General features: G+C 32.0%; 6 protein-coding genes across 11 annotated transcripts; 4 read left to right on the forward strand and 2 right to left on the reverse strand.

Moving 5' to 3' along the window:
• Positions 1-1,385: 1,385 nt before the first annotated feature.
• Positions 1,386-84,983, forward strand: LOC116773013 (protein doublesex). Of its 6 annotated transcripts, none has more exons than XM_032665368.2 (5): positions 1,386-2,007; positions 28,674-28,817; positions 30,868-30,949; positions 31,925-32,079; positions 82,264-84,983. In XM_032665368.2, exons 1-4 carry the CDS (start codon positions 1,491-1,493, stop codon positions 31,992-31,994), a joined length of 813 nt encoding a protein of 270 aa, XP_032521259.1. In that variant the 5' UTR covers positions 1,386-1,490; the 3' UTR covers positions 31,995-32,079; positions 82,264-84,983. The 6 variants fall into 6 exon arrangements, with proteins under 6 accessions (XP_032521259.1, XP_061384392.1, XP_032521261.1 ...); XM_061528408.1 differs by lacking the exon at positions 82,264-84,983 and adding an exon at positions 60,889-61,028; XM_032665370.2 differs by lacking the exons at positions 30,868-30,949; positions 31,925-32,079 and adding an exon at positions 60,889-61,095.
• A 7,425-nt stretch (positions 84,984-92,408) lies between these two features.
• On the forward strand, positions 92,409-98,530 carry LOC116773218 (sodium channel protein Nach-like). The gene is made up of 10 exons (XM_061528463.1): positions 92,409-92,905; positions 93,767-93,973; positions 94,180-94,348; positions 95,234-95,379; positions 96,451-96,577; positions 97,235-97,384; positions 97,556-97,751; positions 97,829-98,012; positions 98,130-98,236; positions 98,320-98,530. The coding sequence occupies exons 1-10, from the start codon at positions 92,724-92,726 to the stop codon at positions 98,442-98,444; spliced, it is 1,593 nt and encodes a 530-aa protein (XP_061384447.1). The 5' UTR covers positions 92,409-92,723; the 3' UTR covers positions 98,445-98,530.
• Positions 98,531-98,843: 313 nt separating this feature from the next.
• LOC116772947 (NAD-dependent protein deacetylase sirtuin-2-like) lies at positions 98,844-103,558 on the forward strand. Its single transcript, XM_032665273.2, has 7 exons — positions 98,844-99,015; positions 99,089-99,328; positions 99,466-99,672; positions 99,742-99,891; positions 99,972-100,164; positions 100,834-101,017; positions 101,597-103,558. The coding sequence occupies exons 1-7, from the start codon at positions 98,901-98,903 to the stop codon at positions 101,717-101,719; spliced, it is 1,212 nt and encodes a 403-aa protein (XP_032521164.2). The 5' UTR covers positions 98,844-98,900; the 3' UTR covers positions 101,720-103,558.
• An 830-nt stretch (positions 103,559-104,388) lies between these two features.
• LOC116772948 (DNA repair protein RAD51 homolog 1) lies at positions 104,389-107,046 on the reverse strand. The gene is made up of 6 exons (XM_032665274.2): positions 106,814-107,046; positions 106,544-106,743; positions 106,217-106,364; positions 105,356-105,564; positions 104,881-105,010; positions 104,389-104,813 (listed from the first exon to the last, which is right to left on the reverse strand). The coding sequence occupies exons 1-6, from the start codon at positions 106,895-106,897 to the stop codon at positions 104,568-104,570; spliced, it is 1,017 nt and encodes a 338-aa protein (XP_032521165.1). The 5' UTR covers positions 106,898-107,046; the 3' UTR covers positions 104,389-104,567.
• A 2,165-nt stretch (positions 107,047-109,211) lies between these two features.
• On the forward strand, positions 109,212-111,126 carry LOC116773280 (adenosine deaminase 2-like). The gene has a single exon (XM_032665704.2). It carries the CDS (start codon positions 109,481-109,483, stop codon positions 110,984-110,986), a length of 1,506 nt encoding a protein of 501 aa, XP_032521595.2. The 5' UTR covers positions 109,212-109,480; the 3' UTR covers positions 110,987-111,126.
• Positions 111,127-119,304: 8,178 nt separating this feature from the next.
• On the reverse strand, positions 119,305-133,185 carry LOC116772925 (homeobox protein prospero). Its single transcript, XM_061528432.1, is given in 5 exon segments — positions 119,305-119,890; positions 120,055-120,199; positions 129,870-130,024; positions 130,699-131,498; positions 131,501-133,185. Coding segments are annotated over 5 exon segments (2,937 nt in total). The 5' UTR covers positions 133,158-133,185; the 3' UTR covers positions 119,305-119,710.
• Positions 133,186-144,179: the final 10,994 nt, after the last annotated feature.

The raw sequence follows: 144,179 nt of genomic DNA on the forward strand, positions 1-144,179 counted from the left end.
CACTGTTAAAAATATATCCGTCTCTCTCACACGCTAACAACTTGCTCACTACGAGGGAGATAGTTATTGTTTTGGTTTGGCTACTTCTTACAAATACAGATGGTCTTTCATTCAAGCGTAGCGACAGTCGCGTCGTAAACGATGCGTGTTATTGTTTGTCGCAACTTATTAGTTGGAATAAAAAAATTAATTAATAAAATAATTCATCATTTACGAACTTTAATTTATTAAAGAGCTTTATGCGTATGGTTTAATAATTTGTTTTATATAAGAAATATATATTTTCTAATAATTTGAAAAAGCGGGAAATTCAGGCTCTAGGCTCTCTAGACAAGAAGTAGCCTTTAAAATCTTAGAGTGTAAATTACTATTAAACTAGACTTATAAGTATTATTGTATATTTTGTAACTCTTCAACTTACTGTCTAATGAAAATTTATGGTAATTGGTATAAACTATAAAAATATTGTCTCCGATCACTTATATTCACAAAATAATTTCTTATTTAAAAAAAAAACTATACATCCCTAATATGTCACTAAATTATTTATTGCTAAAGATTTGCAGTATAATTTGGAGTTTCGTTATGCTGAATATTTTATGTATATATGTATTTTATTAATTTACAATAAATTAAAATTATTTCATTATACAGTGATTTATTAATTATTTATCAAAAGTAATAATATAATAAAAGTTTATATTTTCAACATTCCTAATATGTGTTATGTAACGTAAACAACAACATGCACACACACCACACACACACATACTCACACACACGCATTTTACACACATACACACGCACCACTCTCACGAATTCGCCGTGTGATTACGATGCAAGAACATCGCAAGCGATTTTATGGCAGTGCAACAACGCTCAGAGCATTTATTACTGTTCCATCTTATATTTAATATTGATGCCATTAAAGATTAATCTATGATAGCTCCAAGTTGATTGTCGCTTGCAACAGATCAATTGATTTCTATGTAATTGTATTGTTTAATTCACTAGTATCGTTTTCTATAGCATACAATTATATTGAAATGTTATAACGGTATACTGAAAAGGAATCACAAATGGCAATAGTCAGTAAGTGTGGCACAGATAAATTACATAATAAAATAAAATTTGTTAAGTGTTTATAATTTTAACACCCTGTAGCAGGAGTATATCTCGAGGTTCGTAACTAGTTTTGCATCTAAGAACTGATATATCATTAGTCTCATTAGATCGTTAGTTCACGATTCTGTTGTACCGCAGGATATTCCATTTAGTTATAAAAAGATATAGGAAATGCATTCAGCATTGTGCACAGCAATAAATGCAGTGGCGGGGTGGCGCGCGGGGCGGGACAGTGCAGCGGTGGCGAGGCGATCTGACAATCAGTCGCTTCGTGAGTAGTGAGCGCTCACCGCGCGTCGTGTCCCGTGAGCGTCGCGACGAACGCGCGCGAAAAAACCAAAACGGCCGGCAACGAGACTACAGACATGGTCTCCGTGGGCGCGTGGAGGCGTCGCACTCCCGACGACTGTGAAGACAGGTCGGAACCCGGCGCCTCCAGCTCTGGAGTCCCGCGGGCGCCGCCGAACTGCGCCCGCTGCCGCAACCACAGGCTGAAGATCGAGCTGAAAGGCCACAAGCGCTATTGCAAGTACCGCTACTGTACTTGTGAGAAGTGCCGTCTCACCGCCGACAGGCAGAGGGTTATGGCTCTGCAGACGGCGTTGCGGAGAGCCCAAGCGCAGGACGAAGCGCGGGCTCGGGCTCTGGAGACGGGAATTCAGCCGCCAGGGATAGAATTGGACAGGCCGGAGCCTCCGACAGTGAAGGCTCCTAGGAGTCCCGTGGTGCCGCCACCGGCTGCTATTGACCGTCGATCGCTGGGCTCAGCCAGCTGTGATTCAATTCCCGAATCACCACCGGGAATGTCGCCGTATTCAGCTCCTCCGGCGTCCGCGCCTCCACAGCCGACCATGCCGCCGCTACTGCCGCCACAGCAACCAGGTTAGTGCGTTTCATTGATAACATAAACTGTGATACTTAATACACCTTCTAATAAGAATGTTGCAAGTGTACAAATTCCGTTAACGAACCTTTTTTTTAATAGTTCTTACAAATACCTGTTAATTAAATGACGTGACATCTGTTGGAATAAGCCTTAGACGTTAAATATAAAAACCGTAAATGAATGTAAATATATAATAAAATATGTTCTATGGTCTGCGCGTAAATGGTGAATTTGTAAAAGATATTTTTTATTATTATTTCATATGCCTTGAAATATCGCTCGATATAAACTTTTATATAAGGTAAGGTAAGGTAAAGGAAACACGTAATTAATTAAAAGAACAAAATGTTGTTGGTGCTTGTTTTGTTAGCTTTCATGTGAACGAGAGGATAGTTCCAAACAAAAAATATGTGTACAAAATTTTAAATCTTCGCTTAACCGTGACAAAATAATACAACTGAATTGCCGCAAAATAACTTTATGTTATTATACTTTGAAGGCATTTAATTTTGAGAATTTTCATTTAATTAATGATTTTTGAGATTAAGTAAAGACGGAATATTATCGTAATGAAATTTATTATAGCTATTTTATACTACCTTTTCCCGCGACTTCGTCCTTTAGGAAAAGTTATCTCTTGACTATTAATAATATTATTAAAACAAAGTTCCTAGAACAAAGTAACTTAAGATACTCCCTATTTCATAAAGGGAAAATCCCATTAAAATCGGACCAGCCCTTAGAGATGAGCAGCGCGTAGCAGCTATTAATTAAAGCAGTGCACAGGCAGACATAGCATAATTAAAAATATATATTTAAATGTATCGTGTAGGCATCAAGTCATTAAGTAGGTGTATATTTTCCTTAATTAAAATAAAAAAAAATCAATAATTAAAATTATCGATTTAATTTTATCATCAATTGTTAAATAGTTTTGATAATAGAATGTTGTCATCGTCAGACTATGGAAATTATTCATTATTTGCATAATTTATTATTATAACCTTTTTTTTTATTTTACTTTTTATAAGAACTAAAACAATCCTTACTGAATGTAGAAGGAAAACAGAAATATTGTTATGCTAATTTCAAGAATAGGGTTAGGTGAAAAATAAAAAATATTTAATTATTTTTCACTGCTGTCAACATTTAAATGATTCAAACTCCAATTAATTTGTAACGATAAGGCTCAAAAGGACTCGTATCCAGAGCCGTAAAAACATTTACAAAAAAAAAAATCAAATTCCAATTGTAGAGGGCATTAGTGTGCACTTGAACTTGTTTATGACAGAGTTTGTAGGTTAAGGATATGATATGTATTCTGTGGGGGAAGAGGGGTATAATATTGTGTTTAGGGTAACCTATTTAAGGTTACCCTTTCAAAGTATCGTTTGATACAGATTGCATTCTCATGAAGCACGAGACGATTTTTAAATTGAAACTTAACTTGTCACGCTTCCAATGTTGTGATCCGTTCTATAATATTTATGATTTAACATTACATTAATTATTGATGTTACCTCTCGTCAGCACCCGATGAAACGATTTTTTTATGGTATATATTTGAATGTTAAAATTTAAAGGTAATAAAATTTTAATATACTGAAGGGAGATGCTTATTTAACCACTCGAATACTTCTTTATTACTAATCGACCTGAAAGAATAACATTTGGGAACAAGTGAACGAAGAAATGTATAAAAATATATACATATTCAAATAACTACAGTGAATAGATTCAATAGAGTTTCTTGTAACGGAATAACCGTATTGAGTTTTAGAGGTCCTGATTTTCAAATCAATCTTTCAATTCTTTTCATTCTTTTCGTTTTTTCCATTCTATTTTTTTTTATCCGAATGCTCCTGAAACGTGTAACTAATAACTTGCCAGCATCTTAGCCGTTTTATTGATTGTTTATAATATAAATCAAAAAGTATAAGAGTAATGAAAGGTTGTATGTATATAGTAATAATTCACGGGCTATAAAGAGTAGTACATAGTGGTCAGACTACACTTTCACTAATCTTATCATTGATTAAATATTATCTACGTACCTAATTACCGCTTTTTTTAGAAGAAATTTATTCAGAACATACTGCCAACGATGCATTTTGAAAGCAAACGCACAAATCATATACATTTTCCAATATAATTATTATAATATTCTCTTTTTAATCTCTCAATTTGTTATATTTTCAATGTTTGTAATATATTAAAAAATGGTAATTTAATTTACATTATTTTAATTTTTGTTTGTAAATGATAACATGACCTACCTCAAAATTCGGCAAAGAACGTCTTTAATGGCTTATCATTTTGTTATCGGACGAAATAATTTCTTATCACAAATAATTTAACAACAAGACGTATTCAATTTGGCAGTTTATTCATGCGAATTAATAAAGTTGACATAAAAATTTTACACACGACATTAGCAATAATAAAATGTATTATATTTTTAATATACATAGGAATTTCAAACGAATGAAAGGAAGGCTATATGTCGGATAAGTTCGAAATAAAACTTAGCACTAAAATGGCTCTTTAATGGCGGAGTGGTTTTCGAAATTCAAAAATATATGCGAAATGGTTGGAGAGAGACACAATATACAACTAAACGTAGGTAGGACAAGGTTAGAATATTTCCATGGATTCAATAGAGAAAGCGTTTTTAACGAATTAATATTTTTATTATTAATAACTCCGTAAATATATAGCGTGGTCTTTCGTGTAAAGCGAAACTGCAGGACGATAAAATTAAAGTTTTATGCCTTTTAAAACGTCTTTGATAAAAAGAAATAATTCTTTGTTAATAATACTATAGCTTCTCTGTTTACAAATCGTTTTCTGTTATTTTTCTTTGCATGCGATGTTTCTTGAGGGGCCATTATTTTGTTAAAATTTCAATAGCGTGGATAAATCTTAAATCACACTCATTAGTAATATTTATTCTTAACATATCAAGAGTTAACGAATGCTTATTTTACTGAGCGGTTCAGTGACCTTTATTTCTAATGTTCAATAAATTTACGAACATATTTTCATTAACGTAATATATGATCTGGTTATTTATTAAGTGGGTAATACAAACATACAATAATCGCGTCTTATTATAGATAACGTGAACTACAAGGTCGGTCGTGTTAGCATCTATAAATTGAAATCAAATAAATTATCAAAAATTATATATTACTAACACACATATATATATTATACTCATTAAGTTATTTATACTAGTATTTTTTCCTATGTATATTTTTATATGTTTGTATGCGAAACATAATCACTTCGTCTATATTTCTATAGTCTCAATTTATTTGATGTTTTAAAATTCATATTAAAAATAAATAACAAAGTTTCTTACATAAGATTTCTCTTCCGTTCATTTTATTTCAGTCATTTGCCAGTTAAAGTTCTGTCAAAATAGGTCCATCACTTTCAGGGATTAGTTACAATGGAAACAGACAGACAACAATTGTAGAAAGTATTGTGATGATATAAAAGCGGTTATTATATTATTACAAACAATTAATTTAATTTATTTTTATAGATACCCGCGTTGTTTCTACTGAGGGTTATAAAATGAGAAAGAAAAATATTTCTCTCTTTCAAAATTGGATTTTGATACGACAACTAAAACTATTTATTTATAATGTATATATACTATGTAAAATCAACACAAGATTAGTTCTAACTTGTAGGATTGTCTGTAAGGTAATATTTACGTTACATCCCAAGAAGACAATCCCTCTGTATTTATTTATATTCTTGTGAACCGTGAATGGGATAGCTTTAATGTTGATGCGTTCATCCCGCTCCCACCTGACTATCCCGGGATGGATTGGGATCCCCATTGGCCGGGGATTGGGGAGGATTGTAAAAATTTAAGCCTATAGGGTGGTCGCTGTTTATATGATGTAAATCGACATTAAATTTAATCATGTCTTATATACCATTGTCATATTAATATATACGAATTGTTTTTGTTTTGTTTTCGATAGGTAGGTATATGAAAATATATATTTAAAAAATTTTTTGACATATTATTTATATATATGTATAAGTATTGAAATCTGACATAATTCATATTAAATTTAATTATTAATCTTTACACTTATTTTTAATAGTATAAGTGTATAGGTATAAGTGTACTTGAATATTGTTAACAACCACGTGTAGCTGGGTCTGAGACCCTGCTATCTAGACTGTGGGTAGTCTTTAAAGTACTAAGACATTTTATCAGACTGATAACATATCATAAAGATAACAATCGTCATATTTTATTTTTGGTTTCTATTTCTATGCAAAATATATTTTTTAAAACAAAACGCGTTCTTCTAGTGAAAAACAAGAAATATAAGCGACTTTAAAATTAGATCTTAATTCGCTTCAGCGCTTCATATGTGAACGACTTTATTTTCAGCGCACTCAACTCGCTTGTGTTATTGTCAACTAATTCCGACGCTGTACGGGGCCTGTTTCATTTTACCGCTACATAAAGCACAGCGTTTCCTGTACTTAGCAGAACATAAAAAGGCACAGAGCCACAATCATTCTGACGATTTGATGCTATCGTCATAAACAACGACTATTATTAATATCTTGGTTTTATATGTGAATTTGTATTGTATGGGACATATTATGTTATGTAGGAAATTATCCCGGCTTTCTTTTTGTTGTTATATAGCTTTCTTTTCGTGAGTATCATCTTTGTTTTCTTAGATATTCATACTTCTTTAAGTTACAATGAATTTCAGTGATTCCATTTTCAAATTATTATTTTTTTGCAATTCCTTTTTCAAAATTATTTGTTTTGTTTGTCAGGACCTACGTCGGTATAAACAGTCTTCATTGCAAAACAGAAACTGTATTGTTCAATTATTTTGCACAAGTCTTTTCTAGAACTATTGCTTTATACAAATTTGGTAGTTCTTATACTAAGAATAAACGAAAAATCTAAATCTCTCTTAAATTTGACGATGGAAACTTGGTGTTTTATTTAAGTTATTTGTTTCGTACATTTCTCTTTGTTTAGTTTTAAAGCCTTAGTTAAAGATTTGATCCTTGAAAACTTTAAGTACGGACGTAAACCGGATTGGATGATTCAAGTTTTTGATAGGAAACTGATGGACGGATATAACAACCACGTTCTCTATGTTTTCGGATTCTGGATGCTGAGAGGATTTCTGGTTCGGCGTGTAGGGGTGGCCTCAATTTGTTTTAATTCATAAAAAAATTTACATCCTAATCATTGGGCAAATAACTAACATGAGGTTACTTAATCGATCAATATGTAACCAATACCAGACTGTAGGACGCCATTACTGTTGTTTTATTTTATTTTATGCATTCTGATCTCTGTTGCAATGCCAACCCTGACAGACGTTTGACGTTTTACGATTCTCCTCTCGTCATTAAACCTCCGCCGTTTTGGCGGTATTGTATAAGGATGTCGCTGATATATAGCGGAAGTAAATATGCTTATTAAAAAGGCTCAATCAAGTCCTATACACATATAACGTTTAAGGCTAATATTGAATACAATATATATAGGAAATCAATATATTTGAATGTTAGTTTTATGGGTACATAATAATTTAACATCATTGTTTACAAAGCTTGTTATAATAAATAATGGCTAATATTTTGTGGATTTCTTAAATATACAAGTCAATATGAAATTTCTTATTAATTACCGTATAGCATTAGGTATGAGTATTTGTATTTCATTATTTATCCTGAAAATGGCTGAACGGTTACTGATATAACTCTTCTAACGTAGTAAATGAAATATATTTATTATGACCGAATATTATTAAATGAAAATCTGTCTTCTCTATAAAAAACAATTTATATTATAAAAATTGATTTTTTTGTAGCAAAAAGAATGCGATGTCCAACCCTGCGCTAAAGCAATTCGGGCAGTGGCTTTAGCGGGCAAGGTCGGTGCAGAGTTTCAGAGATGACACACATTAGACGTAGATAAAACAAACATACATTCAGATAAACAAACTCGTTATAAAGTTTCTCACAGTACCATATTAACAGCTGTATTATGTTAAACATTTGAATTTAATATACAAATAAAGTGTCTTCCAGGTATGTATTATTTAGATAATTTTGGTTTCCATAGAATGACAGACGTATATCACGAAATGATTATAGATGAGATTACTTCATGGAAATATATAATTTAGCACAGTTTTAGAGCATTTAAGTGTGTTCGGACCGCAATCGTAGAAAGGGCACTAAAAAGGGCATAAAATGTGAACATTTTTACGACTTATTTTAAAAATTGCACAGCTATATGAATGTATTTGTATAAATACCACTTCCGTCTGTATAATACACGCTATACCCCGCGACTTCGCTCGTTAAAAGCTTAAACATTATAGAAACGAGTCAAAATATTATATACTACAAAGGAAATCAATAAAAGTATGTGTAATTAATATTTTATTTCTGTCCGTATGTTATAAATTTCGTTTAACCTTATATTTACGTACAGATATACCAGCAAATTTATATATGAATGTATAAAATATCATAAAACTCGTTAAGTTTTAGTCGGGGATCGTAAAATCTCAAACAACAAACTGCAAGAGCGCACCTTGTGTTTTTATACCGCCCGGAGAGGTTTAATTTTTACTCGTAGCCGTAAAGAAGGGTTATGTTTTTATAGTTTGAATCTAAAACGTATTGTAACCGACGCATTCTACCACAATTTGACTTTTGTTGAACATCGCCCAGTACTTATATTATTTAAATGTAACGTGTGTTTGTATTTCAAAACTACTAAAACGCACTTATTTTTAAACTTTGCATTTACACGTATAAGACCCTATTTAAAGATATATATATGTATATACACCTTAATCTAATAAACTCAATAGATTTCGTTAGGATACTTATATAAAAAACTATATAGCATTAATAAATAATTATAAAGGTGCATAAATAACATTAATAAAAAAAATATCACCTTACCATAACTAATTAGTGAGAAAGAAAGCATCTAAAATCAAATATATATATGTTTAAATAAAAATCCTTGTTTGCCGTCATTCCAATTTATATATCACATCACCTAGTGACATAGCTCTCGAATACAATGATACACTAAACTATAATTTTATAATCAACAGAAAGTATATAAAAATATATAGATCATACTTTGGACAACGAAAAAAGTCCATCTAGCATCCAGGAGTTGCGAATCGAATCGTAATATATTGGCTGTAAAACGTCCAATAGCACGTGGCTGCCACGCGATTTACATATGTATTGCATCATTGTCATAGAGTCCATATTTCTATGACGTATACTTAAAAATTGTACGTGTATGTATATCCACTTGCTTTTATAGACTATAAACTGTTTTTACGACTGCCAGGATAATACTCATCTGCTAAAAGGGTTCGGCCACTATCCTAAGTATGGTCCGGGATTAATTAAAAACAGAAAAATTATTCTAGCATAGACTATTTGTATTAAATTATATATTATCTGTGAACTATTCAGTATTCTGTAAATATGGCCGACATACATATGTATGAAACAGCCAGACAAACTCATATCCACCGGCTTCATTGTTGGTTGTTTCATTTTGATATACAACTACAATAATACAATATCAGATCTCATACCTTATTTAAATTTCTAGACTATTATGAATTTTTTCTTGATATATATATAGTGTTAATTACAATGAATAAGATATCATAGAGGTTTCTGTTAGTATTAATAAGGTTAAAAAAAATATATGAACAATTTTGTTACAAACATAAAACATATAATTATTATTTAATAATATCGTCGATCTAAACTACGTTGATGTTTTATCTTTCCCATTTAAATATAAATTTATTTAAGTTTGTATGATATATATATATAAAATTGATGATCTACATTTGCTTATGTCATTCAAACTTTACTTCCAAAATAAAACGCCTCAACATCTACACTTCTTGAACTACAGATCTTTCTTAATGCTGCATAAACCCTCTGAAATACATGCCTTATGAATTTTATACAAAACGTTTAAAGGAACGAACACAAAAAAAAAGCAGTTTAAAGGAAGTTAAAGGAACAGTTTTAAGGGACGTTTAAAGGAAGGAACACAAAAAAATCAGTTATGAAATATGAGGTTAGGGGAAAATTTATCCAAAACTGTATAAACTTATGGATATACAGATATAGTGCACAACTTCAAACTTAAAGGCAGTTATTTTTATTTGAAAGCCGTCAACTCGGTCCGTGCATTAATATAAACTACGGCAGCTATAAATGTCGACAAGAAATTACGTACACGCTGAAGTCTAAGTCGAAGTCACCCTCGGCCCGCAGTCACACAGCAACCCGACCTCCAGACGATAATAAACACAATACCGAGAAAAAAACAGAAAAACCTAAAAATATATAGCTATGTATTAAATTCACATAACATATAAAACAAACATTTATTAGTTAGTTTATAAGTTTTATAACCTCCGAGCTCCGACGAACCTGGATAGATGTCGGAACTCGAACGCCTAGACGTCGTAAACATGTATGAAATATGATAATTGCGAAATTCTTTAATATATTGCGATTCAAACATTGATGATATGTCTGACGTTTTGTGGGGCCATAACTATGAGTTCGCGGAATTGTCCCTCTCGCTCGCACAGCCAGAGCTGCGCGGGCGCAGCCTCGGATTAATTGTTTACGATTCACCAAACAATTAAAGCATACATATTATTTTAACTAAAATTCATTACCAGCCATCGATCAGAGTTAGTTCTGAACGTATTATATAATTGATTTATTAATTATTGTTTTTCAATCAAACGTTCCCGTTTAATTAATCAAGTCATCCGCTCATTTGCAACATTAAGTCGTTCCGATAACAATTACTAATTAAAATTTTTACAACCGGTTCACAATTAGTAGGGGACACGGTGATTATGCTACTGTGGCAAACTGGCTGTGGCCTAAAATTGATTTGATTAAAACATTACATACCAGATCGTTAGAACGCGAAAATATCTCTAACATAATTTGTTAGAATTTTTTAACAATACAAAATATTACTAAGTATCTTTTCGATTGTATCTTTTTATATTTAAATGTATTTTGCAATAAAATAACTTATGTAAATGAAAATTTTGGGAACATTTTCGTTGTATCCGCACTTGATGCTCCAATTTATCAGGCGGTTGGAGATAACCTCTACTACATTGTAATGTGGGACGTAATTTGAATTTTATATCTCGCTATCATTACACATGTAGAGTTCATTGTCGGTAATCTTAGAAAGAATTATCTGTACACAGTTCTGGGCTTATTCTGTGATAAACTTTACATCTAGTTCTTTTGTTAGAAAGGTGGCAAATGAGCAGACGGTCTAGTCGATGGGCAGTAGTCACCGACGCCCATGGACATCCGCAACATAAGGGATGTTGCAGATGTGTTACCACTCTTGGTACTACCCCGGTCGAGGCAGCCCATGTTCGACCCGCAGTAACCGACCACAGCTAGGCTCTACCACCTACCATTCCATTCAAACAAACGTTTCTCTAGTACGTTGGCATTGTTGGAGCAAACTTGAAATCTTTTTAGATAAGTTTTATATATTATAGTAATTATTTAAACGTACCTAACTACGACCTTGATCCACCATAAGTATTGTGAACTTTTAAAATATTTAAAACTCTCTCATTTTGTAACATCGTTAGATCGTCGTACCAACGCATTCTCCGCGTAAATTAAATCATTTTAGACGAATTGTTCTTGCTAATGTTAGTTGTATAAAAAAGATATTGAAATTTGTTTTGATGCATCAGAATATAATATAAACTATTTTAATGTATATACTATATATTATGGAAAGTTAGCTATGGTAATGTATTTATAAATATTGTATTATAAGACCTTTTGGTTAGTGCCGCGAATCATTTCGTTATATATAAAATCGGACGTCACGTTCCCTAGTTATAGAGTCGCGTCCCGTCTCGGACGTTATTCACAAACAGACTGCTTTACAATGCAAAAGTGGGAATCGAATTTTGATGGAATTCGACAAACTCAATTTACCTTAAAATAGGTTACTGGTGACTGGGTCAGTTAGTAATTGTGGAGGGACCTGGCGTTCCCTGGATTGTGATGCAGTGTATTTTCGACTTTAACATTGAAGCAATTCAGTCCGATTTAGCGGAACAGCTCCGCTTGATGGAAAGCTTATTTATGTCGTATTGGATTAAAGGTTTTCATATTGGTTATTGATGCGAACTGTACCAGAAATTTTTATTTGTTTTTTGTACATTCAGATAGCAATCTTTATTGCCTTAAGATCGACCTTATTAAATATGTCCGCGTTCCGAGTAATAAATTATTATAAATAGTGGAAAATTATTAATAAAATATATAATTTATTACACTCCTATATTTTAAAATTTTTTTTTTGATCAATTTATATCCTTCTAAGAAAGTAAAAAAAAAAATATTTAGCTCCTTTAACTTTTTCAGTATACAAGCAGAGCTACGGGATATGTCAACTTATTTGTGTGATCTGTTTTTTATACGTAAGGTTTCCCGAGTAGGTTGGTGCCTATATAAAAAAATAATCGTATGCATTACATTTGGCGCATACAAAAGAATATGGCTAAAAAGTCACATTTACGTTAGTATATCTTAACGGTTTTTAATAATATAAAAAAATAATCCTACATATCGAGTTATTAGCGTAGACCCAGTCGAATGAATTAATGTAGTACAATACTCGTAAGTAGTCCGCATATTAAGAAGTATCGACATTTGTAGGGTCGAGTCTGAAGCGACTACCGAGTTTATTGTTGCCAATTGAATGATTTTTATTTGCATATTTTTACGTCTCTGTCGGTGAAATTAAAGTATTATAAACTGTTCCGAGCGCAGAGCGCGGTGATAAAATATTGTTTGTGATCGTAAAATGATGTGGAATAAAACTGTTGAAGTGAAATAAAAAAATGCTGGCCCATTATCGTTTGAGATAGAGCCTTCTTATTTATGCATGTTTATCTAATATTTTAACATCTTGTGTGGTCAGACTTGTAGACGGTTTACATTCGTTGGACTTTTCGTAATTAATTTGTAGATTTTACCAATATTTTTCGTTATTGTAAAAAATATTTAAAAATCATTTAAATTTTAGCAATAAAAGTATTTTTTTTTTAATTTTACGTTACAATGTAGTAACAATTTAATCGCGATCAATAGTTTCCGGGTCTTTTATATTTCCTTTGTTAGTCACCACAAGGGTTGCACGGGGGCGAACAAATGACTCGTTTAATATTACTAGGTAATAAAGTCTTTATTTTGTGTCTTAAGTATCGCTGCATGTTTCACTTTCCAAGGACTATATTAAAATATGAGATGTGAGACTTTATTTTATCTAAATATTCATTAGTTTTTCTTTTATTTTTTTTCTTACAACTACATCCTTTATTTATTATGATTGTTTATTACGACTGATGTATTTTCGAGACACAGAGAAGGTTTTTTTTTTTTATTACTTACTGAATCATATTTCAACTGTACAACGTATATAATATTTGCTTAATAGAATTTACATACAAAATAAAGTTTATTATCGTTCACAAAATTTACAAATTCGTCACTGTCGGTCCCTAAAATTCATATACGGAACCATCCATACTAAATCCGTGTGCGTTCAACACTAGCACATCTGTCAGCGAAGGTTTGTCGATTTGAGAATCGATTTAAATCTATATAAATATTCAAATCATGCCTGCTCGGACAAATGGAGCGCTTGTATCCTTGCATCCGAATTACTATTGAGTTGTATCATTAGAGCATTGTTTCATCATGACCGAGGTACGTGCTCCAACCGTCCGGTATCAAATTGATGATAGGTTCACAGAAAACATTCAGCTTCCGACTACATGTGGTTTTGTTTTGACGAATAGGTTGTTTTTTTGCGATAACTCTGGCGGATGTGTTGCGAAGTTGCCAATTTGTATTCGGTCGGTGCTAAGTGGAAGTCGTTTTGGGACCGGGTTTAGTGGCAAAATTAAATTATCAGAGATACGGAGTTAATGAAGTCGGTTTGTGAGCGATGGTAGCTGTTCTGAGTGATTGACAGCTCTATTAAGAGCTGGTTCTATTAAGATACTATGTATCCATACACTTCCTTCACTACCATCAAGACTTTGTGACTTTGTTTTCTACATATTTTCTAAAAATAACAATCTGTGGTTGAAAACTCGACAAACTTACTTTCGATTTCTATCCGCCAAAGCATTTTATCTCCGATAACGATTATCCCAATGTTTTTTGCTGTTTTTTCGTTTTCTAAACGAACACGCTGATAACTTAATTCTACTATCACTCCTTGTTGGTTATTATATCGTAGGTACGTGATCCCACGCTAGTTCTCATATTAATATTGAGTTGCTAATTTTGAACCGTATAAAATACAACTATAATATAAGTGTGAGGACAGGTGTCAGGGCGAATATTCCTTGAATCACTTATCACGGTGACGTGTATGCGCGCTGAATTTAATATTGGAGTTATGCGGAATGAGGTTTTCTTTGCGGTGGGTCTTTACATACTAAATGCTGCGATTAATGTATTTTTTGGAATTGTTCCTATACCTATCGTTCGTGTTTTAAATTCATCGTTGTCAAAAAAGTCAAGGTCATTATATTTTTCATTTATTCGGCATAACTTCGCTTTTTTATGCTGTCTGCGTTCTTGTAAACAGATGAAGTAGATTTTATTAAGAGAAGTATAAAACATGTTCAGCAATAACGAAATTCTGAGTTTATTTTTATTTCAGACCCAAAAAGTTAATGCAAATACAAATATGGTTTTAAATATCTAGGTAGGTACTCGAATATATAAATTATATGAAATTTAATTATATATAATTTCAACTTGTTTTTCCATATAGAATGCATATTTTAGGGATTTTTATTATATTCTAACGAACCCAAAAAGAGGCGTCAAATAACACTTTTCGGTATTATTCGTGTCAAAGATTTCTTACTATTTGGATTCAGTGATCATTAGCACCTAGTTGTTCATTATTAGAAATTTTCACATCAAGTACAGTATTAATGTAATTAATTTAAAAAAACGTAACCTTTCGTATGTTGTAACAATGTCAAGTTGTGGTTATCATTATATATTTGAAAACTGTTTTATATATCAACAAAATATGCAAGAAGAAAAACACTAAATAGCGTTTAGAAAAATTTTTGCGTGTTATAACAGTAGGTAATAGTAATATTGAGAATATCGCAACATTTCTCATATATGAGTCTTATTTAAATCTAACGAAATACATCAAACTTAACTGTCATCTAACCAGTAGTTATTTGTGATCAAAAAAATTGCAGTTAGTCAATATACGATGTACGTTTGTTTGTATGATTCTCTTATTAATTTGTTATTACAATGACTATGTTCGAAAATGTATACACATATATATATATATATATATATATATATAAATATATATATATAAATATATATATATATAAATACACTTTCGTACCTTTGAAAAGATTTTCTTCTTTGCTTGATCACCCGCAATCCGTATCAATGATATTATATACAAAACGCCAGAAGCTTGCTTCAGATTCGACTCGCAAGAGCTTTATTACTTCATTAATTCAACCTATTAATCCGAAGCCTAAGTATACTGAGAACAGCATCGAGCACCTTGATTAATTTTCCAGGTGTCACGGCCAGCAGCTATTACAAAACACCTGGACCATTAATACACTTAAAAGAGATACGTAATTATTGTCGTCGCAAACCTTATAATGTTGATATCGGTTATTATGGTAAACTTTATAACGTTACTTGTTAAGAAAGACTTTTTATACCAAACCAGCTTACTTTAATTTTCTTCAACATTAAAACTATAAAAATATTAAGTAAATATGATATACATTGAAAGTTTAACGCGTGTTATATAGGGTCCCCTGAAACCTACACCTGGGTCGGAAACCCAGGCACTGTTGAAGCTCCTCTCCCTGCTACGCGATGGACCCGGCACCTGGTGAATCCTTGGAATGCTGGGAAGTTTGGTTTCGTCTTATACGGAGATCTATCTTTGAGGAGTTCAGGAACGAAATTAAAAATGTTGGGAGTTTTGTTTTTTTGTATAAATTAAAAGAAAACTCGTCAAAAATAGAATAAAAATGAGAAATTTAACACCATATTGGGTTTTGGGTGGGAAAAAATATTGAAATATTGAGGAACATTTAGCTATCTTTAAAGACATTTATCTTTTTTGAAAGCCGTGACTTCATTCGCACTGGAATCGTGGCATATTCTGCCAATGTCACCGTTTTTATTTGTTTGATAAATTACAATCTTGAGTAGGTAGGTACTGGGTGGAGAAAATATTACTAACTGAGTTGCAACTTAAATTAATGAAAGTTAAAATCATATGCTGTGATTATAATTATTTTTTTTTTAAATAGAATCAACGTAATCAGACTTATAAACATTCGTACAACATACGTTGATAAGTAGCTTATTTAAGAAACGGTTAGTCATGTGTCATGTCTTTTTACGTTCAAATCAATGTTCTTGAATAAGAAGTGAACATAATCTAGAATTAGGTAATCGGTTACATCACTAATTGTCTAGTTGTAGTTGTAGTTCAAAACATTCTTACAATAACTTACGACATCCGAACGGAATGTACGTATTTGTAAATATATCCACACTAAGGATACTATTGTTGATTGTTTTAATGTTTATATTTCAACGGTTTTATATTTATATAAATTTGATAAAGATTTCACAGAATCCGATAACTTACAAGATTCTGCTGGTTTCGTTACGTTTATACACAGAATATCCTAAGTCCTTACGACTGTCGCTCTTGGGAGAATTCATTCCAGTCATGATATTTGATTGATTGATTCATACCTATGTTATTTGGACGTACTTACGTGACCTTGAATTTAAAATAGTTACGCTTAAAATAGTCTTAATTAATTTAAAATCTTTAGAAGTTTCTTATTATTTCGTCTCATTTTATAGTACCGCATGGTTATAGGCATGGCTTTGTGTATGAATTCCTGTATGTTTGTTAAATTTTAATTTAAAACAATTTTGACAATACTTAAGGTCAGATAATATAATTCATAATTTATCCCCAAATGTGAGAACAAAATATATTAATATAGGTTATACATAAGCGGTATCACGGTAGTTGTGTGATGTCTCATGATACGTTTTAGAAACAATTGTCTATGGCTTACGTTATGTATGCTTGTTGCCATGCGATTTAAAAAAAAATGTGAGATGTCTTTTTTTTTATCTTAAATATAGAATGGCAAAAGACGAGCATAAATTTAAAACGTCTAGTGTAAATGTCTGATGCGAAAAATTTAAGTAATTCATTCCCTTTAAATGTTATTTAAGGTATACTTAATTGTTGAATTAACAGAATAAGAAAAAAATCTCATAGAATTAAATTAAAAAAAGTATTAAAATCTTACAACGAGAGCTTTGAAATATTAAAACAAAAGACTAATGTGATTAGACAGTAATAAAAACGAAACAATTTTCTCTGTTGACCTTCCATAGTTGTATTCATTATATATATTTTTTAATATTATTTTAATAAACACCGTTATCCAGTGGTAATTACAGAGCATTATACATATTTCAGACGCAATAGAGAATTGATACAATAGAATTCTATATAAACTATTAACTATTAATGAGACATTGTTGGTGTTATGGAGATATTTATAATATATATATATATATATATGTATATATATATATATATATATGTATATATATATATATATATGTATATTATGTTAGGTACAATTTCTATTGTATGTTACCTATAGAGCGACGTTTTTAACTTAACCAATTTAGAACACAGCTTCAAGACGATCAATATTCAAAGGACTTGCTATTCAGCGATTACTTGTAATCGAATTTATAACTGATAATAACTGATAATAACCGATTACACCGGACCGATGCTTTCAAGTTGGACAGGTGTTGCTAGGGTATTCGGAAAATAACTTATTTTGCATATAAAGTTTATTTATAGCTAAGTTAACGATTTATTTGTAAGAAATCTTAATATTTTTGGAATATTAGTTACTAAAGTGATATATAAAAAAAATATATCTAGTATAATTAATTGTTAGGTATAAGAGATTGTTGTGGATATCTGATAAACATCAAAGAGGAGGAATGTCATTATTAAACTTATATACTAGTAGTCTGAGCGTATTATGTAAAAGTGAATACTATATAATACATGTATGTATGTGGTGGGTACGCTGCATATCAAATTTCACCGTGGCAATAAAAAGTCCTTACTTAAACATAACTTAAGCCTCATTATGCTTTTACGATACCGCCGCGTCCCGCTGCTCTCATAACTATTTAATTATTTATTAAACTTAGACTAAGTCTAAGTCTACACAACTGTGAGTGTGTTGTTACTTACCACACTATTATCAATTATAACCCCGTATAATATTATCAATCTTTCCTTGCATGTTTAATAAAAAATATGTATGTTATTTTCAGATTTGAAATGTAAAAAATATAAAAATAAACATGTCTTAAGCCTAACATTACCATTTGAAACCTTTTTTGTAAAAAAATATTTTTTTATTAAGTAGCTAGGTTCACTTATTTCTCTATTTGTTTTTCAATAGGTATTCTTGCATATGAAACAAATATATATTTTAATTTTTAACCTACGTTTCACTTGTCGAGTGTAAATAATTTAATATATTATGGATTTAAAAATAAAAATAAAAACATTAAAAGAACATTTATAAGTTGGCGCGAAAGCCTGTTTTGAGGCACGATAAATAGCAAGAGACAAATATTTATATAAATAAAAATATGTAGTTATGTACATTTAACATCAAGGTAACGCCCGTCCTCCCACTGCCTCACCACTCACCGCTTGCCAACAAAAACTATTGCAAAGAGCAAAACATAAGCCATCACTCACGTATTAACAAAATCGTGATCACAGCCAATTAGTTCAGTGAGATCCAACACAAAATCATAATTTGCATGCATTACCCGTCGCTGTATTACCCAGCTATGCCGCAATTAAATCCAAATGACCCTGTATGTGCTCATTACACCGATCTGATCATAAATCCAACTTACCCCGGACTATCAAGGCGTGTCGATGCACGACCGTCCTAGGCCATAATCATTTAATAGCCCCTATCTCCGTGTGATAAGGTCCAAAAGGTTCCGACGGAAGGGTGGAGCATTGCCTTTTATTAATGATGCCTCGCAAACGTTCAGCACTATATATATACGTGTATAGGTACATTTTTGTACAGGGTCTCATTAATGTCTGTGTGCGACTCGAAAATTTATTGTATATTATTTATTTGTTTTAAACAGTGAGTTTTTATTTCCAGTTGCAGTTCCTATCTATATAGAAGCGTATTATTAAAGAAAAGTTACGATATTAGTGAAAGTAGGGTGGAAATTATCGCGTTGACTAAATTGCATTTAAATTAAGTAATTAAAGTACCTACTAGATAGGTATATATTTAGTAAATTATAACTACACAGGAATTTTTTAGCTGAATGCACGGAGGAATTACCTATAACTAAATTAGGAACATCGTGAAAATGAAAATGCATTACATTAACAGAACAACGGCCATTTTAAAATAAGTCACGCCTTTTTTTATGATCCGTACATAGTTGTTATCGCTGACTGACTGACTGACTGACATCGCTGTGTAATCACGCCACGCGATTCGGGGTTCTCATGTTGATTTAAAATTTTAAAATATATTCGAATTCTATTTTATGAGTGACTCAGTCCTAACGAACATGGTAGCTGAGCTCGGATAGATTTTTTAAAAATATTATTATTATAATATATTAAAAAAATCTTTGTTTGTACGAAGCTATATATAGGTATAAAGGTTAGGCGTTATATAATTTAATAATCGAGATTATATTGTCTCATTGTTAGTTAATGGACGTTTGTCTTGTTTCTTGTAATATTTAAATAAATCCAAAAAAAAAAACGGTAAGAATTTGTAACATTTTTAAACGATAGAAATTTTGTTCGAACGGTTCTGAAACTGAGAAAATACTTATTTTAAATGGGTATGCATTAAAGTGTGCTTGATGTATTCGCAGAATACTTAATACGAAGCCTTCTCGAATCGATAGAATTTATATTAATAGGGTTTATACATCTATTGAATAATTTAACAATAGATCGGCTGAAAGTTGATTAATTTTAAATTCTTGCAAAAAAAAGAAATACGAACAAACTGTGATAATGCAAACGTAACGTATTAAATCAAAATATACTCTATGTCGTTGTAATAGAGTTTATAATATATATATTATAATCTAAAACAATAGCATCATAGTGCTTTATCGTTTCCGGGAGCTCTCACGTACAGAGAACCTTCATTTCATATCACCGGATGTGAGGAAACGATTGTCTTCAATGAACCCCTTATACGCTGATAAGAAGTCGCTCAGCTAATTAAAACTTAATATAAATAATATTTATTTAGGGATTTAATTTCATTATTTTATCCTACTTCGTTATCAATTCAGTCTAAATCGATTTCGATGCGGTTTTATTTCTATATTAAGTTATAGAAGAAGAAAATTTATTATTCAAGGTCTTTCCTCTCGTTCTTGAAGGCTGTTGAATTTTTTGTTCACGCAATCAATATGATATTAACCATAACATATTAGGTGCTCTATCTATATATGTATAACTTTACTTATTGGATTATGAGTTCAAATTGATTTCATACGTGTATTCCAAGCTTTATCTCATTTTTAACATTTAGAAGTCAAATAAAAAAATATGCTTAATATTAATTCGTTTACATACTTAGTTATGTCTCGTTAAATAAAATAATAAATAAATTATATTCTATATAAGATCGCGGGCATGTATCTACCTATCTATCTATCTAGCTAGATTCAGGTACCTATTTTCTAGTTGCAACTCATAGCCGAGCTATAAACAGTCGTCCTTGCTTCGTTATGGCTTATTTATGGTCTTTTCATGACTCCCATAATTCCCTCGTTAATTTTAACAAACATTGTAGCAAGGTTTAACATTTATTTACTTACGTCCATTCGTTTTAAATAATATTTTAAATTAAAAGTCACGTTGTTGTTGCGAGTATTCATCTATGTTGTGAACTAGTTATTGTTTGTGACTTCGTCTGTTTGGGAATCAGAATTTTATTTAGAGGCGATTTCAAATGGTGATGCTAACTTAACATGACCACATGACCCACTGTTGTAGGTGAAAGTATAACCCGGGTATATCGTATATAATTAAACCTAATTTTACGACGTAGTACGCGTATTTATTATATTATTTTATATTTTTCTCCACGCTTCACGCAAGTTTGATCACGTTCAAGCCGATGTCCGTGACCACACTGTCAGATGTCAAGATGCAGTTAGCATAAACTGCCTACATTCAGTATAGTAAACCTGAAAATCTATATACCTATCGATGTAATAACATACCAAGACTAACTGACAGATTTCATCTCGTCTGCCCGTGGTCACGGTCACTGTAAAGAAACCGATACGTAGGGATTATGTAGATATCAATTTGGTAAGGTAGAAAGAGAAGATTGGACGGTGGAGGTGAGCGTTTAACGTTGAGGCTCCTCTCCCTGCAACGCGATGGAACCGGCACCTGGAGAATCCATTGAATGCTGAGAGGTTTCGTCTCTTAAACCAAAAAACTTTACATTTAAATGTGTAGGTTTAACCTACAGTAGATACTCGAGAGAATCTTTATAGGTATTGATGCAAGTAACAAACATCTCCTACCCGCAAACAAGAGTCGTTTTAAGAATATTTTCCATCTGCCTGAATATTACGGCTAGAACATTTTCATTTCTCAACTGAAATTCACAAAGCCATATATTTTTGTATAAAAACACATGTTGTTATAACTACAGAAGTTTAATTTAAACCTAACTTACTTATATTGTCATGTGTATTTTGAACCAGAATTTAATTTCAATGTAAATAATAAAAAAAAAAATGTATGGAAACAAAAATTTTAATACGTATGTATGTAAGATTAAATCATACACTGTGTTATATAATTTTAATAATTGTATGTACCTACGTATTTTAAACTATTTGACCTCAACGATATGTTATTTCATATTTATTTTCCTATCAGTCATCAGGAACTGCTTACTAAACAATTTCTGATGAAATTATACAGAAAAAAAACAATACCATAGATTATAATATAACAATAACTTAAACAAAGCCTGTCTCTACAAGTTATATAACATTATCTGGTTACGTGATTTCCGAACGGATTTCCCGAAGCTGATGGGCGGAAAAGCGTGAACGTGCGCCTGCTGGTTAGGTAGGCGGTAGAATGAGAAAAAAAAACCGGTTCTATATTCGAATTGAGCGAGCAGCCAATCGCGTGCGCTGTAGGCGTAGCCGAGCTCGCCGATTGGCCGGCGATCAGCTGACTTGGAAACTTACTGTGGCAATTTAAACTTCCTTTATTATTTGGTTCGCTTCTTAGACGCGTCTATAATTTATGGTGTGGCTTAAGGTGTCCGGTCTAGGGGATTGTTGATACTAATGTTGCTGTTGTGCTCCTGCTCTGGCTGTATCTGAAATGATTTGGTGTTTATGGCAGATAGACGCGATTGGAGAGAAATTAACGTTTGTTAACCTTCTAAGATTATATAAAAATTTATTGCTTTAATGTCCTTAATAAATATTCAAAGTAAGTCGATGTCAGACATATTGAATTTAAAGTGACTTATTTATCCCTTGATCTCTCGATTTCTCTATGTCTTAAGATAGATAGATAGAAAAATTATTAATAATTCTAAAACCTTAATTTCATTTTATATATATAATTATAAAATTTTTATACACTAAGGAGATATTTAACAAATATATATATATATAGATATACATATGTATTCGTGTGATCCTTAGATATTTATCAGAATCCGACATCAATGCCTGCCAATCACAAGTTTGACTGAAAAACTGCATACTGTCCGTATTTAGGTGGATCGTACAAACTTGTGGTAGGGGCGGAGGAACGATAATGTAAACTGTTCCTCCATAAACATGGTCATAATGGCAAATAACTGCGGATAATGTACAAGAATGCTAGCTATCAATTATATAGGTATATTTGTATGTACCTAGGTATACATGAAACGATACATTAGGTCCGTATTTTTAATTATTTATTTAAAATAAATATTACTATCTACTACTACTAATAAATATAAAATAAAATATATTGTGTAAATAGATTTCGCTTTATCTTCTAATGGTTGGGAATAAAATTTGCTGTATAAAGAAGCTGTTTTATGTCCTCATCCGATTGGTTATCGTCTCCTCTTAACCCGGGCATGTGAGCCGTGCTCACCCTCAGGGACATGCTGGGAGGAATTATGGGATTGGAGAGAAACATTAAGGCCTTCAACACTATTACTTACGGTTTCTTACGGAAAGCTATCAATGTACGAAATGACGTCCGTCGACCGCTGAGTTAACAGAATCTTTAAGTTCTCAATTAATTATCACTTTCTTCTTGATATTGATAACAATTGAAACATTTTCTTAGCAATCGATAGTTTTATTTGTATTTCAAATGACGTACGAATGTATACTGATGATAACAAACCATTCACAAACACACTTTAATCTATTTCGTATTATTTTCTTTGTTTCTACATTAATTGGTTAAGATACAATTTTTTTGTATAATCACAATGTGTTATAGCGTCTATTTTACGTTTTATATAAGGTTTGTATATCTAACATGCTCCGCGTTCGATGATATAACGAACATAACTAACCCTGTTTATGATCTGTGACAGCGCACGGGACTTAACTGTGATAAATAACTGAAGTTTAATTTCCTACATTCCAATTTTAAATTCAGTATTAATTTTTTTTTTATGACATTTCGATGTTTATATGAATCTTAAGTTACATTAATTAAGTTTACATTTTAAGTCATATTATATGTAAATTAAGGTATAGTTTAGAATAAAATACAAATATCAGGATGGACCAACTGAATGCACATATTGAAAAATTTAAAAGATACCTAAACTTTATATACCTATAATAAATCAAAAAATAAATCAATAAAATTTTAATTCTTTATAAGTTAGATAGCAAATCAGAATGTAGAAAAAAAATATTATTTACGTGAAATCGGGTCATGGTAATAATTATAAATGTTACCTACCTATTTCATTGAAAATTAAATTAAATTATTTATTTGATTTAATAATGTATTTATAATGAAACTTACCAAATATTACATATTAAATAACAATCGTTTAATATAAACAGACATTTTAATGATCACTATGAGTAAAATCACATATGTACCTAAACATACGAAAAATAATTTTGAACTTATATTGGCTGAGTTGGTTAAGTGCAAGCGCCCGCCCGCCCGTGAGCACCGTTCCTATAAAGCAATCCTTAGTCAGGAAAATGTTAAATAAATTTATGCTAAAATCATATTCAGTTAAATGTGTACATACGAAAATCCCATATAATTATGGATCTGTTTTTTTACACATCAATTGATACAAATAATACTGATTTGTAACATAATTTAATATATTACAAAACAACGAAAAACCTTTTCAGTAAAACGTTACCAACACTAAGTTTTGATGACAGACAGACAGACGTCATTTATCTCTTGCTCTTAACATTCTCGAGTCACATAAAACGCCTTCCACTGAATATTATATTTGAATCACAATAGACGGGAATAATAAGTCGTATGTGAGACATCTGGTGGAATTATTCAATTAGTTGTTAATAAAAATCCGTTTGAGTTCTTACACGGGCCACCGAAACCCTCCGGACGCTTGGGACGTCGTTACTACTTGGATGCTTCTGTTTTTTTGTTTCCGAACCTTAGCGTTCAATACTCGGAAGGAATGCTTGTTTTGGTAATCGGCTGTTATTGGTATTTCAATGGAAGGTTCTAGATTTATGGGGGAATTCTATAGTCTTTAAATAGTCCTCATTTAAAATCGACGAGAATATTATTTTTGGTGTAAATATTTTATATTGTAGTTAGTTGAAATCTATATTTTTTTTTATTTCAATGTTCTTTACCAAAAATTATCTGTAGGTGGTTAACAAGAGTTATTTATTTGTAAATGAGGTTGTGCTCACAGCGTAATTGAAGGCTGTATAACTTCCAACAGTAGGTATATAGATGAATAAAAAAAAATCCACCTTCCCATCACCGTTCTTATATAAAACTTAAAATACAATAACATTATAAACACTATTAATTTCAAACAAAAAATACCTATACATATATATATTTTGCTAACGACCTCTTTTATCATCATCTTTATAACTTTAAAAAGAAAAGCGTGTAAGCAGATGTTGATTATAGAATTAATTAATTATTAATTAGTAATTGTCGTATCGTCGTAAGTGTGAAATGATATGTCAACAAGTCCGAGGTGTTGGTAATAAAAATACGTGTCGATTTCTTTGCATCCAGACCAAAAACATTCGCCAATTCTATTACGTACGTACGGACGTGTACTCAGACAAAACATTCAACGTTTCTTACGTCCATACTTTTGAGACAACAGCGAAGAATTTCTATTAATATGTTTTGAGTATAATTAATTGTTTTTGTTCATAACATTGCTGACACTATACAAATTTTAAGAATGTGGTGCATTTGGATCATGAGGACCAATGTGGGTGCTTAAAATCCGTATCATCTGTGGACATCTTATTTCGTTATCAAAAAAGTTAGTTAAATATCTCGTTACGGACTTAATGGAAGCTGGTGAAATAACGACAGCGTTGTTTGGACGTGTCCCGAAATAACTTTAGTTTATATAAAAAAAGTCATTAATTTATATAAATTAATACGTAATTATACTTAAGGAGGTATATAAATTTTTGTCTATTCATTATTATATGCGTAAACTTTATATAAAATAAATGCTATTCCTGTAATTCTCCTATATTTATATATACTACATAAGCAGCGAAATACAATTAAATGTGATTAATTTAAATTTATTCAATTTTTTTTTTTTTTAATTATTTGAGCATACAACATGAGGTTAGTAAAAAAAATGTGTATTTAAAAATGTATTAAATTGAACGTACTTGTAAAAAACATATGAGTGTACCTCGTATAAATTATTACGCGACACTCAAATAAATTATGTGTATAAAATTAACGATACAGAATATAAAAAAAAATATTAAAATGCCATATTTAAATGAAAATTCGTGTTAACGAAACTTAACACGGCCATGTCACGGAGGTCATAAAGTGGACCGTTGACTGGGAATAAGTAGACTGTATAATGTAGATTGTAAAGTCTTGTTGAATAAACTATCACTATACAAAAGTTTCATCATTTTTAATTTTAATAAAAATAATATTCATATTTACCTACTATGAATTTATAATTATTATTACCAACATGCTCCCGACGTTTCGCTTACTTTGCAGCAACCGTGATCACGGCAGACATCTCGTCTACCCATCGGAATACAAATCCTAAAAATATTAGTTTTATCACTGAACGCTCGCGTAGATCTTATATCTCAATACTTCTTTATGCCTCTCATCACTTTTACTCATTAATACGTATCTGCTGACAGCTTATTTTGGTTGCTTACTTTAGTCTAATTCAATACTGTTGTTTAGAAGTCACTTTCAACCGTCACTTAAAATCTAAGTGGACTCAGACTAAATATTTATGTCAATGTTTATGAAGTTTAAAAAATGCATGCTTTGTTATTATAAAAATGTTTCTGAGAAGACATCATTATTATATAGTTTGTTTTATTCGGTTTCAATAGTCAGCATCACGTCGGTAACAACATATATGTATATAAAAAGCCAAAACCGAAAGATAAAATCAATGAAGAGATTTCATTTCATCTTTGACTGTTAAGATAAAGTTCATCATCATCATCATCATCAGCCGATGGGAGCCCAATGCTGAGCAAAGGCCTCTTCTCACATAGAGAAGGTTAAAGCATTAATCAGCACGCTGCTCAAGACGGGCTGGCGATTTCGATCTTATATATTTGATTTATAAGACCAGGTTTCCTCACGATGTTTTCCTTCACCGTCCGTCAGTGGTGTCTAAATACTCTTAGAAAGTACATATGACTCGGAAAAGATCACATTGGTACTTGCCAGGTTTGAACTCGCGCTCTCACGTGTGTGAGGCGGGCCTTTAACCTCCAGGCCAGCACGATTTAAGTTAAAGTTAGGACTACCAAACGAAGTTTTAATATTTAAACACACGTATCTTCATTCACCTGCAATGCAATATTAAAAAGACATGTAATATTATTTGAATATACATTGAATAGAATTCTTGAGAGGAAATTAAATGAAATTCGCAAGCATCCAAAACTGACAACATTTGGAATTGTTATCCATCAATACATATTATAAAACAAAGTCCCTCACCGCGTCTGTCTGTCTGTCTGTTCGCGATAAACGGAAAAACTACTGCACCGATTATCAAACAGTTATCGCCACTCGATAGCGTGATTCTCGAGGAAGGTTTTAGAATATAATTTATTAAGTTTTTGTATTTTCTTGTATATTATATAACGGAACATATTAGATATATCTGTCAGAGTTCAGACAGGTTGACCTGTAGATAAAAAATAGAGCAGTTCATATTAAATACCACCACTTCTCAGTGGGAGGCCGTTACTTCAGCTGCACACAGATCGTACCGATCACACGATGATTTGCCGCTAACCTAATCGTCGGGTTTCGGTATGTTATCTCATGAAGATGAATAAAGGTAGAATGAGTCTGAACATTTGCCTTGGGATTTGATCTTGCGACGCTAAAACGTTTGTTTTAACGGGTTTTTAGTGTGGCTCTATATTGTCGGTTTGCAACTGAGCGAGTTGTCTCAACGATCTCTCGTTGGGTGCTAGAGTTCCCGCAATATATAGCACTCCGAATCTGCTCATGTTCAATGTCCTTTGTTCAGTAGGTTGTAGAGATTTAGCTGTTATACCTTTCGTTCCCACTTAACATCTAAGCGACAAAATGAAGCGAATTTTTCTAGCTATTTCACGTTATCTCACTATTTTGTGTCCTCTCAGCGATTTCACGTAAAACTCTACGTTTAAATTTAGAGACTCGCCGCGCCGTAGCTTTTATAACCAGACATCATATATAGAATAATATCCATCAGCGGTATTCGTATTTGAAATGACACATAAGTATGAGAAAAAGAAGGCTTGTGATTGACATTATATTGAAAGGAGTTTTCTTAATTATATTATAATCGGCAAGAAGAACAGAAACAAGAAAACGAGAGAGTATCGGATCACACATTTTTGATGTTAATTACATAAAAAAAGCTTTAGGAACATTATAAGATAAATGCTGTCACGTTGATCCCAGATGATGATGAAATTTTGCCTAACATGTTACAGGATAATTATACGAAGGATTTTATATTATAATCAGGTTTATCTAGATTTGAAAATCCGATAACACTTATACAGAGATGAGATGAGGTGTAAGTGTGATAAGGTAGCGAACATAGATCTAGAATGATTAATATCCATTTCATATTTGCAGCGTTTTCACTGGAGTCTTTGGTGGAGAACTGTCATAAGCTGCTGGAGATGTTCCACTACTCCTGGGAGATGATGCCACTGGTGCTGGTCATCCTGAACTACGCTGGCAGCGACCTCCAGGAGGCTGCCAGGAAGATCGACGAAGGTATGAGCTAGCGACACTCACTATAATATACATATATATAAATATGTATTACTTTTTGACACGTTTCAAGGAAAACTAAGATCAATTTGATTTATTCAAATATTATATTGTACAATTCAGATGCGCTACTTATAAAAAAATCCTATATTTCAGTTCAAGCCGTGACAATTCTTCTTATACGAGTACAACAATTTGAAATTGCTAAAAGAATTATTGTAATAAAAATATGCAACACATGTGTGCTGATAATTTTTTGTCGTTGTAGCAAGGATTCCTCCAGATTTTTGAATCTTAACTTCTCGTTATGAGATATTGATATTATATAGGGAATCTGTTTTTCTCCAATGGACAGTCTGATTTACAAACGGGCAGAAAAACAAAATATTTATTGTAAATACGAGTCGAGTCGATTCCTAAAAAAATCTGAATATTGGACTCAAAAACAATATTTTCTATTCAAAAATTTCTAACTTTTACGACACTATTATTGAATAGTTTTCACGTTAAACGTCGTTATGCTTACGATAAGTTTGCATTTAATCCCCCTATATATGAAGCGTTTCTACGTCAAAACTTTTGTGGGAAAACGTACGATTGAAAAACATGACGCTCCGTATACAGGTCAAGGATGTAAATTTGTAGAAATCTGCCACGTCGTGTTGCATGTTGTGTAAATTTCATATAAATTTGATACAGATTCCTTTATTCTAATTAAATCGACTTGCCCTTTGATCCAATAGAACGTGGCTACAAAATGTATTTATTCAACCAAACATTATTTTTAACTTATTTATTTACTAAAGAAAAAAACTAAACTCTTTGAAAATATACAACCATCTCACATGCGGACACACGGAAATTATAAATCAATGTTTTGTGTCATTAGAAGTGCTTTAATTGTGCGAACCAAAACAAAGAAACGTCCCGCTCGAGATGGCTGTTCGGTAATTTTATTTAACGCCTTTCATGCGAGTACGAAATAAAAAAAAAAAAATCACATCGAGATCGTACACGAAATGTAATTAATAAATGTCTATGAACGGCTTGGACTTACAAATGTAAGATTTTTATGAATTTAATTAAGAACAAAGACATTATAAATGGCATAATAGCTGGTTGTGGTTGGGAGGGACGAGATACAATCGCTTCACGATCGCCTCGCCGACGGCCGCTATTTGTTACAACTTATATTTCTTATTTAATAAAACACAATTATATCCGCTAATGTATTATATATAAACAAAGCACATATCGCTTGCGTGTCGCTCTTGTTATAAGAAATAGGTGAATTAGAGATAATTAATATATAATTTGTTAATTAAATAATTCGCTATAAAATACATGAATATACATATATTAGGAAGGTATTTTTTTTTAACAGAAAACATATGAATTATATAAATTAGCTGTTAACCAATGTTTGTATTGTTTCAAAATAGATATCCGGTTGTAAAAAATATATTATTGGTGCAAGTATTTTGAAATATCAAATCATTAATCAATATAATAGCTTAAACATATGTACATCGTAGAAAATGATAGAAATACAAAATTTTGTAAAAATTATGCGTTTTATATATTTTTTTATATTTGTATTAGATATTAATTTATGGAAAATATCGTTAATAATTATTGTATTAAAACATCGTTTACATAAACATAACATTGGTTACTTTTTTTTTAAGTTAAACTATCCTTTAAGTTTGACAAAGATTATTCGAAGTAAGGATACTAAAAGCTCTGCGGTAAATGGGATCTAGCAACTTAAGAAAAGCAAAACTTTTTACTCTCACAATATATATAGAAATAGCAAACTAAAAATTTCCTTACATTTTTTTTTTCCCGAAATATTTATCGTTGATATAGGTAAACATAATTTCTTTCTGATTAAAATATATAATTTAAAATTGACATCCAAGTGGGAGTAAAAAATATTAAAAATGGTTCAAATCCTTTATTTTTTTTTTGTATTTTTTGTTAAATTAATTATCTATATCACCTATTTCTTATTTTTGCAATGCGAATTTTGATAACGCGTATTTGTCCGCAGGGAAGATGATTATCAACGAATACGCCAGGAAACATAATCTGAACATATTCGATGGGCACGAGCTACGGAACTCGACTCGACAGTACGGACTTTAATACAGTAATATTAGTTGTTCCATACAGATACTTATACGCTCCCAACACACGGCGCATACATCACACGCAACACACAAGATACGTCACATTCACCGCGTACTATATTCTACAGGACTTATACATCACACACATCACATACATAAAACAAAGCACAATATCACTCATAGTATGACACTGCATATACTCATAGTAAGCACGTACCGCGCTGTCCACACTATCAGTCACGGGCCATTTAATGCTGAATAACGAAGTGTTTGAATGCATACAACTAAGAAGATAATATTGTTAATTAGCCCATTAATTACACGATTCCCTTTAACGGCGAAAGAATTGCTATTGATTTAATGACTGTAAATATTTTCAGTCACGTCACTTCTGACTGAATAGTAGGTATATTAACTTACTGTTATATTCATAGTTACACACGGGTCTTGTAAAACTATTTATTTTCAACAGGTTGTAAACATATCATTTTGCTTGTTATAAATGTTATTTTCGGTGTGAACAGCATTCTTAATTTTATTATACAAATAAAAATATATATATACAATTTCAATTCCCGCTCGAACGCCTCCGCGATTTACGGCCTTCGCGCCAGCGCGATATCCGATTTCGTTATAAAAATCGCTTTGAATTATTATTATAGATTGCAAAAATGAAAAAAATTATCGACAATTATTAATATCGGCTCTATTAAAACCAATGTTACGTCATAAATACCGCGTTATTTATGACTATTTTACATACATCACAACACTACACCCGATACAATGTTACAACTCACACAACAATATTGTTTACGTAAGTCGATAAAAGAAATGTAGAAGTCTGCGAAAAATACACTCTCTAACCAGTAGTGATTTCCCCTTTGCAGTGACCGGACGAAGATGGAAAATTTTGAAATATAATGTGACATAATATATATGTGAAGTGTCGTGTTAATAGTGTTGTTTTCTTTTTAGGAAAATGCTGAGCGAAATTAATAATATAAGTGGTGTACTGTCATCGTCCATGAAGTTGTTTTGCGAATGATACTTTAAATACAAGTGCGGTGTTGTGCTTGGACACATGCTGTTGTATGCTGTGCGAAATATTTTTATAGCTGGACTTCGGAGCGGTAAGTCCTCACTGTCACTAACACGCTTAAAGAGCTGTCTCAGACAGCTTACGTCACTGTGATATATTTATTTGGTCATAACTTAAATTAGTTCTGTGTACCTGATTTAAGTAGGTATTAAGTTTATTTAAATTCAATTCAAATAATTGGATTTTATAAAGAGCTAATTCAATACTACATAAAGTATCACAGTACGTTACATTGTATGGGTTTTGAACACCAGTTAGCTGCATTATCCCCATCATTAACATAGATTAGGCTGCGTTAACACGAGATTACGGCAAAGCTTACTCGCGTTATCCGTCGCGACCGCACTCGCAGCCATTACATTAACAATAAAATGCCAGCCATAACTTTATGAATGTCGAATTTGGAATTCCGTATCAAAAACAAAACTGCAACAATCCCGATACATTCTGTAAACTTCTCTCCTCGCCTGTCACCAATAATTTCAAGGAATGCCATTGTTGGTGCCATCGGAACAGTTCTTCGTGGTGTTAATGGAATCCCATCAACCTTTCTTCATATCGTACGCCCCAGGACGCGCGCTCTAGAAGTCGTTTATGTTTTGATATCTTGTATTGATTTGTTAGTCGTTTTTGATTTTTAAAATATATAAATGTCGTTCGAAGGAACGTTCACGTCTCTGAGTGATTTTTTACTTGTTTGGCTAAATGACGTATTCCTATCGTGAACTTTATCTTAAGGTCATAAGCTCAAATTTAAAATGGCAAGTCTCTGGCAGTTAATATATGTAAAGTGGAATTTTAACGTCAGATTCCACCATGCTAGAATGTCGTCCCTACAAATGAATCTTTCAATGTTAACATGACAATTTTTTTGATTGAATAACTATTGTCACACATTCGTTCCTATTGGACCTATACTATACTTTTATTTCATTCTGTGTATAAAAAGTTAAAGTCTAGACTAAACTAAACGTATTAAACTTAATAATTATAATCTGACGCGCCGACTTAAATTAGATATAGTTTGTCTCGCGTTTGCTTATCAGCTCTATATATAAGGCTATAAATTTCTGAGGCGCCATTACGATCTCCACCCCGTATTAATAACTAAAGATTTACAACGTATTATTAGATATTGTAAAAACTAAGGGGCCGATGTTTTAAAATGTGTAGGCAAATTGTATTTTATGTTGATATTCTGAGAAGTTGTAAAAAACCTCAATTATGTATGTTCGTTCGTAGTTCGTAATATAGGTTCGGGTTACCTCCGCTAATGAAATGTAACAGCCATCTTTAATATAATCTGTTTTATGTATCTGTCCTCTCTGTTTATGTCGTATGTCGCTGTAAATTATCAGAGATGTCGGCAACATGGGTACATTCGGTTACAACGCTCATTAAATATAATTAAAATTAATTATTCATACATATAATACATATTTATATATAAATAATAGTAATTGCATTTTCACTGAACCGACTTCACATAGAATGTAAAATACGAGCATTGTACCTACACGCCCAACAATAGTTCAGGAAATTACTTTCAAATTACAAAAAACGTCACGCCTCGGATCTTATCTTATAATACGTCGATCTAAAACCGACCATCCCACGTTCACATAGGACACAGTTCGGTTCGCAGCCCGCGTTACAACACTATAGCTCATTTTCAATTACCGTCCGTCGTGTCGTAAATGTTGGTACATAGCCAATAGCCGCTCACTGTTTGAATGCATATCATAGTTTTTAACGGTCCCACCGATTACCCCCAGCCCCTATGTTAGGTATGCTAGAGCAATTACCGCCGTGTTCATGGGTGGCCGGAGCGTGTGGTCTCCGACATGATTGGTTATGGTAACATTTTTATCTTTTTGCATAGTTCCATATAAAATATATTTCTTATTCTTTTTAATTGCGGTCACTCGCTAGAAATGATCGCATCGAGAGCTGATTTTTGAACGCAAAATCATTTCACTGGAGAGTATTATTATTCCTATTGTAATGCCATATTTGGAGTTGCCTTTAATCTATCCCTTTGTTAATATATTTACCATTAATTTTATCCTAATATGTTAAATAAAACCAGCATCTTTATATTTTTTTCAATATTGTCATTAAATTATTTTTAATATTTCACGTTCGTGCTTATTCTATTACGTTTATATAAATCTACTTTATTATTTTCTAAAACAATTCAACTCTTTATCTGACGTCACATTCAGACTCCCCAGCCACACATTTGTTTAGGCTCCTCGAAGTGATATTTTCTATAGATTATTGTTATGAGCCACAGGTTGTAATGTGTTATTACTCATAATGAGGTGTAAGACTTTCGCGAGTATTCATTCAAATAAAACTACGCGTTATACTATATGTAGGTACGCGTAACCGAAACGTCGGGAGTATTCAGTTTTCAAATAATAAAATGACGCGTAGTAAGATGTTAGTTTCATTTAAGTGTTATAACTCGTCAACCTTAACTGATGTGCATACTACATACAAACACATAGTTCTATAGGTATTTAAAATTCAATACTTTACCTATGTATATGTTATACTTAATATAAATGGACAAAGATATATTATTTTTTATAATACTATTATAAGTATTAAAATGTAAAATTATTTGTGTAAGTAGTTTTTTGGCTTACATTTATATACGAGAGTACGCGAATAAAAGCGTGTCTTAAAAAAATTACGGTGCAGACAATTCTTTCAAAATCTTTTTTTTTTTACCTAGATATGTCTTAAAATTATAAAATATCATTTAGAAATACCGTATCTCGATGAAAACTAAAAAAAATATTAATGCTTTTACCTGTTTTTACATATATTTATACATTAACACGACAATTTTTTTTTATTTAAATTTAAAATAAAATAAAAAATTGTAACTTTATTGAACGCTTGTAAAAGCTAACATTACGAACGAATATTCCTCCATCATTGTGCAGCGGTTTTGAGTTGTGGTGTGTGGGGTGGTGTTATCACATGAAGCCCCATTGCGAAGGGTCGCTTCCGGGGTATTTTTCATGGGGGATATGATTCAATGAAATTGCAATCGACATATCAATTAATAAATCAATAAAGTATCATTACCATCACATTATTTTTTATTATACCTTATTCTTTAATGGAATTATATTTTCATTTTTAATTAACTGTACACAGACAGAGAAATGTTTTAACAATATTTATAGTATATCGTTTGTTTGCTTTATATATCCTTGTGGGAAATTTGAGGACATACGATATAACAATAAGAATGATTGTATACAGAGAAAAAGCTATTGATCGAGTTAGTTGATTTAAATCTATTATTTGTTATTCGTTTTGTAAGACGATTATCAAGTGAAATGCATATATTATGCCTATCGATTATAGTAATCGATACCTATCGAATGCCTATCGATTACTATAATTGTAAAGAAACCTACGAATAAGATACACAAAAGCAACGTTATTTCACAATAAACGAGGATAGTATTGAAATACATAAGTTATAATTTAAACAAACATCACGTAATTGTTGTTGCCTGTATAAATTATGATTCCTGTAAAAATCCAATTATTATAAACGAATGATTTCAATAGACTATTCCGATTCGTTCGTGTGGATGAATTAAATGAATGCCGTCATTGGAGTTCATGAAAGATAGGATTATTGAGGATATGAAAGGACACGAGCCAATTAAAACTATATATTATAGAAAGGATGGGAAATAACCCAAATTTTATTCCTGTTTTTGCGACTGTTACAATGTTGCATGATTCTATCTCAGTTAAATTACGTCTCACGTGACAGCGCGATGAAGCTTTACGGTCACAGGTCTTGTGAACGTTTCCACTTATTATTATTATTATTACTATTATCAGTTTAACGTAAATTTAAACGCGTTTGAACACGAAAAAAAATGAATTGAATGGACCGTGTCCTCAAAAAGACATTCCATTGAATATGATTTTCAGTAACAATTTTTTATACAAAATTAATTAAAAACAGGACACATGAAAAATAATATATTTCATCCTATTTTTCCTAATTTGTCCTCTAAATTATATATATATTTTTATATTAAGCTGCTGTTAAAGGTATTTTAAGTCATTGTTTCGTTTATATTATACTGAATTTTTCTAGTATATTAATTCTTGTGTACAATATGTGCAATATACTTTCACGGAACAAAAAAAAAACGTTCATTAAGTGGAATTATATTGAGGTGTTGAAAACAAAAAGAAATTTATGCTGGCAAATGAAGAACTGCCATTTTTGAGACCCGCTAATAAAGACAAATACGTCATTTTGTTATTCGAATGTTCGCTCTTTAAGTTAATTCATGAAAAATGTATATTTATATAAAGAATCGTCAATAATTCAAGTATTATAGGCGTCCGATTAATGGCCGGCCTCATTTAAACCTGGTCGGACCTCGTTCATTAATTTGTGTCAAATGCATTTACGTTGAACCACAAAAAAAAAAATTCACATACAGGATGCGGCAACATCGATCGTCATCTGAATTATATATTAAAAACTCACTTATTGAGGTTTATTGTAAATTTAAATCAATACTAATGTTTAGCAATAAAAATTACCGCCTTTGCCGTAATCGTTCAATCGATGTTTTGTTCATATAACACTGCGAGCATCTTTAAAAATTAACTCGACGGATCCGTCGAGAAATTATCAAAATTAAATCTTTCTTTTAAACATAAAACATTAAAAATTGAATTCATTTTCGTATTTAATGTGTATAGATAATAAAAATCTCATTTTAAATAAACTACACAAACTCATCTCGTCTCTCTAATTTGTAACCAAACAAGGGTCGGAATCGTTGCTCGCCATTGGGAATTGGTTTTAAATTAATCAACATTTCAATGTGTTTCCATTCATTTATATAATTACTTTCCAAATTAAAATGTACCACTAAGAGATAGTTTTGTATTTGTACAGTTTTAAATGGAGTTGACATCATGTGTATAATGTTTACCTCAATTAACCAAATTGTAAATGAAAATTATAGTTTAGTTAAGTTAAGCTAACCTAACCCAATCATTCGCAGTGTACTCATATATGTATATATGTATGGTTCATTGATTTATTTAACATCGGAGTTAATGTTACTCATAGTTAATACAAGAAGGTCCGAACGTCCTCCGCGCCCCGATGCGGTTTCCTTTCAAAATTCTCTTAACCCGTAGAACATTTCTCTGACAGAAACAGTTTAATTAAATTAGACTTTAACACCCCTGCGGTTATGTTGAAATTCGTTCGGGGGCGGTAATGATATAGTTTTCAACAAACACCGGTGGCTTGCAAATTGACCACAGTCAGGAAAACAATCAAGTCACAAACTTGCTCCAATTTACGAAATTGTGTTGTGGTCTGTCCGACGCCGCTTTGGTTCCGTATGGTGCTTCCATTCAGCACAGATTTATATTACAATATTTATATTCCTTACACGTCTCTACGGTAACGTAAACGTCTCTATGAAATACAAAATTATTGGAACAAGTTTAGCATTTGTATTATCTTAACGTTAACCAGAACAGATGTTATCATCCCCTCTATTACTGAGGTTAGATTCAATACAGTTTTCCTCGCAGCCTACGACTAAAAACCAGTAGAATATCGAAAATTTTAATGAAAGCAATAACATTTTTAAATTACGCTACGTCGCATAAAAGGGAAATGCGATAAAATCTTTAAAATTTTAGAACGTTCATAAAACTCGGCGATACAGAAACCTTTGTGTGGCTATACCCGATACTGCGGATTCCTTTGAATCCTATCAAGAGTTTTATTGCTGCTGTTCCGTCCCGTTCACACACGTGGCCGCTGAAAGGGACGGAAGGAAATGTTTTTCAAAAATTCATTGTCGTCGCTGGAGTTTTATGTGTCTTTTCTAGCATAGCATATTTTTATTGCGTCTCGTAGATTGAAAAGCTCTAGAACAATCTAGATTCAGGGATATCTTTACAGCGCTGGTGTAAAATCACTTCACTGAATCGTCTAGTCTTCAAGATTCTTTAGTTTGGGATTCTAGTTTAACTTTGCTTCAGTTTGATAAGATCTCGACTTGTGGGACAAATAAAGCGAATTAAAGTTTACCTTTAATACTGATAGAGATCTTATTAAAGACGTGATCGCTGTTCCGATAACATAACAGTTAAATACGAGTGTCCTTAAAGAGAAAGTGAAAAATATATAGTGTTTTTGAACGCAATATTAGAAGCAATTATTTTCTCATTTCACGTTTACACAAACTTACATTGAAAGACATGAATGTTTTATGATTGAATAAGAGTAAACAGCATCCTTTCGTTTAAAGATCTTAAAACGGAGAACTCAATTTCAACAAAAACGAAACGTCTTTTAGCAGATAACCTAAACATCTTAGAATCTAACTTTCATTAGAAAAATGTATAATAAGGTAATAGTTAGACAAACAAATGAGACATCAACTCACAAGCTTCGTATAAGTTGATTGTACTCGTATATTTTACAGATGTTAGTCTAGAAATCACCTGAAACCAAATATTTACCTCCATAATAAAATAGTCCAGTAAAATGGCGCAGTTGAAAAATTTACGTGCAATTTCAGAAAGCGTATTCTCGTAAATATATCCAGGGCTATAAAATGAGATGCATTTGGTTATAAGACTTTATTAGGAGAGGTTCCTACGTTTACATTGCCACAATTTACTTTGACTGTGACCGTGTTTATTGTCAGAGATTTATATTCGACTAAGCCCACACTGGACCGATATATATATGTTTGTATGTAAAAATTATTACTCATCATACTGTCTTATTTCCAGGACTGTGCAAAGTCTTTTCTGTTTATCATTTCACCGAAGACTCATCTCTTAAAACTCTAACTAATCCTCGTGTATACAAGCTTGCTACAAGTTTGTATCGTAAACTAAAAACAGACAGTCTGCTATTGCTAATTCCTAAACCTAAATAATTTTAAACTATATCTTTTCTCTGTAAATTTAGTTGAGATAACTATAATTTTTATATATGAAAAATTTACAAATATCCTTAAAAACTACGCATTTATTACATTCGATTTCACTTCCGGTTAATTTTTAGTATACTGTACGTAATGATTAATAATTTTATTCCAAGTATAGCTACGCAACATCATACGTATATGTTTTTGAGTAACTAACAAATGAGCGCACAAACAGGCAGACATACAATGTATTTATATCCACAAACAAACAGTCTTTCACATATTATTTAATATATATTAATAAATACATTGTGATTATTAAATTTTTTATAGCATTAATAGCATTAAGTTGTTGGAATTTGTTAGTTTCGATTACCTAATTGCTTGCATTTCTTCTCAAACTGAGACATTCTTTATTCGCTACTATGACAAGTAACCGCTTGCTGCCAATCACTCGAACAGTGAGATTGGCCGTCTGCCAGCTTATTGATTCTGCTATGGATGTCTATCAGGCCAAAACAAATTTTACGATGAACATTATATTCAGAATTCATCTTAGTTTTTGAGAAGCCATAGAGTTTTATAACGCTCGGTGTATGTACGGACTGTTTTGTGGTATTTTATTATTTTCATATACTCGTATATTTTGGGACTTTCAGTCATTTGGTAGAATTGCATTCACTTAGAAACTATTAAGTCTTATTTAATAAATTATAGTATTTTAAAAAATATATTTATTATAATAATATTTTCACGTAAATCTTGCGGTGCTTTACTCCTTTGTCATTAATTTGAATTTTAATTCTATACTTTATTGTTTTGTAAATATATAATTAGTTGTAGTTCATATAACTTTATTTTTAACCCATGTTTAGTGTATGAAATGTATTCTACTTAATATTTGTCAAAATATTCCAATATCTGAACCCATTTCTGATATTTATGTCTCTATACAAAATATCGATATCTTTCGAACTAATGCGATACAATTTTTTTAACATTTTTCAATACATTATTATAAAAGACGGCGCAAGGAATTTTCTTATAAACTTCATTTTAACTAATAAGCTAATAGATCTTAGGAAAACTATTCCCCTACCTCTTTGTGTCGTAAAACGCCAGTACACCTGAGATTATCAGTCTAGGGTAAAGAAGTGGAGGGGGGAGTTGAATGACGTAGATTGTTCTCAATCAAAACTAAAATCAGTCGATACAATATATCTGACGTATCAATAAATAACGAGTATAGCTATTACAACAACGCTACGAAGTTTTAGTACTCTTCATACTGTAAGCTGATCACTTCAATAAATTTCGGTGCCAAACTAGGTCAATACACGGAATAAGACGTAGTCAAACAGAAGTGTATAATCACTAGTCTTAAAAGTGACAGCCTCAAAGTTAGTTTATAGCTTTCACAAGGTGTTGCTTGATGTGAAAACTTTTTGGTCGGGAGTTTTATGGTTTGACCCCCCCCCCCCTCCCCTCCCCCGTCCTCCCCCGTCCGACAGCTCTCGTCATGGAGCGATCAGACGAACGAACGGATATCGCTCTCGGTGAGTTTATTCAAATGCCATCTACGTTTATTTAGAGACGTCAAAGTATTCGGAATATTCTGGAGCACTTTAATTAAACTAAGGTGAACGTCATGAACATTAAATGTAGACGTCGGCCATTGTGAATTCCGCCAGCGTTTCAGTTTCATGACTTTAGTTGGAAAACGCTGTTGGACTTTTATGAGCAATTTCGGTTCAGACGTTTTGTTATATTACCAATGCTTTTAAGGTGCACCTCGCTAAACATACGTGCAAGTTTATGACCCACCAGCTTATGGAAAATGTGCAATAATGCCCGCACCGTGTTAACGTTGTATGAAATGAGCTATTCGTCTTATTTGACAGATGCGCCTATTCAAAACCGCGGCATAGTGAAAAGTATTGTGCGAGTGCTCTTAAACATCGCTTCATTTACAATAGACGCCGCGGGCATGCTGTAACAATGACTTAGCGATATTTTGCATAGATAGAGATTTATGGAGAAGAAAAAAATAGTTTTTACGCCTTTTGTTATAAATGATAACTGATTAATTTATGACATTAATATAACGATAATATAAAGATTGTATTACAGCGCGAGTCACACGAATCCAAATGCTCCCACCATTTCGTTGTCCGGTAATTGTAGAGTGTTTAAAGTGTGCGAAGTCAACACTAAACGCTGAGTTTATTAGAAGCTATCTGAGACGCTCGTAAAGCATTTATGATAGCAGCTTAGTGTGCGAACGTCCTAATTGGGAGTGAACAATGTGAAAATGGTAAAAATATCTCAAGTCATCGTAAACTTTACGTTTATATACCACAATGACTTCATAGTTGCCGGGTGGTTATGTTAAATGTTACACGATGAGGGATTCTCTACATAATGACTTGTACAAATCACAGCTGTTGTAAATTTTATTCTCTACTTATTTATATCGTACTAATAGCAGTGTTAAAATATAGGGTTCGTTTAACTTTTCTATATAGCATAGACAACGTTAATATTCTTATTGTATCCAAACTTCAAATTGTTTATCTTCATATTTAGAAAACACACTTTTTTTAAATATATTTTTGTTTCGAGATTTAATTCAAATTAATAAACATATTTTGAATGGATTCTCATAAGGAACGTGTATATTTAAAATAATATATTAGCTATACTTAATCGTAAAAACTAATAAAAACAGCAGGACTCCCTAGTAACAACGATATCGCAATTAAAAAGATGATGTCGGAAAAATTAAAAGGCAACATTCATATACAGAGCAATTAAAAATGCGTTGTTAGTTTAGTATTGTGTGAATAAAAATCAAACGAGTTTATCTTGTGTGCGTAGAACAACTTATTGAAAATAATGATACCTATAGGTATATAGTAAAAGAAATATTCTTATAAAATTTCAATGTTATTACCTTTCATACTTATTAGTGCAACATTAGACAAATTTCACGAGTCGCCACATACACTATCAATCCGGTCCGAGTGAACACCGGATGTAGGTAGTGCCACACTCAGTACGTTCTTGTTATAATATTGAGAGACCGTCCAACGCCATACCGGCTATAATGACGGCCAGTTCCCTTACACGGAATGCTAATTCCGTGACTTAATACGGGTAGTTACCAATTTTTCATTCATAAATCTTCATATATTGTACCCTCAGTCAAACTCCTCATAAGGCTGCAATACCTTTTACTTGGATCTGGTGAAAATTACCTAGATCAGGTGGCAAGGAAAGCAGTGACCACATTTGTATATTTACATACAACCCACCAGGTCACAGTGGATCAGCGTGGTGGTCATTGGTCCAAACGTATGTTTCTGAACGAAGATCTAAGTAGGGGATTGCAGAACCGTTATTCTGTATTAGTATTAAATATATTGTAAAAATAACATCTGTACTTTTATCTTTGCGTATGCATTTATCTAAAGATATAGACATCGTAATTTTTTTTTTCGTGTAACATATTTTTTTTGTATCATTTCATTACAACAACCACGAAATATATAACGGAAAAGATAAAATATTTAACTATAGCTCGGTTTCGCATAATGTTTGAATAAAATTAAAATGACCGCTCGTCGTATATTATAATGAAACATAATTAAAAATATTTTTTTAATTATAAACACGGATTGTTTTATTGACTTATGCTCGACGTGTAATAGTGTAGATAAAAGTTTTACAATCTCGTAGTTTGTAGAATTATTAAAAACTCCTATAATGACTGGAGATCGTAAAGTAAGTACCTCAGTCGAAGTGTGTAATAAACAACTTTTTCTTACTTAAGAAACTTAAAAATTTTCTTAGCAATTCGATAGTCGTAAAACGGTGCCATTTACGAGCTTTCGGCGCAGGCGCGTGACTTTTTAGCAAAATACATACTTTATTTCGCAAAAACTCGGTACAAACTAGCACTAAGGATTTTACGAGGCTAGCAGGAAATGGGATTTACAGAAACAACTTCGAGAAATATCGACGACTATAGCGGATTAGCTACTCATTTATTATATTTATTGCAGCGAGTGATTATACTAGTATTCTTCCTTGTTTTGCTTGTTATTATTGAACCGGTTATAATCATACATCAATTTCGAGACGGAACAAACGAACACACAACAGCTCATTTATATAGCTTGTTAAATATATTAAAATGAAAATAATTTTATTTCATTTTGTTTTTTTTTTGTTCCAATAAATATTGTCAACAAACTATTGGTGTCTCAGAAAAAAAGGATTATTTAAGGTATAACACAAAATGTTCCCAAATCATTTTACATTTGGCTGAATTTTATTTGAAATGCGAGGCTTATTGTAAGCTTTTTGACATTGACTTTCGAAATATGTTCTTAAATCACAAGGTCTAAGGTGCAAATTCTCATCTCCGAAACGAGTGGCTGCATCACATGACGTTTTTTTAGCTACTAACCACTTGTTCTCTGAATCAATATTATTCAACTGAAGGATTTTTGTTTAAATTATTTTCTTGACAGTTGAAGAAGTCGAAACACTATTGGGAACAAAAAACATAGTTTGCCTGAAATTTTCGAACTAGGACGTTCATAAATTCATTAAGTTTTAAGTTATTAAGCAACACTTCATTTTCACCAATTTTGACCTTTCACCTGTCAGAATGTTTCATTTTTTTGGTACTGACAAATCACTAAAGAAATGTCAACCAATGAAAATCTGGGATTAGTTTTCGCACATCCTTTTCATCTTTTTGAGCAATCTTATTCGTGTTTTCTCAACGGGAGCACATAATTTTGTCTACATTTGGAGTCATGGACCATAAAAATAACTTGTCGTAAATAGTTAGTCGCCTTGAGTTAAGTATATAGGAGATTTTTAATGAATGTTATAATGAATGTCAATGATTTGTTTCTGTGATCGTTGATAAAAGATATCGTTAAAACTCGGTTAATGGTTGGAAATACCTTGAATGTGTGAATGAAATACATTAAGTGTGAAATACTGTGTTATTAGCACATACTTATTCTACAGAATATATATACATATATATATATATATATATATATATATATATATATATATTATGAAGATAGAAAATAATATTTTCACACTTATAATGATGTTCTTCATGAATCAATTTTACTGAAATCATCAAACACCTATACTGTCCTGATTAGGATGTTTAAAGAATTCTAGTTAACTGATTCTCATACATATTATAAATATATTTTTAACTTTTGTATCTGTATATATTAGCTATACTGCACTTACTTTAAAAAAAGGTTCTATATAGGCAACGCAATGTCGTAATCTGATCCTAGTTAAGAATGACACATTCAAAATTCTAATCTGCCCAGCAATCAACACCTTTAGTCGGGAAGTAATTAAACCTATTGCGGTTCTTAGAAATATCTCAAACATGTGATCAGTCAGCTATACCAACGGAGCGTGAAAAAATAATTAAAGATCCAATAATAAATTATTTCTATTAAGGCAACGTGTCATAATGACATTAACGATAGATTAAAAAAATACATTTTCAAAATCCAAACACAGGCAATGCTGGTTTTTATGCAACATATTATGCTAACATTATTCTAATTTATACATCGGTATGCTGTATTCCGTAACTTTCATTTAAAAGATATAGAAAAAGTTGTCTCATTTCCTGCTGACTGTGACCAAAAAAGTTAACTAGTATAACGAATGAATTAAATAACTAGAATGATGAATAGAATTGACATATGTTCATAATACATGGGTACAGTGTGTAGTTAAACGGAAATTAAAAATGTTGTATTATTTTGCACACTCGTATTTTCATCGCTTCGCATTCCATTTTATTTATATTTTAGAACTAATGCAGCCACACGACGGTTTCACTTTGAAGATTTCATCATTGGTTTTGTAAAAAACTTGAAAGGCGTAAATAATTAATTCTTTTACATAAATAGATCGGTGTTCTTGGACGGAACAATTAAAGACATAAGATAAAGTGCGTAGATATCTCCGAATATAGAACGATGATTTAGTTTTGATTTAAATTGTTTGAAAATGTTCATTGTAAAGCACGCCGAATCTGAACGTTATAGCGAAATAAATCAAACTAATATATTTCGTACTATATTAATTACTATGCATATTTTATTATTTTAAAAACTGCATACTCCCGACGTTTCGGTTACTTTGCAGCAACCGTGATCACGGGCAGACGAGATCACGTAGTATAATCCGAAATATATTAGTTTCATTTACCCAAATGATTAGATGTCATTATTAAAATAAATTTTGGAAGTCTTTAGTTTATTTAGTTGGTCACTATTACATTAAGACGACTTAATCTCAATCCAAGAAAGGTAGAAGACAACTTCGTTGTCTAAACTTGTTGAGTTAAGTCATCTCTACAACGGATGGACCAACGTCTATGCGGTTTTTTCACTTGAACGCCAATTGCCAATTTCCTTGCGGTTGTCTACTATGTTTGGTTAAAATCGGACCAGCAATGTAAGAGCATTAGCTCTTTTTCGAAATGATGTATGGCAGTGTTCGCCTATGATTACTAGATTAATTGCGTCACGCGTCGCAGGATAATTGTTAAACGACAATTGGTAGGGTTTCTCTTACCTAAATAAGCAATACTGTCTGTGTTCCAGAACTTTACGTCCAGGAATATGAAGTATAAGTGGTATAACCAAAAAAAAAAAAAATTCTTAAAACACGAAAGAAACGATATTTTATTCCAAAATTTAATTTAACCCGCACTACAGGCTTGAAACTTATATTTTAGAGGATATTTTTTATTTTTACTGCAATTTTTTCACTCAACATTGTTCTTCGCTCGGAAATCATGCGACATAGTAACGAGAACCTTTTTATCGTTTACTAAAAACATTAATATATAACATCTTATCAGGTTCCAATACATCAGTTGGTTTAAGGTTCCATTCCTTAAAATAAACTTAAAAAATAAGTTCCTTTTGAAACGCATCAACAATATAATATTTGTATTATTTACTACCTGTGATCGCGGCTTCTTAGGGGGAGTAAGTTGGGAAGTAACAAGAGTTTATTTTATTTTAACAAACTGACAATAATTGAATATTTACAATATTTTTTTTGGCTATTGACACATAGGTAAATAAGTGTTTATTTATTCCAAAACGAAAATACATTAGGTATATTTTAAATTGACAATCCCCCTTATTTACAATTCGGGTAAATATCACTATCCTTCATGGGATATATGTATTACGTTAATAGCAAACAACTTACACGTTAACTAAGAACGAGATAAACCTTATGGTGTACAAGAATGTAGGGGTTACTGCATCTAAAAGTATTGGAAGTAAATGGTGTTACGAAGTAATAAAGATTTGCATATGCGTATTTTAACTCGAGTATCCGGATGAGCTAGAGATCTTAGACTTGGTACATACCTTAGCGTGTGTTCATAACGTACAGTGTTTTTTGTATGTGACTTCATCAAAGCTGGGTAAACAAGTCTTTCATCGGCAATAGAGAACTCTACGTCTAAATGGCTGTAATTCATAAATGTATTTTGGCTACGGGGCCTTGCGATCAAAACATTTTCAACGCATATTTTGAACCGAATCCAGAAAGTTTTTTGCAGGCTAAAATAGTATTATGGTAAAATGACACCCATTCCAAAATATAATTATTGAGAAAAAATATCCTCGAGATGCTCGCTAATTGCTTTAAAGTAATACGAAAATATGTACAACAAAACTAGCTAAGTGCGAGTTGGAATCCCGCACCAAGGGTTCAGCGACATAGTTTTATATTCATTCTTCAAACAAGTTTTGATTGTAAGAGTGGCCCCTTAAATATTTATAGCATGTTTATAGTGACAACGGAAATAGTTATATCATCTGTAAAAAGTGCAACTAATTATAACGGTTCAGGAGACGAAGCCTGTAACAGAGGGACAGACGAACGACCAGCTGAGTCTCATTGACGTGGTTGTGTTTTTTCCTTTGGTTACGGAACCCTAAAAAGCGGATCGTCGTCCGTCCTGTCATATTGACAGTCTATAAACGACGATAAAGAGAAACTTGCACTGAACAAAATACACCGGAAAAAAAAAATATATCCCTTGTATTAAATAGTTCAATGTCAGCGGTAATTATTTCACGGCATCTCAAACGCATTGACAAATAAAATCTCTTATCGCCTCAATGTTGAACTTCAAAACACCTTCATAATTAACTAACAATTAAGACGCGTCGTGCGAACTCGGAACACTAAGCGCTTAATTGAAAACCCACGTCATTCAACGGATGTCTTGAATACTGACGCACCATTGTTTAGAACAATACGGCGAGCCCTATCGAATTACTTCATTGATGTAGAAATATTGAGTCTCAGTGTGCGAGTACCCTTACAGCTGTTACTTTGTAAGGATACGTTGACCTCAAGAAAGAGGTAATGTTATGTTACCGGCCCGGAGCCGCACGGCGGAGTACTACAGTTTATGAGCTAAAACTGGTAATTGTATTAAATACCCAACTTGAAGCCACTCTCTGTTTCATCTTAATATTGAGTTGGTGACATTGAAATCAACGGATGGTGTGACGTCATCGACATAAAAAAAAAATTTTACTACAACATTGGCGGTATTTGTCCGTGTTAAAATATATGCAAATTATCATTCCGATGGTGCTGGTGTTTTAAAATTATCTGTAATGTCTTTAATTAATTAATTATTTTTTTTTAATAGCAACTGCCCTTTACTCCGCCCGCAATTAATGCAGGCTATCGCGTATAGAATAATTATAAACAAAACTTACAATAAAGAGTAATGAATTGTAGACAGACATACAAACGTATTAATTGATTTTTGTTTTAAGAACATCGAGGCCTTCCCAATAGCTTCAATAGCTTTCTAAAGCTACATCCCAATGAATTCATAAAGCACATGTAAAGAAAAATTTACCTTTGTCTATAAACACTTAAAAAATACAGACCTACAGTTAGGTAATGAAGGTCAAGGTCACCCAACATTGTCGTAGGTCGTCGCCCGAGACGAACCGAAATGCACATTTGATAACGTTGTTATTCAAATTAGTATTTTATTTGTAGTATGTTGTAACATTCTCATTTAATAGTGCCAATATCAAGGGCATGCCGACCGCCGACCCACTTTGATGTAAGCTTGTTGCGTTGTCGTGACCTTTACTCAACATTATTTGTATATAAATTATTAGAAAAATCCCTATTCATGTTTATTATAATATATTATCTACAAAAAATAACAGTAGGTATTTAATAGCTTAAAATTTCCTTTAAAATTAATAATTTTTTCTTCTATTGTTAATATGAAAATATGTTGAGGTCCCACTAACGTAGTTTTAATACAATAACTTCTTGAATACGGAACAATTTGGTAATAGCAGTATTACAAACGATTCCTATATATACATACGTACTAAAACGGTGAAGTAAAATCATCTCGATTTTATCCCTGATTATTTCTTCCGCTTGTAACCCATTCTTCCTTACATAAAAAAACCGCAACGGGAAAAAACTAAAAGGATATTTTTTAACATAAAAATAACATGTTTTTATTATGAATTTCTTTTGCGGCGATGTTCTGTTGTCTTTTAAAATGTAAATATAAAACCTCAATAACGGTTTTCGAAATCAAAACATTAAAGAGGCTATGATCGAAAATTTTTCTTCATTATTATAAAACAAAATTTTTTGTTTTTTTTTCTTGTTCCTTAATATTCATCGTTTGTAGAAGGAACGAGGACATATTTATACCATAAACAATTAATTCATTTATAAATAGTTTATAATTAATAAACGTTTTTACAGATAAATAAATTATTGATTGCTGGTCGAAAATTTAACCTTATAACTAGGTGCTTATAACTTATATAACGGCTACTTATAAATGGTATTAGCAAAATATTTGTTGTTCGGTATTTTCCGACTAATCTCGGAAACGAATCGGATTTGGATTAAAAAATACAAAAAAAAAATCCTTCCTTTTATAAAAAAATTCGAGTAACACAAACATTTTTTAAGCTTGAAAAAAAAAATACACTAAGAGAACATTATAATTAATCTGATTATTATAGGCAGAAATAAGTTTTTCATAACGAAACAAAAAAGCATCCTAATAATTTTATATATATGCTGTATCTATAGTAAGCGGAGAAATGCTAATTGTTAATAAATTTTCCAAACAAATTCATTGAATGAGAAAATACACACACACACACATATATATATATATATATATATATATACGTAGAGTACATGCCATATATATGACACATTTCAAAATTGGTTTCCGTGTAAACAGCTTGAAGTAATGAAATCGCTCAGCTTGTTTTATCCGTCTGTTTTTGTACGGAACCCGCCGGTTCGTGTTCATATTATATGTATATACATTATAATATTGACTTTCGAGAAAGTTACAAACATCTCAATATAATTATATCGAAGTTAATTAAAAGTATACATTTAAGGAAAATGAGTTATATTTGAAGGACAGATTTAAACATCCGTACACACATGTTATTAGATGCATTTATAACCTGAACAATAGCCAGAGTTTCTCTTATTAATCGTATAATTTTGCTTACTATTCTTCAAAAAAATTTAAGATTTTTATTAAATATAAAATATAATGAAATTTAACACTTTCGCGATTATCCATTCAAACGAAACTAATATTTTTCGGGTAATTACTATTAACTACATACTCCCGACGGTTCGGTTACTTCGCAGCAACCGTTATCCCGTGATCACGGCTGTAATAATAGTAACGGTTGTAAACGTAGTAATTCGAAAAATATACATACATTATATTTAATTTATAACCAGTATGTTTTTTTTTAATCCATACAGTACATTATGTCAAAAAAAAAACTATTAAAATTTGAATTTTAACTTTAGAATCAATATTTTTATTAACTATCCTACAATATTAGTTGTAAAAATATATAACGTGTTTTATTTTAAATCTGATTGTTCTAATTTTTTTTTTTGTAAACTATTTGGTTAAATTAAACAACATGTTCTTTCCCTGTTTGGAATTAACAACTAGTATCATATACATATAAATATATATTAACACCTAGGAATATTTAACATCAACATCACAAGCAATAGAACGTGACGATCTAAGTAAAAAACTTCTTTGCATATGGCCGTATTAAAATACGTATATTCTAAAACTAAATTATAAGTCTCATAAATTGTGTAAAGTGAATAATAAAAATTATAACGATCACCTCACACATCTTATATTAACCAATAAACTCATTTAAATATGTCATTTATTTACTATAACTATGAAGACATAGCAAATCGTGCATTACAAGATTTCATTGACGTTATCTTTGTTTGCTTTGATTTCGAGTCAATGACCTAACTTTTTTTTTGTGCATGTCGTATACCACGAACGAAATTCTCCACCGGGATCATTTTATTTTGCTCTTATTCAATCTTGTCCGTTCCAGCAAAACAGGTTCGAAATTTGGGACGTCTTATTCCTTATCTAGATAAACTTATACCGTTATATGATTGTCTTGTTGATTTTAGTTTCGTCCTGTTAAATAATTTTTTTTTTTATTTTTTGATATTGAAATAGTAAAAATATATTTCATGTAGCAATGTTTGAATGACTTCATTCAGCTCTATTTATAATCATATTTTTTTGGTTAAAAAAAAACATATTTTAGTAACAGTGGAAAGTGAAAAAATCTGTTATAGAAAATCACCTTCACCCATGTACTTAAGATAACGTGTGTTTGCGTATTTTATATGTGATAAAGTTTATATATTTATAAATATTTGTACACAAATAATTTGTATGAATGCAAATCACATAGATTACATTATCTGTAAGTCTGCCTCTTAACCTTCGGTATAGATTTCGTTTGAAAGCAGAGTAAAAAAAAAAATTATTTTTAAAAGTCGATCAAAAAGAAATAACATCGATTTGTTGTTTATACCGCAGCTGTACAACAAAAATATTTAATAACTGAAGATTTTAAAAAAAGAAACAAGAAATAGAAAAAAGTTACAATTAGCGAAGTTGATTCGAGAAAAAAATGTATTTTTAATACGATTGAAAGATACGCAAATAGTTTTAATAGTTCTACTGCTTCATCGAAGATTTAAATTACATACATATGAGTAATACGTTCACAAATGAGTTTTATTTCTAGAGCTGGCATATGTATTAATGTGGAATTTTTTCCCCAGTATTTAAGGGATTTTAAATAAAACAAGAAGAAAGCTGAAAAAGACATCGGCCTAACCGCAGCCATAATAATATTTCTAATATTAGTGCATACTAATTTTAAATGATCATTGACCGATAGATAGAACGATATTTTTGCTTGTATTTCGGCTTCAGTGATGTATATACGTGGTGCAATTATACATATTGTGACGATTACAACTATTTCAACCTTTTGAATCGTTATATCTCAAAAACGGTGCCTCTTAGTGAAAAAAATATTTAGACAATTTTTAGAAATAATGAACTGGTCTTAAATTTTTTGAGGTAATTTTATTATAAAACTTACCGTTTTGCTGAAAATCAATCGCGAAAAAACCCGTTTTTGTGATCTTTGACCCCGATTAACTTTGCGCACGTTCCGGAGCTATGGGGACTTTTCACATTTCTTTTACAATAGTGTATTGAACAGTCCTACCAAAATCCAGCCAAGTAGGAATTTTTCAACATCATAATATGAAAAAATAGAAAACTTTAAAAGACAATAATCAAATCGATACATTTGCATTAACATTTTCAATTCAATTCAATCGCGTTGACTCAACTCCTGTCATTATATAAACACACATAAGTAGAGACACTCACACATGCATTTCAACGCCACGTGTATATCGTAACTATGTAATCAATATCAGAAGCCAAGAGATTTTATAAATAAATTATATAATACTAAAGAAAATTACGGAAATGTTTTGTGAATTAAAATTCATTAGTTTATTCTCGTAAGTCGACTATGACCTAAAAGTGTTTGAAATGATTTCGTTGATAGCGTCACATGTATTAGTATATATAACAGCATTATTAAAGACGAAAATTATATATATATAAATATCAAAAGTAATGAAGTATCAGCCGTTACAATAATAGATCGCAGCGGTCTATAATCTAGCATAGAGACTGGCCTTGACCGTACACGTGGTGTGCGTTGCGTCTACAACACACGCAAGCCAATATCGCTGTAAATCCTTCCGAATGTGTTTGTTCTGGAGCTGATATAAATTTACGCCAAACTATCTTATTGTGCTCTCATATATGATTTACTATTTAAATTAGATACGTTCTTGAATATTCTCAATTAGATTAATATATTCCCTATAATAATTTGTTTACTGGTAAGACTAGAATAAAAAATATGGTTCATCATCATCATCAGCCTATCGAAGCCCACTGCTGAGCAAAGGCCTCTTCTCTCATGGAGAAGGTTAAAAAATATGGTTGTAGCATCATAATAATCTTAGTGGCCTCTCCGTCGCGACGCACGTTTCGCGATCACTGCACTACGTTGCAACTATGTGCATTGTTTACAAACAGTCTGAACCATATGACACTGAAGTAATCTGTATAGTAATTTAACTTGTTACTATTATTTTATACGTTTTCTATGTATATGTTATAGTAACAAATCTGGCAGCGTCTAATACGTGATTGATTATTGATCTTCAAAATTCCATGACGTTCGTAAAAAGTATCGCTGAGAACGCTTGAGATATTTCAATCATTAATTATTTTCCTATACACATATACGTGAATATCCGTTTATAGTAGGAAGTGCGTTATTTGAATATTTCTATATGGATTTTTATTTTATTTTTTCTTTTAAAACTAATTAGCAATGTTCACTTAATAGAGCATTTTATCCGGCCTCGCCTGATTGGATTGTAGTTATCTCGTTATACAGTAAATAAAAACAATGTTCTTCTATAAATAATATATACATATACATTTTAAAAGAAAAGAAATATTATTAAATTCTTTTTTTAACTAACAAGCTTTAATATTATGTATTTTAATTAATTTTTCAGAATTTTAGGCCTGTTAGAATAATAAAACATCGAAAAGAATTACTTTTAATGTCAGTCGTTCTTAGCCGAGACGTGTTACAATCTCGCATATTATTTAGAATACGTTTCACTTCCCCATTTCGAATCTCTCGTTATCTAAATTTTATGATATGTATTTTCGTATTTCGACAATCATGATAAAGGTCTAATTAATATTTTGATGAGCAAATATAATTATACATATCTTCGAAAATCTTCATGGTCTCGCACTAGGAAACTATCGTTATTATTACGGCATACGATATTGTGTTTTAAATTACGGTCTGCCTACATTGTTAGGTTGTCGTGACAAGTTAGAAAACTCGTTATAAGATTGTTACCGAGTGGAACAAGGATATGAAGGCCGTTTAAGTATGAATGTAGAAACAAATTTTACGTTTATATATTTCGGATATAAAATTAGGATGTATTTATTATAATGTATTCGTATATATGCATAATATGTTAATTAAATCGGCGACAGTATTTTGTTCTGTATTACAAGCCAATAGCATGAACTGCTAGTAACTTTGTCATTTTGTTTTGGTTCAAAGTAAAGCCAACTTAGACGAGACGCTTCTACGCATGGTTTGTGGAATTTTTTCAATAAAATATCATTTTAATATAAGCTTGGCCAAATCTGTTTTAAGGCGTTCGTTAAACTTATAGTACAAAAATTGATTTACATACACATAACTTCTGGAGAGTAGGTATACGTTATTGCCTTGACCTGGTGCTGGGGCTGATGCTGGCTCCATCACAGTAAACTTAAAATTTTTACCAGCATTGAGACTACATCCTGTTCCATTGCCTAATATAACATCAGCCAGCTACAGGTGTTTGTAAACAGGAATTTTATGACTAATCTCTTAAATTTTAGAATATAATCAAAGTCTAACCTAACCGAATAAGCGTTGTTAACTAGTCGAGCAGAGAAAGATTTTTTTTTAGTAAAAATTATACTATAACGAAATAAAGCGTTTCAGATATAGATTTAGGAACTATTCATATTATTCTAGCGTTTCGGTATATCTGTTTACGTATTTAACTTAGACTAGAAATTTATTATTTCGTAGCAATCGTGACCTTTTAGACGAACTTTTTTATAATAATGATAATAAAAACTAAATAATATATGTTTTTCGGATTTACATCCCGTGTATTATTACATATTATTCGTTATTATTATATATTACTGGTTGTTACACGGGCTGTGACTGGCTTGTCACGCATTGCACAGGAGAAGAGCATATGTGCGAGGGTAAAAGAACATATCTGAGGTTTTAAAAATAGACGTGCATGGAAGTCAATAGTGTGTGAACACACATTGGACAGACCAATTACATCCGGCATGAGAAACCTAAGATCCTCGCTCGTGAGCATTTTGTAAATCAAAATTCATTCGCCGGACTTTCGTTAATAATTTCATTGAAATCGTTGTTGGTAGTTAACTAAAGCCGTGGATCCCCACAGTTAAAATTAAATTGGACGCCCGTGACCGCATTGCAGGATAAAAATCGCTATTAGCTAAATCCGCGTATATTCAAAGCTGTACACAAAAACATTAAGTAATTTTTAGCGGTGGACAAATAACAAATTAATAACAGACACTTTCATCGTGCCCGTCCGCGATCAGGTTTACTGCAAACTAATCGAAATGTTGGTAATGAAAGTTTCATTATATATATCAGTTTATAATTTCTCCCGTCTTACTCCGGATGCTCACAGAGGACGTCTTCTTGAATATGGTATATATTTTTTTCTTATATTAGATATTAAGCCAACGTGCTCTTTGTTGCAATGACTGTATTCTTTATCAATTCTATGAGCCTCCCAAATTAATCCAGATCACGACATCCACACTGCTGTGCGTACATCTATTTTAAATGTCCGCAGTACGTTCTCTGTTGTACTAATACTTCTTGTTTGTCTGATGCACCACAAGCCACAGTCACAGTCAAGTTTATATATATCCGCTTGTTTCGTAGGAATGCCACTCTTAATTGATATCAAATGGAGCGTTGCGATCACAAACATAATAATATTCAACAAAAATTACGTAACAACTGTCAATACACAATAATATTTTTTTTCAATAAATTTTATGACTACGTAATAAAATTAAATAAAAAAAAAATAGTTCTATTTGAAATTCACACTGAAAATATTCTATTATATAATTTAATATTTTATATTTAAAAAAAAAAACTATTATAAAACACAAATGTATTTAAAACGTTATCAAATCCATTGTGATGTCAATTAGAACTATGTTAGATCCGTTCATGTGTAGCGGAGTACATGTATGAGACGAATATAAATACGCCCAATCTGCCGCGTAATGCGCTGCTTACGATCGTTGCACAAGGTACGTTAGTATTTTATTATAATAAAAGTACATTATTTACAATTAAATCCAATCGAGAAAAATCCCGTTTAGAATCTCACCGCATCATTGAATACGGATTCTTATAATACCGTCTGCTCATAATACGACTCCTACTAAAGTCTTCTTAAATTAATACCAAGAACTAATGCGTTATAAAAAGACGACCGAATTCTGTTCCTTGCAGGACACATGCCTTATGAAATAAAGCACATATTGCAAACGCCTGTGAACCTTCACTTGACTTTGAAATCGGCTGGTTATATCTCATCTTCATATTTTTAATACTATTTACATAGGGATAAAACTACTCACGTAAAAACGAAAGTGAACATTTTAAAATAATGGATTTATAGAGAATTTTGTATCCAGAGACAATACAATACTTCCTCAGAAATTGATGATATAATTTTTTTTTGTGATCCATATTAAAAACAAAAAAATTTACAAACACAACTTTGTACACAAACAAAGAAATCTTTGTTTCAATACAATAAGTCGGACCGCTTATCTCACCTTGATAATAAACAAAGTTGCCTTGTTTCGGATTACTACCGACAAAGTCCCACTCAATGAACTCATTTAGTGGACAAAGTTATTAATCATTGAGTAATCGGATGTGGTGTTATTTGATGTTAACTAGTTGTTTTCTCCGGTTTCGTCGCTGGGGGATGAAAAATTTCAGTTAAATTAACAAGCTAGAATGTTGAAGTCGGCGTAGACTTCTCTATAACTAGATATCTTTTCAAGAATGTTGTAAATTAAGAAGAAAAAAATAACTCTAAATCCGCTACAGCATAGTTGATTTTGTAAACAATTTGTCAAACTGGTATATAGGTTATCCTATGTGTAAGAATGATGATACAGTGTAACCAACAACCTTGAGCCAGTCAAGACGTGTAAGTGAAAATGACATTGACAAGCAAAACTGGAACTCGGAACACAATATGAGAAAAACAAGATTAAATATGTAAGAGGTACATTCAACGCAATGGCGTTCCGAGAGCTCTCACAATGAGAACAGCACTAATTTGCTGCTAACAAGAATACTGCACCCCCGTTTCTACGAGGATTTTTTTTTTATTGGTTTAAGTTTGAATTAAGATTTAATTATTCTGACATTTGAGCAAAGCGTTTTCGATGTAGTAAATTTGATTGCATTTTTAAATTATGCTTTATTATCTTAACGAATTAAGTAAATTTTACGAATAATTTAAATAATAACAATGCTTAAGACGTTAATTATTTGAATAAATGTATTGAAAAGCATACAGAAACATACATTTTAAATGTTCTTATATAGATAATGTTTACGTGAGAGCGTCCAGTCGCTATCCTTTGAGCAAAAGGGTATCATGAATTCATTCAAAACGAGCGCATCACTAATATGTTACATTAGTTATCGATAAAATCATCTGTAATGACCGGGCTCATACCCCCAGAGGTTTTTATTGTTCGATACATAAATATTAAAATCATTAGTCGAGCCTTCGTGATCACGCACCGCTTATGTATGCAAATTTTAAATTTATAACTTGATGTGATAACAAAAAATTGACTATAAATCATTGGTTGTAGGTTGCAGGCTTCTGTCCGGTTGTTTACGACCGGCCTTGAGATCGCCGAAGGTTACGTTACTCTCATATTTATGATGTGCAACCTGCATCTCTAAACATTTGTATTTACTTTCAATTATGATTAATAAAAAAAAAAACTATCTACAATTTATATATACAAACGATGTCAACGAAATGTATTTCGTCAATTAAATTGTTGAAACAAATTTAAAATTATAACATAATAAAAAATAACTGGTTCAAATAAGCCTCAGTTAAAAATAATTTAAATATAAGTTTCTATATACATAAAAAAATATATATACTTGTAATAGAGATGCGCTTTATAAACATAGATAATGTCCGTTGTAATGCGATCGCGAATTACACGAATATTTGATTCCATTCTTGTAGACAGCTTACTTTCATATTTATAGTATCTATTGTATCTAACCGTTCGTACTTGAACCCTGTATCTATATACGTGGCAGCACGTGGTAGATGTTATAAATCTATTGCAGTCACAGATATGAATACACGCGGCGAAGTTAGAGTGGATATTGAAACGACCTATTGATATCTATCGTTCGTTGGAAATTGCAACTTATTGTGATCAGAAATAAATTTTATAATCTAATGGCTACAGGAAATATAAGTCCGCGACATTGTATGTTTCCTCTGCATTACAGAAATGCACTTCCTCGTTTTCTTGATTACAAGAACTCGGTATTCGTAAATAGATCGGAAATCCATACCAAATAATTGTTAAGCCATTTCAGTACACTTTATAGCTTGTATTTTGCGTACCGATATAATTCGAGACGAAATACAATTGTAATTATATATGCATGTGTGATTACATGGACAATTTTCTTACGAAGACGCCAGGTATTTACGACACAAAACAAATAAAGCTATAATATTGAGAACTCAACCGTCTTGATCCAATTACTGTTTTTTTTCTTATATGTTGTGTAATTAGCTATCGTTCGCTATCTTTTTTTTATTTTTAAACACTTTTAAATTCGCAGTCCACGTAAGGATATCGAATATTATTTTTTATAAGGGATTTAAGAACAAGATTGTGTTACTGGTATTATTGTACAATTTGAATTACATAAATACGTCTAATTGACCCATTTCTAATGTTCCAATCATAAATCTCATGACGTACGCGAGTCTGAATTAATTCTTAGCATATAACAATATAATATATTGACTGAAAACTATCATGACCTGAGTACATATTTGTCAGCTGAATTGGTAAGAAATTTTGGAGGTCAAAACTTTAACGTAGATTCTAAGATGCCTTCGCTCAGACAATCAGTGTGTTTTTTTGAATTAGTGCAGTCATTTCACCAATCCAACTTCCAAAAAGGTCCGTCCATAAATTGACACCTGTATCGGGAGGCAGCGAACGTTATTTATGCCCCGATCGAAGCCTAATTACAGTGGGATGCCTATAACCTCATTCCATTCTTCTCATGGGAGATATTAAACTCAATTATACACTTACAACACGAGTCCAGACTGATTTATGGGTAGAAAATACAAATATTCCGTACAATACCACAGACTAATCGTTTCTTTGAAGTAATATTCTTTGAAATTTTGATGTATAATGACGTTTTATTTTATTGGTATCATCTGTGACTGTCATATAGTTTAGTTCATTCATTTAAACATTTATTAAATTGTCATTATTTTTTTTTACTTTAAATAATAAAAAAAGAAAATTTCTTCGAAGCCTCTAATAGACTTTAAGAGTGTTTTTTACCTTTCCTTATTACTCCCTTTGATATAAACGCTTTTTTGACAGATTGACAGTTTAATGAGATCTAAGATTTTCGCGAGTATTCATTTAAATGAAACTAGTATTATTCGGATTTACTACGCGGATTTTATTATTTAAAAACTACATAATACCAACGTTTCGGTTGCTGCAAAGTAACCGAAACGTCGGGATTATGTAGTAAATCCGAATAATACTAGTTTCATTTAGATTGACAGTTTATTTGTCATAACAGAATTTTATTATTGTGTATGTGCTAGAAACGATTCTATGCCTAACAAGTTCTACACAACATACATAAATACGCAAAATTATGAATCTAATTAAAAGCCCAACAGATTCGATGTTTTTTTGAATAATATTTAGGTCTGTACCCATCTAACTGCATATGTCCTTTACACAAAATGTCTATATAATGTTTTATAATCATAAATTTAATTAATTTAAATAGCTACATTATACAATACACTGAGAAATTTCATGTATTCAATACTAAATACTAAAAATTCAGTATTGATTTTCAAATCCTTCTTTACTCCGACAATATAAAGTAGTAATTTGCTGACGAATCAGGGACCTCTTAAACTGTTGTTCACGTGAATTTTATATGCTGTTGTTGAAGGCATGTGTTTTGTCTGAAGTTCTTAGGTTGCGTTGTTGCTGTATGTTCTAGTAGAACCCAAAATCGTTGATTTCAAAGCACACGCTTTATATAAAAACGGTGAAACTGGAAATTCAAGTGTGATATTTAAAAATTGCGTGACATTTTCACTCTTTGTTCCACAGCCGGCGATAATTACACGTTTTATGATAGAAATATGTACTAATTAAATTTCTTTAGGAACAGATATTTTTCGTTGCAAACATTGGAATTATTAATTGATGTTATATTAGGATATTTTGAATCATTATTCCAATCATCAGAGAATTCGTTCTTACAAAAAACATCGTAAGTTACGGCCTCTGAAAGATATATTTCGAAGAGAGAATTCTATACCAGATAAGAAAAAGATATGCCTGTATATATTTAATGAGGCCAAAACAGTTCTGCGAATGGGCTTTTCGACTTAACGAACAAAATTTATGGATATCAGTACATTATATTTTACAAAAAAAAATATAAAAATATGACGTCTGTTAAAAATGCCTCAGTTAATGAGATTGTAGGTTTTATTAAAAAAATTCTAAGAAGACTGTTGCTTTTACAATAATACTCTGAAATAATAAGTCTAGTTTATATACAGATATTATACTATGCGATTAAATATGACGTATTTCTAAAAGGTTATACGAAAATTAAGGGAATTAGTTGCAATTTGCTGATAAATAGTACACAGTTACATATTGATAAGAGTACAGCCATAAAACTTATTTATTTCTTAGTTTGACCTTTATTTTAACATTTTTGTTGATAATCATGACTTATAATTTGCGTTTAACTATCGTGTCAACGTTTAATTTATAACGTTAAAACAAAGTTAAAAGTCAGTTATTTTCAACAGTTGGCTATGAGGCGTCAATACATGCTATGCGACTAGCTGTTCGGTTTCAGTATTTGTTTAATAGTACTAAAAGTCTTGGCACGTGATAGTATCAACATAGGGAAATGACTCGGTAAGTGGAACAATGGAAACTACAGCTCGATACTTGGCGAGTGAAGTATACAATACTTAACATTAAAATACAAACAAAGTGTCATTTGTATAAATGTTATTTAAGACCTTCGCGAGTTTTCATTTAAATGATACTTATATTTTCGTATTACTATGCGTTATTTTATTGTTTTTAAATCTACATACTCCCGAGATTTCATCTCGTCTGCCAGTGATCACGGTCGCTGGAAACTAACCGAAACGTTGGGAGTATGTAGTTTTAAAAATAATAAAACGACGCGTCGTAATCTGTAAATATTTGTCTAATTTTAATTGTATTAATGTTGCATTGTCTGCAAAGCATATGGCGATGATTTCCATGGTTTCCCAAATAAACCAGCACAGTGCAAGCTAAGTATTACAATATATTGCAGCACACTTGGTGGTGCATCAGTGGCAGCTATACGAGCGGTCGCTTTGCTCACTGCTGGAGCTGCAAGCTCGTAAGCGGACGTACGGCGTTGCTGTTCGCCGCGGTACGTGATCGCGCCGGATTATGCGCCAATTTGCTGCCGCTGCCGCTCCCAAGACACACGCCTCCTCCCGCGCACTTGTAGCGATGCGAAACCGCGCCCCGACAGGTAATCATTCAAATCGAATTCATATAGTAGGGGATCGATTCATCACGTATATGACTCCAAAAATGTCCTATTATACTAAAAGACATGAAATTTTCTTTTAATGTAAATGAATAACATACTTAAAAATATTAGTTGCAGAACCACTTTATGTTTTATATGTACTACTACGTTTATGAAAATAAATAAAACGATTACAAGATTTCAACATATTACAACACTTATTTAACATTGTTCGTCTTAATATTATCATTACATAAAAAAAAAAAATACAAATTTATTTACCAAATTTATCCCGATTCGTTGGATACATTTCGAACTTGTATAGTTCTTTTCCCGATCCAACTAAACGTACACAAAATATATTTTTTCCAGAACAAAAAGTATATTTAAAAAAAAAAATCCGTATTTTGGTTAAACGAGGTCAGTCAACTGAGAAACAATTTCCCTTTTGTAATTTACCGACTAATATCGTGTTTCTTTCCAATGCACTTATAACTCGTTTGGTAGATGCCGTGACGATGAAACGTTTTGGCAGTTTATTAGCATTTATATTTTATTATAAATTTTAAAAAGTACTTTCTTTCATTTCAATAAAATCTTTATATCAAAAATAATACTTTAAATTAAAGAAGGTTCGTTTCTTTTCTTAAAATCACTCCAGACGAAACGAGACAAACATATCAAAGAGAGTCAACGTGATTAATATGAAAAGAGGATATCTTTTTTGTTTTCCTAGGAAGGAAATAAAATTCATCCAATACACTCACAATTCTATGTTCCTTGTAGAAAATCAAATCAAATCAATCAGCACGGGTTAAACTGCAGCTGTTCTGGTAATCAATACTTAAATGATTAAAGTTTTTAATGTTACTCTAAAGAAAAGATGACCTTAATTTACAGAAGGCAAAAGTCAATTGAGACTTAAAATATATAAGTCGAATTTAATTTCAAACACAACATAAATTAATAAGTAGGTACATACATATATGGCATTTTTTGGGATGTAACCAGAAAGTTGTGGCTTGAATTTCTTCTCCTGCTTGCTACAGATTTCTATGAGTTAGGAGTTTCTAGCTGTTTTTCTACTCTGAGGAGTGTCTTAACTTAATGTGTGACATCCAGGTGAAAATCTGTCCACCAAGACTCGTTCAGGAAACCCTAAAAATGTACTGATCATACATTGATATAGGTATTCACAAAATACGAGGTTGTAAAGTATATAAGTTCAGTATAGTTTAGTTTGAAGATAGTTTAAGGAATGTGTTTTTAATTTGTTATTTGAAGTGGTCAAGTCAGCTAGCTCAACTGTTTATAAAGTCAAGAGTGTGTCAGACTGAGCCTCGCTTGTATGTTGATGAGGTGACAGATAGATCACATCCTACTGAATTAACTAGCTTCTTGCCATGACTTTGTTTTAACAATTTACTTCCAAATACTAGAACTTCATTCCTATTGTCGTAACATGAAGATGTATACGTCCAGATATAGGTTTTGATCTTCCTTTATAAATAACGTACGTTAAATTAAGTCAATTTGTATTTCGGATCACTTCTCAAGATTAACGCGAACAAACAAACGAGCTCTATAATTTTATTATATAAATATTTAAGAAGCTTTGTATCCAGTGTAATATTAGTATGTGTATGTCTGTCTGTCTGAGTGTAGTGTAGAAGCAGGATCTGGGGATGTTAACGATGCCATCAATCCCGGTGCACTATCATAGCTAGTAAAATCTTTTGGTGATAACAATAAAACTTATAGCATATAAAGGCCACTCACGTCAAGTTATTGCCAATAAAATGGCGCAAACAATATCCCCTTATAATATAAACCTTCGGACAGTATAATAAACATAATTATTTTCACAGTTTTAGACGCTCATTATAATTAATATCTAATTTACATGACGTGGTTGTCGAAGTGTCCCTAAAATTAGCATAATGTGACATTAATCAGCTGTAGCTACGTCGTCCGATGTGGTCTCAGCATATTTTATAAGGTTTAGCCTTTTTTTTTTTACAATGTTTATGAGGGGAGTATATATTAAGCCTTCTAAATGTACTTGACCTATTTGACACTTCTTATATATCCTGTTACATATAAGAACTAAGCATGGACTAAAACACAATATTATATTTTCAGTTATACTGTTTTCTATGCGATTGGGGGCGTATGAACTATTTTTGACATCTCATCTATAATACGCGTTTATAAAATTTTAAATTATCTTAAGAAATTTATATACTACATATATCTAGTCCACTATATTTTAATTTCAGATACATTATTTTCGTGAAACACCTAGACATCGGTGTGATAAATCATTGTTTTTTCTATAGATGCATGTCATTATGATGCTTAAAATTTTCTATATTATTAAAAATACAATGTATCATGTATAAATTCACCTGACGACGTGTGTTCCGTTCGAATTCAAAGTTGCAGTTCGTCATTAATTATACCATATTTGTTGTAGTGGAGTTATCTTAATGGCAAGTGTCTTTATAAATTACAATACCCTGCTATATATCATATAATCGATTACAATTATATTACGAGGGAAGATTAAACAAACAATATAAAGGAAATTTGTAATGTGAAAGCTTTCGTAATTGTCGTTATCTCTCATTCTGTCAAGTCAATTAATGATTAAAACGAAGTTAAAAAATATATGTTACGAATGTTTTAACGTATATATTTTTCGTATCAATTAGGTGATTTGACGGGTGCATTAAACGAATAGATGTATTGATGGTTGTTGGATGTTTAGGTCCTTTTAAAAAACACTCATTATCAAGCAACGTTTTCGTGTAAAATGTCTCTTATGCAAACTTCAAAACTACTCGAGACGGTATTCATAACTTAAATTCTACGGTATTTTAAGTGAACTAAATATGCTACAGCGCCGTGTATCGGGTTTTTCAGTATATAAAAACATTACTATGTGAAAGTGACGAGTGACGACGACCCTGTTATTGTGTTATGCCGTAATCAAACTGACTCATATAAATCTCAACTGACTTTGACGATATCGGCTCTCTTTGTCCACATTCAAGGTTCGTCAGAATATTTTGTACAAGAATTAAAAAATCCCAAAACAAACTAATTAGATTCCACAGACATTTTCGAGATGATTCGGAACACACATACCTTCACACTAACAGAATATATAATATATAATAGTTGGTATTGAATAAACATATATTACTTTTAATATATTTCCTCCCAGAATTGTTTATCCCGTTCCCAGGGTATGTAATAAGCCGTTGTAGATAAAGCCACGTTTTACATAAAATTGTCTTTTAAACAAGGATACGCGTCGCATCGCAATGGTAATAAAACTACCGACTAAATATATAGCTATCCCGCATTTTCACGCTCGTAAACCCCATCACTAGAAAAGGACGGAGTTTATGGCTTTCGCTACAAAAACTTTTATTGCACCACTCGTAAATTATATAGTCTTAGCTTTGAGGAAAACTCCGATACACTTTTAGGAATTAAATTTCTTTTTGAGACACGTTTTCTTTCAAAAATATTCACATAATACATAAAGCCTTAAATTAACTCGTGACTAACAAACAATAAAATAAAAATATACTTTTCAAGTTCATATACATAATTAAATGATAAAGTGTGAAAAAAAAACGAATAATTTTGTATAGATGTGTGTAAATACGTATAACACTCTTTACAAAGTTTTTTTTTATTGATAATATGAGCTGGAGTTATAAAATTAAACACACAGACATTCATAAAATATTGTTAATTCATTGACCTACCACAAGCAAGGACCCATTTTAAAATGGAACTCGGCTACGAGACGAGACGATCATAAAATTCACCCTTTAGTGACGAAGGTTTCACGAAGTCTCGATAAAATTATATCGATAGATTTCACACACAACACCTTCACTATTGATGTGTTACTGTAAAAAGACTTAGAAAGGGTGCTGTGTTCACAAATTGTTTTCACAAATTCGTTTTTTTAAATATAACGTATGAAAAAATGTCTTAATTTTGTTTTCATATTGATGTCTTTAAAAACATGGAAAAAATATTCAAGGTATTTAAGAAGATTCACGGTATTTAGGCATAAATCATATAACAATCCATTTAAAATATTATACGACTAAGAATGTTTAAAGTAATAAAACGTGAAATAAAACATCGAAACAGCATTACCTGGACAACACTATTTATTTGATGCGTCTACTGATCGTAAAACTTTTCGCGCGTAAACGTCACTATTGACGTAAGCCAGCAGCTGCCGCGCTGCATTACAATCCTTTGTGTTGTTACCGTCTAATAACAGCAAATTTATTTTCCAGCATTTTACGCTTCAAAAGCTCAAGTAATCCATCGATTGCGGATTTCTCTTTATTTGTAAGAGCATTGTTTCTGTCCATAACAAGCAAGACCTCCGCAATATTGGGTTGAAATTAGGTGAAGAAAAATTAGAGAATATCACCTAATAAGTCGATATAATATTTAAATGTAACTAACTGATCATTGTACTAGTTTACATCTTGTAAGGGTCTTAAAATGGTTGAAGCATCTTAATTGAACTGTATTTTAGTTTTATGCGTTCCAAATCTTTGTCATTTCTGAACGAGAGTTTGATAAGATTTATTTCTAGACTGATTCCATGTACATCCAGTTAAAATCGTATAGATATAAGGACCAAAAATCTCCAATGTCACAGTTGAAGTATTTTGAATTATTATTTTTTTTATTATTCTTTTATTTAATTTGGTTTTAGCTTTTAGCTTGTAGTCTATATATAAAAATTATGCGATTTTATGAAACTGTTATTAATTTTTGGTATATAATTCGATTACGTGGTTTGAAGTGATTTTGTTCTAACATAATATTTGATTGATGGAAATCGCAAGAGGATATAATGGTCGATGAGTTGTTGTACAATAATTAACTTGATCATATTTTAGTCTTATTCTTGTGCTATAATAAAATTGATTCGACGAAAATCCTAAAACTGTATAGGGTATTACGTTTGATATGACATAAAATTTTTATGTTCAAATCTTGAATATAGTAAAGAATATATATATACCAATATTTTTAAAGTCGCCTAAGCATATAACCTTAACTATAGTTTTAGGCTTTATATTTTCCAGTGTCTTGCACGCCATAAGTACATATATCAAATGTAATTTCAAAAAACCTTCAATAAATTTACAATAAGGCTAAATCATTTTAGCTCTAAATAAATAACCTGGAGCTTAAAATTATATAGACCTGGAAGAATAGAATATTTAACAGCTGATATAGGGTGATCTTTTTTATATATCTAAATATAATTATTTATAATACTCAAGTTTTTAATAATTTGTCTCTCTCTTAACTCTTGACTCGGGAAGACTCGTTCTTATCCATAACTAACGCACTTGTATATCTTATATTGTTATTTTTATATATAGCACGCGGACTTTATTTGCATATAGTAAAGGAGTCTTGCTCGTTTTGCCAAATAAATGTTGCTTAGCATAATTTATGTGACGCATTATTAATGCATATCTTTAAAACGAAAGCATTTATAGCTTTATCTTAGAACTGAACGTATTAAAATCTAGACAGCCCCGTCTGTACTCGTAAAACGTATCTAAATACGTCATAAAATATTGTCAGGCTATTTATATTTATATGCAAGCAGTTTTGTAATGGAACTAGATTCACATAAAAATACTCGACTCTGTGCCTTTATATGTTCTTTCATTACAATTAATATCGAAAGGCAAGTTTCTGTAGCTACGGTATTTTTTGTGATATCTGCGAGTAGGTACATTGAAACGTTATTTGATTTCTGAGTTAAAATTAATAAAAGTTGCATCGCGTTTATGTTCAGGTCTACTTAGTTTTGAGCTTAGTATGCTATGAATTGAAAAGGTTTTTCTCGTTATATCAGAATTAAACTAAGGTTTCTTTTAAATTAAATATTTTTTCACGGTCACTGAGAAGTAATCGAAACGTCTATTAAAATATAGAATAAGAGGTAAGTCCAAAAAATTACAGTATGAGCCGTACTCACAACAGTATCCTATATAACATTTCAATAACGATCCTTCCTTACTTAACGTATACAGACAAACGGTTAAAGTGTCCGTCTGTTTGTCAATACCAAAATATCAGGAACTAATAAAACTTTCCGTATAAACATTATTTACGAGCCACGCTTGTCGGCACACCTTTAAATACATATGTATGGAAATGTCAGTGGTTAATTGTCTATTAAAATGTATATAAATCAGCCTGCGACTGGCTTTTGAAGTGTTCGAAAGTACCTTTACGACGTCCCTAAAACATACGCTTTCATCTGTCTCCGTTTTCGACACATAAATCCGCTGCGTCACACAGAGAACTATCAATGTTTTGATAATTATTTATCGCTGGATATATACATGCGTACAACTGTGTCTATGTAAAGTAAACGATTGCTGTAATTGCATATAAGCGGCAGATGTCGCTGGAAATGTCCCGAGCTATCCCAGAAAGACATGCCAACCCCTGGCTTAAGGTCGTTCGCCCTTGGCTCTGTTTGACGGGCTTTTTTGAAATGGCAAGTATAGTTGCTGGACTTCAAAGTGAAGCATACATCGATAAACGCAACGTTATTTTAAAGTTTAATTAGTCGTTATATTTTTTTTTAAATATAAATTAAGTTTGTCATGTATAAAAGTGACAATTTGTTTGTGACATTTTGTTTTTGTTGGACACATATTATTGTTATCTACTTGCTGATAGTCGCGATATTGTCTGCGTTTTTTTTTTAATATATACATTAACTAGGTACGAGCCCCGGCTGCGCACGGGCTCTTTGAAAAAATATAAAATAGCCAATTAAATTTTGAGAATTATTAAACTTATATTATGATAACTTTCAAATCGGACGCCCGATTTAAATGAATTTAAAAGTAATTTATAGATACTGATGTAGGCTTGAAAACAAAATATTTTATTTTGATAAGACTTAATAGTTAATACCGTATTTATGTAAATAGCTTTCCAATAAACTATTTAGGAATGCCAATTTTTTAATGTTGTAAAATGTATATAGTATGTTAACCTTAAGGTAAAGACATATGCCACCGCGGACTTTTCTGTAGACCTATATAAGATACACAATTCCATCATATATTATTTTGCTATATCTCAAAAGCTTTAGGCAGCGTATTCGTTAAAAGCTCTCGGACGGGTCATGTTTTCTCGACATCTTCAACAAATATCGTTAATGTTCACACAAGTAAATACAAAACCGTAACAAATTATATTCTAAAACCTTCCTCGAGAATCACGCTATCGAGTGGCGATAACTGTTTGATAATCGGTGCAGTAGTTTTTCCGTTTATCGCGAACAGACAGACAGACAGACGCGGCGAGGTACTTTGTTTTATAATATGTATTGATGGATATTGACAAGCCCTCCTATGTTTACGAAATACACAGTAAGAAAAACCAGTCGTGTAATAGATATTAACTATATTGAATGAAGATACCGTAACCCATTCTCAAATATGAAGGTGTTAAAGAAATGAAATTTTTATTGAGATCTATCAATATGTTTTGTGATGCACGTGCGACTGGTGACCTTTAATCTTTTTTTATATAGATTATTGACATGAAAAAACAACCTTTATAAAACAAACAATGAAACATTAATAAAATACGCCTAAGATAATAATGAAAATTTTCCAGTATGTATACATACAAATTACATCATCAATATCCCGAAGTTACTTACAACTTATTGTATCATTAAGTAATTTTTCAAATCGATCAATAATTCATAACGATGTACGAAAATCGATTCCATTTGTACAATTATGTGCGGATCCTGTATTTGTTGCACACCCTCGTTCGTGTTTCAAGGTCGCTTGAAACCGAAATCGTTTTCTTACTCACTCCCACCCACGTGAATCTCTATGTCTATCTCTGTTCAACGTCGTCATCTCTGGCGTGTGGTATGACAGTTTTTGTTCAGGATCCGGCGAGATTGAATTTATTGCTTCTCACATAAATCTAACATCGATGTTTGTATAATATAATCACAAATCGTTTGATTTTCGATCCTTCTTATGGGTAGATTTAATATGTCTTATAATACAATTATATTTCACGTTTCCTTTTTTAAACTATGAATATTTCTATTTTGTTGTTTTCATTTAAGTCCTCGAAATTAAGATTCATATAATTTGAAAGTGTATTGAACTTCGTCACGTGTTTATGATATAAGCGGATGACTCACAGACGAATAATCGAACAAATACGATGTATCAATATATAAATAGACCATATATTACGTTATTTTTACATTCAAATTCCTTATATTAATCTGAAATTTGTTGAATGAAAAGGGCTAACAAATTAAATTAAATATATTTAAAAAAAAAACTATCGAAGATTTACATATATTATCTTAGACACGAACTAAGTTATATAAAAAATAATACATATATAACTGAAAAGATATGTATTATCAGATATAATATTTTTAATAATATCAACAATATATAACTGGGTATACTATTTTAACTCTTTATATATATTATACAATAATCTATTCTAGTACAGCGGTTAAATAGCTTTAACTTATATCAAGTGACCATTAAACTTACATTTTACGAGCCTCACTGTATCCTTGGAATAATATATAAATATATTAAAAAATGTAGAATAATTGGTTCCATATATAAAATAGTTTATCTGTTTTGAACCGGCGTGTGTGTTACGAATTCTAATCGTAAATATATATAAAACCAAATAATATCGTTACTTTATAAAAATGTCTTTTAAGTTATGTTAAACACGTGCTTATATTAATTTCCAATGGTCGAGTGAGTCAGTATTATCAACTCTATGTTGAGACGTTTATGTGAGTGCAAATGTAAAAAAATGCAGCGGATGTCATCGGCCAGCCTTACATGATGTGGTAAACGCTTGCAACATTGTTGCCGGCTGTGTATGGCTTATGTCAAAGGATTGTAGCGATTATAAGATTACAAATCGAAATTTTTTAGATACATCAACAACCAACGACTCTGTATGAGAAGTTACGTAAAACAAAACATAGTACATAGCTAGGTTATTATATATTAATATATATAGGGTGTCATAAACGGTAATGAAATTTAGCAAATATATTATATGCTAATGTAATGGTTATATATATTGTAAAATAGATACTATTTGAATAAAAAAATATATAAAGCTTATCAGATTTTATAATATTTTCAAAAAAAATAATAAATAATTTTAATAAATTTATATTTATAGTTTGTGTCGGATTTACTAGAGTCAAATGATGCCGCTTTTCTGTTTGAATGTACTCTTGTAAGTTACAGAAACTTACTACCCTAGACTACGCCTAGGCTTGAAGGCTGTATACCAAAAATAAATATAGTCTTGAAGTACATGATAACTATCCCTCATCATCGTTTTGGTTGCCACCTGATTGTTTGATAATAACCAAAGAAAGTACTCCAACCTTCACCCTGAGTACGATAATTGCTTGTTAGTGGATGCGGCAATATTTGCACTTGTACCTTATTTCTCTTTAGATATATATCAGATAATATCATATCCAATGTTTCACAATTCTTTGTAGCTGAGTTAGAAATCTTTTTCTAGATTTATAAAATAGTTTTCATTTTTTCGCGTGCCATCGGCAATATTTAAGAGCTATACGTTTTTAAACGAACTAAATATTCCCCTCTTAATGGGATTCCTGTAATAGTTCACGAGTTTTTGAGAACAGAGAATAGACTATTGCCTTTGATAGACTATTGTTGTTAATTACTTAAAACGATTAAAACCAAAAAGAAATTTTAATGGTGTTAATCAAAAAATAAACGTCACATCCTAATTTATTTTCGGTAATAAAATTACGCTATAATTTTATTCAAAATTTTCTTATCAATTAAATGATATATATACGTATATCTATATAATATAGCCATATCTCGTAACTTGCATCGTAAAGCATCACAACAGGTGTCTGTCTGAAGATGGAGCTCAGAATAGCGTTTCCATCGCTGGCCCACTCTATAGTTAAACGTTCCTGATAATTAACGAAACATCCAATGACTATTAACAGCTAAATGTCGTAATTACAGACATACATTCTATCGCAGCTTTATTCCTACTGAATCTAATAAACCTTTGAATTTAATTATCAAATATTTTTTATGCAAATTTCTATAATATGTGACCTTTGACATTCTATTCCTATTTGCACATATACCACTTGTTAGTTCTACTAAACTAAGGAAAGAAACCTTTTAATTAAACCATTTCACATGTTAATTATTATCAGTTTATATTAAAGAGTTTTTGTATGGTAAAACATCCCATATCTGTCTGAAGCCGGTTCAACTACAGAAGAGATCTTATCATATAAAACTCTTGCTATGAACTTAAATAGAATTTATTAAAGGTGGACTTTTATGAAATCATTAATATTGATATTTAGCCGCATGATAAACACCTACATACGTACATACATATTTCATATTAAATATACTTATTATGAAATTTGTAGGAGTTTTTAATAACATATCATATACAACCTTATTACTGACCAACGATATAATAGCCCTATATTTTTAAATACATCTCAGTCCTTCCTGTTGTACATTTTTTTGATACTTTCCAAGTTAAGATACGTCAGACGTGATTACTATTTATACAAGCCGATCCCGTAACTTCCTCCATATATGTTAGATAAATGAAGCGTAGTATTAAAATTCTTTTGAGAACTCATAGTTATTTATAGCCGCAATATTAAACGGACTCGTAAGTACTAAGGCACGGGATATTACACAAAATAAAATTCAACCCGTACACTAATCACGAGAGCTGATAATATAAATTAGGCCAAAGCAAAATAATATGCGGGGAATATTTTGAGAAAACGCACTAAAATACCTTCTTATCCTTCGTATCCTTACTACTAGTTAGACATCGTCAAACTGAACACAGAGAGTTTGTAGTTTTCATTCATATATCGCATATGGCGTAGGTACGAGAGTGAAAAACGCGAAACTGTTTGTATGAAGCTCAACGATGCCATTTTGGGTTAAGGATATCAATTGCAGCATATTTATTACGAAATCGTGGGTATAGATTCATATATAACATTACGTAATATATAATAATTATAACATAAATATCTTTGAATAAGAAAAAAGTATTTAAAGCTGCTAGTATAAAATAATACAAAAATCAAATTTTAAGATAGCCATTGAAAGTAAGAGTTTCAGTGGAGATATGATTTAAAAGAGAATTGTGAGTTTATTTTTTTTTATATATTTTTGTTTCTTTAAAGAGAAATGTCTCTTAAAAGACAAAACGTATTTATATTTATGATTGTCTTTTGTCATTAGTCACCTAATTCATTTTATATTTCTAATCATTTCGACCCTGGCTTATCTTCTTCAAACTTCTTTTTGTTTATTTCTTGGTATTGTTTTCCTACAGAGTGTCGTTTACCTATAATCACAAAATATACTTCCTACTTGTTAAATCATAATCGCGTAATGATAACGTGCAGCGAAAACTTTGTATTCCTTTCAAAGTTAATTTCACTAACGCAGGAACATAGAATAAAACGTAGTCGTAGTTTGTGGCGAAGAAATTCCCAAAGCAACATTTATATATAAAATGCATTAGAAATACATTAAATTATTTAAAACAAACATTACACATACTCCAATAACTTTGACACAATACTTCAATGTGTAGAAATTCCTCCTCCACGTGTACTGTCACTGAATGTCAAACAGAACGACATTTATATTCCACTATTTTACTTGAAATATTCAATAAAAAAAATTATTTCATACAAAAGTTAATCCCGGATCGTGTCTCCTCCATTCTACACGACACTGGCAGAATACACTGTGCACGTCTTTGCACGGATGAAGGCCTTATTATAAAAAAAAATTCAATTAATTACGATCCAATATTTATTGGTACATCCAAAAAATTTTAATACATTACATAGATATTAAGTATAACACAAACTAGAAAATCTTACATTTATCGAACGCATTTGTATCTGTAATGGGTAAACAAGATATGATTTGCTCCCCCTGCGCTTTATAACTTCAACTGGATACAATTCGGATATAAGTCAGTCGTATTTGGGGTAAGATCAAGTTTCGTCTGAATTAAAACATTATTAAAGTTGATCTATAAATAGTTATATCCATAGCGTCCACAAACAAAGGAACAAGCCGACGCGTTCACAGCAATTTTTACGACAAATTAACTTTTACCACCCAAGAGTTTTGAATATTTTGTTGTTGTTTTTTTTTTATTATTTTAATACAAGTAGGGCATTTACGACCGGACACGTTAAAATATAGTTTGAAGACACGTTTAAAATTTTGTCCCCCCATACATAAATCAAACACAATGGCGGCTGTCATTTGATAAATGAATGAACTGGATGACGTCTTAATAATACATACAAAAAACCTGTATTATTAAATGTCATTTGTATGATTTGAAGTGAAAGAAAAATTAGGGTAATATGTGATATGAATAGAGGCTTTCGAATTATTCTTTATTAATGTCTAGATCGAAATTACGTCCCGCTAAATCTAATTAACTTTTTTATTTGTTAAAGTGAACAATCTTAAGCCTTGGAGCTTAACACTCGAGATCTTTGGTGTAAGGAGTCGTAACTTTTAGTCATAAAAACGTCTCGGATCGTGACGAATCAAGGTATTGACTATTGACATCCGCTATTAATTGGACTTCATAAAAATATAACCATTAAACGAATAAAGAATACATTGTACCTACGTTATTAATATTGTACACCCGTGTACTGTTCGTGTATTGGAAGTTTGGTTATGAATACAACTTTTCATGTCTTGAATTAACCGTGGTTATAAAGTTACTGTGTTCGTTTGACGGCCGTCACAACTGCCGCTCGTAAAGTGTGCTATGTGAGAATTGATATATGTTATTAAAAAAAAATCTGCTATTTGTAATAATTGAGTACAGATGATCGTTTTCAGTTAGTTTTATTTAATATATATAGTACTTTAAACATTCATAGTAATGTATACGGTATGTTAATGATTCAGGAGCACCGGATATCAACTAACAAACACCATTTAAATCAACCGTAACGTCAAAAATGGCATTCATAAAGTCTTGTATACACTATACCGTTATAAATAGAATAATTAATTATTAAACTATACACGTTAACTTAAAACAACCATATAAAATTCTCATTAACATATTTTGATATAAGAAGCTCGTATTTTTCTTTCAATATATTTTCTTGTAATTGTTTTTATTTTTCTCGCTTACACGAACAAATGTGGTACATACGTTAGTGTTGAGGAACCGTTAATGTTTGTGCTCTAGCCCTAAAGCCGTATCCCGTGCGATTGTTATGGAAACTCTTAGCCGTTGTGGTCACGCGCGCGTGTTCTTAATGAAAACATCGTGTGGGCCAGGCTTAACAAAGAAGTCGTTTATCAGTTGTACTGACCAGGTGATATGAACTTAAATTTATTTCAACGCATACTAAGAAAACCTAATTGACAGTCTACCAAAGTTATATCACCATTTAAGAACGCTGATTGCCGATTTTAGCGGGACACGATGCCTTAATTGTGGAAGCGGTCAACAATCGATATCATAATAGCCGCAGATTGACTTCCACGACTTATAACTATATAAAATTTCATATTATATATACATATATATAGTTTTTACTACCAATTTAATTAACTACCATCGATTTTTTTTTTTGGTAATGCTATTCACCTAACGAAGATAGCTAAGAAACCTTGATAAGGTGTTCCGAAACATATTTCTCTTTTAAAGCTGTCGTGGTATTCTACATATAAAATATAGCCTGTGACTATGGTAAGTCTTAAATCCCGCTCAGGCTATACAAAATCACTTACGAAAACTGTTATTAATAAACAACCGATACCTGTGTATTATAATGTTGAAATAAAGCTGTTTTTATTCAGTTGTCATCATTCACTAACGATAACGACGGAACATGTAAATGACTCTCTGTAAGTAACGCTTCCACCCCTCTGATAGAGTTACACACGCGATCCGTAATTTATTTGGTCTAATTAGTTGCTAGTCCGATTAATAAAATTAAAATCCTCTTAGGGCTCGGGGTTTCGCCAACACGCACATTCGCCACCATATTATATCATACTTATCGTTATTTAGTTACGTTTCAGAATCTCATTAAGCCGAAATGCAAACACGCTTCTATATACTCTTGAAATAGCCGCCGGGAATGCGGAATATCATCTCGATTTTCACATCAATTCAATTCTATTTAAATATCTAATTGCAGATTATTGTATCATGAATACGGTGGTTATTGGTGCTGTACCAAATGTGTGTGATCTCATTGTTTACGTACGACGTCTTATTTCACGTCACACTAGTATGTCCGAATATCGTACTATTAATTTTATTTTATGGTTCATATACTTTGTATTCTCGTTATTTGTGAACGGCTGAGCGTCGGTATATATGATTTGGAACGTCAGTTTGACCGTAAACCGTTGATTTTATTGAGATAGCCGTCCGAAATAGACTGCTTCGTGACATTACGATTCACTTGATAATCAGTAAAAGGTTAATCTTGTGGAATCAATTATACCTATATAGCCTCTTCTTCGTCTCCGCGACTAAATGTTTTAAAATGAACACATAATGTTTAATATTATTACAGTGATAACATTTTAGTATTAAGCTCATATTTCGCTGTAAAACGTACATTACTGATAATTATTCTGCCGATTCGTACGTAGTGATGTGAATGTTTCTATATAACGTTAATTATAATCCGATTTAGTGTCTAGTGATGTTACACTTTAATGAGCTGTATATTCACACGGTGTGGATTTACTTTGTACATGTCTTGTCTTGCGTTGTGTTGTCTTGTCGTGTCTTGTCGCACCGTTTTTGTTTCGTAAGTGTGTTACACTGTGGTCGATGTCGACACAAGTGACGAATAATCTCGTTTGCAGTATCTTACGGCTCAGTGAACACGATTAGCGATCACTCAGAACGTAGTGACTTACTTAGTCTCGAGATATTCACGGCGTTTTAAATTATAGCCTTAAAAATATAACTTTATACATATTCCTATATGAATATAGTTATAATATACATCCTACTTAAACCCTTAATACGAGTGACATGGGTTTATGAGTTCATAATTATAGCGTAAACTGGAAAACTTATACGATGACCCTTAATTTTTTGTTATTTATTGGACAAAAATTTTTACGAGAAAATAAATCACTTGCTTAATGTATTTGCTATTGATCTTTTCAATACTATTAGTTTATTTCAAAATATATCAATAGAATTCCCTAGTAGTCACTAAAAGCGAAAATTTAAGAGATATATAAAATAAATATTTAGAGACTGATCTAATCTATCGGAACGGATGTTTGCTGTGTACCCATTAAATTAAATTTAAAGTGTAACTTAAGTAAGTATGATTGGTTTTCTCGTTTTGGTAAAATATCATTATAGCTCGAGGCAGGTCTATTTCCATGTAGTAATTTCTAGAATTCTAGTAACGTATTGCTATATAATATAAGGCGGTTTCGTCGAAGCACAGCTCGGTAAAGCTAAGTGAAGGCGTTTATGATCTCATTTTATGGGACTTCGTATAACTTGCATCTCGCGTTTTCATGATTAAACTATAGAATATTACCGATATAACCCGGCTAAATTAAATTTCAGCATCCAGCGATCCTTGTAAGACATGGCTGGCATTAATTTAAATTGGTTTATATAATCTTTATGCGGCTTCTTAAGATTGGCTCGGTAATTAATTTTTACTACCGCATACGGGCTGTTGTATGAAACAACATTTTAATGGATGTGTGTACGTTTGTTACAGTTTAACTCAAAAACCGTGTTTAAGTGTTCGTTATTTGTGATATGATAGTCATTAAAGTTTGTCCAAATGTGATTATGGCTGGCAAGTTTATCCTGAGTTTATGTGACAATCAGTACAGTATTCATTAACTTCTCATAAACGGATTTGTTCTATACCTAATACCGAAATCTATTAAAACTGAAATCCTTAACATTTTTTAATAACAATTTCTCAGAAGTAACTTAATTTACTTTGAAATCATTAAATTTATATTCATAACAGCTGTTCTGAGAACATTTTACGACTTTCCTTTCTTTACTTATTAGCTCCAGATATAAATTATTCTGTGCGTCTTAAGTTGACTTGATCCTTATAAGAATCTTTGACTCCGAAATATTGTTCACACGAATTCCGTTTGAAACATATATATAAAAAAAAATCTATTCATATATCATATAGAAATCTGTCCGCGTGTAAAATAGTAACAGATACACGTTCATAATGCGGACGTTGCGGAGTGACGTAACCGTAATAAATTCTTTATTTTATTATTATAATACTTCGCACATTATAGTATCAACGTAGGTTAATGAACGACAAACGGGACACGCTTCGTATGGAGTCTTGTGCTAAGCATACTGATAAAGTTTTCAAACTATCAGCGGATTGCGTTATCTAGACGATAAGCGTTGCTTTAGGTTTTGCGAATTAATATTGTTCTTAAATTCTAATGTTCATTAAATTCATTCATTTCAAATATACGCTTGAAAGTATATATACAAAAATACAAAAAAAAAAAACCTTTATATTAAAAAGTAATGGTATAAAAATAACTCATTTCTACAACTCATTTGATATCCGACGTCCGCAGCTCAATCCAATTAGTTATCATTGTAATATATTTATTAAAATATACTCATAGCATATTTTAAACCTTCGGAATTTCTATAAAGAAGTGTTTGTTGTAACTTGTTATAAACGAGTTGATACCTTTAATACAAATCTCGTTGTCCGTGTCGACGTACGCGTGATTCTACTCTGCCTCTGCGGCTTTGCGGTTTTCGTCCTACTGGTGTCATATCTCTTAACCATCGTTTAAGTAATATCCAATACATTATGTTACAATAAAATTACTTAATTAATACATTATTAATTTATATGACAGGCGGTGAGGAAACCTGTACTTATAATTTAAAATTTTAAGTTTGAAATCGCATATCCACCTGGAGCAAGCGCGGTGATTAATGCTCCAAGCTCCTACCTTCTCCATGAGAGGAGAGGACTTTGCCTTTACAGTGGGCAACGATAGGCTGATGATGATAGGATATTTATATGAACTATAATCCCATTAACAATATGTATGTAATAGTTTTGAGAGTGATATTTTACGACAGACGTTAACTTGTTACTTATACATGTGCCAACTTATAAAGTTGATTTTTCAATATATATTTTTTGTTAAAATAATTTATTTCTATTGTTGTTATATTATTTGGGTAGGAATAATTTTTTTTTGATCAAATGACTGTTTGAAAGGGCTATGATGTCGTATTTAATCTTAGAGATCTTAGAATTCATATGACAGTTAAGTGAACTGTTTTGTATTTATCACGTTGTTAAGTTAATGATTTTAATTAATATTTTTTAAATAATCATTAAAAAAATATCACCCTGTATTGGGTGTAAAGTACCTTTAAACCGATTGTTGTTCAACGGAGTTTTAGCAACAAAATAAACTCACTGAATACATATATGTTATTAACGGACAATATAAATAAATTTTCCGGGAAACAAAAGCAGACAAATAAACTATGTAAACGAGCCTGTGTCGGGTGTTTATAATATATAATTAAACTAACAAAGTTTAATTACATAAAACACATCAATGTATAAAAATATATATAGTTTAGTAGATACTTCAATAGATAACAAACACACGGACACATGTTTATATGAAGCTGATGTTACCTCATAATGCAAATTATTCGCCCCAACGTCCGTGTTATTAAACATTAGGAATTATTTAAGAAACATCGGCTAATATTGCTATCAGTAGGAGAAAATTGTTGAAACACGTATAATATTACATGTTATGGGAGGGTTATGACTAACATTCTCAAACAATTACAAAAGATATTACGGAATCGTCTCGCTATCTAGCAAACGAGTACATCAAAACAGTCCGACGCTTTTGTAACAGACCAAGAGTAACTTAACATTGATGACTATGGAGTTATTTCATTCGTATTCATTTAAATATTTTAATAAAATAAATAGCTAATAATTTATAATAACTTTATGTTCGTGTTAGAGTGGATTAGAACTAAAAAGTAATGTGTATGTTATAAGCGAGAGGAGGTTGTTTGTTGTAGATGTATGTATGTATGGTATCGAGTTTAAGAGTTCAACTGATTGGAATGTCAACCGATTTCGACAAACCGTAACTCTGAACTGCTTTAGAGGATCGAGTTTTTCTTACGTATCAATAAATTTAGCGTCACTTACAAGTTTATATTATTTTATCTGAACATATATAAATAAATTAATTTTATATGTAATGTATTTTCAATATAAATTTATATTCAATAACCAATACTTGCGATCGGTCGTAAAGTGTGGGCGTTAAAAACTTTCGCACTCAATGTCTTTGCACACAAAAGACCCATAAATCGTAACGACGATTCCTTTTACTGCGTTTTGAAGATTACTCGGTTATTCTATGTATTTTATTGTGCGCCATTTTATTGAAATTATAGGAATTGGCTATCTGTTCGAACAACGTCCGCAGATTTCTTCACATCTCGCAATTCTTAGATATACTTTGTATGTAATAATAAAAAATGATGATTGTGTTTTAAAGCGAGGCAAATAGATCTTTTATAAGGACAAATCGATAAAAAAAAACATGTTACAAATGAAAATTCGCAAGCTGTTACAGTAGGCGATAAACGTAAGAATAGATACAAAGATGTTTTACATTCATATAAAAAGCAAATCAATCTCCATTGATAGATTCAACCTCTTGTTATTAAATAGTTTTGATGCACGCGCTCTCGATAATGCAGACCTTGGCTTACACGTGAAGATGCGATTCATTCCCGATTCATCAGTAAACAATCTTCTGTGTTATATAAAGAACAAAGCTTGAGCGACACAAGAGAACGGAGAGAGAAAATAATACTTTTCGGATAAACTACTATGATTTATTTTTGTAGGAAACTATATACTCCCGACGTTTCGGTTACTTTTCAGCAACCGTGATCACGGGCAGACGAGATGTGCCCGTCGTCGTCGTCGTCGACGTCGTCGAGAAGTTAAAAAAAGGAGGAATATTTAATTTCTTAATACTTTGGATATAAAGGGAATCATTTTTCACAAATCTGTAACGATGATGTGCTAAACATATTTTTTAAACTAAATCACACAAATTACGATAACATTAAAGTTATCACGAAGTATTTAATCGTGAGCAAAAACCAGTCTTGAGTTCAGAGGTTTTTAACTCGCATTTATACGGTGAACTGTTTAAAGTGACACAGTGTATGTGTGTTTGAACAATAATTTAAGTAATTTTACGCGTAACCAGAACAGGTCTTCGACATGGTCGGTGCTCTTAATTGTGACATCTTTGGAACGAAATGAAATTAAGACAAAACGAACGAACTAAAATATATATTAAGTGGTCTCGGTTTTTACGATTACTCTTTAAAATAACGCAAACACTGCCAGTTATAATATTATGCTGGTTCATTTACTTTGTTGAGTTAAATTGTATTAAGTATCGACATTTTTTTAATTAGTTTGAAAAAAACAATCAATTATAATAATAGTGAATTGAAATCGATTTTTTTTACTAGCATCGTCTATTAATTGTCCCGGACAAGATATCGTTGCATGCCATGGTACAACATCACTCTTTAGATCAACGATAAAGACGCCTCATCCTCATGGGATGTCTCTCGTGGTGATTTTTCCCACGGCAACTTGAGCTAATTGAAGTTAGGTGTCATTCTGTAACTGCAAATCATATTAACTACGTGTCCAACCTAGTTTTTGCTGCTTTAAGGGTTATTTACACTATTAAATACCGTACATCCGTTAATGTCTTTCATTTGCCATGTTTGGCTCGCGTAACGTCATGTTCTGCGATTTAATTAATTCCTACACGTTTGAATGGCCGCTGAGCACAAACCGATCCATAACAAGATTGAATAGAAGACAAACGAAAATTTTATATTCCTCTCCACTTTGGTGATATCGCTACCTCACTTTACTGCTTTATAGTCAGTTTGTTATATATATTTTTCTTCGGTACATATCTTTCCTTTACGATCTCGTGTAGGTATACGTAAACACGTAACGTTATTACGTATTAAATTAAAAACAGTAGTCATTGTAGTAATCTATTTAATTTGTGTTTTGTATGTTTGTATAATTATATATATCACAGATATACATGTGTTTGTCTTTACGGTTGAAAAGAACATTAAGGAGTTTTATTTCACATTTTAAATAGAAAGAAACCTCACAACTTGTACAAGTTTTAATCCTAACCGCAAAATAGGTTGAAGTGAAGTAGGGCTAATACCAGTACATACTTGCTTAGTACAAACTAAATCATTACGTGATTACATTTTAAATGACTACAAAAAATAAAGCAATTTTTTTTTATTTTTTCGGTAAACATGCATCTCATACTGATTATATGTGAAATTAAAATTTTAAAATTTATTAAACCACGGAAATAATAGGGTTATACCTCATAGTTTACCCAAAAAGTCGATTAATATCTTAACTTAGTCATTGATAAACAGCTTATGAGATTTCTCCAGTTATCGGAATACGACGGTCATTTGTCGAAAAACGTGGCTATTTATTATCTGGTTATAAATTAATAGTAAAAAAATACTCAGGTGTGATTTTAAGTAAGCAATTCCTATAGACGTTAAAAATATTCACTAAATCATAACGAGTTGCCATCGTCAGACTTTACACGTATAGTTTCGAGTTTTTCATTGATATACTTCAATTGATTAGTAAGAACGTCACATGACAGTTGAAACTGTGTACAGTTTGCAGACTAATGGTAAGGTTACCATTATCGTGATATGTATATTTATGTACCTATCGCGTTACATGAAATTAGGTATAACATCATAAGATTGTAATATTTTTTTTATACATTAACAAGAAGTGGCCATTAACTTAATCGACATAAGAGCTGTATTTGTTTGTTATAATATTTGATATTTTTCCAGGCGGCGCCCACTGTACCCCCGTCAACCTCAACATCGGGGAGCATCGGTGAATGAGCGGCTCATCTCGAGTGTTTGGACTCCTAGTGTTAGATCTGTATAGACATGTATATAGTGTTGGACACCAGAAACAGTACCTTATTATTATTATTATTTTAAGGCCCTATATTATATGTATTACATTAAAATACTTATCCACACATGTGCTGTTACAAAGCTATTTTTAACTTTCACAGATTATTAATACGGCAGTGCAGTATGGACTGATGCCTTTATTATTCTTTATATGATCTGTTATAGCCACGTTTTGTCCGGGTATACCCCATATTTTGATTCAGGCGTCGGGCGGAGCGATTCAAGCGCCGCCCTATGATGAATAATATCATTTATTTCTCTGTAGGCTTGACGATTAGGGTTGCTCGATAAGAAAAACAAAAATTCATTCATATTATTTAGGCAAGTTCAGAGATGTCTCAACAATACCTCAAACACTGGCAAATATAACGTAATTAAATTTTTTATGATACAATATTTACATCAATAAGAAATTGTATGTGCCAACCCTAATTGTTGAATCGCCGTCACTTCGAGATATGTCTGAGCTTGAATCAACCCCGCCTTGATTACACCTTATTGTCACTCAAAACTGTAAGCTTACAAATAAATTTTGAAGTAAGTTATGATAATACGCAAAAGAATGGATTCGTTGTATTTTAATGAAAAAAAAAATGTCCAAAAGTATGAATTCCATCCATTGTTCGTCTATCAATCACTTCCGTCTCGTCGTTGTCCAAATTTAATCGAAATTTCTATTATCGATAATATTTGATCTCAATTTTTTGTAAAATAAAAGTAAGCTAAATTAAATTTAAAATTAGATTGTTTTACGATAATATCTAAATGTATTATTATTTGTCAAAAAAAAAATAAAAAAAATATACTAGCTTCTATACCTACTGCGAATGGAATATTTATTGAATTTTCCAAAAAAAAAAAAAAATTTATCTAAAGACGATTTCAGAAATCGTACCTCAATAGAATCACTTGGAGTGCTATAAGAGTCATGGTAAGTGATGTCTTCTTAATGTAATCGTCCGTATAATTCAAAGGTGTGAAAAATATCTCTATCTTTTCTCCCTTAAATCCGTCAACAAAGATATTCATTTAAGTATTTCTTATTATGTAAATATGTTAGCATATTGTATAGAACTAGATCAATTCGGTAATAACTATAAGTTATAAGCAATTCTTGATAAATAATATGCTTCAATGTTTCAATGGATCGTGTTTTGTTTTTTTTTTAATACTGGCAATAATAGTTTAATGAAATAAAACTGGCTGGTTATATATGCCATTTATTTATTTAAATTATGAAAGCGTATATGTCATGTTCCATATATGTATTTATAAAAATCCAGTCGCTCCTATACGTAAGTGCATTTTGAAAATTCTTGTTACACGAAATCCTACCACATACGATCGTACTAGTTATTGCACTGTTTTATACATCACAATTTTTTGATCACCGAAAAAAATCTATGAATACTGTATTAGCTTAAATTTTGGACGATTTTGATTTGACTGAATTTAAAAATCATCCAAAAATTTATAAATAATAATAATTAAAACGCGACATTTACCTACATAGAAATGTAAAACGCTAGTTCTGTATCAAACTGCTTGCACTTTTTAATTCAATTAGATTTATAAATTCAATTAAAATTCAATGATTTCTATTTCACTATCTACACATACAAACGTACAATTTAAAACCGTTCTGTTAAATAAATTTCCTTTACGACTATTATTTAGAAATAGTGATGTTTGATGTTAGTTTTAACTAGACACGTACCTCTAGGCTAGTTGTACATTGAATGGATCCTAGTAATGTATAAGGTAGTATAAGTTAACAACTAATATTTATACTCCGGCATCACAAACGTTTCAGACTGAGGCATCACATTTTTTTTTTAATTCATACTATTATAAAGTTAAAGAAACCAAAGTTATTATTCCGTTGGATTAGTATGTAATGTCGGGTGCTTCGTTCACAAAATATTTCTCATGTAAATAACATAACTAGATTATAAACCGCACATTATATTACACATCACAGAGGTTGCTAACGTTTTATTTTATAATAGATATAAGGTTTAGCTATAGTTAAATGGGTTGGAAGACGAAACGCTAGCTCTTAGTTCATTTGACAAAATATTACTATTAGACATACAAAAAGAAACTTTCATGTGTCATTTTACATACACCGATAATATCCGCTTACTTTTAATATATTATCTGTCTCCGGAAACGATTTTCTTAATAGCTTAATAAATTTTTTAGAGTTCGGTAACATAGCATGGGTATGTAGAAATGTCTGAGGCGTCCATTAAATAAATGTTTTTTTTTTTTGTTGTAAGTATATACAAATGTTACATTTTTAATAAGTTACCTATTATTAAACTCAGTAAGGTTAATCCTATTATTGTCATTTGACAGTGACAGCTACATGCAGATTAAAAAAATATTTTTATATCTTTTTTTTTATTTATTATACATTATACATACCTATGATTCGATTTAATTTTATGAATTCATTTACTGTACAAGTTTTTTTTTTGTTAAATTTGTTGTATTTATAGACGAAATAGGTTTGAGGTTTTCAATTTAAACTAATGTTTATAATTTTCTGTCAAATAAACGATTCCAGATGTCGTTTTAATTTATTTTTACTTATTATTTAGTATCCTTTTCCTTTGATATATACAGAAGAAATTTATTAATTGTGAACGATTTGCCTTTATTCCTTATGCTGCATGGCCGAAAGAATTTGAGTTCTATCTTTCATATATTATTAATGGTTTAAATTATATCTTAAAATCAAAATAAAATTTTCCATACCATAATAAAGTTTCATCAAAATCTGTTTAGTTGTTCAATAAATAAAAAATATAAAGAAAATAATCAATACATTTAATAGCTTCGTATGTATTGTGATGACGTAAACACGGACTAAGCATACTGATGGTTGGTTGTTTTACTATGGCAAACTTTGTTGATTGGTTCGTTGTTTTAAGTTCAGTCGTGCAAAGACGTGCAAATAGTTAAGCATACTGAACCCATTAAAAATTTTCATTCGTAATTGCTCAGTAAAAATACGATAAAATAAATAACTTTGTCTAAAAAATTATTTACTTATGTATGAAACTTTCGCTTCTAGATTAAAGCCTAAATTATAACAGAGTAAGCCAAGCTGAGAAACTCAAACATAGATTATTAAAACAGATGTAAGTCGATCACAATACAACGATTAACTGAGATATGAATCGGCTAAAGCTACATTTACTTTGATTAATGTAAGTCTAGCGCCAAGTCGATCTTGTCGATGGCTGCCTATCTTCGCAAACCTAAACACACGATAGCCAGGAGATGAAGACATCGATATGCAGAAATAATTTTTAAAATTCTGTTATTCTCTGTCCATATACATTAATTCTAAATTCAGGAAGACAGCGTCACACTTTCTTTATCATTTTGTTTATTTTTTTTATCATTTTGTTTAATTTGATCGATTAATTTTGTTTATAATATTTAAGGTAGATAACATATTTTATTTTCTTCCTAAGATGTCTTTATTTCCGGTTCGACGTCTTCCATTATTACATATGTACATTGTAAATCACTTGGATTCTTTCCCAGTCGTTAATCGAACTGTCCAGACTAATCTTTGGATCATAGCTGGCGTCAGGCATTTCGTTTTAATATTAGAATAAACCCTCATATAAATTTAAATGAAATCGAGCCTCGAATTTGTAATTTTTCTAATAGGAGCGAGGAGAAGTGAGAGCGCGAGGTAACAGCTAAATCTTTCTATAACCTACTAAAAGACTTTGGCCTGTCCAGAACTAACGTCAACTCATTCTTATAACGTACTTCGAAGGCAGCCCTAGTAGGTTCGTTTCAAATTTGTTTAGGTAGGGAGAGCTTGGACGGTAGAGGCGAGCGTTTAACACGCGTTATATAGGGCCCCTTAAACCTACACCGGGGTCGCAAGTCCCAGGCGCTGTTGGAGCTCCTCTCCCTGCAATGCGACGTACCCGGCACCCGCACGGTGAATCCATGGAATGCTGAGAATTTTCGTCTCTATATCTTATTTTTCACAGGAAACACTTAAAACCTCGAGCTGTGAAGTTAACATACATTTAATAAGAACTAACGAAGTTTTCTTGATTAAAATATATAATTTCCACTAATGAAGCAGACAGCAAATGATGTGTTGATGATTTTGAAAAGCTTTATAAATGATATAAAAATTAAATTACACTAAGAAACTTGAGATTCAAATAGAATAAAGTTATTTTCTCTATACACATCAATTTCATGTATTCCAAAACGTAATAAAAAATATTATTATTATTCCTATTTAAATTAACGTATCGTGAAGTGGTTAAAAACATTAAATATGTCTATAATGTAGGGACGAAATTACATCGCGTCTCTGACAGGTCGTGGTCGACAAAACAGTTTAACTTATCCTGTCGTTGACTTATTAACGAATATAATATAACGGAATTAACAATTGAAAATTTACTGTAAACTTATTAATTCATGAACTATTAATTAATTGAGAAATATAAAAAGGATGCTTTATTGAACCATAAGACTCGCTGTAGTGATTTGACAAAATAATTATTCTGACATTGGCAATATATTACACGATTCCTGAACGAATGGAGCCACAGCTTAAAAAAATAACTATTCGTTTGTTAATATAATATTCCGATTACAAAAGTGTTCGCTTAAGTTATTTTATTCACATGGGAAGATATTTCACATTATTGAAATAACTGAATATATATAAATATATATTTATAAATAGCCGGACTATAGCAGCACTATTGTAGCACTTTGCGCACTATTAGGTACTAACTAGTCTTAACAAATTTACTGTCAGAAATGACTACACAGTTTAGTCTTTGTAGGAATTAACCAACTCATTGGTGATAGTATTAAATTTTTTGATCACAAATGCTATGATATGATTTGTCATTTAATTCACACTTTCCGATTGTCATCAATGTAAATGTAACAATGCACTTCCGTCTTAAAATCGATGTTCCAAATATTCAAAGTAAATTTATCTCTGATATACAGCCGGTTTATCTTTGTCGGTCTCACCTATTTATCTATTTATAAAATGGTCTGTCTGTCTTGCACGGAAATAGACAAGTCGTGTATTTTATTGCAGTAATGAGCGGTGAAAATACGCAATTAACCCAATAGTTTGAGTTGTATCGTATTGTTATTATATGTACAAAACAATAATTGTCTGACAAATAAATATAATAATAATAATAATAATAAAAATAGGCATATCATACGTTCCCATAAAGTAGTACCAAAGATTCCTTAACTGTTTAAATGCAAAAAAAAATCTTACCAGAATATGTAGCATATAAATAATAATTTTAATTAACCTAACATTTTATCTGATAAGGATGTTTGACATTCCGCTTTCAAATATTGAAATGAGATAACATTTTTGACAAGTAAAAGTTAATTATCACCAGGATGATAATCCCGGATCGTGTCTCCTCCATTCTCCAAGACACTGGCAGAATATACTATGCTCGTCTTTGAACGGATGAAGGCCATATTATAAAAAAAAAATATTTTCTTTTTACCAGTTTTTTTTTTTCAAAACATCACTTTAACATTACGTATATATACTCATTAGTATTATTTCCTTATCATATAAAAGGATCATTAGATATTTACTTTTTTAAGCAAAAATCCCAAGAAGAACGAGCAAATATATGGTTAACGAGGGTCATATACACTTATATAATTAGCTCTCCGCCGGTAATTGGCTGTAAAACATCAAAATCACCTATGATAGTAATATAAAACAGATAACTTAGCGTATGATGTAAAATATCTGACAGACACTACTATAAAACATGACTGTTAAATAGTTATAAGCACATATACGACCTCAGGACACTGGCTGTTTAATGTTATGTAGATATAAATTATTATAAATGGGGAAGAATAATTTGGTTAATTCATATAAACGGTATAAGCAAACGTGTCTTATAAATACATATATTAAGGCTAAATGTTCGTGACATTAAAATGCTCTATATAATAGCCCTCTATTTTTTTGTAATTGTATGTTGAGATAAGATCGACTTAAATTTTTTTTTTTTTGAAAATAGAATTCAAGAACCAGCAAAGAGTGAATTATTTCCCGTTTTCCAAACACCTTTTTCTTTTCCCGCGAAAAGGTAATGTCAAAATCCTTATACGAGCTATCAAATAAAAATGTGTCTCAACAGTGTTATTAAGACAATATGCCGAAGAAATATCATGAGCAAGAATTGGAAGTGGACTATATAGTGAGTAAAAATTTAAAAAGTAATTACTAAGAAATTTAAATGAACCCAAAAAATTTACTCCAACCTTCTCGTTTAAAAAGGCAGCTACAAATATATTAATGTTCTATGTCATTCCCACACATGACAATAAAAAAAAAATACGCTTAAATTTAAGGGATATTTACTCATTCAAAACACTACACCAAAAAGAAGTAAAGAAGCAAGGTAACATAGAATTATGATACAATGATATAAAAGCGAATTTCGTTTCATTGTTAGCTGCTGTTATTAAAAATGGCCGCACCCTCGACATAGCAAATTACCAATTCATCGAGCTCCGTAATGCTAGCATGTGCTCCTGATACCTTTTCTTAACCACCAAGTATTCGACTCGGTTAAATCACTGAGCAAAACTCCGTTCTTCGTGTTTTAAACTTTTATTTTTGTACATAACAGCCGGTTATCAATCGGGAACGTAATGGCGACTTAATTATGAATCTACTTTACATGAACTGAGCTTAAATTGTTATGTACTACAGTGGCGATAAATTACAGGGAGCACTGGGTAGTGGGGGTACGTATATTTATGTATTTATACATGAATATGTAGCTATCTTGTGATTATGCTAGTTTATGAATTTTCATATCGAAAGGAGAAAATTTTGTTTATACAACGTAACGTCAGCGTCTTTCCGTCGGGAGACAAGAACTTTTTGTAGTAATAATAATTATTATTTAATAATATTTTTTTAAGGTATTATATTATTATAGTTATTTTTCTTAAGTTGATGACAATATAATTTATTCTTTTAAAAGATAACAATTTTCTAGAATTACATTGGTTCTTTGTAACATTTTAAAACAATATGGCGGAACTGTAATGTCAACTATAACAGAAGAACTACGAAAATTTTAAAGTAACTGAAAAATTTAATTAAAAAAAAAACAAAAAAAAATTTATAGCAAAATTTAATCTATAATTATTATTTTTTGAATTATAAGGAACTGAAAAAAGATTATAATAAATTTTCATTTATTGAATTTAAGAAGAATTATTCTCCTTTGATTGAGTTCCCGAAAATATGTTCTCGTGTGTATTATAAATATATAAACATAAATAGGTAGGTACATAACTCACAAATTGAATGGGCTTTATATGTATGTCATGCAAGCCACAGATCCACAGAAACTCCAAGGAGATCTTATCTGGATAAAAGAAGACATTCTCGAAGGGAAAATAATTTCGGAAATATTAAAACAATATGTCTTAGAACTCTTAATGTGAGTAACAAGTTCTGTACTCAAAAGTTCATAACACCGAAAAGAAATTAGCTAAAGGATTGTGGATTACTATTTGTTGCTATATATTATCAAGAAACGGCATTTAACATTAGTATGTAATCTGGAGGCATGTTTTACGTAAATAATTTAGTTAGTTCTATACTCTATATTTTATTAAAATCTATATATTTACACATAATTCACGTGTTTTAGGTTAACCTTGTGTTGTAGGTTAATGCGAAGCGATCAACATATCTCATTCAATAACCTTTAAAGAGATATTAATGAAGATGATAACGTATTAAGTGACGAAGTAAAATTAAAATAAGCACGCAAACATACTGCTTTCAGTTAGGAAGCTTGTGTGGGCTCTGTACAATTGACTACGTATTTTGTATAATACTATCAAAGACTTTTTCGATGATTCATTTAAATATAGGTAATATATTAGGATGTTACTGTTTTTTTATTATTTTTGAAAACTACATACACCGGTTTCGGTTCCTTTGCAGCAACTAGCACGGTTAGACGAGACGTACTTTGTATGTGATGATCGCGACATTTCTTTAAGCGGTTACGCTCAGATCATGTTTATATGGGTTCTGCTACACTCAGTTTCATCCTTTCGTGGTCTGTTGAGTATTCTAGAATATTCTAGAGTATTCTATGAGTATTCTAGAAACTAGATAGTAGATGGTCGTGGAGGACGATGTGATAACAGCGAAAACACGTAACGAATTATTTGAAAAATTTAAATGAAACTAATATTTTTGTAAATAACTTCATACTCCCGACGTTTCGGTTACTTTTCAGCAACCGTGATCACGGGCTCACATCTCGTCTGCTGAAAAGTTGATGAAAAGTAACCGAAACATCGGGAATGTGTAGTTTTATACAAAAATAAATCACGCGTAGTTTATCCGAAAAATACTAGTTTCATTTAAATGAATAAAACTCGCGAAAATCTTAGATCTCATTATTTGATAGATTTTAGTAAATTGCCTACAAATATGAAACATTTTTTTTTTCTTATATTTAACGTGTGTTGTTTAATGTAGTTTTTGAGTTCTTATTCTAGTAAAAGTAACGAAATTTTTTAATTTAAAATGTCTCGAAAGAAGCGTCCGTTCTGTATTTGAATTACACTTATAAATTTAATTTTTTTAATATTTTTTTCTCTCGTTGCTATTGATATTTCAGGATTATTTAAAGATTTTATCGGAAAATATTTGTTGCAAGTAACAAAAATCCGGGCTGCATAAGATGACTTTATTATTACAGTGTATTGAAATCAATCTGAAGTATATTTTTGTTTTCTTTGTATTGTCTATGAATCCTAATTTTACTATCTGTGTTTTTCTTAATATGCGTTTTATTTTTAATCTTTTAGTGCTGAGGCCGTTTTTATTTAAAAGAGTCTTTACCCCTTTTTATAATTGTCTTATCAGTAACTGATGTATATATATAATCCTTGTCACAATTCAATAATGATGTTTTTAGCATTTTACGATCCACTTACGTTCACAGTAAGAAATCCACCTATCGGTAGACATGTGCAATAGTTAGCACAAGGTGAATTCTGTTTTTTAAAGAAATCGGTTCTAGAAAGGAGTGAAAGTAACATGTAAATTATGTATTTGATAAGTGTTAAGCGCTTTTCATGGCTGTTAATAATAAAAATCATATCCACATCCATGCGCTTAAGACCGTAAACAATAATAGTGGGATCTATGAAAACAAAACCGTATATAGCAGCGCTGCCGGCACTAAACAGTTTTATTGTACGATCCTCTAATTAGTTTTTACAAGATATAATAGATGGCGTAAAAAATATCGTTCATTACGACGAATAGCGTTTTGTAAAAATCGCTTATTTTAAACAAGGCTACCATGGCACTGATGTATTTAGAATAAAAAATCAATTTGCTGTATACATATTTAGAAATTGCTTAGTAACCAAATGCAGGATTCTTTATATATATACTAGGTTATCTATTTAATATGAGAGCTGAGAATAATTGCAATAAAATGAATTAAAGTTATTGCCCTTGAAAGGTTGATTTGTTGGTTGGTTGGTGTAAAAATCAAATGTTCCTTAACTCTCCTAATAAACATCGTTAAACTGTTAAAAGTCTCAAGTTCAAAAACATCGAATGCTCGTGTAACGCCTATTCTCTTTTATATTACATATTCTATATGTAGGTATCATACCGCATGTGTAAGTAACGTATAATGAAACATTCCTATGCCTTCATTTGTAATTAGTATAATATTATATACATTACAACTTATTACGACACTTGTAAATACAATTCCTGAACTTTTTTTATATAGTTTTGTTTTTTTATATACATCTTTATAAATAAACTCAAGGCTGATTGCAAATTACAACGGTTAAATACAATAAATATCATACATTTTTAATAAACGTTTTCTCGTTAACAACAATAAATAATAAATATTCAGTGTGAATAAAGCAAGGAGGTTTCGTGTCAACATTTACTTATAATGAATCCGGTGGCTTGTCCTACTTTATGAAACACGCGATTTCTCTCCAAAATGTAGATGTTTACGATTGTTTTATTACTATTCAGGTAGCACCATTATTTAATATTCATGGTGATAATGAAAATAATCTTAACTAAAATAAGAATTTAATACAAAAAAAAAAAAACTTCAATATGTAATAATGTCCTTTTACAGCTCATCGATTTTCTGTTGTCACAACTGAGGCGCTTTAAACGATACAAAACACGCAGACCTCGTAATTACAGTTAACAGTCTGAACGTGTGTTTGGTTATTTAATTATGAACTCGAAAATATGGTGGCGGGAATACAGGAGAAGGAAGCGGGTTTCGGATGCGAGGGATTTCAGTACTGAATCTATTTTGAGAAAAACGTTTAAGGCAACCGTTAAAGATTATATAGATAATTGTTCACTCTCCGGATTGAAGCAAGTGTGTGAACCGAACACATGTATAACACAAAGGTATCATGGATTTAATTCCTTGACGTATTATTTGTAATTCGGGTACTGTCGTTGCTGACCTTCCACGCATCCAGGCGAAGCGTTCCTTTCTTCTTCCTGTTGCTCACATCCAACAATTGGAACAGTTTGTCTGTATCTATGCTTCCTTCCAATTATAATTTGACTGTCCTTGAAGCTCGATTTGATCGACTGTTACTGAGATAGTGTATTCACTACCTACGACCTTATTTCCTCGCATCAATAGATGGAATGACACTGAATGAGTGTCCAGTCGGAATAAAAAAATTGTCAAAGATAGATTAAGTGTAGGTCATTCATAATGAAAATGGTTAATCGATCAGTATCCATAAATTTAATAGGTATATATTGTCACACTACATATCAAACCTTTCCCGCATCTCTTCCAATGGCCTACGTTAATGCTATAATGTATGAACAAAAAACTGTAAACGCTTTGTGTGAAGTGACGATGGCAACTTAGATTGCATTATGGATTGTTTGAACTTGGAAAGAGAAGACGAAAAAGAAACAAGGCTTTAACTTGCATTGTTTAAAAAAACGAATATATACTTTTTCTCTAATAATTGAAAAGGATCACATTCTAAAATTGACTATATATTGTCTTGTACTTATCACTGTGCTAGTAAGAATTTTGTTGCGTGATAACAGCTGAGTCAAATTTCATTCATTCAAAGGAATTCGTGTATGTAGTAGACAGCACTTCTTGACAGGACTTTTAATTTTTTTTTACGAATTTTACTTTTTCATACGGTAGTTGATTACTGTAGGAAAATTGTATATATGAATGAAATTATTTCTATGAATTATCTTTTTTTAATAAACCTATAATTTTAAATATAGAATCATCAGAATATTTTTCTTCTGTGTGATGCTGGCGGGTGTATTCTATTTTCTCCAATATTTGTGGTACGGAAATATATCAAAGCCGTTAATAATAGTGATGGACTCCTCGACGTACCCAATATCCAGCATTGATTTTCCTGCTGTCACGATTTGCAATTTTAATAGAATAAGCAAGATGGCGCTCGAGAATTACGTTCAGAAATTGTGAGTTCATTTAAAACTATTACTTTTCTCGTTAAGTAGCGCTAATCGCGTGCATTGCTTGTTAAAACATATTTTCGGCCGACTTCAAAGGACTGGTTCGAAGATGCAATGAAATTATAATTCCATAGATGTTTTTTAGTCTTTTTAAACTAAGCATTTGGATCCGTGATAAAATAATCCTAAAAATAACCTTGATACCCATGTAGCCAACAAAGAAGTAATCGCAGAAAAGATGCGAAAGGTATCCGCGAGCAGTTACTGCAGCTGGGAAGGTTGATTGATTATTCATATAATAAGACACTTTTAAATGGAAAATTTCAATCATTTGAAGAAAACTTAGAAAATTATGACGGTGTGGTCGAAATTATGAAAGAGGTAAAAAACAATACTTTAGTTTCTTTGCTTCAAGCTATACGTTTAACGGTTTTGGAATTCACATATTTTAAAAACTATTATGAATACTTTGGGCAAGATTATAAGCAAATATGGGGGGTTTTTGATTATAAGAATGTTTTGGTTACTAGTATCACTTGGTGTTCATTGATTAGATCTTTTTATTTTTGAATTTAGTTTGTGATTAATAATAAAAAAATCCCGTAGTGAAATCCATTCTGACACTTATTTAGTAATATTACATAATTATTTATTAAGGAGTTTAGTGCACACTGCACGGTATGTTTTCCACCGAAAATTCTCACAAATACCTATAGTATTACAACGATAAGCAACGTAGCCATAAATTCTTTGTTTATTTAAATGTACATCTTCCTATAAAAATAAGGACACAGAAAATGTTATACTTTTGCTGTATATACTACAATTTTTCTCTCCTATTTGATTTAAGCGATATAATTCCTTAAGTCTCTGATAATACGTGGATCTCTTAGAGTATTTCATCACCTGTACAATGGATAATGTAACGATAAATTGTTGAACACTGTCCCAAATGAATCATTTGCCACATGAAAAGGAGATCATAAATCATCTTTATTGCCTAGATAGATTTCCCACAAAGTCCTCAAACATCGCAATTTTTTTGGCCCTTGCAGGATAGAATAAATTAGTCTCCTTGATCTATTTGGAGACATTCTTGACTTTTATCAGCCAACTATACCGTAGTCCGGAAGACAGATTTCCTAGTACAAATACCGATAATATAGGCTTGCAAATTGCAAACACCTCTCATGATCTAAGATCTTAAAAACGATGCAGACGTAGCCTTAGACTACACTTATATAACGAATTCTAATAACATTCCAGCTATCCCCGCCCTGTGACAAAATGTTAATAAAATGCTCATGGTTGGGTGTGATACAAGATTGCAATAAGCTGTTCAAAGTACATCTCACGGTGCGAGGTCACTGTTGTAGTTTCAACCACATCTCGGAACATCAGGATACCAACAGGTGAATGATATACAGAAAACGTTAAGGCTGAACAGGAAAACTTCCAGCTCGTTTGGGACAAGTAAATGCAATATCTACAAAACACAGACTAATGCTGAACAAACCGACAATAAACATATAGTTACAGAATTAAGAAGATTAGTATTACCATTATTCATAATAATTGACTAATAAATTGAAAAAAAGGACAGTGAAAATAACTTAAATGAATATATATATGTTATTCCCAAAAAAGGCTGGAACTGTCTGTGCGATGTCAAGTAGAATGATTTAATTAAAGAAACAGAAATAATCAAGCGTTTAAATACAAAATATGAAATATTTATCGATCGTAGTTGTTATCATACGATCATGCTTTTAATACAGATAATTAATAGCAAAATAATCAACTAAATATAGAATATTTTACAAAGTAATTAGAAATAAACAGGTTTTGTATAAAAAGTGTGGTATTATGACACCACGGTATAAGTTTTCCTTCCTCAGATTTTACTGAAAAGATGTCTAGGGTTAAAAAGGAAGTTAGAAATGTTAATAGATTTATGGTTTAAAATCTCATCTAAATCTGAAATTCATAACAATTGGAAAGTGTATATGATAGCAGGAAATTAGTAGTGAGGATCCAATTCTAAATTTTAATATCAGTCTGCTTATTTGGTTGTTACAATGCGGAATACGTAAAAAATGCAATAAATGAAATGATAGACACGCACAGGAAACTTATATTAATAAAACCTTAAGTACCTACCGCAGAGAAATTACGCAAATGAGTGAAAACAGATGCGACATGCGATAGCCAGACAAAGAAGAAATAGCAATAAAAAACTCACTCGAATACCTCGCTATCTAATTGAGTTTATTCATTATTAATACGAGTCTTGAGAATTTTAGTATTTTATTTATGATTGTTTAAATAACAGAAATGGTTTTTGAACTGACGTAATCGGCGATTTTAAATGAAATAAAATGGAAAATATTAAAAATAGGAAATCATAATATAGTATTTTCTTCCTTAGTGCGATTTTATGATCAAAATATACTAAATTAATATTATAAAAACGCTGATTTTAGATCCGAGATTGGTAAATTTCAAGCTGAGAGGCAAAGAGTACCGGGGATCCAGTATGGCTTAAACGTCATCCTGGACGCTATGATCGAAGACTACTCTTATTCATTATATAATATGAAAGGGTTTGAAGTGAGTCCTAAATATAATTCTCATCAGCACTTTCTATTCATCAAATAAACACAAATAGTACAGGGTCGAACTTCCAAGCCATATTTAAAGTCAGTTTTAACGACTGTGTCATCTTTGGCGCAGTAGTTTATAATATTAAATTATAGAAAGAATGATAAAAGAAGGTTACAAAGAAAAATTAAAACATAAGTTAATATATATCACTTTGTCAATCATTTGTCTTTTTTTTAAACTACATATCTAGTTGAATTAGCAAAAATTTGTATTACAAGATTTGTATCGACAAAAACAACAATTAAAATCGCAAAGGTCAGAAATCCAACTTTCAGTCCCAAAAAATTATAAATTTATCGATTTACAAACATACAGGCAAACTATATACACACTCTTTAAGCCACTAATAGGTGAAAGACGTGTCTGGTTTGACTTAGAATTTCACACTATTACTAGAAATTTTACAACTTCAACATACTAAAAGTCTAAATATTCGGTACTTAATGTCCACGTAGACAAAATTTATCAAACAACTTATATGACTTTTGGTAACGTAACGTTAGGTTACATTTTGTAGTGATGGACGTTATTTCGGCTCTTGTCAAAATAAGTGTTTATGCGTTTTAATGTGTATACAGATAATATAATTATAAATATCTCCAGATATTCATCTTCGAATCGAGCCACTTCGGCGACCCTACAGGAGGTCGTGTTATACAAAAAATCACTCAACCAGACTACTTGTCTTTCTTTGAAATATACTCTGTCAAGCAAACGGCTACCCCGGAAGTCCGGAAATATAAAATTGGAACCGTTAGTAATTAATCATTTGATTGTTTAATAAAAAAAAACAATTGGCCCAATTTAAAATAACTTAATCCAAAACTCTAAAAATCATATTTGTAGTTTAATTAAAAACAAGATTGTTATATAAAATTGTGAAGTAATAAAATGTAAAAAAAAAATACTTTCATATTTTTCTAGCGCAAATGTTATTTTCAAGACGAACTTAAGAAACAATTCAAAGGTTTATACTCATACAGCCAATGCATTATGAATTGTCGAATAAAAGCTGTTCAATCTTTGTGCAAATGCACCCCGTACTATTATAAGGATAGCAAAAACCAAGATATGCCTGTTTGCACCATACAACACCTAAGATGTTTAAACAAACATATGGGTAAGATATTTCTGATACCATTCCTATAGGTATAAAATATATTTCTTAAATAAAAAAAAATCTATATTTCCGAACAGAAAAATTTATCTATCTATATCCTAAGAATGCCGAAAGTAATGAAGGACTAGACGAAGAAATACAGAATGCCTTAAGATGTTTACATTGTCTGCCAGACTGCGAAGTAACGAGACATTTCACAAAACAGTCTAGGATAGAATTAACACGCTTGGACAAAAATAAAAAGTTTTTAAATTTTTATTTGTAAGTTACTGTATGTCCATCTTAATAGTATAAATGTAACCAAACATCAAACTTGTAATATTCTTGCTTATGGCCTAAGTAACAAGTAAATTCAGTAGTTATTTAATATTATTACAGAAAAGGAATAAATATGTCAAACAAAGGGTTGGTGACCATTTACCAAGGAAAAGGAACCGGTGTTCTTACTCGACTTGATATTGTATCGTACTGGTACGAAATAGTAAGTGAGTATATTTCTTCTTTCTATGTAAATATCGTGAACACTCATGTTAAATAAATTCAATCTTGAATAATGTTCATTTTTCAGGCAACATTGGGGGATTTTGTAGCATTCTAGTCGGATTATCTACAATAGGTGTTCTTGAAATATTATACTTTTTTGTTTTCAGATTCTATATTAATTTGTATCGTTTTTATGTAAACCGTAAATAATATGCGAGTTTGTAATATGAATATAAAGTTTTTGTTTGTTATTAAGTATTATCTAGGTACTTTATGAAATAAATTTGTTAAAGAAATATTTTGTCATTTCATTTTATTTAAATTTACCGCCGATAATTTTCTTCATTGCCATAATAATTTTTTGTTGCAAAATTTTAAAATGCGAGTTTTATATTTATCCACAATTGGAAAAAACTATTTAAGTATAATGTTTAATTGTTTACTCCTAGGAATTATGTTTCGATATTTGTGATTGTAAATGCACAGTTTTACGTATAATGATACATTGGAAGTAAAGGAATTATAAAGTTTTATAGGTTCTTAACATTTACAATAATCTGAACGCATTTAAAATATATTTAAAGAAATGTAGTTATATCATATATTGTTTTATATTATGTTGTGCGTACTTAATAAAAAAATATTTGCTTTTAACTATTTCCGAGAATGCGCGTCATACAACTGTCAAATAGGCCGTGGATAAACTGCATAAAGGTTTGGCGTCGCAACTTCATAATTTCGTATAAAATGTCAGCTAATTCGACTGCTGGAAAAAGTGATGGTACGTTATAAATATGTTTTTATGCCTTGCTTCTTTTATTTACTATAACACATAAATATATTTTAATTTTTAGGGGATGACCCATCGATCCCGCCAAATTCGGCAGAATCTTTAGGTTCCAGAATTCGCGACTTGGATGTAGATTCCATTCGAAGATATTTAGCACAGAAGCTTGGTTTTTACGAGCCCTCTGAACCGTCGACATCAGTTGAAAAAGTTTTGGATGAAGTTAATTTAGATGGTATCGTAAAATGGATGAAAAGTGCGAGATGTCAAAATGTTATAACATTGTCCGGCGCAGGCATATCTACTTGTAAGTTGTGTTGTTGTTGCATCATAGCTTGTATTTTTTAAATATTTTCCTATGTTTACCTATAACAATATATATATATATATATATATATATAATGTGCATTATAATATTATTCATAAACTCTTAATTTTTTTTAGCTGCGGGAATTCCCGACTTCCGTAGTCCAGAAACAGGGCTGTACCATAATTTGCAGAAATACAATTTACCAGAACCACAGGCTATATTTGAAATAAACTTTTTTAGACAGAATCCGAAGCCGTTCTTTACATTAGCAAAAGAATTATTTCCAGGAAGTTTCAAGCCTACAATCTCACACTATTTCATTAGGCTCCTGCATGAAAAAGGTACTATCAGAATAACATTTTTGGAAACCTGTACAAATTCATGAAATAATCAAATCACAAATTTTTTAGGGCTACTGCTTCGCCATTATACCCAAAACATAGACACATTGGAGAGAGGGGCTGGAATTCCTGGAGAGAAGCTAGTGGAAGCTCATGGCACTTTCTACACCTCACACTGTATCGAATGCCGAAAAGAATATCCCCTTGACTTCATAAAGGGTACTATAAATCTTATATCTCATAACAATAACTGTAAGTTTCACATTGTTAGTGCATCATACATATGTTTAATATTTTAGGGATTATATTTGCTGATCAAATTCCTATTTGCACGGAATGCCCAGGAGTTGTTAAGCCAGATATTGTATTCTTTGGTGAGAGCCTTCCGGAACGATTTCAACATTGCCTTCAGGAAGATTTTCAGAAATGTGACATGCTCATAATCATGGGGTCCTCGCTTGAAGTACAACCGTTTGCTTCTTTAATTGATATGTAAGTAAATATGTATTCACTTATGAATATAATTTAATTTGTCTGCGGTTTATTATAGATGGTTTTCATTATGTTTTTCTTAAATTTAATATTAATATTTACCAAAAATGCCCCTTGACACCCATATGCTTGACTTTTACCACAAGTTTTGCCTAGTTAAACTATATAAACTTAGTATCCAGTTTTTCACAAAAATTTTGTTATATGATAGTAGGGAAGCCCACAATGCACAAACAAACATACATTAAATTTGTGTTCCATTGACAATTTGGTCAATTTTTTTTTTTACTAATCTTATCCTCTATCCTTAATGGGTGGCTTTATATATAGGGCTCATGTTTGGTAGAGGTACTTAACCGGGTACAAGGTAACCCCCCTGTATATTAATCTGCCGCGCTTTAGCAAATCCCGAAATCCCCGCTTGGGCTCCCCTACTATAGTGTCAATGTAGATTTGTGAATCAATGACTTTAAATCTGTAGTGTGATGATGCGAACTTGTAAGTGCATACAGATGTACTCTTGTTTTAATTATGTGTATATTTTTTATACTAACATGTAAAACATCAAGTAATTTACTGCAACTAAATCATCAGATAATTTTTGTAAATCCAGAGCATATTTTTGTTAATTATTCTAAAATCCAGGGATAATTTTTGTTAACTTTTCAGGGTACCTGAATGGTGTCCACGGTTACTGATCAACCGTGAGAAGGCGGGTATCCGTTCACCACTGTTGCGGTTGTGGGGCATGAGCGGCGGGCTCCAACTGGATGAAGACTCCATAAGAGATGTGGCTCGCCTTGGAGAATGTGATGATGGATGTCAGGAATTGGCCGATAGACTCGGATGGGGGGTAAGTTTAGACATAGATTTATAACAAACAATTTTCTGTTTGTTATGTTTAGTACAGTCTGATGGATAAAAGTATAAATTCAATATAACAGACATTTTGATCAAAATCTATTGACATTACTCTGTTTTAAATAACTTCAGTGTTCCTACCAAAGAACATCAAGAGATAAATAATAATGTAGATGTTTGTATGTTATTCAAGTTTTTTCAAAATCTGTTCAGTATATTTGTTTGTAAGAACATCAAACATCCAAACGTACTCATAAACTTTCTAATTTAAATATATAATTAAACAGTACGTAGGAAAATTGGTTACTCCGTATGTTTTGTGTGTTTCATTCATTAGAAGCTTTGATTTTTATAAAACATTAAGAATTTTGCACTTGACTCAAATGATTTATTTTATTATATCCTCACGAACTTTTTGTTGAGTAAAATTATTTCAAGTGAAAAAAAGACAATGCAAATAATCATCTCATATTTACACTAAATTTTATTTCTCTACAATGATATCTGAATTTGTTCATTAATTTCCTTGTTTCTGAACAATTATTAGTCTAAACATTAAATTGTTTTCCAGGACGAGTTACGGGAATTGGTCGCAAGGGAACACGAGCTTCTTACACAAAAAGGAAGCCTACTGAACCCGCATCCACCGATATTGGAACATTCTGGACAAAATGTTACAGCAGAAAAACTATGAAGTACATAACCCCTTAACATGTAGACGCTGGAAAGGTATTATAAGTACTAATAAATACCTTTTCTGACATATTATTAGTTAAAATCCGCAAATAATATTTAGAATAACCGAGTACTTAGAAATAAAATGATGGTAGTTAAAAGATTCAATTAACGCAATACAGTTAGGTGTTATGTTAAATTTATTATAACATTTGGATGGATTAAATTGAACTTTAATTTAAAAAAAAATAATGTACCTACATAGTTTGTGTCATATATGCGACACGCCTGACAATATTATCAACAAGACATCAAAACATTTGTTAATGTAAATATTTATATAGTATGAGAACATTTATTTATTATTAGCGTTTTTGACTTATTTTATACATGATGGACGCGCATGTCATTTAAATCCTGGCAATTTTTTTATATTGATTAGGTAATTATATATACATATTTAGTTAAATTATTTATATGTATGTGTTAATTAGGTTTGTATGGGCCCTTTAAATTTTTCATGTTTATTTTTTAAATATACAGTCATATGTATAAAAATAAGGCACTTGTTAATGTCTACATTCTAATCAATATTTTACCTAAACAAGTTATAATTGTAATACTTTTGGGCCCAAAATATATAATACTATTTACTTATATAAATTGTCCCCGCTGATACTCAAACCTATACTAAATGTATAATTTATAAAAATATCTTTTTTTTTAACATTAATTTATTTGTATCTTCAAAGTTTTCATTGGGCAAAATATAACCGAAAAATGGAATAATTGGAAAAGATTTCCTTTTAATCTAGTCAAAAACAATATATAAATAGGATATATATGTTTCACAATGTTAAATTAAATATTCATTATTTCTATTTTTCCATTAATTCCTTATATATAATAACATTAATATTTTGTCTATAGAAAACTTGGGAGAATATTGTGAGTGAGGTTTTAGCAGCGAGTAAGTCAAAAAGATCACTTAGGAGACAAACATATGAAAATTTTATAATAATTCATAATAAAAAGAAGTATATAGAGACATCATTAACAGTCCTAAAATGACTTACGCCCTTTTAAAACCTCACTGAAAATAGTTAGTTAATAAATGTTAGTCTATAAAATATAGCAATAAATTAGAGCCTAACAATGTTTTTATGTAAATTCTACTATTGATTCATTTAAAGCGTAGTAATACATCGCTTAGGTATTTTGGTGATTTGTAGATAAAATATGCGACATACAAATATAATCAAATAAAACTACATATATTTAAATTTAATTTCAGATTACAACCTAAACTAATTAATTTCTACCAATAATCTTAATTTAATCTCAAAACCTATTGTTTCAATATATAGAAATTATACAATAGTTATATTTTCCCACATTTCCCATATATTCCCACAATTATTCACACAGAATTATAATGTCCGTTGTGTTTTTGTCAACTCATATTAGGTGCATATATAATTTGTCATTTAATTACATAAATAAAATTTTTATATATATGACACAACAATTATAACATATATTTTTGACATTAGTAATTGTAACAAGAAGTTTGTATATCAAGAGATTATTGGTTTATATCCAAATAAGATGTGTTTTGTTGGCAAGCAAATTACTATACTAAATTGTCATCATTTATAAAATCCGTTAACAATGGACATAACAATCATCCCGTAACAATTCACTGTTGATTTTTCTGTCATTCCAATAATAATAAATTTGTGAACCGATTTTTTTTTTTTTGGAACAGAATGTGTCAGTGTTATTTATTTTTACTATAAAAAGGTTATTTGGTGTTGAATGTTCTTATTTTGGTTGGTAATAAAATATTTCGACTCGATTTGTGTTTATTATACGGTTCTAGTATGGAATAATATATAAAATCTAATTAAATTTACAAGATCAAGTCACTGTGACCAAAATCTATATATCAAAAACTAAACTTTCTTTAAATGATTTAAAAATATATACAAGCAATATCACTATTGGCTACTTGAGAAACCAATCTATTTTGGTTTTTTAATATATATATATATATATATATATATAATATATATATTATTAAATATATATATTATTACTAAATACTATATTAGTGACAATCGCTTGTGAGAATTACTCTGTTTATTTTCCCATCGGGATGAAAAGATCGACTTCAACATATGTAATAAAGTTGTTCAGGGTCGCAGCCCCTATGGGTTGTGACGCAACCCCAAAAATCCCAATTAAAAACTAAAAAAGTCAGTCTTGCTTTGAATTTCGAATTATTTCGTCATCTTCACTATCATTAGTTTTTTGGAGTTCATTTTCACTTTTAATTAGGCATTTTTAATATTTTTAAAGTAAACGAGGAAATAAATATAGATGCTAGATAATTGAAAGGTAAACTGGCTAAGAAGAAGCGAGCTTTTCATCCAGGTGGGATAAATATATTATTTAATGTGTACTGTGGCAAGCATGAATAAATACAAATTTGTGTTAGAAAAAATTTAAGTTATCTCATTATAAGCTTATATGGGGAAAAAAATAACTAAATAAATAATAAAAATATGATGAAAATCATTTAAGTACAGGAGTCGAGGTTAACCACCATTGGAGTTAATAATTCTATAATAATAATATAATATATAATAATCACATTACATACAGCTTCACAAATAAAAAAAAGAAAACAAAGCGAATCATATTTTTTTATTACAAAGTTATAAATAAACCTACTGAGATACAACTAATCTATTTTAACATACAAATACCATATCAGATCCGAACGTACAATGTTATAGCTGACTGTAAATGTGAAATTAGTTAAAATCTATAAAACATTACTAACATAGAACTTATCTGATAATTCATTCCTTAGCATCTGTGATGCCTTCGGTGCTAATGGCAAACATGGCTTCCGTTTCCGGCAGACAGGGGCTGTCATATATCTTGCATACTCTATTATCTCCTCTGCCCTTCCGTAGATAAAGTCTTGTGGTCGATGCGTGAGCTATAATATGGCCCCCGATAGGTTTCTTTGTATCAGCATTGAACACACCAACGGAATCAACCTGTGCCACTACTTGATTTGTTATGATAACAGCTACACCGAACTGGAAGAATAAAAAGAAAATTAGCAATAAATATTTAAAGCTATGCATCATTAAGTTATCTTATCACCTCATCGGCCAATCTGAGTAACATTCTCATAAATCTTCCGAGATGTAATTGTCTTGAATTCAATTCCCCTCTACCAGAATAGTCAGTTCTGTAAAGCGCTGTCGCACTGTCAACTATCAGCAATGAGTATCTGAAATGTGACAATAAAGTGACATATAACATGAAATTTAGCTGCAGATAGTGGAAAGTTTTTAAATTAGTAGACTTGTAAACAGATAGTAATGTAGAATACAAGATAATGTTCTGTTATAAAAACATATGTCTGATTATATGATGTGATATTTAATTAGAAAAACAAGCCCGAAGTAAAACTTCATTTTCTACTAACATTTACAAATACTTTAATTTTTTCATAGGAGAAAGAAAAAAAATTATGATTAAACATGTCTTTCTACAGCTAGCTCTCTGTCTTCACCAACTTATATCCCTATGTGAGGTTTTACATTAAGTAAATATATTTTTTTCACATACAAACCTAGATTCAGCCATCATAGCACACGCTTGTACTAAGAGCTGGGTTTGATGATCTGTGTTATAAGCTCTTGCATACGCCACATTATCAAGAACTGCGGCACTTTCCATTCCATATCTCTGAGCCACAGCCAGTAATCGTTCTGGTCTGAACGTTCCTTCAGTGTCTATGTACATACACTTCCCTTCTCCACCAGATTGCTCAATCGGAAGCTGAAAATAATTCATAATGAATAAAAAATCCTAAAATCTGTCAACTTAATTTCACTTAAATTTGAAATTACAACCATTTTGTTAAATTTATAAGCTTACACAGTTAAGTTTAGGTCATAGCAGATGTGTATAGTCACTTCTACTTTATTTCGTTTCTTAAATTATACATTTTAACAATTAGAATTTCGATTTTGAGAATGCAAACTGGACAGATATGTAACTTGTATCAGCAAAATCACTTCTTATGAAAGGAGTAACATATTTTTTAATATATGTAATGTACTAGATAAGTTGTTTAATGTTTAATACTATAAGGACACCATCAGCTTATTACTAAAACAACTTTATATTTGACTAGTTTTTGCCTACAACATCAACTACAAGAACTACAGAATTCAACTTGGAGATAAATTTATAATGCAAGTTGATATATATACATATATATATGATTAACCAGCAGCAACATCAATAGTTTATGTCTCAATAACAAATACAAATGCTATGCCATTATCCCATGGTAACATGGAATTCCAGAACTGAAAAGTTTAATCAAAATCCATTGAGTAGTTTTTGCATAAAAGATCAACAAAAATCAAAAACATTTTGCACATATTTAGTATAACTAAAGAAGTTTTTCCAGGAAGCATATTACCTGACAAGTCACAGCTAAAGTATGACACAACTGTGTTTTTCCTGTCCGAAACTCTCCAAAGATCTCAGTGATTGAGCCTGTTTCTATGCCACCACCAAGTAGTCTATCAAGTTCTTTTGATCCCGTTGTCAACTGTATAATTTCTGCCCTAAAATATAATTAAAATTCTTGGTGACAATTAATCCCAACTCTTTATTTAATATTTATTTATTCTTTATGCAGTCAAGTCTTAAGAGTGGTTTTTATTTGTTTATTATATATTGAACAAAACACAGGTTATTTTAAATCACAGTCAAACAATAGCATTAACTAAATTGTATATAAAACCTCTTCTGGTGGAACTCTGTAGCTGTTGTAAATCCCATTGGTACCAATTTTGAAGCTTCTGACAGTATTTTATCAGCTTTTGCTTCGGAGATGCCCTTTATTGTTATTAACCATTTCTTTGGAGCATATGCGACAGACTCAACAGTATGATACCCAGCCTCTTCTAACTTTTTTATATCCCCTGAAGTAATTCCATTACCCTTAAAAATGAAAAATGATTTAAAAACATTTTTTAGTATGAATAAACAAAACGTAGGTCTAAACTCAAACCTCTAATTTTGTAATCAACTGTGGTCCACATTCGTCCAAATCTTCCTCTATTGTAGCCGTAGCAGCAGATGCTGTTGTAGCCATTATAACTTACTATATTAATTACCACTTAGACATCAATGTTGTGGTTATGTCGTATAAATTTCAAATTGTTATAATCTTTTTCTTCACATGTAAACTTTTTCTAAACATGTATAAACAAGACTTAAATATGTCAGACACCAAAAATCAAAGTTGATAAATTTCCCTCCCTTTTTACACTATGGTTTCTAAGGCAAAAGAGTATAGAAATGTTTCCTTATGCTAATGAAATAAGAATATATGTTATATGCCTAATAATAATTTATCAGGAATTAGAAATATCAAAAAAAAAAGATATCCAGATATCATTCAATTTATTATTTTTTTATTTACTATTACAATTGAAAATTATATCCCAATTTTAATTGTTTTATTATTTTTTTAATATTATTAATTTGAGTTTTCACCGTTTGAAAAAATTTTAGACGCCATTTGTGAGAAACCTGTTAATTACAATAACCAGAATTTCTGTCTCATCGGTCAATTTTCATAAAGTGCTGATTCCGTTTTGTTTAAACTTTCAGAAAGAAAAAGTTTCAATATATAACATATTAATTATCTTTACATATTAGTTCTAATACTTAATCTTGGTGTTGATAAAAAAAAACACATAATTACAAAAATTACATTTAAGTCATAATTGAAAATATTCACTTCCCTATAATGCAAAACTTAAGATTACGCCATGGAGGAAACAGCATTAAAAAATTAAATCAAAAGATATCGATTTAGAAAAAAATATTTATTTATTTGTATTATATATAAAAAAAAAATATTTTATTTTACAAAATTTTAAGAATGAAAAGATATTAATGTCAGTGTTGGCGAAGCCACCAACAACCTGGAATGTTGTTGCACTGAAAAGCGATGGCAAAAAATATTTTCATATTAATTATTTTGGACACCAGGAAATATTTTAACATTTAACATCTTTAACTGTCCACAATAAAATTTAAATAAATTTCACGCCAGTGATATGTATGTATGTACCAACACTAATGATTTCAGGTTTTTTAAGACTCAGAACACGATTAGTAGATTAAAAAAAAAACAATTAATGATATGTGAAACAATACTTATTATAGATTTAATATTAAATTATGTACGGAAGTTTTAAAATATCGCTATGATGACTTACATTATCTGAATTAAATCCATCATCTTAAATCATTTCAAAATAATAATGTTATAATATGTTTTATTAACTGAACATAAGATACTTCGCCTAACAGTTTTGTATTTTAAAAATTAAGACCTCACTTCCAACTATGAGTGTATATAGCTATAAAAAGTGAATTACATATAATATGAACTTAGGAGATTATAAATTGCCTGTACAAAATAAAAGATTCTTATATGATGACATAAGACTTTTATTTATTATAATATAAATGTATTTAAAATTAAATTCTTTGAAAATAATTTGTTATTTGCTATGAATACATTCACAATGTTTATCATATTATTATTACTCTATTACTTAAGGGCATTACTATGAATTTAATTTTAATTTGCTGTCGTAATTTTAACGTTAATACAAAGTGCGGATTATTAAAAATATAAAAAAAGAAATATTTAGTATGAATCCATTCAGTAACAAAACATAAAATTTATTCATAATATCAATAATAGCTTTTTTGTACATTAAATTACTTAAAATAATAAAAACAATATCGCCAAGGGTGTTGTGTAGAAATTGTTATTAATTGCATAACTAGCCTTGGATATTGGAGTAAAGAGGTTTCACTAGATTAAAAATAGGCTGAATGTAGACTAACCAGCTACCCAAAATGTTGCCAATATGACAAAAAAAGGGCGGTAAATGCTACGGCCGTGTATTCCGAAATTTTAATGGAGAGATTGGATTTTGTTAAAGATATAGTATTTATTTTCTCACTATTTTAAATAATATTGCTATTAAGATTTGTTCCTGATAGCTTACTTAACAAGTTAAAAAAAGTCTTTTACTAGGTTCAATAAGGACGGAGTGACGGAGTGTAGTTACCTTGTGATACTTTTCTAAATACCTTCTTCATTTAATAACTGTTGCTGTAAAGCATTTTTTAAGTACCATTTATATAACGTACGATGGTGTATTCAGTAGTAATTGTGAGAGAATAAAGGTAAGAGAAACTCCTAAGTTCCGGTACGTTTTTATTTTAAGAGCATATTATTCATATTATATCTATTGGATCACATTCACATAAATGTTGATATCAACAACTTGTAAATTTAAAATAAGATTATGATTTGTGGTTTAAGATAAGATAATGTTGTGGAATATAAATAATGATTTATTTTATCGGCTCGTGTCAAGTTCACTCTGTACACGTAACACGTTATACTTGCCTATCTAACGAAATTGTTACCAAGTAGCTATGTGATCAGATATATATATCTAAATATCATTATCGAAGTGTAGTGCAAAATGTTTTCCGGACATTGAATGCTTCGCGAGCTGTCTTTTATTTTTTTTAGCTATTTAAATGTTTTTTACCCGCCGGTTTCGTTATTGTTAAAGTGCCTTTAGTCCGAGCAAGTGTTCTGATTGTAAGCATTCAAACTTGTTAACGCAAACAAATAAAAATGTGGTGTTATATATTTTATTTTATTGTATTACTTGATTCGGTGCTTATGAACGATGTTTCCAAGGAAACTTTTGCGTACAGGAAAAATATTTTACAAAAAGAATTGCATATGATGCTGGGAAATGATGTCGTGTTAAGTGATAATGAGGATAAAGCCAACAATATTATCATGGAGCTTAAGAGAAGGGAAATAGATTACGCTTTTGATAATCCACAATATTTTAATTTTTCTAAGCATTTCTTTGAATACAAGGATGAAGTGAAGAGATCAAAACTATTTAAAGCTATCCAGCGAATGCCGAAGGGGGCTGTGCTTCATGTACACGACATTGGTATTCTAAGTCCTGACTATGTTTTGTCGTTGACTTATTTGGATGATCTTTATGTTTGTTTCTATGAGAATAACGTCAAATTCCTGTTTTCATTAGAGACTCCGTTATCGTCTTGTAACACGAAGTGGCAATTAATGAAGAGTGCCAGATTTTCGTCAGGGAACGTTAAGGAATTTGACGCTGACTTAAGAAGGCATTTTACAATTGTGATCGATGACCCACACTTGGTTCATAGAGATATTAACGCTGTTTGGAATGACTTTCAGCAGGTTTTCATAACAACATCGGGAATGTTATGTTACCGGCCAGTCTGGGAACAATATTTTTACGATACGCTGAGATCCTTAAGGGACGATAACGTTATGTATTTAGAGTTCAGAAGTGTTTTGCCCTCTTTGTACGATCTTGATGGAACTGTGTTCGACGAAATAGAAACAGTCAGATCATATAAAAAAGTTTTAGACCGCTTTATGGCTGATTACCCCGATTTTTACGGAGCCAAACTTATATATGCACCTCTAAGAAACGTGGACTTAAACACAGTTAAGCATTACTTAAACGTGACTAAGCGTATCCGCGAAGAATTTCCTGAATTTCTAGCCGGATTCGATTTAGTGGGTCAAGAGGACCTGGGAGCGCCAACGAAAGATTTTATGGAGATTCTGTCTGATTCCATGGACGAAATCGACTATTTCTTTCACGCTGGTGAATCAAATTGGTACGGAACCAGCTCGGATGAGAACTTAGCTGACGCTATTGCTCTTAATACTAGACGTATCGGGCATGCGTTTGCAATCGCTAAACATCCCTTACTGATGGAGGAGATTAGGAAAAAGGATATTGCTATAGAAGTTAACGTCGTATCGAATGCTGTTTTAAAACTGGTGTCAGATGTAAGAAACCATCCTTTGGCTATATTCCTGGCTAACAACCTTCCCGTGGTTTTATCAAGCGATGATCCCGGTATTTGGGAAGCTGAGCCTTTGTCGCATGATTTTTATGTAACATTCGTGGGTGTAGCTAGCAGGCACGCTGATTTGAAGCTATTAAAGAAACTGGCGATCAATTCCTTAGTTTACAGCACGTATCATAACAAAGATAAGATTGTTCACGAATTTGAAATACGCTGGACTAAATATATAGATTCGGTTATTAGAGATGAATTTCAGTGATATTGGCTTTTTCTAGTTTCAACACATTTTTATATGATAGGTTATGTTAGATAAACCTCTATATGTCCTATCTATGACGGAAATGTTTCAAAATTATATTTAAATCTTTCGTTCACCTAGAATAAAAACGTTTTATGAAAGGACTTACCTTTATTTTTCGCATTCTAGCCACTTAAATATTTATATTTAAATGATTTAATTACACTTATGTTAACTGACATCTAAGTGTAAAAAATTTGATATATATCTCTTAACATAATATATGTTATATTGTTAAGCAAATTAAAAGATGTTTTAAACAATTTCACTTATACATATCAAATTACCCATTCGAGACTGGATGAGCGAAATAATTAATATTTATCGTGTTAAATTTAGCTGTCTCGACACTGTGAAGTAATAACACGTTTTAAGGGGATGCTGATATTTATGCAGAGTTGAGTGATAGGAACACACTTTTCAATTAGTTCTTCGAGATCAGTGTGCAGGAAAACCTGCTGTTGTAGACCTTAATGGACAAATTATAGTTAATTTGCATATTTGATAACCTTGTCTCAAGATGGGGGTTGGCAACTTACTACTTGATTCACAACTTGAAAAAGAATTAGCATTATGAACAATATGGGTTAGGGTATGTGATGCCTGAGTTGATTCTGGGGTCTTGAGCATTGAATTTATGTTATACGATTTATTGAGTTTTCTAAACGAGCCTAGTAATTATAATGGTAAGTTAGATGAATCACATTAGCTAAAGCGCCACCTCTCCGATTAAATAAATAATACGTAGTGTAACGTAACATGTGATATGTGACTAATATGTACTATTAGTTCGATAGATTATTCACAGGTGGCGCTCTTCGAACTAAATATTTTTAGAAACTGATATTGAATTAAATTTAAATAAAGGAATCTCATCTAACAACGTAATAGAAAAGTTGTTTATAGTAAATTAACTGAATATTTTTAAACATTTTTTGAGCTGAATAAATATCTGACTACTCAAAATTGAGTCTTACCATATATAATAAATAAATAACAAATTTAGACGTTTCCTTACCAACTATAGATGTTCTGATCCTTACTTTTAATGAGTTTTTGTCGTGTACGGTGTAACTTAATACCGTTTTTTTACCTTCACCACGGGTTTTATTTTAAAATTTAAATTCTAAATTTAAAATTTTAGATTCAGTACACGCAAATACAAATAAAATTTCTGTTGTATGTGTTTTAGTTTGCAATAAATATGTAATATTGCTTACTTTTTTATCAAAATAACATTATAATACATTTAGCCAAGCAGAAAATGTTATACCGGACAAACGGTAAGACTAAGAAACAAAAGTATAAGTTTTATGCGAACTAGAAAAGAAGTCATTATTTTAAATCACAACGGCAAAATCAAATCTTATTAATTTATTTAATGTTTCATTATTTACATGTGATTCATTCACTCATTCATCCATTCATTCATTCGAAACAGCTGATTAACTAAACCGAGATTGACATGAAATGCTAGTTTCATTTATGTTAAATGATGAATTAACGTTTAAATTGACTTTAAGGATCTTAATATTTACTAGAAAAAAAAATGTACTTAGTAACTGTTAAGTTTACATTTATGATACATTTTATATTTAAAGTGATTTTTTTTTATTTGTATGTACCCCGATGTCTCTTTAAACAGAAGTTGAATTAAGACGAAATACTCCCTTTATAATCCTTAATTTAATCAGTTATTTGTCGCCTAAGAATGCATTTTAATATATTGTATTAGATTAAAAAAAAATTCAATACTTTCATATACTTTCATGATTATAATGTAACGTAAATATTATCTTAGAATTTTTCTATCATCTCTTTGTGTTTAGAAAAATGTAGGGGACTGAGTTAACAAACGAGATAAGTAACAAAAATACTTAGGTAATTTCTAAAGTTGATTCCTAAACAATGACACTATACACGAACATGTGATACAAAAACGAAGTGTTATTATAACTAAAAAATAATTCAGTGTCAAAAATTTACAACATTTGTTGATTTTTTAATGTATTTAATTTTTTTTTTCATTTAATTTATTTTTAAATATTAACTACAAAGCTTTCCACCGTAAGCGTATATTTTAATACGTAAATAGTTTTTTTTTAATCTATTAATAGTATTCAGAGGTCATTTCATTATTTTTTCTTTTTTGTAGGGTGAGATAACTCATTCCTTTCACATATTCATTGACCGCTCCAAGTCTATATTTCCAGAGGATAAGGGACACCACTTGTCATCTCGGTCTTGTCTTGTGACCAATGCTGTGATATGAATAGAACCTGTTTTTCTTCAGATAAGAAGATTCACAATGGACCTTTTAATTCACGCTATGAATTACTAAAAAAAAATTTGCATAAATTATAATTAATATAATAACATTTCAATCGTAAGCATTTGGTCAGATTAATCCTTCTAAATATTAATGTTAGAATTAAAATAAAGATCTTAAAAAAACGAATGCCTGTTAATGTATATATCTCAAAGATAGAAAACGCTCAGTGAGCGGAAAAATAGCTAGCAACGCGTTGTGGTCACAGTAAAGCATCCGCGTGGCGAAATTTGTGTTGTGGTTCCAATGAAAACGCGCACGACGTTGTGGCAATCACAGAAAGTCGTGGCAATGATGAAAAGCCGTGGCGACTGACGAGTATAGAATATTACTTGATGACACCGCAAATTACTTTACGATGTGGATTCTGTTAGGCTTAGGCTGGAAAAGTTTTGCTAAATGTAGATAAATTACTTAAGTTGTAAAAAATAAGTATTTGATCGCTATTTATTTTCACAGGAAGTAACACTGTGGCGTTTTATGTTCTTGGAGCTGCACTTGCAGTTTTTATCAATACAGTGGCACATTATGAACCCTTATTCACTTCAATTTCAAACACTATTTGTTTTATAAAATGAAAAATATTTCATAAGGACATTTAGCGAAACTTTTCCAACCTAAGCCCAGTAGGAACCATATCGGAAAATAGTGTGAGTTATAATCAAATAATATACCTTACGCGTCATGGCTGTTCTTCATTGCCACAACGCGTCGTGCGCGTGGTCATTAGAACCACAACACGAATTTCGCAATGTGGACGGTTTACTGTGGCCATGACGCGTTGTGTGCTATTTTTCAGTTCACTGAGCGTTTTCGATCTTTCAGCGTAACATTTATACAAAAAATGAACACAATATTGTTAGCTTTAAATTAATATTCTCTTTGTTTAGTTGAGTGTCGTCGGGTCGTTGTAACTACTCCATATAAGAGAAGATAAAAATAATGAAATTTATTTAGTTAGAATTATAAAAATTTATACATTGCAAAAAAAAATTACGAATTTTATTTTTATATCATCATTCTAAAATATTTTGTAAATATTATGAACTATTTAGAAGGGCAACATTAATTTGATTAATCGAAATTAGACATTTCGTAGAAAACTGTTAGTTCTAGAATCTAAATGATTTTGACAGCGTCATAAACGTAGTGTCAACAATGAGTCGAAGACTAAAGATATGGGAAAACACTGGCAGAATATACTGTGCTCGTCTTTGCACGGATGAAGGCTATATCATAAAAAAAGGTATGTAAAGTTAAATTTTTAATGGAATCGGTGTATATAAGGTACATAAATAAAAGACAGTGTTCAAATAAAAGCTTAGCTTTATTACTCGTTACATTCACGAAGAAACATCCCTCAGTATCAACAATACATGCTGACTGTATGTCTAACTTACGCTTTACTTTTCCATCGTTTTTTTATATTATTTTTATGTTAACAAATTTTGAAATTGCCAATTTTTCATACCAATATATCATTAATTAAATTTGCAACGACCTATCGGTGGACCGATAGATATAATTTAGATACATTTTAGTTTTTCGTTTTCCACATCGCTTATTCTTTTATGTCTAAACATTAAACTTTTGTTAGTTCCTAAACATCCAGGGACAAAGACACACGCTCGTAAATAATAAGCATTATTATAATGTGATACATTACTTTAACGTTGTATTATCAAGAACAGTAATAATTAATGTAGGTTAGGTTTTGTGACATTAGGTACGTTTTGTCTGAGGCCCACAGATTACAATAGTGACCCTAGTAGCCATTCTAAGACAAATACGAAGGAATCGTTTACAATTTAGTATTTTTTTTGTCCACTTTTCACCTTAAAAAATGCCTTTAATTTATCTTTTACATCCAGAACCATATAAACATCTTTTAGTTATTTATATATTTTTTTTATCTATATAACTGGTCGCCCACCCCGCCGACGCGCACCCATCACTCTAAACTTTTTATTTACAAATGGTAATGTTCCTAAACGTTTAATATCCCATACTATTCTTAAAATTAAATACAAAAAACGTATGACACTCTAAAATTACCTAATGTTCACTTTCGTCATCGCTATAATTTATGAAATTTTGATTTTTACACCAACTTTAGAAATATCAATACAAAAATACTCTTTTGAATAAAATTTACACACGACTCATTACAGTCGGCGCTGGGTGCGGACGGCGGCGAGAACGCCTCCAAAGAAAAGCTTTGAGCCTCGTAACCTTAACATCTTGAAATTTGTACTAAATATATCGAAAACGCGCGGACGCGGCCACCTTACACTTAGCCGAAATGCGAGGATATCGAAAATAATGCCTAAACCCTAGTCAATTTTAGTTAGTTCCTTATAAACGTCGCGTATTTTATCCGCCTGGAAACGCGAGCGACCGACACGGCCGTTCGAATTGCGGATAAAATATCACACGCCATCATTAATTACTTAATTTTGTCAATTTAATTTTGTAACTAATTTTATCACAGGCGACCGCATCCGCCCGCTGTAATTTACAAATATATAATACGAGAAGTCATCGCACGGTCTGCGACTCACCAAAAAATATATCAACAACATAACACATAGTTACATACAAACACACAAGTATATAAGAAATGAACGTGTCACGCTGTTATCAATGAAGACCACAAGGATATTGAAGTTATCTTTAGATTTATCACTAAATATATATCTCATGTACAAAATTATGAACGCTGCTGCTTTTGTAGGACCGTGTGTTATGTTTTACAAATCAATAGATTCCGATCGTAGTATAACTAACTTACTTTATACTTACTGTTTAGCATCGGCAGTTTTCTTTGATCCTAATAGTAGGTACATCCGTGCTCAATTTTGACAATTTTTTTTTATTAAGTTAGTATAAACAAATTATACTTATTATATAACTACCTAATTCTCAGCTTTCTTATTGTTTTTTTTTGTATAGTAAAGTGATACAACTATTTGGTACATCTATATGTTCTAACCTCGAAATCAAACACTACACAATAGAGACTACAATTTCCAAAATTTAGGAACCATAATACCCAAACGTGAAACCGAATATATATACATACAAATATCATTATATAATTTTTTTTTTCGTTTATAATAAATTTTGAAAATAATTAGATATTCATTTCATAGACGGATTCAAAAATATTAAAAGTGTAAAGGAAAAACATTAGACACATTCCGTGGAACCTAAATAATCTATGATCTACGTACAAAATGCCCAAACTATTAGATTTGACGTCGCCAAAAAGACAATTTATATAATCTAATACATAACATTACAAACATGAGAAAGTCACACCGAATTTTGTACTCTTCTGCGGGTTAGCCCCATGATCACGTGGACTTAATACTTCGATGTTGAAACTTGAGTCTTTAGATACGTTTAATATACAAAAAAAAATTGTCAACCGATAAATCAAAGAGACATTATCTTTAAGTGATTTAATTTGACATAATCGCGATCGGCTCCATCTAATAAAATATCCATTGTGGTCTTGATGCACAGGGAATCACTTAATCATAAAATCCGGACAAAATTATTTATCTAAAAAATGATTATATTTTAATTTGTCGTTTTACTCTTACCTTGCCAAATTATATATCAAAAGAACGGCTCCAAGTATCTGCGTATTACGGCACGTCGGTTAAATACTGTTGATGGGAAATCAAGACATTTCTATTGTAATATGTGTGTGTAGCCTGCTTTAACTATTAATAGGTTATTATGAAGTAAATCTATGGAGAGATTTGAATAACGGATTCATTACTTACTATACAAGGATTTAAATAGGTAAGTGTACCAAATTAACGGACCTTTCAGAGTCAAAGATGGTAAGTCAATTTTATTCCTGGTTAGGGAAATGTTCGCTTTTATAGGTCTTGTTTTTTTTTTGTCTCTGAAAAGCCAGCCTCAAAAACAAAACAGACAACATTAACAAAAACCAATTTTAACATAACATGGAACGAATCTCGTTCTTGAATAAGCCCTGCGGCGACTGTGTTATAGATCGACGAACCAACATGTATAAGAAAATTAACCCGGGCTATTGTTGTGGAAGATTGGCTGGATCCCAAGAACTGGGCTTGAGGAGGAGGAATTTTGAACATAAAACCGTTGACTCCGAATGGGGGTGGGGGAAGACTGCGTGTTCATTCTGTGTCGATGTCTCAAATGTAACTTCATGCTAACATACAATCTGATATACTAAACCAGTCGACGCCTGGTCCATCCTAAACTGAGGTACTCTTATTATTATTGTAATAGTTCAAATGGTTACAAATTAAACTTCAACAAAGTGTAATACAAAATGAAAAATGCTTACACTTGCTTAGCTAGGGCCTGCCGCCGACTCCGCGCGGTCGCATACACTAAAACAAGGATGGCTTAATATTCTGTACAATTCCGCAAATCAATTCACAATTCCCGTTTCTATTATTGAGCCTTAATTAATACCATTAGCACTAAGATAGTTTACTCGATAATGTCATCTGTATTAAAATTACCGTATTATATACACGTCGCTATACATCACTGTACAACTGTCTATCTTATTTTGTATAACTATTAGAAGAAGCGATAAACTATAAAATATCTGGAGTCCTGTTGAACTGAGGATGGAAACTGAAAGTGTTCCCGCTTGGCGGTGTCGGCGGCCGGCTACTACATGTTATAACAAATACATCGAGTTATGCGACGCACTCGACTTAGAGGACGAACGACGCTGTTCGCATCTCGGAGAGGCGTCTTCACAGACGTCGTAAGAACGGTAACCGCTCGCTCGACCACAAATCTAATGCGCCGCGCTACATATATCTACGAATCAAACTAAGTATTCTTCTATAGTATAATAGTAATGTGTATATTGTGTTCGATACGGCGAACTGTGTGTGATGCGTGTAGGTGTTCCGCGGACTTATCGCAGCGGCTTCGGTTGGGCGGACAGTTCTATTGAGGGCCCTTTGTATTCATTTTTTTATTTTTATTTTTTTTTGTATAAAAACAAAAAAAATCAATTTTCTTTGAAGGCACTTCAGATCGGACGAGGTGGCCCAGTGCGTTTGTATGTGATTTGATTTTTTTGCCGAAATGTCTATATTTAACGTATGTTTGTTATATTATATTTTTGGTCTATTGTTCATGTTGCCTTCAACTATTGCCTCTGCTTGGGTGTGGGTAGATGTCTATTTGTTTGCTAGCCGCCGCGATAGGTCCGCCTGCGGGGCGATCGAGTCACAGTATCTTAAAAGTATCTCATTAATAAATATAAAACGAATGCCAGTAGAATACGGTGTGGTTACATACGATTATTGATATAGTGTTTAATAGTTTTACGGTCGCTAAAATTTATTATTATTACTTTTTTTTTTTAATTTTTCGAAAATTAAATCTCGGTTGTGACGTCATCGACTGCCCCGCACATCCACCTAGAGCGATGCTGTATTAAGGGGCCCACGCATATCGGAATATAGTATTTTATCTAACAAATAAACTTAACCCTATGTCCTGTGTCGGACTAACTGAACGTTGTTTGCCGAACGATGCCGAAATATTATAAAATACAAACCAAGGATGTTTACATTAATAGAAAATCAAGATGCTTACATTGTGATTTCGAATTTGGTGTCTGTTTATAGTAATTCTATTGAAAAACCTGCACGAACATATAACCGGCTTTCAGTATAAAAATAATGTTTAAATTCTTTGTCTGTGGATCGAAAAATAACCCTGCTCTATTGTACTAATGACTATGGTTAAATTTAATTATTCCTAAAATAATTATGACGAGGTAAAGGTTGACAATATCTGGCTGTGAGACGGGTTTCGTCAGCGTGCCAACAAATCAAACAAACGGGATAACAAACGAGAACCAAAACATAGTCCAGGATGAGGGAAAGGAACCAAACAAAAATAAAAAAACAACGAAACGTTCAAAACTTAAGCAATTAATATATTAATCGTATTTTTGTTGTTTTAAAATCCTTAAATAATAAATCAATAAATGATTTTAAGATATACATAACTATAAAAAACCATTTACGATAATACTTAATAATATAATAATAATTATATATAGCGAAATATATTATGTGCAGAAATAAAATTCTAGGTGACTTAAATTTTCTCTTACTCATATAACCTAACGAATTTCCTAGTAGAGCGCAGACGCATCGCGCCGGGAGACGTCCGACGTACAAATTCATTTTTTTTTAATAATTTAATTAAACTTTTTTATCAATAATTTTGAATCTGAAGGCCTAAATGCGAGTGTCGTAAAATTTTGGTGTGCGATATCGTCCAATGCGTATAATTTAGAGGTCGTTGGGGGTCAGCGCTCACTCCAGCTGTTCCAAGAAGTTGGGCGACTTGAAGTACTCGGGCACGGGGTCGTCCAGGCGAGATATCACCTTGTAGATGGACTTCTTCCAGCTCTGTTCCGCGTCCTTCCCGCCCTGGATGGCGCGGAAGAACTCGCGTAACGTCTGCTCCACAACGTATCGGAAGTTGGGTGGAACCTAGGAATTATGATGGAATCTTTAAGTATTGATGATTTTCACGACAGATGTTGTGTGAAATGAGCCTTTTAAAACGAAACATTGACAATTGAATGAAACAGAGATTTAATATTGACAAATCCTAGGACAAGAGAAGTTTCAATTAATTTACAGTAAAAACTCACTTCAATATGATTATTTCTGTTATAATGCAGATTGAGCACTCTATACAGCTCGGAGTCGCCAGCCACGTGGAGATCGTCCGCCGTCTTCAGACCTTCGCTGATGGCTTGCCGCGCGTACTTCTCCATTTGGATGTAGTAGAATTCTCTGTAACAATATTCACATGATAAGTAAAATGAAATGATATATATTCTTAGAAACGAGAACGAATTTACTAATTAACAATTAAATCAGAACTAAAAACGTCAAAAAAAAAACATCAAACGTATGGTCATACTCATTACATGGATATTATACGATTTGAAAAATAATTCTATGCCATCGTTATAGGTTTTTGTTGCTCAAATATTTGACGATAGTGCCTGTAGGTACTCCAGGGTAGATGTGCCTACTCCGGATGCCCCATAATGGCTGCGCGTTACGTGTAGGCAAATTCACCTGCCGTGTGACACTTGACAGCACAATGAAAATATAAAAAGCTCTCGAAAGTCGTCGAGGGCGGAGAGGATTTGATTAGTCATTTTCGCTCAGTCCGCTTGTCGTGTCGCATCGCTTCGCTATCTTCGCTTCGCTTCGCTTACGAGAGCGAATCGAGAGTCTCGCGAGGCTAATTACTTACGAGTTTGCATTCAGACGGGCTAATTCAGTTTTTCGCATCACGTCGAGTGACGCGTTACTTTCGGAAAAATTGTTTCTGTTTCATGGAGGGTTTTAAGTCGGCCTTTTTTATTTCGACTTGCGAATTTCAATTACGTCAGGAATTGCTCTTTTAAATGCACCCACTACTTACTTTATTATATTTTTTTATTATTTTCTCAACGTCGCGTCGCCCCAATACAGAGTTAGGTACACTCGTCGGAACCTTTCGCATAACTCGAATATTACATTGGCTTTGTAAAAGAAATCGGTTAAATAGAAAATGCGAGACGGTTAGATGAAAGGAAAAGGAAATAAGCCTTTATAGTAACATAGTAGAGAAGCAGAAATATCCAAATCACTTAACAGCGAGGTATCAATCGACGCAGATCAGCTCTAAGCCACTTGCGCGAGAGAGCGAGAGGTTCGAGGGTTCGTCTCTCTTACACCGGGGTTTCTATTATTTTTTAATTGGCACTCCGCGAGATGCAGCCTTACTAATTGAGTAAGTAAATGAAGTGTCTTAATAATTAGATGTCTTTTTAGCTGGTGAGAGGATCTGTGATGTCTGGGTACTTGGGCATCACGACTACACCCACGTAATTAGGATTGGGGGAGTATGGTGTTACTGAATCCGATTCATATATAACATATTAATAAAGTATACAAGTATTAAACCGATGGCGTAATTAACGCTTGAGTTTTTTCCACGTGGCGTATTAAATGACGTAGATTAGGACATGTTGATATGTTGAAACAGATGTGACTTTTAACGATGGCACTTGGAGGTATCAGATTATTAAGTGCTCTTTATAATTAAATATTATCGTTATGATCATTATGGTCGTTATATTATTTACACTTGATGTCTGTTATTGGGTCATTTGCCCTATTGCTGTTAAATGATGTACCGAACTCGATAGAATTTGTGTTACGAATCAAAAATGACGCTAAGATTATGTTAGTGAAGCAATTTGTAGGCTGTTTGTGTCGTTCGTATTGATAGTTGATGCGGGTAGCTTGAGTGGGTGACGCGAAAAAGATATAAAGTCAAAAGATTTTAAATTTTAAAATCGTCTTTGTATTGAATAGTAACCGTAAAGCTGTAGTTTCTACTTGAACATATTGACATTCATACAGAATAAAAATTGTGTGATCGTTTTGAAGTCACGTTGGGAATCAGCTGTTGCTATTGTGAACGCATTTGCCTTAACGAATTTCGGTAATGATGCGGTTAAATGAAATTAAACCTTTGTGACAAGCGATAAAGCTGGATATCGCTTAATATTGGTATTTCCGCGAATTTTTCACACAATAGTAAATTTTAAAGCATTTATCGCGTCACAGTAGTTTATTCGCTGAATTGTATGGGATAAGGGCGATTATTGCTTGTTATTATATCTTTTGTGTACGCGTTTCTTAAGATATCGCATCTTGACTACCTGGCGAACGTCTTGGATGCCATTGTTTGATGAAAACAGTTGGTCTTATTTTTTGCGAAGTCCTATAAACCGCCCCAATGATATTTGGGAAGACGCGTAACGACATATATTTTTTTTAATTTATAACGATGATCGCGTAAACAATTGAATTAAAATTGTAATTTAATGTTGAAATATAGTTTATTAAGTTTTTATTACAATATTGTTTAACGTGAGCCACAAAGCGGGGTCAGAAGAATGGAGCGATCTCTTAATGTTCTAAGACATGGGACACAGTTCCCCTCAAGAAATATCTGATTCCCGTGTGAACTAATATCCATAGACTTACGATCTTTAGAGGGGACCGGGCCCTTAAAGACAATTCGTTATTTTAAATTCTCACAAGATTTTTATGTTTCTTGTTAATAATTATTAAATGGCCCAATAAAAGTTAATATTTACGCTCGTATCAATCGAACAAAATTATTGTACCTTATTTAGTACAGAAAATTTACAACACCTAATAATGATTTTTATTTTAAATAACATATTTTTTCTTTTTTTAGTTTAACGCTAATTTCTTGTAACAAATTTACTGAATGTCTTCGTTAGTAATTTATTATTATTGTACTGTCTAAAGCATTCTTAATACACGCGGGACATTTCTTGAGGGGTAACTTTTGTTTATTTTTTTCTCTCACAAATTTCATTGTTAACTTCTTCGGTGCGAAATCTCCTTTCAAAACCCGATTCCTTGCCGAGACCGTTATTTAAAAGTTTAGATAATCCTTATTCTAATAAACAATGAAATAAAATTTCGTTCGCAGGCGAATCTTACCGTAATGTAACATATAACAATACATTATTATTACATTGGCAGAATAAATGAATGTCATTAGGAATACCTTAAAAATTTTACATTAACATGTATTCCAAATTCAAATTATTGTTCTTCTTTTATTTTTTATTTCTATTTGTAGTCTTTTTAGCGGCTTTTGAACATCTTATTATTGTGATATAACCGTTATTCCTAACTCCATGTAGGTCGCACTAAAGTATTGACAGCTATTTATGCACGCATGTTTGTATGCGGGCGATTAGGTTAAGAACCTCTAGCGTTAATACGGTATTTTCTTCAGAAATTTATTTTAATTTATAAATACAACCGACAGAAATATTTTATTGTATTAAAATTAAATTATTGAATATACATGGAGGTTACCATAATTGTTATAATTATTCTATTGTTTTGTTCGAATATCGATACTTGAATGGCCAAGAATTAAATGTATCGTAAACAAAGCCTGCGCAGCTTCTGTGAGATTTAGTGAAAAATTGTTTATATATCTACATATGTTACTGAACGCTAATTTCGATCGTTCCCAAATACAATGGTTATTAAAACGTGATGTGCAAATGATATGGGGGGGGGGTGAGGGGGTGACTGGGGGTGCGGCGAGGAGGGGGGGGTTCGGTGTTTTATACACGGGGGCTGTATGTACTGAGTGGACGCAGGCCGGCTTTCGTACGGCAGAGCGAGCGCAGAGTAACACAAACTAGATGGTGGTCTACGATTTTTTTTTTCTTTTTCCTTTTCTATATTCAATCCCTAATCATTAATACTAAATTATATATATATTTTTTGCAATATTTATGTTACTTTTTAAAAAAAAATATATGTTTATTTTGTTTCAGTTCTGATATTTTCTTTCTTGGGCTTTTACAAGCCCTTCAATCCTCAATATTAATATGCAAAGATAATGGTATAATTGTAATAAACTAGAATATACTTTTCAAATAACTTATAACATAAAATTATTATCGATGAGCTCTGTATTTAGTTATCTGTGTAAAAGTCGCACGGCGCTGTGCACACATGCACACAACACACACACACAAGCACAGTAAAAGCGAGTAAACTAATACCGGGCCGGATTAATGCTTCAGTTAGTGAAAAAACTTTTTTTCAGACTGCGCCGTCCGGTACAGGGACGGACTTGAATGTTTAAATTGTATATTATTATTTTAATACTAATTATAATATTATTATTTATAAGATTTTATAATAAAGACGTTTTCTGATATATCAAATTTTACGTTTATTTTTTTTACGTATCGTGAAAACGGTAATGTCGTAAGTATATTCGGTATGCGGGCTGTAGACAGTAAATAATCTATGCCGAGCGGTAACTTTCTCGCAAATAATTTTCCTTATCACTCAGTAACGGAACATACTTGTGTGTTATTTTCGACTAACACAGAACCAAATTTGTTTAGTCGTCAATATTAACGGTTAAAGTAAATAACAACATCATATCAGAACGCATTTTATATTAAAAATAAAAAAAATGTAAAGCATTGTAAGGCACATGTAGCGGTCTATTTTGTTTGTGCAATCTTTTATTCAGCCTCCATATAACTCTCATGCTAACATAAGTAGAACATTTACAAGTAGGCATATTGAAAAAGTGTCTAGAGTGCGGGTCTGGCTAATGACTCCCTCCGACTGACCTGTGTCTTGTACCCCACGCTTCAAAAGTTCAGCTCATTTGAGTGCTTGCCGAGATTTTATTACCCCAACTATACTCGGTATTAAAATTTCGAAAAAAAAGGGTTGAAACATGGACGTTTAAGGGCCTAAAGCTGACCGTTCGCGGTTACTTGATTTCAGGATTAGTTCGCTAATTACTGTTTTGAGACAGTTTCTAAAGTTTTTTTTTTTACTTTAGTCAAGAACCGTCTGTACAATCTCTACACATGAACTAAGTTTCGTAAATTGCATGTTAAACATTTAATTCTACTTATAAGTTGGCTATAATAAACGCTGTTCGGTAAACAATTAAGACGGATTAAATAGAAAAAGAATGAAACTTTTCCTTATTTGAATATAAACTACTGGCCTTAAACTGTTAAAAAAATAATGTAAAGGAAAAGTAATCACTATGTGTTCGATATTCAAACCGGAGTTCTATATAGATTCGTTTTGTGTTAATATGAGAATATGTTTTAATATGAAGGGTGTTGATCACGTGTCTAACAATAATTACTTTAGTGTTGCCAGGCGTCATTACGTCAAACCGCCTGCTTGCTCGCATTTTCAGTTTTACTCAAGTTATTTCCCCTGTGGTTTGTCATTGCCATTTATTACTAAGATTTCCGTGGCACGAGTTTTAACTTGAACTTATAAGGATTTTCTATGTAATTATTTTAAATTAACAAAACATAAATATGTTCTGTACAAAATTTGCAAACATCTCGAACACATCGAATTGTCACGACGATGCATTTGTGACATTTTGTTCTTTATTTTGATATTGGAACATTTAAATGATATTTCACGCCAACTATTTTCACAGTACGTTATCGCTTGTGTTTTGTCCTTGTCGTATCCTTCTGTCTTTGACCACTATCGTTAACAACGGAAGTCAGCGCTGGCGCAGCCTTATCTCACTCGGGAATGAACTCGCAACGACCAATCATAAAGATCTCTTGGACTTCAGCATTCTTACGCACATTAATTGTTAGACTAAATGTCAATAGGTCAATTCTAACTGGACATACATATATATGTATGAAGACATTTATTATTGTACTTATAGATGGTACATTATTGTTTACAGTTTTAATTGGATATTTTATACGTCTTTGTTAGTAATAACGATTCGAGGATATAGTTGTTTTTGTTACATTTATATAATAATCATTTAATTAACTCGAAAAGTCCAAGAATCATAGGAATAATTTTAAATTAATATAATTTTCAACTTAATGAGACATAGAAATATAGAAGTTAAGATATCTAATGCAAATATTTATGTCAGAAAGTAATTAAGGATATAATAAAGAGACTGACTTACCTACGACTGCCTTTCAAGTGAACAAAAGAGGCTCATTACAGTTTTATCACCGGCCAGTTATCTTTTAAAAAAAGAAAATAAAAATAGCGTGACGTCCGAGTTCCCGCCCAAAAGTCGTGTGTCGTGTCATTAGAAGCGTATTAAGGTTTTTAAGGTAGAGACTAATGAAAGAACGCCACACCCGCTCCTTCGAGACCGCGGAGGCGCGCCGTGTGGTTATATTGACATGTAACCTCTTTGGTATCATTAATTAATAACACGCAAGTACACGTAGGGTCAAGCGGTGTTTGTTCTTGAAAAAAAAAAAAAAACAGGTTCGTTTTTAGGCGAAGAATTATCTTGCTGTTACGGATAATAATTTACGTTTGGGTGCAATTTTTCAAAACATTTTTTTTTCATACGTGTTGATTAATTACGTAGCAGCATGTTAATTCGATGGTATCAGCGTGTGGGGCGCTGGGTGGGGTAATTAAAAGCCTTATGCCCCATCGAAGACAAGATAAGGTAGGCGGTCGGAAGAAAACTCCACTTTTCTAATTACGCTTTCATTAGCTGATGGAGGCCTTACTCATGCTTTCGTTGGTATGTCGTGAGTTTGCGTCATACTTCAACGAAATTAAAGCCACTATTATATTCAAGATGCGGCAATACTTGTGACGTTGTGCAAGATATGAAAGCTATGTGCTATATATTGAATGTGATTAGGAAATATTATCTAATAATACATTTTTATATGGAAAAAATAGGCCATTTGATAAACATCCTTGTATCTCGCATGTCCTGATAAGGTGGCCACGCCTCGCGTGCTTTAATTATATTACAAAGGGCATGAAGGAACGCTAATAGTTTATCGCAATGATATGTAAATATCCAACCTCGCCCCGTGTCTATAGGAGGCTCGCGTGTAGACAGACCTTAACATTCGGTGGTAGAGACGTGTACGGGACATTAGTTACTCACGAGCTATACTTAATGTAAGCCATCTATATGTTAGAGGTATTCAAGACGGTTGAGTCGGTGTGACGAGTAATTAGCAGCTTTTTAGAAGAAAAACTACTCATAAGCTTCCTCAAAAGGGTCGTATTAATTACTGGAGGTGCTCGTATGAGCGTTGCGCGTTATAAATGGCCGGCCACTTGGCGCCCTAGCCTCGGCAGGCCTTATTAAAAATGTTAACACGTAAATTAGACTCCGCGCCAGCACTGTATTAGCTAACCAATTAAATTTTAGAAGCGGCTCACACAATGCAAGTAACTCCGCGCGTCCCCATTTCATCTTTGACTATGACGGCTGGAAGAGCTGTATACGATATACCGTATGCTTAGATACGCAATATTTTCTTTACACTTGGATAACGTTTCGAGTGTTTCAATATTAAATTGCGCACTTAAGTTTTTAATTACAAAAAAATATATATATTGAACTAAATATATACGGAGCGAGTTAGCACGGTAAGTTAAAAAGGCATATCAAAATTGCGACGTAAGGTTGGTAACATTTCCGTTTCCGACCGTGAGAGTCCTTGCATACGAGAGATTTTATTCTCAGTTGAATTAATTAAAATATTCACTTTTGATATAACTTATTCTAATTAGTGGTGAACTTATTACTTTGTGCAATTTCCTGTCGGGTTTAATGAATCATGTTTTATGTCGTGTGTGATGGCAACATTGTGATTTAAATGATGTGTGGCTTCTAAAAATGTAATTAAATCGCATAATAGCAGATTCGCTTTAAGAGTATAGTGAAAGGTGAGCGGTGTCGCGGACAGGTAAGCTGTTTGCAGGTTGACGTGTTAAAAGGTTTGAGGCTCGGTTAGTCTAAGTGCAGCCCCTCATGCGACTAGTTGGATGTGTGTAAAGATTAATTGGAGTGTTGCCTATTCTAACAATTTACGCCTTCTCTGGCAGGCCGGCCGCAGACCACTTTTGAGCGACTTAATTAAGCGAAATAACTTAAGAGAGTCACCGTTCCTAATTAGTGCTATCGTCGGCTAATTCTACGAGTGACGCTTTGTTTGCTAGACTGAGTTTCTTTGAGTCGCACGCCAAAAGAATTTGTCTTTGCATCGAGTTTAAAAGATGTTTGTTTTGCCGACTTTGCGGAGATTCTCGGGCTAATATTGGATAAATTGTACCGAGGACACATAATGGCACTTATCTAAAATTTACAGAAAATTAAGAATTTTTTATCATCATTGAATTATATTATTGAATCGAGAAAAGTTTTTAAGGTGCCTACATGCGCGACAAAGCGACTAAAACACAAGGGTCTCTTCTCGGCAGAGCCCTTTACGTGTAGTACATCAACAAGTGGCCAGTTGTCAGGCTTTCTTAGCATTTTATGTCAAAGACTTTTAACTTTTAACATTTATCGATAAAAATTTAAACGAATTTTTGGTCTACATTAAAAATGAAATGCGCTATTTAAGTGTTAATTAAATGTTATTACTCAGATATCGACGTTGCTAAGGCTATCGCTACTCTTATTTAAAATTTATATTAGTTCATTAACTTATCCCAACGTAATGAAGACGATAACACGAACAAATTGATTTAATAATAATAATGAGAGATTTTTTTTATGGAACAACAGTGATTTATTAGTAGCCGATGTTAAAATGAACATGCCATGAGGAGATTTAGTGTTTTGTAAACATTTTAATAGATGGTTTTAAAACGCCATCAATTCGCGGCTGTCTTGCCGGGACACCTTGGTGTGTAATTGCCTGCTGACCCCTCACCCTTTCAGTTTTCCTTTCAGATGTTTATCGCAAGGAAATGGCCGTTTTCCGTTCACAATGCAACCATTAAGGGACAATACTAATGGAGCTTGTTGTGTTACTAAGAATTTTTAAATATCTACCGACAGACTTGACGAAATTTATATGTTTGATAAGTTTCTTGGACGCTATATCACGAAAATCGATATCGTTGTTTTTTTATCAAAGCTTTTACAAAAGTTTTCGCTTTATCTACCCAGATAATGAACGTTGGCTTGAGATAGCTCAATATGAGCGATGTGCTTCGTTCAAGTGGATGACAAACATCGACACGTGCCCTGCTTTGTTATCTAGTTTTATGTTACATTTAAACTTTACATACTTCGGTATATCAAATACACTTTCAAAAAAACCACCTCACACATATATTGTGGAAGAAAAGTGTTTATTAAAATACAGTTAGAAATGAAACTTATCCATCGTAAGGTTGATATTTGTGAAACATCGTAGAGACGATTTCATGAAAATATTATTTATGTGAAGATAAAATTTATATCAAGTATTACAGAAGGGGGTTCAAATAAGGAAGGGTTAGTGTTATCATATAAGCACGGTGGAGGCAGGTGTCTCTTATCAATGCTTTGATAAAGGGAAAATTATCCGAGTGTAAATCAATACTTATGGGACTTACACGGAATATTTATATGCAAACATATTTTCTTACTGAACAAATACGAAATCTCAGTCTGTTAATTTAAAAATTTTATGTTTATTAAATGTGTAAATTAAATACTATAGTGGCAGTTTCTTTTAAGGAAATCGTTTGCAAAATTCTATTATGTACCTACAGGCTTGTTAATAAGTTAATTGTAAAAACTAAATTTGTTAAAGGGTTAATTTTGTAAGGAAATTTATATTTATCATAGTAGAATAAGAACCGTTTTTCTTAAATATTCGTATAGAGAACACTCTGATATTTATTTGTCTAGTTTGATTTAGCGGGGCTCAACCCTATTGGTAAATTTGTTTATTAGGAAATAGTGTGTTAAAAGCCCCATCGTATTTGAATTATAATCGAATCATAGTTGTTTGGGGTAAAGTGTGAACCAGGATAAATTGTTAACAACATACTAATAGTTTTTGTAACATGCGTACAGTGAGCAATATAGTGTACAACTCACCTGAAGTTAGAGAACCATTTGACGAGCTGTGCTGTGTTGTTCTTGTTGAACTTGATATCTGGGAAGTACATCTTCAGCACTGCGGAGCTCGGATACCGGACCCAGAAGAACATCAACTTAGCCTTGCGTAGGTGCATCGGCGTCAGAGTTGAAGATTACAACGGAATCAAGGATAATCATTTCACATATTTCATAAAGACGTCAAGAAACCGGGATGGAGAAAAAAAGTTTAGTAAATCTCATTATATCCTTGTATTACGTAAAACTAGGGAAGCACCACAAGGTATAATCCATTTGCATCTAATCTTATAATGTACCTTGGCAGATATCAATTCCGTCTGTACATATTCCTCGAATAAATAGCTATAATAAGGACTGTTTGATTTTAATAATATTTATTGGACTAGTGATAGAGTTCAAAATCGCCAGAAAGAACACGAATCGTATGATAACGAGTTAGCGTATTGTAAAAGTCAGCGTTTAATTAAGTTTACGGTTATTTCCTTCATGTATAGGTAGGCGATAGGCAAGTACGGTAAAGCGTAGAAACCGCAACACTTGTGTGGTTTCAACAGTCGTATAATATCAACTACTGGTAGGAAGTAGGTGGCGCAGTCCTAAGGTTAAACATTACAGAAATAAGATATCTGTGGGTGGCAGCGTGTTCGATGTGAGCCACATTGGAAATTAAATGGTGAATCTACTTAGTTTGTAGGTATTCTTTAACACTGACAGATATCATTTACCTTTTATTTTTCGTTATTGTAATACATACATACATATTGAATTGAGCTGAAATAAATTTATAAGTTATATTTGAAAAGGATATAGTAGGCTGAACTCCGTCGTAAGGCATCTCAGTGGAGTTGCAGTCGGAGTGAGGGTCCTGCGCGTCCATGTGCTGCGCGTGATGCGGGCCGGCGGCGTGATGCGGCACGTGCTGGTGTCGCATGTAGTCCGGCGAGCCGTGGTGAGCTGCCGCTAACAAGACGGGGTGCAGCATCGAGTTTGGCAGCGGTGGCGAGTCCCGCTCGGGTCCCGGTGGAGATCGAGCCAATCCAACCGATCCTCCGCCTGGACCGAAGAATGGTGAATACGGAGAGAAGACTTGACTCTCGTGTAGTGATGGGTTCGGTATCGCCACTGAGGTCGGCAGCGCCATTCCTCCGTGGAACGGCCGCGGTGACGGCGATTCCGGGAATTTTATCTCCGGTGACTGGACGACACCTTCTCCTAGAATCCTGCTCACTGTGCGAGGAGTGATGCGAGTGTCGGTCACCTTATGTCGCTTTTTCTTAGGGGTCATCACAAGGCTCAGGGGCTCACTCGGGTCTGAATTCTGGTCTCGATCGAAGTGTCCATTTAATGAACCGAAGTGCGACTGTAGTGACTTCTGCGGTGCCTGGAACATGCCTGTTGGAGGCCGCATGTGAGCTCCGTGGCCTGGCCCGCCCGCCTCGGCGTGCAGAGGAAACACTGCTCCGCCCGGCGCACGGGGGCCGTTCATATGACTCATAAACATCGGGTTATTGGGCATTAGCGGTACGCCATTAGGAGCGCCCGGATGATGGACGGGTGGATTACCTGGCATGAGTCCTGACGGCCGTTCCGGCATCTTTGGCGTTGGGATTTCTCGATGAGACGAGCAGCTTGAATTAAGTCCTTGTTCAATTGTTTCGCCGCTGCCGCTGCTGCCTCTGATTGCTTCCCCATTATACGACGTTGATGTACGAAACGGGTTACTATCGAGTCAATGAGGCTTGCTAGAGAAGCTGTTATTTCGCTTTTAAGAACCTCGGCTAAGCCTTCTAGGTCAGCACCAGATACAGGTCCAACGGACCCTGAATTGCTTCGTAATGCATCAAGACGCTCGGCCAGTTCAGAGGCTGGAGGTTTAGGAGTTGGACCCATTTGTCTCTGTTGTGGTGAGTGCTGATTAGATTGTGGCCTTCGTTGTTGGCTGATTTGTTGCTGTTCACTAGCTTCCTTCATTCGTGCCTCTTGTTCTAAAAACAGCTTTTGGCTGACATTAAGGTACATAGCAGCAGCATTATTAAGATGTTGATGAGTATGTGGTGGATGCATGTGGTCACCAGGTTGCATATGGGGCATAAGAGGTAGTGCTCCATTGAAACCAGGTGGCAAGTGAGGATGAGCTGCTGGGTGTGACGGCAGTTTTCCTGACATCATATTATTTATGACTTGGTTGAACATATTCGGCGCTGCACTATTAGGTATTGAAGGAGGTACCTCTTTAACTGGAGACGATGGTTCCGATTTGGGCACGGGATCCTCGTTTTGTTCAATATCACTAGAAGCACCATCATTATCAGCCGTTTCTGATTCTTGACCCATTCTGTTACATAGCTGTATATATTTCTCTCGCATCTCCGCAAGTTGTTCCTGCATAGTTCTCAGTTGTGTTTTTAATGCATTTTTTTCTACTAACTTTTGTTGAATCGGTGGTTGATCACCGTCATCCTCAGACTCATCCGACACTGTCTGTGCACTGCTGCCATGGCTTGTTCCATAACGCTCTGCTGCACCGTCGTGTTGTTGCGGGTGATATAATTTTCTTTTTTTACAACCGTTCACTTGTGGCTGTTGGGGTGCGGGACTAGCACGCATCGTTGACACTATATTTTCTACACGAGCACGTTTCACATCAAGAGGTCTCGGGGAAGATCTTTGGGCGTCACTATCGCGGTCTTCCGGTTCAGACTTTGGAGCAAGAAGTGGTTCGTTTTGAGAAACGGGAGGCGGCGAGGTCCGCGAGTCACCGGCACTGTCGAGATTCAATAGAGCATCGTCGAGATCATGCCGAGAGTCGCGGGAGATAGGCCGCTCCGGAGAGCGTTTCTCTTCTTTGGGTTCATCATTATTATTATTAGCGAGCACGTTGTTATTGTCAGGCGATAATCGCATCAATTCTTTCTTCCGACTTTGTAGAATGTCCCGAAGGACACGATCGCGAAGCATATCGCCGCTGGAAGCTTCGTCGCCGGCATCCTCTTGTCTGGGTGCACGGCCTAATAATTCGTTTAACATTTCAGCCGGAGCGTAGCAAGGGCCGAAGAGACCGAAGTGCTGGCGCCCCTCGAAGATGGCCCCGTAAAGTCCTCCACTCATGTGTGCGACGCGCCCGGGCGCGGGTCCGTTCGTCGCGAGAGTAGAATAAGAATTGCGCGGCTCGCCGGCGTCCACGCGCTGTCTGACGCGTTTCTGTTTCTTCAGTAGTCTATCCGAGTAGGGCGCGTGTGAGTCGGCCTCCTCCTCCGATGACATCATATACGAGGCGGGCCCCAATTGGCCGGACGGGCGGCGGGCTGGGCCCCACCGCGCTACTAGAGCCGCATCGCCCGCTCTGCAACAGGAGGGGGCACGATCAGCACACCTGCTTGGATGCTCGTGCGACGCGCATCATGCTACAATCATGCTATACATCGTTGTACAGCTATACTTCACAATCATATATATAAGTCGCTTTAAAAATTTAATTGTATATTAGTAAACTTTCCAAAATTATGATAATTAAAAGTTACTACATATCGTGCTTCTAAAAAAAATATATATATTTATTCAATTATTCATCGAATAATTTCAAGTATCCTATTATATACGGGAAAACAATGCGAACTATACGAATTTAGTTTACATTTGTATTTGACAGATGCTTATCATGAAATCGATACAAAAATTACCAAAGTGTTAGCTAGTAGCAACCGATGGTTGAACGTATTAAAGAGTCTAGGTCGCAATGATGCCTTATGACTAACAACCTAGATATAACAACGCCTTTCTATTTTATTATAATAAACAGAGGTATTTTTAAGCCCCGGTACACGCGGAAGGCGGGCTATTTAATATTATTTACGTAAGTATGTCACAGAGAACTAGGCATGTTAAAGGTTGTTACAGAAAGAGCATGTGAAAACATACAGCCAACAACAAAAGGCCTAGCGTATGTATCAACCGCATTAATTTCTTTTGGAGCGTGACTTCGTATTCATGGAGGACAATGAATCTAAAAATGTCAGAAATAATTCTGTGAGACATGCGGCGCTAACACACGACTCCATTAAAGTACGACACGATATTTGTTTTAATATAATAATATACAGAACATCGCATTTCAAAAAATGCAAAGCAATCCCGAACAGATCATATGTGAATAAAAAAAAAATTCTTATTTGATTCCTTATTGGTATACAAACTTTAACACGTCTAAACGCAATTAGAATTCATATATAGTAAGAATTACACTATGATAAGAATTTATTAATATATATATATATATATATATATATATATATATGTCTTTAAAATACAACAAGATTTTAAGGGTTTAATTCATAATCATCCCATTCTTCCTTTTGCTTCAAAAATGGCTGGGTATTTATCTGACTTTTCTGCTGCTTATTAAATGAAAGCTAATATTTTTTTCGTGTGCATTTTTAAGGTAAGTGGTTTATGAAAATGTACGTAGGAAGCCGTATGGGCTCTTAAGATTTCCACCATAAGAGTTATTTTGCAACGCGAAATGTAGTCTGTATTATAAAAAACCTACGCCAAAAGAAAAACTCACGTAAGTCTATTCCATTTTTTTTTCTTTTAAACGAATAGAAAATAAATGACTTCTCTTTGATATGTATTATAGAAACTAATTTTTTTTTGTAAAGATTAAAGAAATATTTAGTCTCGTATTCGAGAATTTGTCGAAAGCTACGATTGTCTTTTTTAAGAACGTCTTGAGAGTTCATTGCTTACACAATACAAACACTTACACGAAAATTTGTTAAATTATTTTCCTATTACTTTTATAGTGCCATTTTTATATTTATATTTGTCCGTCAGATAGATTTTAATAGGAACTGTCCTAATAGATTTTAATTGAATAAAACTGTCGGAGAATGTATACCATGATAATGGAAATCCATTCTCATGAATCGCTATGATTTTTATTCCGAGAATTATGCCAGAAATTATCGTTGATTGGATTTAGAAGAACTCTTAATTTACGAAATCGTTATCTTATTTTTACGAGTCCGATGCAAATTAGCCAATAAATCAGATAGGTATATTGGATACGAGCGCATCTCGCGTCTCTAGCAACATCCGGCTATTTGCACACAATGAGATGGTATCAATAGCTACTTCCGATGTTTGACCAGCAGCTTGCGACGGTCACGCTCCCTGAACCAGCCTCATTGCTCTTTAGGTATATGATAAACTTATATCTATATCTGACACCATAATTATCGGTTAAATCAGACGAGATAAAACTGGCCCTGGACGACATTTTATTGGATTTTTTATTGTGATGTATTTTATCGTTGTAGCGAGGAATGAATGGTCACTTCACGCAGAAGATATTAAGCCTTATAGTATGATCAAAATCGACTTATAGTAACGAATATTAAGTAAATTTTAAAACACTAGCCGTTCTTATATTTCTTATCTAATCTTATATTTCTAACATATCTATATTATCTACCTCATTACCAAAAATTCATTAAATAAGCTTCGGGTACAGGCGCGGAATAGCAACAGTTAAAAACAGTTCGGTACTTTCAAGTAATGTTATTTTGTATTTTTAATTTTGCCATCCAAATCCGAATACTAAGGTCCAAGAAATTTGTGTAATACAAAAAAAAAAAAAACAAACAATATTCCTACGATAATGTTCTATTGTTATATTAAATTAATCAATTATGTGTAATAATCTAACTCGAACGCCACACATTCCCACCCTATATTTTATGTAAAAAATGTATCATAATGCCAGAAACCTTACCATCGAGCTCATGAATAAATAACGCCTATTAAAGACATCAGTCCCAATTACTTTGTTCATACACGGGATCCACTAACTTCGTATATAAAATTTAACTCAAACTATAAAGAATTTTCGTTTAATTCTGTCTGAATTTCATCGCGAGATATACTTTAAATAATTATCATTCCCATATATAAAATTCCTCTGGTAGTCATGTGTTCGACACGACCTGTTGAATTTCCATATCGCACGCCTAGGGGTGCCTACCCCTGCGCCTTGTGACTTTGTCGATGTGTTTCATTATGACAATTTATTATCACTACTATACTATGGAAATAAAAAAACTCATGGTTTCTTATGGAAATATTACCTTTAAATCTTTATGTTACGTAAAAATATATAAACGGTCTATGTTATTTATATTATATATTTATATGTCTGATTTCAAAGATCAATTCTTTACTTTTATTTATTTGATACAGGTATTAATTTAATATTTATCTCTTTATAATCCTCCGTTCAAATTTGTCGACAAATCACATCCCTAATACCTACCCCTGTTTAATTTGGCGTGACCCGACGTCGTCTAATTTTTACGGAAATGTTTCTTTTCCGCTTCCACGTGATTCCCATGGAATATCGTAATTAAGTGTTTAAGCGACAGTTAAATATATTTCATAATAAATTTGCGGCTTTAAACTAGAAGTTTGAAATTTATCTTGAACGTTGAGTGGTCCGTTATGAGCAGGCGGTTTGTATGTTTAATCGTAATATATAGAAATAAGAGAGCGATAGCATCTGATCGCATATGGCACAGCGGAACTGCCCCGCGGTAGTGGAGGAATGCGTGGGAAAGCGTTCACCCTCGCAATAGCCTTCGCATTTATAGCTCTTTGGTGACTTATGGTCAGTAGGGCCATATGGACTTATTAAGACGCAGGTGCTAACGCAAAAGTGGGAAGGGTTGTCTACGGTTTGCTAATAATTGGTACGGAACATTATATTGCCCCAACATACACTAAATTATGGTCACCATTCGTCTTCTCATACTAAAAGTATGTGGCCTGGTTACATGTCAATGAATCAATAGCAATTGTAGGTAAAATATATTTCGGGACTTATTGTAGGTACATAACAGTCATTATCACGCAGTTAAATCATCGAAATTAATAGTTGATTTATCAGGCTCCGTATTTTGTATGTTTTAAGATATTAAAATTAATTTTATTACAGTTTTTTTAGTGTCCATTACATAAAAAAATACACCATTAATACAGCGATTCCATTAAAGGTTTAGATTATATGATAAAATGCATTTGCATTTGTCTGTCACGTGTTGTGTTGACATGCAAGGGCAGACGTTCTTAGTTTACATGTGAATTATAAGATTTATATCTTTTTTTTATGATTTTAATAAAAAAATATATATATATATATATAGAAATGATATTAATCATTTATTCAACATTATAATAAGGACAAATATTACAAATATAGTACTTTTGGAGCTTGGAAGTGAAATGAAAATCAGGATCGATTTTTTAATGCAAAAAATATTTTATAAGTAGGTATAGCTAGTTATTAAATAGTTAATAACTCTTCTTATGATATCCGCTTTTAGTATATGTATATTTAATACGGACAGTTAATAAAGTTAGCATTGTATGTACAACAAAACCGTCCAATGTCCAGTAAAGGGTGAAAGGGAACAATCAGTATGCATAAGTTATGATTCGTATAGCGTGTCTCCGGCGCCATTATGGCTTCTATGAAAAAGGACATTTTCCTTATCAGCGGGTATCACGAAAATAAAAACCGGCGATAAGATCGCGAAGCGTGTAGGACTTTAATCGATATCGATAAATGCACTGTCTACCCATCACTATATTCTTTTTTAATAGTCACTGCAACGACTCACGTACACTTCGTAAGAAAATTGCAATTAATTATTTAAAGTTTCTTTTTTTTTTTTTTATATACCTATATGGTGTTTTTCATAAAAAAAAAATAATTGAATGTTTAAAATAACTTACATTTCCTTAAAGATTACTGACCTAATTATACAATAAATGTATCTGTTTAATATTGACGAATTTAGCGCAAGCTGTCTGTTGTTGTAAACAAATAAAAAGCTAGCAACATTTACACCGTCCCTAGCGTGTATTATAAGACAGGCACTTATTACTGGTCATTATCTACACTATCTGTGTGACATATGGCCAATATTTGACGACGATATCTGCAGTGTCATGCGAGAAAACCACGCCACCTATAAGCTAATTAGTGTTTGTGCATGCGATGGTCGAAGTCTCATTATTAAAAGATCATTCCTTTGATTATGAATATATAATGTCTGAAAATTATGGCCGACATTCATTATACGTAAACGTTCAGGAATTACGTGAATCAGAATAAAGAAAATAGATCATAAATATTAATTTTAACGACTCGATGTTATGTTAATGAATAAATAAATAGTTTGTTACTATATTTCTAAACTGTGTGAGACAAAGGAGGTTCTGTAAAATAAGAATAAAATAAGTCGAATATTAGTGGACAGTTATGTTCCATAATTTGCCTCTTCCCGAAATCAAAGGGCCTAAGGACAATAGCAAATAATCACAGACTTATATATTGTATAAGAGAAAGAATAGTGAAGCATCTTTTTGAAAATTATTTGCTTTCACAAGAGGTTCTTTGGTACGAAAAAATCTTTTTGTTGGTAACGAAATATACAAAGAGCTATGAAATAATTAAACTGCTATAACTTTAATTTAGGAGACGGTACAGTTTCGTGATAAATTAGCTTTTCAAGAAAAATAAACTATTCTATATAATATATCATTGTAGAGAAAAAATTAGTTTGAATATAGAAATCGTAAAGCGAACTGCAGCGATCACGTTTTGCTTGAAATGTAACTAAGAGATCAAGTATCGGGAATAGTGTTTTATATGTTGTGATTATTCATAGAATTCATATTATTCATAATGTGAACAAAGTTGCGAAACGTTGTCTCCTTATCGTGAACGCCGGCCTGTCCCGAACAGAAAACCGATAAACGTATCACGTTACTATTATACATACGTCCAAGTTACAAGATCTTATACCACACCAGTACGTATAGAAGTTCCTGCAATATATGATGAGCTCCAACGCCACTTTTATATTATAATTGTATATTTAAAACGATCTATTATGGTATTTCTTTGATAAAGATTCTGATTTAATCTTGTCAGTTATTTACTCCAGATGTCTGCTCATTTGTTTTCTTTAATATAAAAAAATTACATCTACAAAGTTTCAACGGACATGTTTCGGAATAATCGAGAATTTATTATGATAATTTTAATATGTATATAATATAATTATAATCTATGATGATTTATTTATTTTGTATTATCTTTATGTCTATATTTCGAGGTTCGTTGTTTCAAATAGTTTACAATCCGCTCATGATGTGGACTCTGGTCAACAATAAAACACGCATCTGGTGTATTTCTTATCAAACAGAAACAGAGTTATTGTTTAGAAGGAAAACATAGTTTTATCTCAATTATTATTCACGTTTCCGTCCTTAAGTTTTTTTTTTTTTGTTTTTTGTGTTCATTATTAGAAAAATAATTTTTATGACTTAAGAACGTTATTTGTTTCCTGCTGATAATAATTCTTTTGTTTTTGTTAACACTCGGGCAGTTAACGCGTGCGGGCTCTTCTCAGTAGCATTCAAATGTTATTGCCTCTTTGTTGTTTTAGCGATAATGTTATTTATAAGGAAATAATCTGTCATTTCGATCTGTTTTTAACGTCTCGTTAATGAGACGATAAGTTTTTTTTTTGTTGGTCGTAATAAAAATCAATGAAATAATCACTGACATTATATTATATTGATATAATATGTGTGATAATTTTCTACTAATTTTAAATCTGATATATGTATCGTTGTATATATTTTTATCACATATACTTCACACAGACTGAACATGGTCTATTTATATAGAGAATGATTAACGACCAGTTCAATTGGTTGAATAGAGACATCCTCAAATCGGAGACAGCAGTCACAACATCTCCATTGGTGCAGTTCCTTCCCTGGTCAAATGGTCTCTTCCTCCCAAACAATCATTACGTGATGTAAGGTAACTGTCATATCAAACTGTCATTGTTCTGCCGATCGACGTTAACATTATTTAAATTACGTGTAAATTTATTATACGATTCGTAAAAAAAAGGTGTATATATGCAAAACTAGATTGCATTAGTTATTTTCAGATATGACCATTCTCCATCCGCCCCAACATTAATGACGCCTATTAATAATTACGTCTACAGCGACACAGCTTTGTTATATGTTAATATAGTACCTACATTTTTATCAGCTTCATGTCATCGCTTCCCTCGATATCATTGGTATTGAATAACAGGAATGTGACATTTCTGTTATTTTTCAAATATAGATAAAAATGACGTTTTCTCCCAGAAGTATTGAACACGTGTGCGAATATTTAAAAAGATTATCCCAACTTAACAGATATAAATGAGATAAATACGAGATACTAGTATATTATCTTTTTTGTTAATTACTAATAGATAATTTTAATAATATTATTTGATTGCAAAATAATATAAAACAAGAATATATGAGCTATAATCTAAATGCTATTCTAATAAATCAGTATGCACAAGTCTTAGGTCGGATTGCCTAGCAAGCGGTGTGCGTACAACACAAGATTGTTTCCTCGTTAGCCGACCAATTGAGTAGAAGTTCCGCAAGGAGCGGAACTCGGCCCTAATAACTAAATTGAACACTCAAGTGCGGCACTCCATATCACGAAGATTATTCTTTTATAATAAAACCTAAACGGTCAAATTGGTTGCTTTGATTTTAATATATAAGTGCTCTCATAGATATGTCATTTAATTTTTAAGTTAAGTTAATTCTATAGTATGATATGTGAGGTACAATCTCTTATCACATTTTTATTTCTACATTCCTTCCTACATATCAATTATGTACTACGTCATTTTTTTTGGTGGAAATAAAAAAATCAAAGCGAACAAGAAATGCGATAGAAGTTTGAACATTTTGTTTCAAGTCGTATTTGTAGCTAGAAGTGCTCGAACAACATTTCGGGACAATCCTCGGAGCTGAGACGATTACGCAACCCCGATGTCGGGATGCTTGCATTACACAAGTTGCAAATGATATCTTGAGGCCAAAAAGACTGCTGGCTATCGTCCAAAGTATACGGAAGTCTGCTGGAATTCTAGATACTTGGGACATACGGGTCCCGTTCTCAAAAAGTAAATTACATTAGACGGTGTGTTTGAGGGTAATTGAAGTATTTTTTTTTTATAATTTTAAACCGTTGATAGTAATGTTTAGAAAAAAACCTTTTTTTGTTCAACACCAGAGAGCTCTCAATTGAATAAAATAAGAATGGAATTAAATATCTCTGAACGTTCTTAGATTGGTCATTTGTATCAGCCGTGTGTCGCAGACTTTGGGGTTATGAATGACCCCGGTTCAAACTCGGCTGGAAACTGCATGCATATGTAACGGGATAAGTTTCCTTGCAGTTTTAATGGCAGTTGTTCATAAGTGTAATATCTGTAATAATGTTACGGAGGCTTCGCCGGGCTCAATGCCTGGTTAGTTTTATGACCGACGTTATATGAAATTACGGTAAACACAAGTAATCTTCGACGCCAACAATCAAATAATCAAACTTTACAATAAAAACTTTATTAAAACATTACTCTTGTTTATGATTGTGTGTTGTGTTGGTTTCTTGCTAAAACTGGCGTTTATTAATTTAGAACGCGTCTATTTTATTTATGGCACGGAAGTGACGACCAATTGCTAGACCGGTATATTTATCCAAGTTATTACGTATCTTGCACATTAATGTATGTGACCTCGGCATAATTAGTTCTACCTGTTGTTTGAAATATACATTTTATACGGACACCAACGGAACTATGAGATTAAGATTGTTTGTTTAGATAGCTATAACGCATGATATATTAATAATATAATAAAATATATGTTTCATGCATAAGTTAATAAAAAAATGTTTTGTTTTCTTCAAAACATTTCGCCGTCACAATGAGTAATTCTTTATTTAGCGACAACCGGGCCTCGTCTTAATCATCAATTTAGTGCGTTTCCTTTCCACCAATTAGAATGCGTGCTTGATATGAATTGAATTTTAGAATGTTTTAAATCGATTTGTATTATAAAATAAATCGTTTTATCAAGAACGTACTTATGGTTTATATATATTAAAACATGTTGTTTTTGTGTTGAAAGTGGCAAACATTAAGACAAACAAAGCGACCAAGAGCAATTGGGCCGTTTATGCGCAATTAGTCGCAATATGTACGCGTAGAACAATTAACACATTAAACGGGAAGGAGGATGCGGCAATAGATTTAACCTCTGCCACATCCTAAATCGTCTTACTTTCTGGATGACTCATATTAATTATATCTAGATATGTCCTTCATATGTTCCTTTCATCCGGTACATTAACTTAAAAAAAACATATAAAGAATCTCTATGGATGATTCGTTTGAAACCCCAAAAATAATCGGATCAAATTTAAACATCTATAACTATGAGGTATATTGAAATGTTATAAATATAAATGATTTAGAAACAATCGTGGCCCCGGAAAAGAAAGTTTAGGCAGCTGAGGTAATTTCAATTAATTTTTCGTTTAACCACAGACGTATCAGGCGGTAATAAATAACTAAAATGGTATAAATTTATCGTAAGGAAATTTTCACTCATACCTATACTTGAGGCGCACTTCGTCTGTATCACACTGTCCATAGCAACGGGGCTCTTAAAATTGGTTCACAGTTGAGTCATCGAGATTAACCCAAATATGATATTACGATACAGAGGCTCTGGTAGCAACTCATAATAATCATATATTAATATGGCGAAGATACGAAACATACAAAGTAATAATTTAAAAATATTTCAATTAATATCATTTCCTTCTATAGTACGTTTATAATTTAATGCAAACAAAAGTACTAACGGAAGCGTTATCATCTAAGAAGTTCAGCGATTATGTGAAGCAAATGCAATTCCTAAACAAATTGAAGTTAAACTGTGAAGACAAGATGTCTTAATCTGTTGAGAAACTAACTGTATCGGATAAGTTTGGAGATCAGGAGATAAGCTTAATTAAGAGTTCATTCAGCACAAAACGACAAACAAAGTTTAGGAACTATTAAGTAAATCAACACATATGTTGTGTGTTAATATAAGACAGAAATTAATGAAAAATTTAGTAATTTTGCTTAATGATTTGATGTGATAGTAACTATTTCGTTTATCGAATATTTAGGTAGCGAATTGTTAATTTTAAAGTGTTCCGTTTCCTAATAGCCCAGACAGTAATTAAAGCAAACTTGCCGCAACGGTAAGAAGTTGGGGTGAGCTTCGCTATCTCATCAGCTGAAGTAACATGCTTACTATTTTGATACTAATGTTGTCTTTAAACGTTATAATAGTGAGGAGTGTTTGATAAGAACGGAAAAGTTTAATTCGTTATGCAATTTTAACTCAAATTCAATATAAAACACTAAAAATCTTTTGCAGGAATGTCGTGTTATATGATCTTATAAATTGAAAGGCTGGTCTTTTCACACCCACTGGCTCAGAATCATAACATTTTCGCTGTATAATTATGCGATCTAATAAAAATGCGCATCTCAAGACAGTGTTAAGATGAGAGGCGAGGCGCGATGCTTTCAAAGAGTTCAGTTCATTACCGTCTTGCCTTCTTCTAGAGATGTCCCATGATTTATCGATATTTTATACAGCATATAACATAACATTGTATATTCGTATAAGCTTTAAGGGGTGAGTTTGACAAAAACGTAAATAGGTTTTTAATTTATTTAAACACTTTTCATAAATCCGTCTCTATCGAATTGTATCCTAAATGTTATTTACAATACGCTAATAATATCAAAACCTCGTATAGATTTATAGTTATTAATATAACATCATAATAATCTACAAAGACGGGAAATTAATGAAAAGAAAGAAAAAATATATATAATTACAGAGAGAAATTCCAACGTTCGCAATCCAAGTCACTCGAACTATCATCACCAAGCGGAACAAACTAGCGCCAAGTGTGTCGATTTTCAGCGTCCTCGAGAAAAAAATATTCTCGAGTCGCAAGTTCAGGGGGATGGGTGGACCCCCTCGGCCCTCACCCTGGACCTCCTTAACTGCTGCAAGCGGACAAAAAGAATGAATAGATACGCCCCTTAACGAATACACCGACCGGCATAATTCATACTTAGAAAAATACAAGGAGTTGATTATGTTACTTAACATTACATATTTTTTTTTACTATTTGATCTTCCATCTTGTTTCTTTTTGTGTAAAGATTTTGAATGCGAAGGAGAGAAGCATGTGCAATACGTTATGTGTCTATATTTTTTCTATTTCAAATAGGAAGTACTGGTAACATTTATTTATACTAACATCTGTATACGTGTGTT

Source organism: Danaus plexippus (genome assembly GCF_018135715.1).
Source record: "Danaus plexippus chromosome 18 unlocalized genomic scaffold, MEX_DaPlex mxdp_20, whole genome shotgun sequence".
Classification (NCBI taxonomy): Eukaryota; Metazoa; Arthropoda; class Insecta; order Lepidoptera; family Nymphalidae; genus Danaus; species Danaus plexippus.

What these genes read in the sequence shown, in the direction of transcription:
- LOC116772947 (XM_032665273.2), top strand. Translation starts at nt 98,901, where the DNA reads ATGCGCGTCATACAACTGTCAAATAGGCCGTGGATAAACTGCATAAAG. An exon ending in CGGCGCAGGCATATCTACTT is followed by an intron (nt 99,329 to 99,465) that starts GTAAGTTGTGTT and finishes AATTTTTTTTAG; the next exon opens with CTGCGGGAATTCCCGACTTC. An exon ending in TTTGCTTCTTTAATTGATAT is followed by an intron (nt 100,165 to 100,833) that starts GTAAGTAAATAT and finishes TTAACTTTTCAG; the next exon opens with GGTACCTGAATGGTGTCCAC.
- LOC116773218 (XM_061528463.1), top strand. Translation starts at nt 92,724, where the DNA reads ATGAACTCGAAAATATGGTGGCGGGAATACAGGAGAAGGAAGCGGGTT. An exon ending in GAGAATTACGTTCAGAAATT is followed by an intron (nt 93,974 to 94,179) that starts GTGAGTTCATTT and finishes ATACCCATGTAG; the next exon opens with CCAACAAAGAAGTAATCGCA. An exon ending in AAGTTTTTAAATTTTTATTT is followed by an intron (nt 98,013 to 98,129) that starts GTAAGTTACTGT and finishes ATATTATTACAG; the next exon opens with AAAAGGAATAAATATGTCAA.
- LOC116773013 (XM_032665368.2), top strand. Translation starts at nt 1,491, where the DNA reads ATGGTCTCCGTGGGCGCGTGGAGGCGTCGCACTCCCGACGACTGTGAA. An exon ending in TGCCAGGAAGATCGACGAAG is followed by an intron (nt 28,818 to 30,867) that starts GTATGAGCTAGC and finishes ATTTGTCCGCAG; the next exon opens with GGAAGATGATTATCAACGAA. An exon ending in CTACGGAACTCGACTCGACA is followed by an intron (nt 30,950 to 31,924) that starts GTACGGACTTTA and finishes TTTTCTTTTTAG; the next exon opens with GAAAATGCTGAGCGAAATTA.
- LOC116772948 (XM_032665274.2), bottom strand. Translation starts at nt 106,897, where the DNA reads ATGGCTACAACAGCATCTGCTGCTACGGCTACAATAGAGGAAGATTTG. An exon ending in AGTTGATTACAAAATTAGAG is followed by an intron (nt 106,744 to 106,813) that starts GTTTGAGTTTAG and finishes TTCATTTTTAAG; the next exon opens with GGTAATGGAATTACTTCAGG. An exon ending in GCTATGATGGCTGAATCTAG is followed by an intron (nt 105,011 to 105,355) that starts GTTTGTATGTGA and finishes GTCACATTTCAG; the next exon opens with ATACTCATTGCTGATAGTTG.
- LOC116773280 (XM_032665704.2), top strand. Translation starts at nt 109,481, where the DNA reads ATGTGGTGTTATATATTTTATTTTATTGTATTACTTGATTCGGTGCTT.